This window comes from Hermetia illucens, chromosome 2 (assembly GCF_905115235.1).
Source record: "Hermetia illucens chromosome 2, iHerIll2.2.curated.20191125, whole genome shotgun sequence".
NCBI classification, from domain to species: Eukaryota; Metazoa; Arthropoda; class Insecta; order Diptera; family Stratiomyidae; genus Hermetia; species Hermetia illucens.
This window is the reverse complement of record NC_051850.1, coordinates 113,382,696-113,525,532: the sequence shown is the minus strand read 5'-3', so window position 1 is coordinate 113,525,532 and position 142,837 is coordinate 113,382,696. Positions and strand designations below refer to the sequence as shown.

General features: G+C 40.6%; 1 protein-coding gene and 1 long non-coding RNA gene across 5 annotated transcripts; one reads left to right on the top strand and one right to left on the bottom strand.

Annotated features, from left to right (window-relative positions):
• Positions 1-21,253: 21,253 nt before the first annotated feature.
• Positions 21,254-93,952, bottom strand: LOC119649994 (U-scoloptoxin(01)-Er1a). Of its 4 annotated transcripts, none has more exons than XM_038052451.1 (5): positions 93,731-93,952; positions 38,392-38,739; positions 21,613-21,776; positions 21,423-21,545; positions 21,254-21,353 (listed from the first exon to the last, which is right to left on the bottom strand). In XM_038052451.1, exons 2-5 carry the CDS (start codon positions 38,435-38,437, stop codon positions 21,291-21,293), a joined length of 396 nt encoding a protein of 131 aa, XP_037908379.1. In that variant the 5' UTR covers positions 38,438-38,739; positions 93,731-93,952; the 3' UTR covers positions 21,254-21,290. The 4 variants fall into 4 exon arrangements, with proteins under 4 accessions (XP_037908379.1, XP_037908382.1, XP_037908381.1 ...); XM_038052454.1 differs by having other exon boundaries at positions 21,613-21,755; XM_038052453.1 differs by having other exon boundaries at positions 21,613-21,773; positions 93,731-93,951.
• Positions 93,953-116,861: 22,909 nt separating this feature from the next.
• LOC119650401 lies at positions 116,862-125,463 on the top strand. Its single transcript, XR_005249274.1, has 3 exons — positions 116,862-116,956; positions 124,983-125,126; positions 125,185-125,463. It is a non-coding gene; the product is annotated as an uncharacterized LOC119650401 (long non-coding RNA).
• Positions 125,464-142,837: the final 17,374 nt, after the last annotated feature.

The following is a 142,837-nucleotide window of genomic DNA, read 5'->3' as shown; positions in this document are numbered from 1 at the left end:
GTATTGTCTAGTGTGCCTAGAATATCTTTCCATCTTACGGTATTGAAGGCGTTTCTTCATAGATGGTACGGTACCGACGATGGTACGGTAGTGTACCATCTATGAAGACGATATTCAACCTCGATGAAAATCTAAGGAGATGAGGCATCTGACCGTGGATCGGCTGACAATATCATCATCATCAGCGGCGCAACGCGCAGTATCCGGTCTTGGCCTGGCTTAGTACGAAACTTCGATTCCAATTAGACATCCTTAAAAGCGGTCTGTCATCTTCTACTACTTATTTTTCTAACATATGCAGATATGGCCGCTATAGCCTCTCTGGGCTGGATCATCCTGATAGATTAAGTGACTCGCTCACGAACGATCGTAGTTTCGTTTATAAATTTCATCGTTATATAGGCTCGTGGGTAATAATATACTTGGACATTAAGCCGCAGTGAAACAGATAGGAACAAGACAGAGTAGAAGTCGGCCTTTCTGAATTGGTGGTTGGTGAGAAGCTAACTGCCCGTTCTGTGAAAACAGCTAAGAGTTTTGAAGACAGACGGTCTGGGATACGATCGGGACAACGACTTCAGGTAGTGGCAAAGGATTTTAACCAGCGCATGAGTTCCGATGAGGTTATGTAGCATCCTTTCTCTAAATTCCGAAAGACAATGTTGAAAGGGCAATGTTTCCTACGGTGTTTCTCCATGAGTAACCGCGCAACGTGCTTTTCACTATAGTTCCACAGTTCTTGGGAAAGCTTATTTCAAAGTAAATTGTTAGGCACCCCTATAAAGCGTTGGTAACTTGAAAAGCTTTGAACTCAAGCTAGGATGAGACCGTTACATATCAAATGGAATTAAATAAAACTCTTTAAGGTGATTAGAGTCGATACACGCAGATCGCTGTCAGGTGTTCTCAGTTCTACAAGATCGACTTTCGCCGCGGGCATTGCAATATAAAGAAGTATCATCGTCACGATGTGGGCTATAATCGGAGAATTGCTTCCGCCCCTCTCAAAGCTATTATATAAAAATATGGTTCATGCAATTTTTTTTTAACTTTACTCTACTATCCCAACCCCATGCAATTGCCCTTTCTAAAGCATATTTTGCTCTTACACGTCCTTTTTGGCTGCTGTATTGATGCGACGCGTCCCTTTGCCATATTGGAAAGTGAGTGTTTTGCGCCTTAAATGCCCTTTTCTTCTTAAGAGTTACTCCAAAGAAACTAATTTTAAAAATAATTCTAAGTTGATGCTTTTCAAACAAATTCAAAATATTCCTTCATTTCAATCTTCCAGAAATATGTGCATATTGAAAACACAAATATTATGTTCATCCTTAACACACAAACATTGTCCATTACCACGTACTGATAATTGAACACTAACTTAAAAGATCGGTTTTTGATCTTCGTTTCGAAAGAAAAGACTTGGTTCTTTCTCGACTACACTGAATCAGATGCAAATTTCTTCTTAGGTTTACATTTACGTTTCCACATCCATCTTTAGCTTTACCTTATCCTTCTAAAATAACATCCCTCCTATTTATTATTTCAAAGATCTTCGTACATTCCATTATCTTATACCCTAATGGCCTACGGATTTGGCATGCCTTAATGACCGTCTTGCATTTTTCGGACAAATACCCTAATTATGTTTTACAACCCATTCGCTAGGTATTGATGACGCATTATGATATTGTGGTGCGTCATCGAGTTGCATTGATGACGTAATTAGTACACTCAAATTTTATTAGCATTTACTTATGTCTATCTCGGGTAATTGATATTGATATATAAATAATTAAATAGAGCCAAAAAAGGAAGACAAAAATATGGGTCCACAGTTCATATGAGCTCATTTTCTATGATGATGGCGTCACACACATCTTAGTGTAGTAAATATACTTGAAATACATAATTTGACCTTCTATACCTTTGTTAATAATAGTTATCTTACTGCCTTCAAATTTTCTAGAATTAAATCTTATATTTTCGCCTATACTGGTGTCGAATTTGGTGCTTCTAGGATAAACCTAAGAGCGATTTTCGGATAAATTTCTACAATATGGTGATAAACACTATTAACTTTATTACAAACAAATATAAGAACGGCGTGGATTTTGTGCCTAGATTTCTCATTGATGTGTCATTGTGCTATTTTTTGATTGGATGGGTTCTAAAACCGAGACCTGTTTCACTCTTTGGAGCTCATATTTCGAGTCCTCACTACCCTTTTTTTCACCCAATATCAAAAATCTGAAAAAGTTTCGAAAAGTAATAATTGAGCCCTTTCATTTGAATATTTTATTTTATTTCGAATGTAACTTTATCATTCCCATGGAATGTTTTGGTATATTTATTCATGCGGACCTCCACAGCTCTACATTATACTCGTTCTTCTCGTCTATACCACTTTTGTGAAAGTGTATTTTTTCATAATTATCATAGTATCACAAAAGACTATATCGAATGTGGACTCATCGCATAGTTTATCAATAAGATACTCAAATATTTATCCATCATCATGACTATGCAAATTACTCTCTTTTTCTGGTGGGAAGTTATTATGGTTATTATGTAAGGTTGAACCTTCAACAATATGAGCATGAATGTTACGGAACGAGTCATGAACGCTCCGTTAATTGAACTTCCCTTTATTTTATTGCATATACTATATATGCATCCGCCACGCGCATTCTTTTTTTATTAATCTATTATAATTTTTGGCACCTGTGAGTAAATATTATACGCGTTTTGATACTGCTACAATTAGTATGAATTAATTATTATTATACCTATATTATAAATTATTACATTACCCTAGTCAGTCCGCTATCTGTTTGGAGAGCCCTTAAAAACGTATTTTATTTCGGCGTGAGTTAACAACAAAAGTAATAAACTAGATACTGCCTGTATTTGGTTAACAAAATCTCAAGCCTATGTGCCACAAGCGTCAATAATATATTTATATATATTTGCACCAAACGATAATATTTATATCCGAACAAATTATACAAAATGTACGTAGCCGGTCCCAAGCGAAGTTGTGAATGAAGGAGCGATGGATAGCTTGAGTCTGAATGTTTGTGCATTGTCTCAGGGGCTAGGTGAAGAAAGTACAGGAACTTTGTACTCTTCCAGATTACTCACTCAGGAAGTTATCTACACACTTAGGTGTAAAATGCAAATCCATTGAATCATAAAATGGACTGAGGATATGAATCTGTTTATCATTCACTCTTACTACAAGATAACACCGGCGGGGATAGGCATATCATCTTACTGCCTCTTCATGCAGCAAAGATTCTTAGAGCATTTCCCACAATACATACACTTGATTGTGCAATGAGTTTCACAATCCTGGCCATCATCATCGAGTGTGTTCGAATTGAGGCCATCGTGCAAAATAGCAACCCTGAGTCGATGGCGGTTGACGCGTCGGCATCGCCAACAGCACGCTGCGTTGCAGACAATAGTTTTAGTACTCGCCGAAGTACTCTTCTTTACCGACCGGCTGAAGTCGCTGCTGAGTTTCAGGACAAATTCGTGTATGGAATTTTTGGAAATGGATCCTTTGCATGAACCGGGTACTCCAAGGCTCTAGGCATCTTCAGCAACTTCGAGAATTCTACTCGACAGGGCTTGCTAGGCTGTGTCAAATTAATACTGGCAATTCCAGCAGACGGATGAGAAATAAAGGGCAGAGGGTTAGCTGGAACTATACTATTACCAAAAAGATTACCCGATCAGCATGCTGGGGATGGTGAGTGAATTACCGCCGAAGGCACCCGCCATTTCCATATGCAAGGCATGAATTTTGCATATGTTACCGAAGAGGAGGTAGGACGAGCCGTAATCAAATCGAAGAACTGTAGCGGTCCTGGTCTAAATCGGGTGCAGAATTTCTATTGGAAGTAGTTCTCCAGTATACATGGTCGGTTAGTACATGACATAAATTAGGTCATTAGTGGTATTGAGGAATTTTCACTCTTCCTCGTTGCGGGAACTACCTACATTGTCGCTAAAGAGAACACGGTAGAGGACACAAGATCGATATCTTGCTTACCAAACCTCTATAAGTTGTTAACGTCCGTTAGTAATACAAAAGTCCGTGCACCCCTCGTTACCATTAATATTCTGTCCGAGGAACAGAAAGGTTGCCGAGTTGGGTCTGGGAGTTGCAAAGAGCAAATCAATATCTATTTGGGAACTGTAGGACAGGAAACTAGAGGCCAATGAAATCTTTTTAGTTACTGTATCGATTACGACTAGGATTTTAACATACCTTCCTAATCAATATCCTACGTCTGTATCGCTTTGATCCCAAACTAATAAAGTTTTTGCGACAGTCATGGAGGGGTTGCATACCACCTTATCAGTACATTCATCTGCGGTTATCGACACCTCAGAGCCCATCTGTATACGGAATGGCACCTTTCAGGGGAATTCGTAAAGTCCGCTTTGGTTTTGTATGGCACTAAGTCCCTTTCATAGCTACTGAATGATGCTAGAGGGCGTCGCAATCAAATCATGTCTATGTGGTTATTGTGAACTGACACACTTGATGTACGTACATAACATCAAGTTGTATGCTGGTACTGATGACAACCTTAGGAGTCCGTTGCGAATAGTAGACATATTTAGCCGTGATATACGGATTGAATTTGGATTAGGCAAGTGACGAATCCAAGCCATTCGCACGATGGAACATAAAACCTGGGAAAGGCCTGCTGAACCAACACCAACCGCTCTACTACCAAACCCTATCTCCACCTCCACGTGGTGAACGCTGGGAGCTCTTTCTTAACGAAACGCGGCAGGCGGAGAAGGATGAAGGCGAGCCCCCGCGACTAAAAACCGAACAAATTTTACCAATTGAGCCTTGAGAATGAGAATCTGATGCAGTTCTAATTATACTGTAGTGACCGCGGCTTCGCGACGGGAGCGGAATCTCATTCTTCTCTTTCAGGGCCAGTAGAGGCTGCAAAGCGGTTCTCTGGAAAAACAGCTGTTCGGTGCCGAGGAAAGTACCGCTGAACTAGGAGTCAAGTGAAAAGTGTCGTCGGGGACGGTGGTCACGGGAGAAATTTTTGAAGCCACGACACGTTCATCTCCTGAGTAAGTATGAATTTTATTTTCCCTGCATAAAGCAGTAGAATCTTCAAAGCGAAATTTTCTTGTTTTCTTGTCTCTTGTTTAAGAAAATTTCGGAAGTCGGATATCTGGATAGTGAGAGACAAGTTGCTAGGAGAAGAATTGGTTGTGCGGCAGCGAACGACTTAAATTTGCAACAAGACGTTTCCATGACTTTTCGAAGAAAAATAGGAAAGGTAAAAGGAAAGTCGACGAGGGAATATGGCAACTGTGTGTCGCGTATCAAATTGGTACGAGGCTGTAACATCAGCATTACGGAATTTTGCAACAAAATCAGACTTTGGGCAAATGTTAGAAAGGTTCGGAAGGTTTGCGTGCACAAATTGAACGTCTCGAGCAAAGTTTAATGTGTCGCTATGTATTTATAGCAAAATACGACAAAAGTAGAGTTGGAGGAGGAAACAAAGACGGGAGCAGCGCGCAGTGCGAGTTAGTGCGATTCTTTGAGTGCTCGTGAGGTGATTCCACCAACTGTCGCCAAGTCCATCAGTGTCCTTTTCCTGCAGTGCCTAAATATCTAAGGACTAGCGCGAGCCCGTCGCGTTAACAATTAACTGTATCTTGGAGTTGATAGCGCGCGCTCCTGTGGCCAATTAGTAGGTGCGTCGCCGGTTACACCATTCGAGAAATAAATATTCCGGGCACAGCCAGCATCAACAGAAACACCATTTGCCCGTGGTTCAGAAAGTCTGTGGGTCGACTTTTGAATGTTGCGGTTTTACTTTACTCCTAAGAAGGCGGACGCAGTTTCAGAGGTGATAAAACAGAAGTTATTTAGCGACACCAAGTTAATGAATGCATTCGTTATTGTTTGATTGGACATATTAGTATTTCGTATTTACCATTCTTAAAAATTTGGATAATAATTTATAAAATTTTGCTTCTTTTAGCTAACGAGTCCAGCCGCTGCATTGACAAGCGAGCTCGGAGTGATTCTGTAGTGAGTGTTCATTGCATTTTTTTCGTTGTATTCTTTTATTATTCTTTTTCTTTTCTGCATATATTTTCTTTTTTGGTTTAATTGAAATCTAGCATACCTTATTATTTATTTTATTTATAAATTTTAAATTTTTGCCTATATTGTTTATTTTATATATATATACTTGAAATTTAGGATGAATAACTTCCACTAAAGATTGAATGGTTTGAGGACTTCCTCCCTCTCTCTTCCGCCTTGTTCCCACAGAACCTTTTACAGGGACATCCTCTAAAAAATGAAATGGCCTGAGGATGTCAAGGAAGGGTGGGAACCTCAGGGACCACGCCTCATTCACGATCTGAGGCAGAAGAGGCAATAGTCCCCCTTTGATCGCGGCACTCGGGTCCGGAGACTTACGGCTCCACGCGCGTCTTTTTTAATTTTTCAATTTTAACTCGCGTTCTGATCGTTATTCGTTAGGCCGTCGCGATTTCCTTTGCATTGTCTATTTTGAAATCCGGCGCGGACGCACGCATCGGAATAGACACGTTAATTTTGTAGTAATGAAGCATGAGGTATCAAAGCGCGCTAAGGCGAGCCTGGTTAGCACAGAGGCGTGCAAGAACATGTCGACCGTGCACTTTGATGGAGCTTCAATATTTACGGGCGGAAAACGGTCAATTTCGCTAATTTTTTTAGGTTTGTGGGATAGCTCTACCCTCTAGGTCAATGTCGGATGTTCGTTCTGATCATCTTACCCAACTATGTTCATTACCATATACTATCCAATTTTTAGCTCTTGAATATATACATATGCATTTGCAAAACACTGCAATGAAAACGGCTCATCGACTAATTCGTTTAGATCTATGTGAAAATAATGGGCGTGAGGGACTGAGCATCGGAAGAGATATTGGGAGAATTGAATTGAGTTTTTACAATGCCTTCTGACTCTCGGATTCCCATATACATATCTGTTTAGATGAGATATTAAGTTATCCTCATACGTAGAAAAAAAGATGGCAGAATATGCTGACGTCTCCTAATTTGATGGTTCAAAAGCAGAACAAGATTCTAGAGCAGGAGTCTACCTTTTGGATAAAAATGCCTTAGAAAAACAGAGTTCGATTTCCCAATTGCAAATTTTATACAGTGGGAAAACAGGAGACATCCAGAAATATTGTGGGCATTCTGATTGGCTAGAATTCAAAAAAGATATTTGAAAAAAATATTAGAAACCCGTCCTAATATACTTGTTATAAATACCTTAAAGCATGAATATATGTCAAAGGTGTGACAATCAGCAAACAAGAGTTTCTGTGACTTTAATTATATTCTAAAATATCACTTTGAATATTAGCAAAGTGTGGCTGCCTAGAAATAGTGTATGAAACTTGGTAATTTGCTATTAAGTCCCTCAATCAGAAAGAAAGGGAGAGAAAATGATTTGGATGATAGGATAATTTCTGTGTTTACATAAGTAACTCGGTAATTACTTTTGAACCATGGAGAAATTTACGCTAAAAACAAAATTTGCATAATCTTCGATCGATAGTGGTGGCGAAATATTTATTCATCCGGCAAATAGATACCAATCGTATGAATACGGAAAATATCAACTAGTAAATTTAGATACTTTTGAGATGAGTAACTCAAATGTTTATATCCCAGTCAGGTCAATCTGTGATGGAGGTATAAATATGTGCATATTATATGCATACGAAGCAGATGCTTGTTGGGACAATTTCTTCTAAAGTGCATATTTGCATTGGAGGTAGGTTCACTTTTGAGAAAATAATAAAATGTTGAAAGAAAATTATTCAGATTCACAGGGAAAATTAATAATAAATTTCAATATTAAGAAAATGTATGTATTTGTTAAACAGAAACACTAAAACTTTTACCATCAGATAAATATGAGATTCAAGTTTACGATGAAACTAAAAGAAATGGAAAGTGCATTAAAGTATGGGTCACAGATTCATATAGCATTGCTCGTAAAGCAGAGCACTCAATTCATTAAAATAAGTTACTTAAGTACTTTCGATGTTGACATTTACAACATTTATATTTCATTAATTGCAGAAAGACAATGTAGATTTTGTTTTGTTATTAAGCCAGCCTTTAGCTGGCTTACAAAGTAAAATATTCATTCATGAATAGAAATTTGGAATGAAACGTATGTTGTTTCGTATTGAGTGACATCTGCAGTAACTGACGTTTGCTCGATAGCGAAAGTGCATTACATCTATTTGCACAACAAGAAATAATTTGCATTTTCAGGTTCCTTTCTGTTCACTTATTAAGGTTTTGCGTAAAATGAAATCTTGTTAAAATCGGTTTACTGTCTGTCCGTCGGTCTATCAGTCACACCCCAAAAACAGCTACTCTTATTATTGCGAAATTTGGTAAGATGATGGGACCTGCGAGTGACCTCGCATGCAGGGAAGAATATACAGTATTTCCCGGTTAATTGAGCCAGCAAAATTTCACTAATTTCAACCCTCTTAAGCGGGGAACGCAATTACGGAAATCCCGGTTAATTGCGTACCTAACGCAATTACGGAAATCCTGGTTAATTGCGTACCTGACGCAATTATGGAAATCCTCGTTAATTGCGTGTCTAACGCAATAAACAACATTTTCAATAAGGTCACTGGATTTGAAGTAAACTCACTTCTTTACTACCTATGTTTTATTTTATTTTATGAAAAAAATTAACATAAACAAAAAGGAAAGAAATCCAATAACAAATCATTAATTTTAAACTAAAAAATTTAAAAAAGACACAAAAATTCATATTAAATAAAGGAACTCAAAAATCACAGAAATGGATATGAAGATTTAATAAAATAAAGGAGAATGCGTCAAAAATTTCATTCTGAGGAAGGAGTTTCTTTAAAATAATCAGTAATTTTCGACTGAGTAATTTTTTTCAAATAGTTTTTATAAACATATTCCTCAATGTTTTCCAGCTCCTGTATGAACTCATTTTGAGGCAATAAAAACTTTCGGACGGTTGTTAGGGAATTTAGCACATTCGGAAGACTAGCAATTTCATCAGGAATTTCATCCTCTGCATCACTATCGGAGTAGTCTTCATTGTCTTCCTTTTCCAATGAAATTTCTTTAACTATCTCTTCATCTGTAAGTTGTCCACGGCACACCAAATTGTCGTCACAACGGATGTAGTTGTCGAATTCATCCCCTGATAAGTCACTGATGGTTTCAGTGATATCCTCCTGCTCATTTTCTGCAGATGGTGCTGCGTCACATTCGGAAATGAATTTAGCCTGAAAGTATAATACTTAGCTAATTCAAACGCACAACTTACTGAAATTATTTACCTTTTGGAAACACCTTGTTATAGACAATGGTCTGACTAACCACCAAGCATGTTTAATTATATGCAATGCATTAAAAATATTTATAGATTTCGCAAATTCTCCAATAGTCTTTCCACTTTCAATAGCAGAAATCTGTTTTCGTATTATAATTTGCCTATAATACGCTTTAAAAGAGTGTATTATCCCTTGATCCAATGGTTGGATCAAGGAGGTAGTATTGGCCGGTAGATACTGAATATTAATGTTTTTCAGAATTTTTGTTGTTTTGTGAGATGCAGCATAATCCACGAAGAGAATAATCTTACGGTTTTGTTTGGCCATCTCCTCGTCTAGAGAGATTAGAATACTTTCCCAGATTTCCCTCGTCATCCACGCTTTTTGGTGGGGATAGTATTTAAGAGGCACAATTTTATTTTTAAAACAGCGTGGATTTTTCGGTTTACCTATGATAATTACTTTTTTATAATCACCGGTGGCATTACATATGAAAAGCAAAGTTAAACGATCTTTTGACGATTTAAATCCATTATTATGACTTTCTTTTCTGCTTAGGGTTGATACCGGTAAAGCTTTAAAAAACAGACCACTCTCGTCGGCGTTAAATACATCTGATGATTTGTAACCTTCAATCAAATTCGGGAAAAGTGTGTTGATGAAATTATTTGCACTTTCCGAATCGGCAGATGCAGCTTCTCCATGAATTTTTTTCAAGGATATTCCCTCACGTTTCTGCCAGCGCCACAGCCAGCCGGTAGTGGGATTAAAATCCTTGTTCAATGTCACAGCAAACTGTTTTGATTTTTCCAAAATCATATTTGTTGAAATGATTGCACCCGATGCTCTCATTTGATCAAACCAAATTGAAACAGCTCGGTCAACATCGTAACATGCACCATTTCTAATTCGCTTGCTTGGCATTTGTATTTGACATACACTTCCTGTTTGGTTTTTCCTTACACTTGATTCCCTTAATGATTTGCATCTTTTGTTTTAAAGATAAGGTTACGTGTCTATTAGGACTCATTCGTTTCTGAAAAATATGCAAAGTTTTGCACTTTAGATATTATCACCATGTGTACATTTCTTAAATGCGGACCTACTTTAGATTTTTCCGTTATTTCACAAGAAATTTAAACACTTAACTTGCGTTATGAACTTGCAGAATCTTTATAAACGCTGGAAGCTTAAGTGACACATTTGACAGAAATAAAACAACATTTCAGTGATGCCATATACATTTGTTGGGTTTTCTGTATTACAACTAATATTCATTTAAGTCTATTACGATTTCTTCAACCAATTTTTAGCTGTGCATTTAAGCGGGAAGACATGTGGACATTTTCTTAGAGACAAAAATTTGCTCTTACTTTTAATGCAATAAAAAGGGAAAATCAATTAAAAGGGACGCAATTAACCGAGAAATACTGTAGTTCCGGGGCGTACATTTTTTTTACAGAATATAGTCATGCAGAATATCAAATGAAAGGACTCGATTAATACTTTCCGAAGCAAATATTAGTTTTGACATTGGTTGCAAAGGCGAGGAGTGCGGAGGTCCCAACAGAGTCAGTCACTTCAAGGACCAGTTCTCAGAAACTACCCAACCCAAATATCTAAAAAGAAAAACAATGGTCTATACACATAGTACCTAGGCCAAAATACTCTCCATGCCGATACCTGTTCATATAAAGTTAATAAAAGTATATTAATATACTCAAAATAAGTATATTTTTTAGAACATACTTGGAAATCCCCTTAAGTTTATCCTAGACCCCCTTATGCTGTAATATAGGCTATATTATAGAGCATGATACTACCAAGTTTGGTGGAAATCGCACTATTAATGACCGTGTTATAATAGATCAAATTTGCCACTTATCTGTAAATTTCTTGCATTGTAAGACTTGAATAACTTCAAAGTGAATGGTCTGATAAATTAAATAGATAAACATTATGAACTAGGGACAGACACCCATTCATATATGCGTATATATGAGCAATACACAAAAACTTCTACATTCGAAGCATTCAGCTTCTGGTTTCCTAACTTGTTTATGTCTAAATAGCAGCGATTTATCATAATCTCGGTTAAATAATCATTTTTATCCTTATGATTTCATCGCAGTCATCCTCAAATTACTCTTCACATCACACAGTTTTCCCCTTTCTCAAAAAATAGATGCAATCATTTTATACTGTCTATAATAGCCCGCTCAGTTCCAAAGAAAGATATGCCGACGCGTAACCACCCGACCCACATAATATTTACTGGCTGATCGGCATTTCTTACACTAGGTACCAAGGTCATGAAGCTCAGCTAGTTTATTAAGAACCCCCCGGAATACCAGAATATATGGCATAATAAGGGGCATCTTGTTGGCGTACGCGAAACCCCAAGACAAGAGAGGAGTAAAAGCAAAAGATTGAAAAGGTGAACCAAGAAATAAAAGTGTCGTCCATTCGAACCGTGCTACAAAAGAAAATGTGGAGAAAGTTGGACGAACGAGATCATTATAGTTAACAAGTACATACAAGACACCGCCGCGAACAATAAAGGTCCTGAAAAATAAATTCAACCTCATTGAACTTCAGCAATCAGTAGTAGATAGTTCGAAAAGCCCAAGGTTAGACGCACACTACCTACCGCTTAACCTATAAGAAGCTGTGAAATTATTAACAGTAGAGTATAGATCAAAAATAGGCTGGGTAATGCATCGGTTTAGGGAGCACTAAAGCGATGCATCAAATGCCTTCGTTGCGGTTATATAGGAAGAGAAAGTGCAAAATATGAAATGAAAAGTATCATGTTTTTTGTTTTGGAGTAGGATAGGTGACCCCCCCCCCCCCCCTAGTCAAGATGACTACTTTGGGTTTTTCTCCAAGGCAAGAATGAAATCATTTATTCATACGCTTACACGTTGCATTAATATGCCAAGTCTGTTTTCCAACTGTCCAACAGTGCGTCCAGCAACAAGTGTTGCTACGTAGTCTCTCTCAACCAGGCGCGACTCTTCCGGCACGCTGAGGCTTAAATGACTATCGGAGCACGCGTTTCAGAAGACCGGCCCCAGGATGGATCCCCTTCCCCCCTACTCTTGACGTGATCTTCATCGTCTTCTGGCTCTAGAACTTCTCATAGTGTAGGAATCGGCCTTGCATATTATCCTTCAATATCCGCAAGAGATAGCTCGGCACGTAGAATAAATGTACCTAGCACATCTGTCCATTCTAAGGAATTCAAGGCGTTTCTGACATCACGCGTTAGGAGGAGAACTATCGGCTGGTCGGCTCGATGAGCCGCATCCACGACCTCCATAACACCATCTACTGTGGATCTATCTGCTCTGAATCCGAACTGCCCTGGGGTAAGTCTCCAGCACGAATCCCTTCATCGAGTCCACTCTTGATAAGCTTTTCGAGCACTTTCTCATTCGTGTCAAGTATATACAACTGTCGGCATACAGATGTTAGCTCAGGGTCTCATTTTCCTTTCCTGATCAGCGCAAGTCTCACCACCATCCAACGATTTGAAGGCCCTGAAGTATAGGCATAATCACATGATCCTCTTCGGATACGGACTGAATTGGAGACCTCAATCATAACCCCGCCATAAATAGCACAACGGTACTGGTTTATATTGAGTACAGGTTCAATACTAACGCCAGTGAATGCGAGGCTTATCTAACACCTCTACCGAAATTAAGAGTACGGTGACTCAGTTTTACAGCGCAGCCCCACGATATGGGCACAACCACCACAATCACAACGGGGCCAACCGCAAATTACCAGGCCGAGATTACGTATGCGCTCGAAAGGCTATTCCGGTTCTTATAGCACCGAATAACCTCCAGTGAGGCTTCGTCGAAAGAGCCACTTCAGATGAGTCCCTTGCAGACTCGAGTCAGATCGCCTTGCTTCAGTACGTGCGTTATACCATCAGGACGTGCAACCTTCTTATTTTTCTTGGTGAAAACTGGTTCTACGAGCTCTTTCATTGTGAAAAGAGACAGCCGTCAAGACCTTTCTCGTTGTTGACATCATCCCGTACAGAATGTCTGCTCCCGTAGTACACGGTCCATTTGGTCGGTACTAAGTATGCAGAATTTTCGCAAAGCCCGATTTTCTGAGTGAGGAGTTTGTAACCAAGTCCCTAACCGCCACTTACCTCGTTGACTAGGTTCCGCCATCCGCGAGCTTTGCTTTTATTTATCGCGCTGCGAAAATACGGATGAAAGTATCACATTGCAAGTAGCAGCAGGTGTCTGAAGTACAAGATATCCCTCATCGCAAATCGTAAATTAAGTTACTGTAAGGACTAGAAGGCGACCCAGAACTTATTCTCACAGACCATATTCAAGAAAAGATTTATTTATATAATTATGGTCAAAAGAGAAAAACAGGTTTGCAGAGGGTAAGCTACGAGAAAAAAGGGAAGCCTCAGATGAAGGATTCATAAGAGCAAATGTAAAATCCGGAATTCGAATAGCAGCTGTATGCCATGCTCTTCATAACGCTACGCTTTCCAATATAAACAAATGCTGAAACCTCGACTGGAAATCGTGAAACCTGCGCTTGTTGGGACTTCCTAGACTTTACGGGGAAAGGGTTTATAGTTACCCTGACATATGTTCCCATTGCGATAGTCGGGAGGAAATCAAGATCTAATTGGACTGTAAAATGAGTTCTGGCAAAATTCTGGGTGACTCAGATAGACGATGAAGGCTTTTCTTGAAGGCACGTTTCTATATATCTCCCAAAGGAAAAACCCCCCAAATACTTTGGTTTTAAATGCTGAACAAGAACTATCGAATATAGATGTATCTATTAGTGAATACAAAAAAGGAAAAGGAAAATAAGTATTTTAGTAAGGATAAGGATAAGGAATCAGGCCTCAATTCTATAACGAAACAAGTCGGAATACCGGGAGCTCGAGCTACGGGTATAAAGGTTTTGTGTTCATCTTATGTAAGAAACTTCAACGAACATTTTTCTATCGCATATAGCTACAAATCCAACATACTCCTTGATATTTTTCCAAACTACAAGACATGCGTACATATTACAGCCATAGATATTATTCTCACTCTAAACAAATAAACTGTCTATTTCCGAATACTGTACATATATATGGGGATTGTGTAGCGCTCGTAAATGTAGGCAGTGTAGGTTGAATATAAAAAGAGTAAACCTATTCCAAATTCAAGTTCAGCTGTAAATAAATAGCACAACATACAACCAATGCTAAAGTAACAACGGTATCCTACTTCTTCTTAGTTTTCTTGTGCCTTTGTCCTTTTCACAAGCGGGATCGGCTCGTCGTGACCAGTACCGCCATTTGGTTCTATCAAGTGCCTGATCTCAATGTAATCGTGAGGCTTTCAAATTACCATCCGTATCAAGCCACGGTTGTTTTCGCCAGCCTTTTGGTCACTTACCATTGATATTCAGAACAATCTTGGAGAGGGAATTTTCGTTAGCGCGTGTTACGTGACCATACCATTACCACAAGACGCCATTCATTATCTTTTATATTCGGCCAACACTCAGAACCATAGAGGCCGACAGGATGGATGAAATTGCAGTAAATTTTAGATTTGAAACGTTCGTTGATACGTCGATCACAAAGTACACCAGTTGTGGAACGTCACTTCAGCAGTTCCCCATAAGCTGATAGCTTTGACCCGATATATTTAAATCACTCAATTCTGGGCAGGTCCCTGCCGCTGACAGTAATTGTCCCTGTTAACTATACTATGATTCCACTTAGCAAGAACTCCCAACGGAAAAGCCAGAACACATTTTCTAAAGCTCAATCAGACCGTGTTGATATGAAACTCATGAATTGCTTGAAAATCAGGGCCGGTAGTTCCAGGAGCCCCGGGAATAGAATCTTTAATAACAGTGTTGATCAGACAATTTATAAAGGGGAGCGCATTATTTTTACCCCGGACCGAATGACCCTTCTGCTTGCATGCCGCAGTCCTACCTAATTTGTTATTTCATGAAAATCCACATGCCTCCATTATCTCGAAGATCTACAATGGTAAATCCAACCCCCAAAAAATGAACGTTGAACCTGAGACGCATTCATATTTTATTGAGTAATACTTGTATTGTAAATTAAAGATTTGATTACACATAACTTCCGTAATTTCTTTCTAATAAGAATTCGAATAATAAAAGAAACCTGTGGACAAAAACGCCTCGACTGACGAATTTTGTAAATTTTATTGTTCCTAGTTGAGGTAAGCATGCATATGTATCCATACAATGGCCGACTTATAAAGATTTGGCAAATAGTACAGCATTTTCTATACCAAAAGGGGTATGAACACTGGAAACGAAACGCAAAATTAAAGACGCTATTCCATAATTTTATCTACGTAAGTTATCAATACATAAATTCAAACCTTTTTACCTGAATTGTTACTGAACTAACATTTTCTCTTACACAGATTTCTTAATAGTTCGGCTAAAGAGTTCACCACTGTATAACAGTTGGCCTGGTACAGTACGATTGATGATTTCAATGGTTATTTCCCAGAAACTATGCAATATTTAACGGACATTTAATTTATAAATTTAACCCTTGCTGAGGCAATAAGTTTCCATTTTCATTCAAAATGCAAAACAAACATTCTATTTTTTGCAAATAATTTGCTATAGTAAAAGTTGGAAACATAAAGTTTTAAACCTTTTCCAAGGCCTCATGAACGGTAAGGTAACAACTTCAGTATATTTGGATTTTTTTGAATGCTACCGAGAACTAAACTAGATGTATTATAATTATTAATTTAGTCTTAAGACCATCTTCAACCCGTTGGCATTGCTTTGGTAAAATCTATTTTTGTTTAATTAAAGTTAGTAAGTAATAATGAGCCGGTGCTTTCTTTCATTGTTATATTTTTTTCTTCTATTTAAACATAAAATTTAACATAAAACTCGTGTTGAAGTAGGTATAGAAATGGATTTTACCGAGCAGCAGCTACTTCAATCGTCCCTTATATATAACACCCTCGTCCCTATATTGTTATAGTCTACTCTGCTGACAAGTCTAGTCTAGTCATTATCTTAAAAAAATATACTATTATATTAGAAAATAAGAAATCGACACAACATACGAGAAAGAATTCGTTCGTAGGTTTTATGATGAAAAATCTATTGTCAAAATTTTAAATCGTTTTACTTCAAATCACATTTTCAAAGATACGAGGAAGCATTCACAAAAACTACTTAACTGATTTAGTCGAAATTGGAATCTCTTATTCTGCACCCACGCCAATATGCCAAACCTAAAACCATTTAAATTTTCAAATATTTTTTTTAAGAATTTAATATAAAACAAGCCGGAATACCGAAAGCAGGTCTTTGGGTATGAAGGTTTGGTGTTCATATTCATGACAAACTTTCTACGCATATTTTTCCATTCGTATCTGACTAAAAACATAAAATAATATCTATTAATCCTAAATAATCCTTCATATTTTTGTTGTAGCATTGACGAATGATATGTTATCGTGATGTCATACACGTTTTAGAATGCACGAAGTTCACATAAAATGTAAAAGTTTAACCTCCTATAACTTTTTTAATAATAGTTGGATTTCCTTCAAATTTCCTAAAATTATGCCTCATCCCTTATGCTTGCCCCAAATTTTGTACTTCTAGCATGGATTTCCGGCTACATCTGCAAAATATGCTAAGATACTATCATTAACTTTATTTGTGCAGATTTCGAAACGGGATGTATTTTGTGGCCTAGATTTCGTTTAGATATAGCTCTGTGATTTTTCTAGATTTTTTGGTTCGATAGGTTCTGAGAATGGGACGTATTACACTTTTTGAGGGTCATGAGCCCTCACTACCCTACATTTCACCCGATATTAAACATGGGACTAGTTTCGAAAAGTATGAAGGGGATCAAAGCCTTTCATTTTATACCCCACATAACTACATCCGGCAAAAATAATTTTCTTCCCCCTTTCGCAGGTATGGGATGACACAAAATTTTTAAATACAACAATTTTGAACTCCTTTCACAAATTCGCCATTTTGCTGTCTTTACAAAACATATGCATGTCTGAGGTTCGTATTTTCTGACAAGGTACTCAAAGGGTAGTACAGGTTCTAAGGCGAAATGCAGATTGGTACCCACGTGGAGCATAAAACCTGGGAGATGCCTGCTGAGCCAACACCAAGAGCTCTACTACCAAACCTTATCTCCACCACCACGTGATGACCGCTGGGAGCTCTTTCTTAACCAAAAGCTGCAGATGGAGAACGATGAGGGCGAGTCTCTCGCGACTAAAAACATTTAGTCAAGATTTCAAAATGGTACAACACTTGCAACAATACTAAACGCTCGAAGGTCGAACGTTTTGCACTGGGCAACCACCTATTTAAACCGAATTGCTCTATTGATATTCAGTGAAGCCTTATCTAACAAGTGACACCTTATCTAACAAGGAGGAAGTCGAGAGAATTATCAGGAAGTTCAAATGGTCTAATAAATTTTAGTTTTAAAATTCCAGTCCACATGTTGGTTTTAATTTTATATTATTTGTTATTTTGTAATCTACGAGATTCCTCGTCAACACAATTCTGCAAAAATCACTTCTAGGTCCATAATCAGCAGAATAATATTTTTAAATTCTTTCTAAAACCATGCCAGGCCAAGTAACATGTATTTTTTGTTTTCCATAAACTATCATAAGCTGGCCTCCCACCCAGTAGTCGCATGACGTTGAGTTTCAGGACAATCTATCTAATACATTGCCTCCTGCCTTACTAGATTAACAATTGTGTAACTCCATCAATCTCGGAACATCCACATAGCCGGGTCGCTCACATAGAAGAAGTTCCGGGTCGCGCTTCCTCATTACAGGATGGGCATGTACCATCTTAGAGAATCCCGATTTTGAACATATGTCCGGCTACCACATATGGCCAGTCAGAATGTCCACAATACTTTCTAAAGTCTTTCTGCTATTCGACAAGATAATCTTCAATATTTCTGCTTGTTTCTGAAAGGAAAATTTGGTGCGTCTACCAGCTTTAAGGCTCTGCTAGATGTCATTATGGAATGGTTAAACTCAGTTTTAACGAGGTATTGTATATTTTTATACACTGTTCTGAAATCTAGATTAACAACTGGTACAGTCACGTCATTCGCATAGACTCAGACGTGTGTTGGTAGATTATGCTGCTCACATACTAGTGAATAGATTGACATAATTCACAGTGGTGGCGACAGTATACCACCTTCTGGGTAGCTTTTCTTGCTTCTTGTCAGATTGCGATAACACCCACTTCAGCACACAACAATCCCTTCGCTAGCATAGCGTAGATCTACCTAATTAAAGATTCGTCGACCCCATGCTCTCTGGCGATATCACAAAGTTTTTGGAAAGACGCAAGGTCAAAGTTCCACGAACATTCTCTTCCATGTGTGAGTGTGCACCTTTTAGAGTTGCGTCCTCTATCTTTAAAACCAAAGAATGTACTACAGATTCAGAGGACTTTCCCCGTTGTTAGCGGGTGCAACCTTAGCGGTTTATTGCGAATGAGATGCTCAGCCAGTCTCTGCAGATATATCAGCAAAAATGATAATAAGCGGATCTATCTGAAGTTCTTTGGATTTTAACAGCCATCTTTCCCAAACTTAATAATGAAGACTAAACCTGCTCTTTATTCTCCCCTAGCATCGCTTAATGGATGCCATTCATGTCAGCTACTTTGAAGTATTCAAAGGACATTATAATCACCATTAACATTCCCTTTATCAATGATATTGACATGGAAAGGAATAAGATTTGATTGCTGAAGAAAAAAATTTAAAAATGTAATCGCAAGACCCCCCTTCCCCTCTCTTCCTTTGAATCCTGAATAATACCCTTCTCTTTTAAATAGGCTTTGGGATGGCCAGAAAAAGAGGAGACCCCATAAATCCAAAAACCATGTTTCAAATGCCCGGTAGAAATATAAATAACCACTTTGGCGCGATACCGGTTAAATATTGAGTTGTGAGGCACATCACGGCATTTTGATGCATCAGTTTTAAGATACGTAAATTTTACTTAAAGACGTTTGATTGGATGGGGCTTTCCAGAATTGGCTAGCAAATCGTCCAAAAAGCACTTTCTGGGGTGAACATCGATTGAGCTATGCTTACATGGGAACGGAAGAATCTAGCGAGCGAATATTTTCCAATTCTTCCGATTGTAGTGTACTGAAATGAAGTTAGGATTTCCAAAGAGTCCTCAGGAGAAAACAATCACATATTCTTCCCAAGTTGCATTGATTGATTGCTTTGTTTTGGAAACATTCACATGTACAAAGACTCCTATTTAGTCAAATGCTCCTCAACATTAATATTCAACTACTTAATCTAGGCTAACCGTAAATATGAGATACTAAATTCAATATCTTGCTAGGCCAGATAGCCCCATACGCCCAGAATATTATTGGACCATACCAAAGAGACTTTACTCCAGGCAAATCAGCAACAGATCAGATTTTCTCTCTGCGGCAAGCGATGGAAAAACTGCTGGAATATGGCCATCTGTTCCACCATCTTTTCATAAACTTTAAAGCTGCCTATGACATCTTAGTCACGGTAAAACTGTACACGGCCATGAGAGAATTCGCTATCCCGGCAATTGATAAGACTGATTAGGCTGACTCCTCCCCATCAATGTGCGAGACCAGATAAAAGCAGCAGGATCCCTCTCGAGACCATTCAACATCAACAACGGTCTAAGACAAGGGGATGCCCTATCATGCGTCCTCTTTAACCTGGCCTTGAATAAAATGATTCGTGATGCAGGTGTGAATGCGAGAGGCATCATCCTCTTTAAGTCCACTCAACTACTGGCCTACGCTGACAGTATTGACATTATGGGAAGAGTAACCCGAAATGTGCAGTCTACCTTCATCCAGATCGAGCAGGTGGCGCGACATTAATGCACATTAATGAAGGCAAGACGAAGTACGTGGTGGCAACATCAGCTCCAAAAACTAAAGAACGAACAACATCGAATCGCACTGGTCAAACGAAAACAATAAAAATAGAAGACTACAACTTTGAGACCGTTAATTTAATTTCTTCTATCTAGGGTCGAAAATCGCAACCGATAACAGCTATGACGATGAAATCCACGCAAGGTTTGTTGGTTGGCAACAGAGCCTATTTCAGTTTGCAGAAACTCTTCAAAACTCTTACTGTACAAGGCGATGATTTTGCCAGTCCTTATGTACTTCTTTCTGCATTCCGAACGCAATGCTGGCCACATTATCTGCTACAGTGTAGTGTACCGTTAAGGTCTTGAATGAAGTGCTCTAAAAAATTTGAAGGCCCTGATCCAATATGGATTGTCGCACCAACGATTATTATTATGTATTCTTCAGAGACTTGGGTTCCTAGCAAAAAAAAAATGCAATCTCTTGGTCGCGTTGGAGAATCCTCCCCTCCCCTACATGAGGATAGACGATTCCGTAGCCTAGTTAATGAAGAAATTTATGCGAAACCACGACCGTCTGCTTGTGGATAAAATCTGGCTCAACAGGTTGCGGTGAGCCAGTCACTTAATCCGTATGCATGAGGATCATCCAGCCCGGAAAGTCTATAAGGGGAATATCTATGGTAGAAAAAGAAGACGAGGCAGACCCTGCCTGAGATGGAGCGATGGCGTAGGTCAGGACGCCAGATAGCTTTTAGGGATATCGAATTGGTGGACCTCGGCGCAAAGCCGGAATGTCTGGAGTTCCTTATTAAGGTAGGCCTAGACCGGATACCGGTTCTGGCGCAAGTGTGGGATTTTAAAAAATTGAAACAATTCCATTAATTTACATTATTTTATTAAAAACAATAAACAAAATTAATAGTCTTCATCCTCAGGAGGTTCCGTTGCATACGTCAGCTCATTTAAATAAAACCATTTCTACAAATGGAAAAAAATCATTAGTATATTATTTTGTATGGATGAAGAAGTACATAAAAGGTATCTCACCGGCGATTCTGTACAATTAAAGTTATAATCCCAATCACAGATTCTGTATTCTTGGTTAAACGAAGTTTCATTTGCGCATAAATGTGGTATTCGATTACCCTCTTCGTCGCACATATGGAATATCTAAGATAAGAAAGAAAAATATGGTAAAGTAGAACAATTTCCTACTGTTGCGTTAACTGGTAATTACCTGGCAATTATATTCGATATCGGCATAAAATCCAACGGATCTTTGCGTGCAGTCAAATGAAAATGTTATATTATCTAAATTCGTCCATTCTTTTGTTTTGTGATTTTGAAATACTGGACTGGCGACATTTTGTGAATCAGCCTCTGAAAGTAAAATTGGACCTACTTGAAAAAGGTTAAAATCTGCTCTTATCCTAGACAATGTTCTGCTATTGGTATAAACTGTTTACCAAGCCCATATCAACTTTCATATGAGCATACCATAAAAATTCACATCGTTCAAATATGAAGTTACTCGCTTAAATCTTTTGTTATGCAACGTGCTTCGGTTTTACCTGGTTCTATAGGTGAACATATAATTTGAAGAAATCTGTATGGTTTTGCGGTCTCCTTTCAGTACTTCTCTCAGCTTCGGTATTATTCCCAGCTTTTCTGGTACAATTTCAAAGTTTCTGATGCCATAAGTTTCTTTCAAAATTGTTAAGTGCTGGTAAAGCTCTCACAAATAGGAAGGAAAAGGTGGCTGCTGATTATATTAACTCCCTGTATTAACAATTTTGCTTCTGGTTTGAAGGAGTCCTAAGTACACGTTTGCTTAATGACCAACTAGATCAATTAAGGAGAAACTTTTCCAACTTTGTTTGTTTAATCAGCGAACTTCTCGTTTTGGGCAAAGCACCTATTTTTTTTTTAATGGAAATATGATGTTTGTCTTTGCCAGTTTAGACCTGAGGAAGACGATTTCTGAATATATATAAAGGAGCAAGCAACACTTTTTTCTATTATCTCGGTCTTTGACTAAACTATCAGTCATCGCCGAAGTAACTCGAAGAAACTCTCATTCAATATTCACGAGACTTTTGACATAACTAATACTATTATTATACTGAATATCAGGAAAAGTTTTCGCCCTTATTTAAAAATTAGAAATCTTAAAATTTTCGAAACCAGAAACAAGGTCATGAATAAGGTTGGAACGAAAGCAACGATCTCGACAAAGAAAAATAAAATATTCTACTAGATGTTGGAATGTTCTAACGCGCAGCACACCAAGTGCATTAAGAGAATTTTTTCAACAACTTTTGGGATACGACCAACATCCTGGTGATCCATGAAACGAAATACCTTGGATTAACGATAAATAACATGCGATCACATTCTCCCCTTATAAGTGGAAAAGACTAAGGAAACCGAAAATTTGGAGTGCCGTTCTACAACTCTTTTAAGCATCTCATTGCAGACCTCAAACCCATCAATAAAAAGTTGTGTGCATTTCGTATGATATAAAATTCTTCAAAGTGCGGCTGTTTAATTGTCACCCGGGGCAAGGACGGATAGCAGAGTAACGCAGGACGAATTTTATATCACGAAGCATTGCAATTAAATGAAAATTGGTAGAAAAGACAGACAGAGACACGACCCGAGAGCAAAGTTTTTACGAAACAAATAGTTGCCATGCCAGTGGTTCGCCGAATTAGTTAGCCGAAAAAATTTGATTTTAAGATTGCAGATCAGAACTTTCCGTAGGGCAAGCTGCGTCTGAAATCACTCTCTAATAAAAATATCGCGAAAGCGAAGCCGACCACTTGATGATCTACCAACAAAAATGAACAGCTTGAGTAAAGGAAGAAAGTTATGATAAGCTAGAACGACTTACAAAGAAAATACGATGAACCAAAGAAAATAAAATAATGTCTATATTCAAATCGAATAATACAGCATGCAATAATGAAATATCTGAAATAAGGAAACAGGTCACACCTGGTCATCTGCAGAAACAAAGAAGGAAATATTACTAGTAACCCAGACGATATCAACATGAAATGGGTCCAATACTTGAAACAGTTAAAGAGTTTCACTTCAGCCCGTCAAAACAATAATTCCAGGAGTCTCTGAAAATAGTAAAGTTCATCCAAAACCACCAGCGCAAAAGTGAAGTTGAAACAACCCCACATCATTGGGGGGTAACAACACTCCGAATGTTGATGAGGTATAGGTCGAAAAATGAAAACAAAGAAGAATATACTTCATAATTCTCCTGTATAAGTTCCTCGTTATAATATGGATTCATGAGAGAATACTTGACGCCCATTATATTGAAAAGGACATAAACTCCGCTTTGACAATTACGTAGTGCCGCAATTATAAAGGTATCACGTTTCTGAGAACCATCTCTAAAAGGTTCTCCTTCTTCTATTTTCCAGGCCAGGGGGCCAACAAAGACTCGGACCACTATCTCGTTGGCATAGCGCTCCAAGCTTGAATCACGACACCAAATACAATCCTCTCTGACAATCAGGTGAGAGTGAATACTGAAGCCATTCACACCACAGCTCTCCGCGACACTTGTAAGGCCGAAAAGGGTGCCGCAATAACCGCAGTCAACAGAGATCCTGTAGATGAAACATCAACAAATTATCTTCACAACCACCTGAAGAACGTTATCATAAATGCGACCACCAACATACTTGGCCTCAGCCGCAAGAAAAGTCGAAACGGCTGGTTATACGATGAAAGTAAGCTAGCTACGGAACGGAAGAATGCCGCATACCGAGTAATGTTGCATTCTCAAGGACGCGGGTACGTCCAGAGATTTATCACGAACTCCGTCGAGCGGAAAAGCGATTTCACAGACAGAAAAAGGAAGCCTGGGAAAACCAACAAGTCCATGAACTACAAAAGAACAAGTCAACAGGATGAAGCTTTATACATCTCGATGCTCATCCTGAAAAGATAAAGAGAGAAATCTGATTTCCGACAGAATGGGCATATTGGAGCGATGGGTTGAGTAATTTGATGAACTGCTCAACAACCAAAACATCGACGAGTTGGAGGTCCCGCTAACTGAAAACGACGGACAAATGCTGCCAACACCAAGTATAGAAGAAACAATCCGTGCAATTCATCAGCTTAATAATCATAAGCCGCCAGGAGCCGATGGAATTACAGCCGAATTGGTTAAATATGAAGGCGATTAATTACACGCAGTGGTTCATCAACAGATGCTCAAAGTATGGGACAGCGAATCAATGCCTGACAATTGGCAACGAGGCATTATCTGTCTCATATATAGAAAGGAGGATATCACGCAATGCAGCAATTCTATATCTATTCTATATATCTATAAGATATTCTCCGCTATCTTGTTAGGCCGGATAGCCCCATACGCCCAGAACATCATTAGCCAATACCACTAAGATTTCACTCCAGGTAAATCAGCAACAGATCAGATTTTCTTTTTGCGGCAAACCATGGAAAAACTGTTGGAATATGGACATTAGTTGCACCATTTTTCCATCGATTTTAAAGGCGCCTACGACAGTATAGCCAGGGTAAAACTGTACACGGCCATGAGAGAATTCGGTATTCCGACGAAATTGATAAGACTAACTAGGCTGACCCTGACCAATGTGCGAGACCAGATAAAAGCAGCAGGATCACTCTCGCGACCATTCGACATCAACAACGGTCTAAGACAAGGGCATGCCCTATCATACGTCCTCTTCAACCTGGCCCTTCAGAAAGTGATTCGCGATGCCGATGTAAATTCGACAGACACCATCCTCTTCAAACCCACCCAACTACTGGCCTATGCTGACGATATCGACATCATGGGAAAAACCACCCGAGACGTACAAACTGCCTTCATCCAGATCGAGCAGGTGGCGCGAGATCTTGGGCTGCACAGTAATAAAGGCAAGATGAAGTACGTGGCGGCAACGTCAACGCTAAAAACCAACCAACCAACAACATCGAATCCCACTGGTCAAACGAAAACAATGAAGAGGCTACAACTTTGAGACCATTGAAAATTTCTCCTATCTAGGATCGAAAATCACAACCGATAACAGCTTTGATGATGAAATCCGCGCACTATTGTTGGCTACCAACAGAGCCTATTTCAGCTTACAAAAACTGTGTCGCTCGGAACTTCTCACCATAGGGTCAAAGCTCTTACTGTACAAGACGATGATATTCCCAATCCTCATTTATTCCTCGGAGACTTGGGTAGTTAGCAAAAAAACTGCGAACTCCTGGCCGCGTTCGAGAGAAGAATTCAAGAAAAGAATTTTTGGCCGCTTACATGAGGATGGACGATTCCGTAGCCTACATAATGACGAAATCTATGAGCGACACCATGTCTGTCACAATAAAGATAGGAGTCCACAACTTTGAGACCGTTGATAATTTCTCCTATCTAGGGTCGAAAATCACAACCGGTGACAGCTACAACGCTGAGATCCGCGCACGGTTTTTGGCATCCAACAGAGCCTATTTCAGCTTACAAAAGCTGATCCGCTCGAAACGTCTTATCACAAGGTCAAAGCCCTCACTGTAGAAGACTATGATATTACCAGTCCTCATGTATTCTTCGGGGAGTTGAGTTTTTAGTAAGAAAAATTGCAAACTCCTAGCCGCGTTCAGGAGAAGAATGCTTTTCCGAATTTGTAGTCCTTAACAGTATATAACGAAGAAAAAGCGAAACCACGACCTGGTTGTAGAAAAAATCCGGTTCAAAGGTTGTAGGGGGATCGCGTAATCCATATGGGTGAGGAAGTTTCAGCCCGAAAAGATCAATATCTATGGTTGGAAAAGAAAACGAGCCAGAGCCTGCCTCAGATGGAGCGATGATGCAGGCTAGGAAGTTTAACAGCTTGCAGGGGTATGGAATTGGTTGACCTCGGCGCAAAATCGAGATGTCTAGCGTTTCTTACTAAGGCAGATACCGGTTGTAGCGCCGTTGAAGATAATGATGATGATATGATCTATTGCGATCGTAATGCGAAATCCTGACGAAAATTGATTTGAAAGAATCTAGAAAATATCATTTACCATGGCGGCTTTAGATCTGGGTGGTCTAAGACTCATAACTGTTCTCGCTAAAACAATTATGTGAAATTTTTTTTTTGTTGATGCTGGGAGTCCTGAGTCTGCACTCATTTGATGACGGACCAGACCACTTGAGAAGCAAGTTACTTCCTCTCTTGTGGGCCACGGACTCCTCTTTTGGGTTAAACACCGAAACCGTCAGTCAAGATTTTTTTCTTTTTGAACTTGGGTGAGGAGTCCGTGGACCACACAACTGGTACGAATGACGACACCAACCCAGTTCAAGATCCAAGGAGGTTTGATATATCATAGATCTTCACCACAAAGTGGAGCTTGAAGCTAGAAAACGGTCGCGCTTGCACTCTTTTCTATGTAGCTCTTAAGCTTGTCATCCGGAAAATTCCTTTGGACACAAAAGGGACGCTACTAGCAAAATCAATACAGTGCTCCAATACCAAAGCAATCTTTCTAAATTGATAGTCTGCAGCAAAGGAAGGTCGGACGCAACCAATTTCTAAAGGTAAAATATTTTGAAGGCCAACGTTCGATTAATGATGCGTAACTTCTAGTAAAATTTACACCAAAAATATTTCAAAACTAAAAATAACCTTAAGATTTTTTTTATTATCCCCCAAATTCGTTAATCTTTACATAACCTATATATATTTAACTCTATCACTGGCACTACCAACTGTATGCAACGAGAAAATTGATTTGCAATTGATGACAGGAAAGTCAGATTTATTCGAGTCAGCTAGCATGGAACACAACTACGGAGGAGTTTCACGTAGCACCGCTCTGGATGGATTGCAGGCGAAGAAAGAGTGGCTTCTTGGAAAACAAATATTTCTAATAAATGAAAATCTCAACGACCTACTTAACTGGCGTTGATAAACAGCCTCATCGCAATTGAGTCAAGGATGACAGATGGTGTTTGCTACCATTGTCACTGTATTCTTGCGCTTGCGAAATTTAAAACAAGTCGGAATACCGGAAGCTCGCACTTCGGGTATAAAGGTTTTGTGTTCATCTTATGTAAGAAATTTCAACGCACATTTTTCTATCCGTATATAGCTACAAATCCAACATAATCCTTTATATTTTTCCAAACTACGAGACATACGTACACATTACGCTCACCCTAAACAAACAAACTGCCTATTTCCGAATACTGTACACATATACGCACGTATATAAATTGATCGTACCCATATTTCCGATTTACTTCTTATATTTATCTGAATTAGGTACTACCCGCAAAGTTCATTAGCACGCATATACTATATACCTACATACACACATGTCTGGTTGGAGTAATTGATATTCACATACAAATGATTAAAAAACTAAAACAAAATAATTCTTTGCGACCCCATCCATAACAGCTCATTTCGTTGTGGTATTGACGAATTGATATGTGATGATGACGTCATGCGGGTTGTAGAGTGCACGAAATTCACAAAACATGGTAAAGTTTTACCCCCTATAACTTTGTTAGTAATAATTGGATTTTCTTCAAACTTGACCAAACTGTGTACTATGTTCTTCACTATATGCATGCTAAATTTTGTACTTCTGGGATGAACATAAGGGGGGGTGCCGGGTAAATTTCTAAAATGTGGAAATATACTATTATTAACTTTATTTGTGCAGATATCGGAACCGGATATATTTTGAGGCCTAGATTTCGTAGAGATGCACCACTGCGATTTTTTTCAGATTTTTCGGTTGGGTAGGTTCTGAGAACGAGACCTGTTACACTTTTTGGGGGTCATATTTTGAGCCCTCACTCCCCTATGTTTCACTCAAGATCAAATATTGAACCAGTTTCGAAAAGTACTAATTGAGACCTTTCATTTGATACCCCACATGGCTACATTCTGAGAAAAAAAATTTTGCACCCTCCTTTCACATGTATGAGAAGCTCCCCCTTAAACTTAACACAAAATGGTGTCAGTTGCTGCATGTAAAGGGAACGGCAGATTACATACTCCTACCAATTTTCGTGACGATCGGTCCAGCCGTTTCCGAATAAATCGGCTGTGACAGACAGACAGACAGACAGACAGACAGACAGACAGACAGACAGACGGACAGACAGACATCGAATCGATTCTAATAAGGTTTTGTTTCACACAAAACCTTAAAAACGCGCCTTGGATAATCTTTTTCTTTTGTATCTAATTGATGTGCTAATTGAAAAATGAAGGTAATTTTCTCATACGATTTGCATAGACAAAATTTGGTAATAATCTGCAAAAGCAGGAGCCTTACGTGACCCTCTCTACGATATCAGGGAGAGAAAAATTAGAAGTAGAACGCAGTGAATGGATTAGCAGAAAGTGGTGACTTCGCAGGTTATCATCTGATAACTTAATAAGCATTTTATGGTCTCTCTTATTGCTATCAATTAAGGGAAATTAATCGTCGTCAAAGATTGTCATCTATTTAGCTCTGTGTACAAACTTAATGATGACGTCGTATTTATCATTATTCGATAAAATAAAGAGCAGCGGATATACAGCGTAGCATACGGTGCTTTTGCACAAATTGCACAAAAATATAAACGACGTCCTCGTCAGCTAGATATGGAGTCAGTTTCTTTCATTTAATAAAAACAACTGTCATCACCTAGTCCAAGAAAAGAGATAATACAGAATTGGATGAACACAGAAAAGCCTACATATAGTTTAAGTAATTACACATAAGCACCCTTTTTGATAAAAATGATTTAAAGTAACCTGTAAACTGGATTCCATAATTCTACTGATGTGTACCTCGCTAGGAAACGAGCCTATAATGATCCACTGGTTTACCTTCCCTTTTGTGAAATTCAGAATTAGTTTTCATTTAAATTTACCAATACTAATCTTGCAAGCCAGTCAAGCGGCATTGGAATTTTCTCCATATCAAGACCACGTTTTCTCCCATTTAATGCGTAATATTCCTAAATTTTCCATAATTAAGGCCATCATTTTTATATGTTTTTTGAAAGCTAACATAATAAGGCAACTTTGCTTATTTGTAAGTTTAAAGTACCGTTGCAATAATGCATATTAAAATTTTTTGCAATTGAAAAAATATCCACTTATAAGAAATTTTATGTAGTTTCCGAAAGTGGTATTAAATCTGAGATTAAATGATTGATGGAGTGAGAAATTGTGACGTTTTCTGGAAAGGTCAAATTTTTTGACACTATTCACGAAAAACGCTCTATAACTCTATAACGGTAAAAGATGTTATAACGGTAAGAGATGGGATACCCATTCAAACAACTGGACATCCTGTTGAGTATTTAGGAAGCCACCTCATTCCTTCCTTCGAAAAAGAAGAGCTCGCACTTACAGTTAAAAAATGAAACTTTTACTTCATTTTGTATTGAAGTACAGTAATTTACAATTCAGACACATACATATATATGTACGTTCGGCTATGAGATAAAACGCAAATATACAGTTGCGACTTTCAATTTAGATGCGTAAATACAGGGTGCGTACGGTATTTGAGGACATACATGTATGTGGCTATAGCTTCCTACCATTATTTTTCCATTCGCTCTTTTTCAAATAAGACATGGAGGACTATAACCCAACTCAAGAAGTGAAGATACATGCAGTTATCGTCGCTCACCAATTTAGAAATTTATAATTTTCTTAAGTGCGCCCGTTCAATCCAACCGCAAATAACCGAGCTGTCCTCACATACAACAGAAGTTCACCGGAAATATGTGAGTCCAGGGGCTTTCCCGGTTCCCATGGTACCAGTATACCCCTGGTAAGGTTTCGTGACCAATTTGCCACTTCAGATGAGTCCCCGTGCAGACTCGGGTCTGATCGCCCTGATTAGGCCCTTGGAGCATTCGCCTACTGAATCACGGCCGGTAAACCAAAGTGGTTACAGCGTCCCCCGGTGCCACCGCTATGGAGGTTCTCCTCGGCCACTTGGTTTTGGTTTGGCCGATAGGGTTGCCTCCCCATCTTCACACTTCAAACTTAATGAGGCTCTTACGAGGGAGCTTAACGTTTCTGACGGTCTTATCCGTCGAGTTGGCCATGAAGATCTTCGGTAAAAATCCTACATTGTGCGCAGAAGACAATTTATGTCAGACTAACACGAGAATAGTGACTTATCTGGTTAAAATGCCTTCTAAACAAAATTAAACCTCCTCAAGCGCCCGAGATGTTATGGTTTTTTATGATGAAAAAAAATGTTGATCAACACCAAAAGACCAACCCCAGAAATGATAGATGTTTTATGCTATGTTACACGAAGTTCCCAGCCTCTGTTATGATTCTGTATGTTGTGAGCAACAAAGGACATGTCATGCCACCACACTTCCTTACTGTAGGACTTCCAGTGAATTCTGCTGCTTTTTCGAGGTTCTAGAGACAGTAGTGAAACCCTGGATTGAGAGCGTACACGGTGACAGCCCATACATGTTTCAGCAAGACTGTACTCCTGTACAACCAATGGTGACACAAGATTAGAGGGCCGAAAATTTCTATAACCACATAACACCGAACTTATGGCCCCTAGTTCCCCAGACCTTAAATCACTAGATTACAACGTATGGGACGTAGTTAAGTGTAAAACCAATAAGCATCTTTACCGTTATGGTCAATATAAATAACGAGAATTTGACTCGGGCATACAATCATTTCGGACCCAGATCGAGGAGGTTATTGCAGCTGGAAATGTTATTGAATGATTTTGTAGATATATAACAAGTTAATGTTGTGTAATAAATTCGTGAAGTTTCATTAAATTTTGTCCAAAGTAAAAGCTAATTAGTTTTACTCTCAAGTTGTCCTCAAATACCGTACGCACCCTCTACATGTACGAACCTGCAAATATAGATGTGCAATGTTGAAAATGAACAAAGTAATTATATCTCCAATATGTACATATATCTTGGAATTCTAAACCGACAAAAAAAAATATTTCGCTAATTGAAAAAGAGACATCCAAAGCTTCTCAAACGTAAAGACAAAACCTTCCATATCCGAAACGTCTTAGGCTTAATAATGTGGGTCCCGCAAAATCAGCACGCTAACAGAATATTTGTAATACATGCAAAAAGATCTTACTTGTCGGATTCAGAAATTTCGAGGTATCAACTATAACGTCCCGGGTTCACTACATGCTGTAAACTGGTCTACCAATTACTGCTTGCTTCCGTGATATATCCAGTTTGTATCCATTTCTCTTACAGGACTAAATGATTGACATTTTAAGTTAGGTAGAGTCAGCTCAACTACTGGCCTATGCTGACGATATCGACATCATGGGAAAAACCACCCGAGATGTACAAACTGCCTTCATCCAGATCGAGCAGGCGGCGATTGGTGCGAGATCTTGGGCTGCACATCAATGAAGGCAAGACAAAAAATGTGGTGGCAACGTCAGTACCGAAAACCAACCAACCAACAACATCAAACCGCACTGGTCAAACACGAAGAAGAATAAGGATAGGAGAATACAACTTTGAGACCGTTGACAATTTCTCCTATCTAGGGTCAAAAATCCCAACCGATAACAACTACGATGATGAAATCCGCGCACGGTTGTTGTCAGCCAACAGAGCCTATTTCAGCTTACAAAGACTGTTCCGTTCGAAACGTCTCACCGGTTGTGGATAAAATCCGGCTCAACAGGTTGCGGTGGTCGGGTCACTTAATCCGTATGGATGAGGATGATCCTACCCGGAAAGTCTATAAGGGCAATGTCTATGGTAGAAAACGAAGACGAGGCAGACCCTGCCTAAGATGCCAGACAGCTTTTAGTTATATTGAATTGGTGGACCTCGGCGCAAAACCGGGATGTTTGGAGTTCCTTATTAAGGCAGGCCGAGACCGGATACCGGTTGTTGCGCCGTTGATGATGACAGTCAGCCAACAATGTGCCTTACAATCAACCGCACAAAAGGGACTCGCATTCTCTTCGGTGATGCTATATTAGAACGTCAACCACGAGCCCATTTAAGATGTTACGAAGAACCTCATTTGCATCCCATGAATGCCTGGTCAATAGCTCCAATCGCGGAACACTGGATTTCGGTTATCATGAAAAAGTACGAGAAGTGCTGTATAGGGTACGCCATAATAAGATACGCATGTGCAAGAAGCAAAAGCTGTAACAGGTAGCAGCACTTCCATATACGAAAGATATCCGTTAATGGACGAGCATCCATATCCGATGACCGCAATGCCTCTACTGCAGCATCTGGTACCCAACAGGGAGTAGAACTAGGAGTTGAATTGACGGACCCCTATATAAAAAGCTCGATTCTTTGTAGTTTCCTACCCACACGGGCACAAGCCCCCGAGATTAGAAGCACTACTCAGTCCCGAGGGTGTAGTAACCAATTAGAAATGCATTTATAGCACAGGGCATTTGCGAATTCAACAAGAACAGATAAAAGGTAAAACCCAGGCGACACAAGGAAGAGGCTTTACGAATGGTTGAAGGAATCAACAGGCAGCGAATCGCGAAGAAAAAATGGCCCAAATCCCAAAAAATTGGAGCAAGTAAGGAATCCCGCTTAAGCTGCTGCGGAAATTCTCATAGTCGCAATTCCGGAAGCCAGGAGAAGGGTTATAATCATCTCCAAACGTAGTGAAGAGTCACATGCCGACATTCTCAGGAAAGGGAAGACAGATCCTGAACTCACTAATTTGGTATATAGTGTTAGCCTCATTAAAGGTCCCAGAAGGGAAACTTTGTGTTGGAGCTCAACAAATTCAAAGATGTAATCGCGAACTAATTCTTCAGTCCAATTGGAAAATCATCAAGCAAGAAGCCGACATAACGATAGTAGGTCAGAGATTACTATAGTTTCCAGGGCTATAGATGCGATCACCACTCAAGAGGAGGTTTGTGAGGCTTTGGAAAAGCAGTTCGACCTTATCAGACTACAAGAGTGAAAGGTGAAAATGCTAAAGCGATTTTATAGCTAGGAAAGAGTGTAAGAAGTGGCACTGCATCGATGCTTTAGATGTCTCAGCTTCGGTGACACCCTTAGATGTCTTGGCTTTGGTGCCATTCAAATTAATGGTCAAAGCAATGCAGCAGCAGTTTCCCGGAATATAAGACACTACATTACAGGTTCATACAAATCATCCAACCACGACGCAGGACCTAATCTCGTAAACGATCCGCGAGGAAGGCATCGCTGTGGCCATTATAATTGAACGATATCGAAATCACGGCGTAGGCATTTGGTTCAAAGACGAAACGGGCCTAGTAGTGCTATCGGTTTGCGAGGAACTTGCTTTCGAGGAAATAATGGAAGAACCGAACGATGGATTCCTCGGAGCAAAAGTGCAAGGAAATTACGTATATAGCTGCTATACTTCACCCAGCGCCATATGTGCGAGTATCAGCAGATGCTGAGCGAGCCGGTTGTGTACGCGAGAAGCCGTTGGTCTAAAATAATAGCCGGTGATTTTAACGGGTGAGCTCTTGGATTGGGGTAGCCGGAAAACGAATGTAAGAGGACGTGTTCTGTTTGAAACATTCGCGGACCTAGACATGGTACTCACGAATATTGGTACCTCCTACACTTTTAGAATGGTCAATAGGGGACTTGTGTCAGTGAAAACTATACTCATACTGATCTCCAGGCATCTATATGGAAATCAATGGCAAATCGAAATCGAAAAGAGCGCTCACAAAATGGCGTGTGTTTTGCCAGGTTGGACGGCAGAAGCTTTTGAGGGGGACATGTTTTCTGCGACAAGTTCGACATATGCCTAGATGGTAAAGCCAGAGCAAAAGTCACCTAAATCACCCGGTAGGTAACGAAAGCATACAATGCTACCATGCCCAACAGGTGATTGTAGTTAACTCAACTTCTGATGGAGCAACGTTTTCGGGGAGAGAGAGGTCAAGAGGAGACACAAGGAGTAGAAAGGACTACTTCAAACAATTGTGCGACCATGGCGATATACTGAAAAAACTGCGAAGATCGCCTCAGGTGACTCGCTCACGCCTACTGAAGGATATTGTCACCACTATGTTTCATCATCACCAAAACAACGGAAGGCAAATGGCGATCCAGCTCAACGATAGCATAATACCCCCAATAATTGCGAAGGCGTTGCGGTAAGCATATAATAGGCTCCGGGACAACAAAGCGCCAGGTTTGGATGGTATCCCTAACAGAGCTTTAAAACTGGTAGTGAAGACTAGATCCGAACTTTTTACTAACACCTTCAAGCCGAGCCCTAAGTAAGGAAACTTCCCTGCTCAGTGGAAAGGCAAAGGTTGGTGTTGTTTCTCAAACTCAACAATCCGCCCGATTGACCTTCCAGTTATATAATTTGTATATATTATACTGAATTGTGTTATAAACCTAAAAAGTTCAGTTTGAATACATTTCCCTATTCTTCTTCCTGACTATTGATTGGTTATTGGGTTAAAGCACCATTACTGATACAAATCCTAACTGCTTCGGACTTGAGAGATATAAATTTTGTGTGATGAAGTGTAACTAATCGCCCTTTCCAATCTGACGGGCGTATTATCGGTGAAACGGTAAACGAAAAATTCGGCAATTTTTCGAAATATACTGCAGCCATATCGTTGTGGTTAACAATAGTTAACGCGGATAACCATTTGGTTAGTATACAAAGATCCTACTTCATTGCGGATAGGTGAGAGAATTAGCAGATATCATCAATACAGTTTAGGTATTTGAGAAAGGATCGAATGGTCCGTTAAATACCTTCACTCACTTTGACCAAACCAGCATAAAGAATTTTACGGATAAGAAAAAAAAACAGGGAGCGTAGGAATACTAACCTTTAGACTTAAAATTTCCCCACCAGCCTGCACATGCTTCCCGTGTACACCACTTTAGACACACTCCCTGTTGACTTTGTCAAAGCTTTATCAAAATCACCAAAAGCAAGCATTGCTCATTGCCCCACAATTATCTGGATAATACTAAACGGATTAGTACCGAGAAATCTACCATTGGAGCTTTCCTGGCGTTTATCAATCAGACATTCGCAATGTTATGTTCTTCTTCTTCTTTTTCTTCAGCCTTTGTCCCGTTCACAAGCGGGGTCGGCTCGTCGTGATCGGCTTCGCCATTTGACTCAATGTTATGTTAATATGTTCCAAAGTTATTTCAGGTTTTAGCTTTGTGCTAGCAATTAGAGCAGTAGTTAGCCTTGGAGGTACAGTGAAAACTTAGTCAGAACTGGAAGGCGTTTCATTTGATACTCCACATGACTATATTGAGTGAAAAGACATTTTAAACGCCCTTTAGTATCAACAGGAGTAACTGTTTCTAAAAACAAGTCGGAATACCGGAAGCGCGAGCTAAAGGTTTTGTGTTCATCTTATCTAAGAAATTTCAACTCACATTTTTCTATCCGTATACAACTACAAAACTACGAGACATACGTACATATTACAGCCATAGATATTACGCTCACCCTAAACAAACAAACTGCCTATTTCCGAATACTGTACACATATAGGCACGTATATAAATTGATCGTACCCATATTTCCGAGTTACTTCTTATATCTATTTGAATTAGGCACTACCCGCAAAGTTCATTAGCACGCATCTATTATATACCTACATACACACATGTGTGGCTGACAAATAACTAGAAAACTAAAACAAAATAATTCTCTGGGACCCAATTCATAAGAACTTATTTCGTTGTGGTATTGACGAATGATTTGTGATGATGACGTCATGCAGGTTGTAGAGTGCACGAAATTCACAAAAAATTGTAAAGTTTCACCTCCTATAACTTTGTTAATAATAATTGGATTTTCTTCAAACTCGACCAAATTGTGCATTATGTTCTTCATTACACGCATGCCAAATTTTGTACTTCTGGGATGAACATAAGGGGGGTGCCGGGTAAATTTCTAAAATGAGGAAATATACTATTATTAACTTTATTTGTGCAGATATCTGAACCGGATATATTTTGAGGCCTAGATTTCGCAGAGATGCACTACTGCGATTTTTTTCAGATTTTTCAGTTGGATAGGTTCTGAGAACGAGACCTGTTACACTTTTTGATGGTCACATATTGAGCCCTTACTCCCCTATGTTCCACCAAGTATCAAATATTGAACCAGTTTCGAAAAGTACTAATTGACATCTTCATTTGGTACCCCACATGGCTACATTCTGTGAAAAGAAATTTTACACCCTCCTTTCACATGTATGGGGAGCCCCCCCTTAAACTTAACACAAAATGGCGTCAGTTGCTGCATGTAAAGGGAACGGCAGATCACATACTCCTACCAATTTTCGTGACAATCGGTCCAGCCGTTTCCGAATAAATCGGCTGTGACAGACAGACGGACAGACAGACAGACAGACAGACAGACGGACAGATAGACAGACGGGCAAACAGACATCGAATCGATTCTAATAAGGTTTTGTTTTACACAAAACCTTAAAAATGTGTATGACAGGCAGACAATAAGGCAATTTTAATAAGGTTTTGTTTGACACAAAACTTTAAAATAAAAACAATTTTTTCAGATAGACCCCTCTAACCCAAAACAAAAGCAAACGTAGCTGCTTTCGATCATGCTGGTCTTTGTCAGGGTATCCAGAAAGTAATAAATTAACCGGTGACTTAGGATTTGAAAAACTGTATCGAAAAAAACGTGAAATTTTATATCAACGAGAAATCAGGCACTTTTTATAAAAATCTTTTCATTTTAGATTTGAAATGAGTTTCCCGGATGGACTGTTAGCTATATGTTTATTTTTTTGAACACTACATTCAAAAATTATATTTTGGGAAGTAAACACATTCAGATTTGATTGGAGAAATGGCCACACATCCATACTTAAGTTATTTTTTCCAGAATAAAACCGAAGTGCATCAGATATTCTTCGAACATTCCAAGTCACCTACTTTTGAGGGTATTATATCGCTTCAGGCGGATGCCAATGACATTGATTGACACTTTTTTCGAGAAACCTGTATACAAAATCTCAGCTGCTCCACAAACATATTAATGCAAAATCAATGTCTCGCAATGCAAAATTATCAGATCGTACTTTTAAGTACAATTTATTCCACAGCTGAATACCTTGGGGCTTATTCCGTCCGCCACGGGACAAATTCAAAATTTTCAAGTTTATCTTTAATACATTCATGCGTCCAGCATAAACTAAGATATTAAGGTTCAGTGATTGTACGTACTTATTGCAATGTACTGTTACGTAACTTATTTGGATGACATTGATGAAGCCCATATTGCATATTCACTTGATAATATATTGCTCGTTGCAAAGCGGGATGACATTCATTGCTTCTCGCTGTATGTCTGCACATTACTCCATTTTCGAGTGCCTTCGGATTTTACCATTCACCGATGGCCTTTACAGTTCATTCCATGAAAAAGCAACGGACAAAATGTAGAAAATATATACAAGAAATTCGTGGCTTCCTACATGCTAAAAGTGAAGGACGGGGTCGCGAATCCTTTCATCCCTAATATTTTCAAAAACGCTGTGCTGATCCTCGAATCAGATCTTACATGCAGTTCTCGAAAGGTTTGCATCAAATTCTTTTGAGGTTAACTTCGGTTTGTGCTAAAAATATGAACTTGTCAAGTTGAGGTTCTCCCCAAGAGTGGCAAAGTATTTTTACAAAACAGTATTTAGCCGCCCTCATTATAAACTAAATCAGCAGGAAATAGATAACGCTTCTAAGGTGCAAACTGTAAATTCATCAAAATGCAGATGCGCCCTCCTAGACGGCCGTCCGCCACCGAATCGGGAGGCGAGTAGAAAGTTTCCAAAAGCAAACCAAATACGGAGTACGCAACTCACCAAAGTTGATCGCAACTTGACAAACGTTTTAGTGTTATTTAATAATTCATTATCGATAGTGCGACAACTACTTACAGGTATTGGCGTGACAAAAAGGTCGCGTTGTCGCTTTTGGCATACTCACCTAAAATTATTGCACAGAAGTAGATGACTTTGCAGTTGTAACCCATTTTTGGAAAGAACTCCTCTACGTCGTTACCCGTTCCGTTACTGTTCCATTGAACTAATTCATTAATTTGAATTTGTGATGAATTACACGATCGATACGTCGTTCACCAACATAATGTTCTGTTGTTTGATGACTCGAATGTTTTGATTTCAACGCGGCTCTACCTTTCCCTCTTCTCAGTTGCTGGATGCGGGGGTACCTGTGTACCTTTCGTCTCCTAATGAACCCTTTCTTCAAACGTTAAGTCACTGCTGGTTGTCTGAATGCAATCAATTCTTGCAGGCCGACCTTTTATTGGAATACCTAAAACGAAAAAGATAATAAAGCCTTTTTAGTAAAGTACTTGCGTATTCATTAAATACTTTCGAATGGACTTAATAAGATTATGTGGATATGTAGCACGAAACTGAAGTATTTACGGCTTTGTTCAGCTGGCCTTTGTGCAATCGAATAATAATGTAAATTTGTTAGTTCAGTTTCGGTGAATGGTCGAATATTTTTAAACGAATTATTATATAACATTTTAGATTGCTGCAGACACAACATGGTGCATTGTCCAGACGAAATTCTGATCTTAATTTGGTTTGATTACTTGATTCACTTTAATTGTTGCAAAAAAATATTCAACTATTTGTGAAGGATTTGCTGTCGACTATTCTAAATATAATTTCAAATCTTTGCCGCTTTTAAAACGCTCTACTTTACCACGTTAAAAATTGTGTAATTGCCACCTAGAATATTATAATTTGGTTTAATGGGTACTTGATAAATAACAAAATAGAATTCAAACCTCGTTCAATCAATTAAGTAATGAAAGTGATATCTAAATTCCTCATATTATGGTGTATTAAAAGAAAAGATTGAAATTATTTCGCAGTTGCAATAAACTTAATTAAGGAAGACTAGCGAAAAGGAATCGTAAAAATATGTAATGAGCCTAGATAATGGTAAAGATGAGTAGCCTGATTGATATAATCTATCACGAGGGGAGAGCAGTCCAATTAACAAGTCACGCTCTTGTAGGCCTTTGTGCTAGCCCGGTTTGGAAAGGTGGCGGAGTCCTTTTAGACACTTCAGTCGCTCTAGAAAGCTTCACGTGCTACGCTTATATAGATGTACATATATGCTGCGTAGGGAATACACCAGAATCTGAAATTATAGCGCGGAATTTGCGGGATATTTCAAAAATGCGAAATAAAAAGTTGCAAATAAAATAACAGCTCGATCGCACGTGCAACTAGAAATCTCATGGCCCAAGGGTCGCAATCGAGGAGAGAAGATCAATGACGGACCACATCCTCATCCGATGTTCCTTCTATATTAGGTATCTTTGGGGTGTAGTATAGGGATTCCTCCCTGCATTGTTATCTTCCAGCCATTGAATATGGAGATGTCCCATAAAATCAAAGAGTTCTGACAAAGCGGGTTCATTATATTTGTTTTTATCTAACTAATTAAATTAAAAATACCAAACAAAATTATAAGCAGACAAGAAAGGAAAAAAAAGTAACCAAAAAGAAAGCATGATTTCTTTCATTGGACGAATTATGCAAGTTAAACAGTTCCAAACTAAAATGTATATGTGTGTGAACAACTGAAAAATTTAATTTTCTTTTGATAAAGAAATTAATTTTGCATATAATTATTCTGAACTTCATAACTTGAACGATACTTTCTTGTAAATTTAGATGATCTTCTATCGTGGCATTTGATACCTGAATAGCTGGATTTATAATTCATATTCAATTGCAGGTAACCCAAAATTTTTGCGACTAGCCAAAACACCAGATAATTTAGAAATTTTCAATATTGAGGAGCGGTTTTAGCAAACCAAAGCCGGGAGGATCATTAAAAGTCTACAGGCCAAAATAAAAATCTGACCACTATTTCCTCTGAATCAAATATCGATGTTGCATATCCCGGGGTAGAATACGAAGACGAATTAGACCCCAACAAGTCGGAAAACCGGAAGCTTGACGCTTCAGGTATAAAAGGTTTTGTGTTTCTCTAAGTGAGGAACATAATGTAGTTCTTCATTGGCTTATAGCATTGACTCCAGATATTGAAATCGCTCAGTTCTTGGCAGGTTACTGCCATTGCCAGAACTGATCGATTTAAATATCTCGAAGGGCAGGTTATTGCCATTGCCAGAACTCAGCGATTCAAATATCTCGAGTCAATGCTATCAGCCAATGGAGAACTGCGTAATGAAATTGTTTCACGCATTAATGCAACCTGGATGAAGTGGCATTCCTCAACTGGTGTTCTTTGTGATCGACGTATCAGCGCACGTCTCAAATCTAAAATTTACTGCAATGTCGTCCGTCTGCCGCTCTCTATAGTTCTGAATGTTGGCCGACTATAAAGGACAATGAACGGCATCTTGCGGTAGTGGGGACGAAGATGTTGCATTGCACTGGTGGCGTGACACGTTTTGATTACGTCTGAAATGAGAATATCCGTGATCGATATGGGTTTGCATCGATCGTGGAAAAGCTGCGAGAGAGGCGTTTTCGATGGTGTGGTCACCTAATTCACGCTAACGAGAATTCAACAAACAGTATTGATCAGAACATCGAAAGCAATGGTAAGCAACCAAAAAGCCGGCCAAAACAATAGTGGCTTGATACGCTGGATGGAGTTTCAAGGTCTCGCGATTACATCTTGATCAGGCATTTGATAAAATAAAATGATGAAACCGATCACCACGAGCCGACCCCGCTTGTGAACTGAAGGCTGAAGAAAAAGAAAAAGATGTGAGGAGCGACGAGTGCACGACAGCTCCGTGTAATATAGCTAAAAATTCCACTGCCCTCTATTTTCTAGAAAGCGATTTAAATAAATCATTTGATGGAATCCCCGGAATTGATAATGGTCAACCTCATACGCTCCACACTCTGAGTTTAATATTATTAGCAAATACCAACAATTTAACCAACATCAAATATAAAAAAGGGCTAGGGGGAATTAGATTCTTCTTGAATGGAATTTTAATATTTCACTCGAATTTCGATTATTCTCGTTAATTATGACGTCACCATCTTATTTGTATGGCTTAGGATGTTGTTAATTAGCACGAAATTGATAAGTTTGAACTTCTATAACACTAATAGTTGGATTTTCAAGGAACTTGGCATGTGTATGCACGAGACTGTCCTCTATGCCAGTGCAAAATTTGGTAAACCTAGGATGAACTTAAGGGGAGTTTTTTAGTCAATTTCTAAAAGTTGATAATATACTATTAGTAAATTTATTTGAACAGATACCGGAATGGGACATCTTTCGAGGATTAGATTTCACATAATGGTTTTACACAAAACCTTGAAAAGGGCTGCAGATAAATAGATTATACATAAATGTGACTTTAATATTCCACGCGAATGTCAATTATTCGGGCTAATTATGAAATCGAGGCCTTTCATTTGACACCCCACATAACTATACTTGGTGAAAAAAAATGTTGTATCCCCCCTTTGCATGTATGGGGAGCCCCCTTTAAACTCCACCTAAATTTATGCGACTTGCTGTATGCGTGGGATTTCATAGCTCCCATCTGTCCACCAAATTTCGTTCGGAGCGGTTTAGCCGTTTTGGAGAAAAATGCGTGTGACAGACAGACAGACAGACAGACTGACATTGAATCGATTTTAATAAAGTTTTGTTTTACACAAACCCTTAAAAATGAGGAGAAAGGAGATTTTAAGATCCGGTACGGATAATCGTAATGGATAGAACAGCGTCGAAACCGCTAGTCGAGGGGCGGTTGGACTTTTAGGCGCCACGACGACCACGAACATTGCTCCACCTGCTGCAGCTGTTTCGTCACAATCTGCGCCGACCACTTCAGCAGGTTCGCGAAGGCAGCAGATAAGGTGGACTGAAGAAATGAAGCTCTTCATCATCCGCTCCTACTACAAAATAACGGCGGGGGCAAGTATAACATCCTACCGCCCCTTGTTTCACCATAGATTCGTCGAGCGTTTCCCCTCGCGCACGTGGCTGTGCAGCGAGTCACAGACCAGTACCGCTTTATTACTCGTAGCGACACGATCCCGGCCATCATTAGGAAGCGTGTTCGCCTTGGAATCATCGCGGAAACTGGTGACCGAGAGTCAATAGGGGCAGAGGTGGCGACATCAACAACACCACGCTGCAGACAACAGTTTTAGTGCTCGCCGAAGCACTCTTCCCCACTGTCCAGCTGAGGTTCCCGCCGAGGTTCGGGACGAATTCCAAAGAGCGTGTATAGAATTCTCGGGAATCGGATCCTTTGGATAGACCAGGTATTCGCAGGTTCTATGCATTTCCAGTAACTTCGAGTGTTCTACCTCAAATCAATGATGAGATTGCATCTCCGCTGTGTGCTGATATGTCACTTCTGCAACTACAATCACTTGTATATCGCGGTGCAGTTACGGTTGTCCGATTTCACCGTCAGAAGATTCGCTATCGCGTTATTGATTTGAGTTACCGAAGAGATCCACCATGGAAAATTCGTCTGGAACGTCGACAGAACTCAATAAAGCAGGACATTGCTAGATAGATTGAAATCGGCCCATCAGACGGGTGAGAAATAAAGTGCAGGGGCTTTACAGGAACTATGCCATCCCCCGTAGTTGAAATTCTGGACACTCTAAAGCAACTTTCTATCATTTGCAGTCGATTACGACGGTATGGCGAAAGTCACTCCAGAAGTGCCCAGAATGCAATATATGCGAGGAACCAGCGTATTTTTTCAGATCACTCAATGAATCCCAACAGAGCGTCCAGCCCGTTTTCGGCGACGAAAGCGAGAGAATATTGGGGTGGGCTTTGGGGATTACTCGCCCAGCATGCTACGCATGAATTTTGCGGATGTTATCGAAGAGGAAGTCCGACCAGCCATGACCAGCTCGAAGAACTGGAAGGGCTCTGGTCTGGATCGGGTGCACAATTTCTGGTATAAGAAATTTACCAGCATACACAGCCGGTTGGCGCATAGCATTAATCAGGTCATGAGTCGGCCGGAGGAATCAACTGTTGTGCTATTTAAAAGAAAAATATGAATTACAAAAACCAAAAAACAAAACCACACAAAAAAACAAAAAATTACAATTACATAATATAAGCTGCTCTATGACATTTATGAAGTTTTCGGAAGTTATTGAAGAGGAGGTTCAATGAGCCATAAAATGCTCGAAGAACTGGAGGCGACCTGGTCTAGATCGGATGCAGAATTTCAGTTCACCCGGTCGATTGGCACATGGCATAAACCAGATCGTGAGTCGATCAGAGAAATTTCTCACTGCAGGGACCTACCTTATCCCTAAAAGAGCACGGTACGCAGATACAAGACCGATTACTTGCTCACCAACTCTCTACGAATTCATAACGTCCATTAGTAAGGAAAAGGTCAATATGCATCTCGAGACCATAAACATAAAACACATGGGACATAAAGGACATGGTTTTGCAATAAAATGTGACCAACGTGCTAAGTATGAGCTGACACATTTGATGTACTTAGATGGCATCAAGTTGAATGCTGATACTCATGACTACCTCAGAAGCCAAGCTTTTGGACTATATGTCGGATATACATTGGTGACCTCTACATTGAAGCTATGGCCGAGAAAGCTTTCTACATAGTAATTCCAGAAGGAACTCATGCTCGAGTTGTTGATTTGAAGGATGCTTTGCTGTCCGAATTTCTGCAATGTGCAAAGCTGGTACTGAAATCACATCTCTCAGAAAAGAATAAAATAAGCGCATTGAGTGTATTCGCTATCCCTTTGCTGGTTTATGCATTCAGAATATTACCGTAAACGCAGACCGATCTGGAAAACGGATACGGACTATCATGTCTAAATTCTGAATACATCATCCAAATTCCGCCGTGGGGTGCAAGAACCTACCTCGTGACATTGGAGGCTGAGGTCTGGTTGACTCCCTACCCGCAGTCGAGTCCCTTGCTAGTGGCTGTTTGCAAGCCAGATTGCGGGATGGCTCCACTTAACTTAAAGAATCGATCTTCCAGTCCTTTGAGTGGAGTGAAGTCAGACCAAGAGCATATCGATAAATGGAAGTCGAAGGCAATGCAGGGTAAATGCGTAAATTACCTTTGAAAGACATTTGTCAATTTGCATCTGTCGAACAGATGGCTGTGTGTTAGGGAGGTCTTTGCTGTGACGGTGCGATTTACGTGTGGCATTCAGTCCAACGTGATCGCCAACCGAACTTATAAAGAGCTTACAATGCGAAAGCAGGCGAGAGGAGCAGGGGAGAGAGCTACCAATGTAGAATGTGTTGTTCAGGGTTGGAAACGTTGGACTACCTCATTTCTGACTGGACTTTAAGGCGTCGATCCAATACATGAATCGGCATAATGCCGTATGTAAGGTGATTCATCAAAGCCTTGCGGGAACATGTCCGATTTACCGGTATGAACCGCAAGCAGTACTTGATAGCATATATTGGGACCAGCAAGTTCTAACTGATCGCCATACACCACACAATAATATTACCGATGTTGCTATCACCCATAATAGCAACATTGAAGGGAAATACGTGAAGGTGAACTAGCGACTGCCTCGGTCGTGAAATGAGTGAAATCATGGAAAGCAACTGATGACATCGCAACTGAGCTGTGAAAAGTAAAGTGTTGGTACTCACCGCGCTAACTCGGTGAGTTTTCCAACGGCGTTTTTGAGGAGAATAAAACACTGTCCGATTGGCAAACAAGAACAACCGTTCCCATATGGAAGGAAAAACCAGACCAACCAAATACTCAAATAAGTATCTCGTTAAATCAGTTGAATAGCACGCCATGATCAACGTACAAGGTAATGCTATCTGCGATCGACATGGACTTACTTGCATAGTTGAAAAATTCAAAAGAATTGTTTTCGATGGTCATTCGTCCTGAGAGAACTCACTGGTTGAAATTGGATTGAACATCAACGTCTATATGAAATGGCCAGCATAGCAGAAAAAGGTTGATATGATAGATAGTAGTGAGAGAATTTCCTGACTCCACTTAGACTAAACCTATGATGGAAACGGATAGACCAAACGTATGATGCTCTTTGGCGGGAAAAAGGAGTAAAGAAAAAGAAATTTTACAATATTACGCCCTATATTATGCTCTAGGTTTCTGCAATATTTTATAATCTTAAGATGAATTTAACAAAGCTTTCTAATAAATTCTGAAAATATAGCAAAAGAGAGTTAATAACCTTTTTTGAACAGGGATCCGAAAGGGATGAATTTTGACGCCTAGATTTTATACGCACCATCATGATTTTTTTTACAGATTTTTTGTTGGATGATCTCTAAGGACAGGACTTATTGCATTTTATAATGACTACATTTTGAGCCCTAACTCTCTTATTCTTCAGCCAATAATAAAAAGCGTATCAATATAAAAGATACTAATCAACCTCTTTCGTGTAATACATACCTCACATACCAATATTCAGTTAAAAAATTCATCAACCATTTGCATGTATGGAGAGCCTCCTTAAGGGGGACACATTAGGATATTTACAGGATCGATTTTTTTATTTCGTAGATCATTAACTTAACTATTACAGAATGTGCTGCAGAAATTTCAAAGCAAAATTCGTGTTCCTTTAGATTTCATGAGGGCAGAACCGAGCGGCTACAGGGTACTGTCTTAAGCTCAACTGAAAGGAGGTCGCTTTATATCCTTGCATAAACTTGTAATGTCATGTAAACAGTATATTTATAATTATTATACTTGACGTCAGCCCCTTCTGCGAATGTGATTGTATTTGTTGTAACTTAATTTGAGTGCAAATAGTTTCATATCCGGAAACGACTTGTCAAACATTTTTTTTAAACACATTGTTCTTAAAATGACATTTTTCACATTTGCGGAAATTCTAATTTAAAAAGTAAGCATGAAATAATTATAAATATAACCTCCATTTCATGAAAATCACCAATCAACATTTGGGATGATATGATGTTTTTGAGGGTGCCTTTTTGCATAATTTGTGAAAAAAAATGGTGAAAAATTAAATCCTTTTTTTAATTTTTACTTTTGACTATACGCATTGAGGTTCGTATTTTGCGAAAAGAAGTTAGTAATGTTAAATTAAAACCTTTTTGGTTTCAGATAAAATTGGAGTTGTTACATTTTTCGCATTTGGAGATCTCTAGTTACGACCTTCAACTAACTAATGCCGCGTCATTTTGCTATTTTTGGCTTAAATTATTTCCAAAAATTTTAAATAGTGGTTGATAGCTATGCTAATATAATGTCTAAATTTGATTGAATTTTAAATAATTTTTACCACTAAAAATATCCCAAAAAGTACGTGAAAATAAGTCTGGTAATGTGGTTTCTCCTCTTTAATTCAATACAAAATTATTCCATTAGTTGCATGCCAAAAGTTTCACGGCCTATCCAGATTTTCAGATTGAATATTTTCTAGTAATAAGTTCTGTCTCATCTATTATACATTTTAGCCCCCTTAGTCTCCTAATTTTCAGAAAATTACTGATTACCGGTGATCAAATGGATAGATACTCGTATTACCATCATTTTTGGCATTTTTCCAGAAAGTTCAACTGAACTTCGAACAGATTATGCTTTGCTCCTGCAGATGTTCAATCTTCGCTGGTGGAATGGTTTGTGGGATATTTTGAAATATCTACTCACCAAGAATTCTGAGATGTGATATAAATATAATATATTTTTCTCCTTCATTTTTGATTAATTGTAAGTCCCCATTCCAGAGTTCGAGCCCAAAGTTTCTATTCCTGTTTGCTTTGAACTGGTTCGTAAAATACCAGTTAAACCTGATTTTAAGCGTTAAGAACATGGAATTGACATAAATAAATGCAGAAACGTTTTCCAGAAATGGCCTTTGCTGGAAACCATTTCACTGAAATAAAATCTCGATTTGCACATTTGCTTGTTTCCAACACCTCACTCCTAATTATGCTAATAATCATCCGACAATAATCCACTCCAATCTATTCAAGTGTTAAAAATCAACATTCGAAAGAAACACCTACGAGATTCTTCAGAAATTACTCATGATGAAATATCCTCGTTCCAAACAGTAGATATTACATATTTATATCTAAGATACGTAAATATGTGTTCAGGTTCATATATGTATGGCGATACGAATTTATGCAAATTTAATGCAACTCGCCAGCAGGTAACGGAGGTTATATACGTGGTCCGCCCGTTCATTTCAAGTGGCTGTAAAAATAATGGCTCGTACAAAAGTTTCACTTTTATAATAACAAAATATATTGCAATAGCGCATTAAACTCAATAACGTTACGCACGGCGAGACAATGGATGCAATTAAGATCGCCATCGCTGGCCAACAAGATACTCGCACTCTTGGAACTCATTCAAGAAAACTGGACAAATCTTTGAGACCCATGCTACGGGACTATAACTAACCAGATAGCATTATATTATATATATTTAGCTAAAACTAGGGGTTGCTGTACACTCTCCATAAATGAGAATGTTATTTGCAAAATCGACCTCAGGTCTACACTTTTAGAACATTAGCATACCTAAGTGTATGGTCGCATACGAGTACCAAGGGAAACTAGTTGAAGTTAATACAATTCCTGAACCTCTAGCTTCAATTAACCCTGAAAAATTATAAATAGACTTAAAAGCAGAGCAAAATAATCAAATTCATCTGCAACTGATTATCCATTCGGGAGCACCACCCTCGTTGCGCCTTACATTTTCTTACGCATCGTCTTCGCAACCAGTTCCACCTGAAATATGACATTAAATTCAAGCGTGTGACACCCGTAAAAATTTCCATTTTTACTATGCAACGATTAAACCGTGAAGCATTCATGTCCCTCTGGTACTCCAAGCTATGTAGATAGCGTTTAATTTAACCATATCACGTTTTTGCCAATCATTGCAGCAGAAATAGCTCGTGAAATTGCTTGAAACAAATGGGAGACAAGAGGACCGCCGATAAAATGCCTAAGACCCCAACAAGACAATCAAAGAGGATGTCTCCAGCGTGTGGTGGTGATCTTGGCAGACGATTAAAGCCGGTGTCGCCCACAGCACAGTCAGAGATATTTCACAAAACTTGACTATAAATTTGTGAGTCTCCTCTCGGAGTTTCTTCACCTTGATGCGGAATTTATTGCTTCAATTACAACAGACGATGACAACTGCTCGTAGATAAATACCTTTCTTGAAACAGGCGGTCGTGACGGTTTAATGTTTATGAGTTTCGGTTATTCAAATATAAAAGGGAAGAGTTTTCAATGGGTCATGTTGTGCTTCTATGAGGTGGTCTGACATCGTTGACCCTGGTGTAAATGACTTCGCTATGTTTTTAGTTGGTCTTGCCCTGGTAAACTAAAAAGGCAACTTGGTACCTTAAAATCCGCATTCGGAAATAGTTGAGAGCTCTAAGAAACCAGCCAAGCTACATAATAAGATGAGAATCCCATTTCAATCATCTTTATTTGTCCGGCCTCATTTAACGCTTCATGTGAAATGAAAACTATAATGAGGTGAAAATATTCCTCAATCGCATCTCCCTTCTTGCACTGAAAGCGATAAATGCAACAAATTCTTAACGGTTTGCTGAATGTCAATCACCTTCAAGGAATTTTCATTATGCAATTTTCATAATTGTAGGCAAATTGTTGTTACATTAACCACGATTTGTATGGAGTGTTTGTGTACTCTCTGCATATCTGAGCTTCCCCCAACTTCTATGTGGACGTAGTTGGAAACAAGTTGTTAATTGCATTTAGATATGATCATATCGACATCAGAGATCCAGCCTTCGACTTATTGATCAATTCAGGGCAAGAGGTACGTCTTTATGAGTTTATGTTAACATCAGATTCGACCTCTGATTATAGCATGAACGGAGTGTAAACAAATGCGTTTCTATTATCATGAGGGGGTGAGCATATTCAACCTACGCTTCATTAAGAGTTTCGAAATTAACATGAATCTTACACTCATACCACTTATAGATAAGATACAGACCGAGTTTGCTCAGCAGCGTTACCAACATGGCATTGCAACTAAAAGTTAGCTGAATATGTTGAGCCCGGTCTAGTTGTATACGAGATGGAATGGACCAAGGTGATCACAGCAGGAATTGATCAGATAGAAAACTAATAATGGCGGTACTTCCGTTCGTTCCGGAATATGTATTTGCAAAAAACTTTTGTTGGTCTCACTAAACTTCATTAACATGTTTGCACCGTGTGATTTTCACAATGTACCAAGTGCGCCTCAACGACTTGAACCTCCGTGATGGCCATGGGATGAGGACTGGTGCAAAATATTATCCGTAATTCACTTTTACGAGCCGAAAAAGGATAGAGCGACGAACAAATGCAGTGCTTGGCGAAGATAAACTGTATAGGAGTGTCAGTTGCTTAGTTGCTAAGCTAGCTAGGACCTGGACGGAGCTCCGGCCTGCATACCGACCGCTCTGTATTCTTGATACAGCCCAGAAAGTGTTCGAGAAGCTCATCAGGAGTATACTCGCTGAAGCGATCCACGCTGCTGGGTTGTTCGGGTTCAGAACAGGGAAGTCCACCGTGGATGCTGTTATGGAGGTCGTAGATGCGGTTCATTCAGCTGAGGCACCCAGCCGCCGATTTCGACGGATAGTGCCCATCATAACGTTAGATGTCAAAAATACCTTCAATTTCGTAAGATGGACAGATATGTTAGGCGCATTAAAAAGCTTATTCCACTTGCCAAGCTATTTATTTAATTTAACGGACAATAAACAGAGCAAACTTCATTTACTTACTGTCCTCAGGAGGAGGAGAATGCAAAATCTTATCCTACGTTTAAAACTACTTAAAGTAGAGAAGTAAAAAGGACCAAGCTGTTCTGTGTTGTAATTTCGGGAAAGCCTAGGAATCGGGGAATGAAAGTAGACCTCGTGCTTTGCGAAGGGCACGTTGAAAATGTCTGCGTTACGTGTGTTGCAAGACGCAGGATGGTAGGTGATGTCTTTAGTGGCGGAGCAGTCCATCAGACCCGAAGAAAGTTTAAAAAAATTGCATAGATCCAGAGAGGATCTATGCTGTTATAGGAAGGGAAAGGGGCGTTAACAAAAAATGAAAATAGTAAAGGGCTCAGAATAAATCCCTGTGGGGCGCTAAATGAGGGGGCGAAGGAGCGGGAAGTGCAACCGTCAAAAGAGATGCGGCAGGATCGGTTGGAAAGGTAAGAGGCAAGCCATAAAACAAGTGGTATGGGAACGCTTAGAGACGAGAGTTTGGATAGAAGTATCTTGTGATTTACAGTGTCGGAGGCTTTAACGAAATCAATGTAAATGGTATGTACTTCTTGCCGTGAATTTAGACATTTGGCGGCAAAGCTAGTAAAGTCAAGCTGGTTGGAGGCAGTGGACCTACGCTCAACAACGCCGTATTGCTCTTTCACTATGTGGTGGCCGAAGTGGTCGGACAACCAGTCGCTGACATATCATTCCAGGATTTTTGAGCAGGAGGAGAGGAGAGAAATGGGACGGTAATTCTCGGCAAGTGTACGATCGCTACTTTTGTGTATGGGGATGATGAGAGTCTCTTTCCACAAGCCGGGAAAATGATCATCTTTGAGACTTTCGTTGAAAATAAGGGATAGGGGAAGAGAAATGGACTTAACAGTTTTGAGCAAAAAGAGGTTTGGAAGACCATCGTAGCCAGGTCCGACATTGGCATCAAGTTTGCCAATGAGGTACTCGACAAGGAGAGGAATAAGAAGGAGGGGGGTTTCAGAGGAAAGAGGGGAGCATAGACGGAGAAAAGTAGCGGCAGAGTAAATCACAAGATAGTTGGGGGGAGTTAGCTGAGGAACCAGACAATTGGACGCGGGGATAACTGGGCAAAGCAACGGGACTTGCGAATGTGAGACCAGAAAGGTTTGAAGCTTCCGCGCTTTAGTGAGTTTTCAAACTGGTTAAATATTCGCTTGCAGACTTACGTGTCAGAGATTTGAGCGAGGAACGTAAAGATTTGAAAAAACTAAGCCAGCATAGGTTCTAGAAGGCAAGAACTTCTTCCTTGCAGTGTGCTTTTAACGTAGTTTTTTATGGATTTTAGTAATGAACCAGACGGAGTAAGAGCTTAAGTACTTAAGAAAGAAGGGGACGTAATAAAGAAGGAAATCAGATAAAATGGTATATAAGATGTTGAGTGCTTGGTCACATGTAAAAGGAGCGAGGAGGGGAACTCAGTTGATTACCGCCAGGACAGAGTTCAAACCTTCGAAGTTTGTCTTACGAAAATTGAACTTGGTAGGCTTGCGAGCGACAGGAGAGTGGAGTGGGGATATCCGAGCCTCGAACTCGAGAGCAGGATGATGGGCGTCAAGGACAACATAAGACAGGACATGAAGGGATTCGGAAAAGCAACGCACAGGAAGGTTAAAGAGGACAAGGTCAAGAGTGCGATCTAAGTGGTTTCTAGAAAGGTTAAAACTATCTCTTGCGGATATTTAGGGAGTACCTGAAACAACGCTTCCTGCTCTGTGAGACGCTAGAGGGCCAGTGGAGGATGGAAATCACGCCGGGAGTAGCAGGGGATCCATCCTATGGTGGGACCTCTGGAACGCTTCCCACGATAGTCTGCTGAGACTCGATATGTCCGAAGAGTGGTCGCGGTATTGCAGCACTTATTGCCAGACGCACTGTTGAACAGGCGCAAAACAGACTTGGCATATTGATGCAAGCTGCAAGCGGATCGATAACTGGGGAGCTTTGCGAGTGGTATCTGCTTATCGCACTATCTGAGAACCAGCGGTGATGGTGATCGCGGGAGTGATCCTCGTTGTCCTCCTAGCTATGGAGCGTAAAGCTACCTACCGCCGTAACTTAAGAGAAGTGGTTACCCGTGAAGAACATAAACGCACCTTTACCGAGTGGCAACTCACTAGGCAAAATGCGAAAAGGGCAAATGGACTGCGCGACTTATCGACAATTTAGTCCCGTAACGCACGGTGAGATTGATTGCTTCCTTATCCAACTTCTAAGCGGATATGGAGGTTTTCAGTTTTTCCTTTACAGTATTTTGAAGGTGCGATCTCCTGATTGTGTGTTTTGGAATGGAGTGGCGGATAAATCTGAACACGCCTTTTTCTCTTGCGAGAGGAGGGACCGCTTTCGTCAGCAGCTTTATGCGGACACAGGGGAGCTCTCTCTAGACAACATTGTTAGAGAGATGCTGAAGAGCACTGGCAGCTGAAGTCATGTTGCGCATTATCTTCAGGTTCTTCTTATTGCGAAGAAGATTGAATTCCACCGGGGGAGGGACGGGATGACAAGGGTTTCCCTGGACTAATAACCCCTTTCCCCCTCCCCTTTCGTTGGTGAATGGGATATCCTGACTTAAAGGCTCCCTAAGCTGGAGGAGCGGGAGGGCTAGCCCGAAGTAATGTGTGACACGGTTCCAGGCTAGTTCTCTCAAGACGGGGAGGTATTTAGTTGATACTCCGACAGGGTACTGTTGCAGGAGTCCAACCATCTGTGCGTAAACACATTCACCTACCCTACTCCCCAAATAAAACCAAAAAAAAAGCTAGCTAGTTCCGGAATGTGAGCGCGACCGTGGTCAATTTTTTTGGGTTTTTTAGAATTTTTTGTGAAGAACTGGATAAAAGTACAAATGTAAATTTTTCACCATATATTTATTAAGAGTAATAATTTTTCCAGTACGATAGCATCGTCAGTTATTGAAATACAGAGCAACTTTTTACATCCATCTCCTAAAAAGGTGTTTTTCTGAAATAATAAAAAACTTGTTTATTTTTCGTTGGTGTGGATATTTATTCTTGCAAATACCGGTATTTCGGGAATCATTTGTTCCCTTCATCAGCGCTAACAAGTTTTTTTTTCTGCTGCCACGCTAGAGGGCGCTGTGAACATCTTAAAGAGAAAATGTAAACGGCATTTTAACATGCGGACCCAACCGCAGTCCTCAAACTAGGATTATTAAAAAATATTGAAAGCTAATTTTTGGTGGCTTGTTAAACATTTTAAACGATGCAGTCCCATGTTCTGGATGATGACACGCGAAGGACTGAAGAGTCATTCAACCCCCCATTATTTTCGAGAGCGGCAAGCGAATATGACGAAGAGACAGTTCAATGGAGTCTCATAGTCAAATTCGCCTCCTTTCAGGTTTTCGGAATAGCTCTGCCCTCTTTCCGGCAATCGCCTTACAATCCGGATGTATGGAATGTATGTTAAGGACAGATTTTACATAGAGGCATCTTTATGATCATTTTCATATTTTTCGGTTGTATCTTACATTAAATTTGAATGATTCAGCCCCGCGCTCCTTAACTATTCAGCCGAAGTAAAATCTGAGACCCTTTTAGTAAAGTGCTCTTTAAAAGCGTTAATTTGATATCGCACACGGCTCTATCCAAGGAAATCAAATTTTCAAACAAATTTTCGCTTGTATGGGTCCTCCCACGCTCATAGACTCTATCATGTTCCATCCATCCATCCATCCATCCACCGAGTTTCAACAGGTTCCGAGGAAAGTGTGGGTGACATACAGAAAGCTAACCGAATTTAGTAAGGTTTTGTTTTTGTACAAAACCTTAAAAAAAATTTGATTCGATAGGAAACCTTCTATTTTGACTACCTAGTGACCCAATAACAGCAAATATATTTCCACACAAAATGACTTTGTGCATTTAAAAACCAAAGAGTTCATGTTAATGAATTGCTATTTAATAACGATGGCAATTTAATCCCACCGAAGTAGCAAAAATTGGGGTACATTTATTAGTAGCAAGAAGATTTAAATGCAAAGGAATTGAATAAGGCACGTAAATGACTAACTAGAGAGGCTGACGTGTTTTAGACATCGCAGGCCGGCTGACGATAATTACAGCCTTCGAAAAAATAGGATTGAAGAGACCACCCCATCCACCCGCGATGTTATCGAAAGGCTAATATAACTGCCCAAAGGATGCAAGCTTTCAGTGGCAATGATTACCAATAAACCAGGGAACTAACAAAAGTTCAACAAATTTATTTCAAACAAATCAGGAAACCGGAAGCAGGTATGAAAGGTTTTGTGTATTTGTTAAATACAAATGGCAAATATTAGTCGAAAGCTAAATCAGGTGATGCCTACAACTAGGCTGTAGTTGGAGTTCGACAAAACGATGAACACCATTTGAAATTGAGATGCGCGCATTTGCCAACAAACCACAACAAGCCACATTGATAACAAAAAGAGACCGTAAATATTTGGCCATATTACTTAATCCTTAACTAAATCGTTCAGCTCACATGGAATATGCGTCAACCAAAATAAATACAAAAGGAGGTCCCATGCAATACAACGTAGAATATTATAACGGAGATTCCGAATTCGTTAATACTTGCTATATGGCAACCACGCAGGGTTGATAGGGAACTCAACAGCAACTTGAGATCGTTATTCTCATTTACCACCTCGCGTAAACGTAAAAGCAGATCTGGGATGCCAGCAAAGAAGTAGCTCTAAATATTGAGACCTGGGCTGCAAATGGAAAAATTTGTACCGGTGATAATCACAAAAAAATATCGCAAATAGACAGCAGAGGTAGATGAAGAGCAAAACGAAGTAAGGACATGAGATTCAAGTAAAAGTTACGCAAAATAAACGGGATGCGAAATAATGAATAATTCAAAAATTGGGGAATATATTTAACATTAGCAAAATAATCCCTAATCCAAACCGAAAAGCGATATATGTTTCAGTTTCTTGGTTTGGATCATCTCATCAACAGTAAGTGAACCAAAACAGAATCGCCCCGTGAAAGACTTCAACTCAACAAATGGTCAGTTGTACTCAACTTCCCTAACCAATGAAACATCCTGGATTAATTTACCAGCAGTAGCAGTTAGATAATGAATGCAAGGCTGCTCGCGACAATTGGATTTTACTAGTACCAAAAGTGTGGTGCTTGATACGTCCACAGGCAGAACCTTCAAGTAGAAAGTAATCCCTTGATTCCACTTCGTATTATCTCCCACACTTATGAAGAAATCAGTTGATTCCCGAAATGCAGCTTTCTCCAATCTGCTTTTGAGACCTGAGTCCCCATGGCGAGGCAAACATCCACCTGCATAGCTCATAAGATGGGAAAGTAGTTTCATCTTGGGCCCTGCATATTTGTTCTAAAGAAGCTTTTTATCTAGAACATCATGCAGATATTTGACTTCTTCAACTGAAGAGTTGTTCACAAAATGATGGCTACGTACATTTCCAGTACCACATGAAGATTAAACCTCTTGCTGATGTGTCTACCTGTTTTCTCTAAAAAGTTCTTTATCTAACGGAACTCATCATTTTTTTTAAAAAAAAAATAAGTGTTACTTCCGTCATCTTTGGAAGGGATATATCTTTCAATTTCTTACTTTTTGTAAATAACACCAGCATCAATAAAAACATAGTTTCCTTCAGTATTTTGAGGCCTAGCTTTTATACAAATGCGTCATCATGATTTTTTGCAAATTTTTCGATTAGATACTTCCTGAGAACAAGATTTGCATCACTTTGAAAAAATTTCAAAAAGTACCAATCCTACCTTTTGATATGAACATGATCATATTCTGAGAAAAAAAAATGACCACCTCCTTTTGTATAGGGAACCCCCCTTAAACGGTATTTCACCACATCACAGTCATCCCCGAGTTCGAATTCCGGCAATAGTCATGAATGTTTGCGATTGCGAAAGTAAATAATACTAAAAGCTTGAGTGCTGAAACTACAATTCCCCCTCAGAAAACATATTGAGCAGTCGTATCAGAGCCTATCACGAGTTGATTGTGCATTCATTATCAGATCCCCTAGCTCTTACATCGATTGACTTTGCGCGTAAACCCAGGCTTTTGTCACGTTGGATTCGATATCTTTGCGAATTGTTTAACTTGATGATGCAAGGTTCACCATGTCCTAACTCAGAAAGAGCCTCGTCTTTTCAAATAAAACGTTCTTCTGTATTCAACCTGATCTCACAATCTGGCATGTCAATTCTGTTCACGTTTTCATTGTAAATGTTTGGGGAGATAACAAGCAAGATTTACAATACGCAGTTAACCCACAGGTTCGAAACTCCATACAAGGTTTTGAAGTCTAGAGGGCTAAAACTAATCAAGCTTAATACCTTATTATGATTTTGTAAACCAAACATTTAAACTGAACATACAAAAGAACGAAAACCGAGTAAATGAAAATCCATGAAATGAATTTCTTCTAGCAAAACCATCTACCTCAATCAGCACGACGATAACTGCAAAAGAGTCTCCAGAAGATCAAATAGGTGTATTAATTGGACGAGGAATTATGACACCCTTCCAACATGCAACATCCCACCATATCATGAGGCTTTCTTTCAGCATTACATTGCATGTGAAGCAGATAGTTCAAGCTTGAAATACGCATCAAGAAAATTGGTACAAGGTTATATTTTTATGGAACGCTCAGGTCTACTAAAACAAGACATCTTATTCAATTGCAATGCGTGCCTTTCATACATGTATGTTAGAGAAATAAATTCCCCAAACATGTCAACATGTGAGTTCCCATACATTCAAGGTTTTATAAGACCAAAGAAAATGCCCTAACTTTTTCAAAACGATTAGGTAACCTCACGCACGTTTAGTCCATTCCTGAAAATGAACAAAACGTTATTGAAAGACGTTTCAAGCAACATAAATTCGACTATGAATAGCTTCCAGGGAGATCGTTAGTGATTTATTAATTAAATTTATTAATTGGTATTTGCACAATTTTCAAACCGCTCCTTCCGGCGATTATAAAAGTTGACCATCATCATCTTTGAAAATAATGACCTCTAGCAAAGACCGACTAAGATAAATATCTTTTGCAAACGAAGATATGTATTTCCACAATCTTTTATTTATTTTAAGGCTCATTTCAGCGAGTCTCTGGGAAAAGTTTATATTTCGAAAATTTTGAAAAAAAAGTTAAAAGCCAAACAGTTAGATCATTATCATCATCAATTGTTGATTTTAGATTACTATCGTTTATATATATCAAATATCAACCAAAATTGAAAAAGTATAATAGCTCTGTCGTTCCTTTAGCAAATGGTTGAAGACTGAGGTACTATTACTCGTATACATAAACTTATTATAAATTAAGAAACAAGTTTACTATTTGAGTCGGCTGCTGTTTCCATTAGAATTTTCCAGCTTTTGAGAAATGAATGGTGAAAGATGAAAAAGTGGAAAATCTCAACGCGTTGGTCCAAAAACTTGCTCAATCTTTTCTTCTCTTCTCTTATTACAGGAATATTTTGTCCGGATTGTTGAGTGGATTCGATGCACATGTCTTAGGGGATTCAAATGTAAGCTCCAGATAGGCTAATATTAACTTGGTCCAACTAGGATGGTCTTCAACCATCGCTAAATCCCATTACGTCATAACATGTTAATCTTCAGGGTAAATATTAAATTGTTTCTATTGAAAAAAAATAGTCCCATATTATCGAATATGGAGGTATTATCCAGGGTACTATGCTGCGACCTTCATTAAACGAACAGTATAGCAGACTCGCCAACAAATTATGTCCATTCAAATCAAGCAACAGTTCTTAAAGGAAACTATATTAAACTTTCCAGGCACGAGAACCTAAATAACATATACATGTTCATTTTATGGAATATACTAGAAAACTGGCCAAATGTAGATCACGTCACTAAACAGGATATCCTCCTAATATAAAATATCAAAGTTAATTTATCCCAGAAGAAAAGGATAAATCACTATTATTTCTCGGAAGTATTTGATTTCGGCAGGAGCTAATTTCTGAGTTATAGAGAGAAAAATCGCTGACATTGAAGATGCTCCAAGCAATGTAAACCAAGTTCGCGTGTCTCTAGAGATGATAATACAGGAGGCTTACTTAAGGGGGTCATCCCGTGTGTCGGGTTGGAGAAATCGATTTTTTTTTTTGCATGAATTGTGTCTATATATAGTGGAGAATATGTGGGCAAAGGGATTTTCCGATATTCCGAGTCGTGCAGAAATTAAAGCGTTGAACAGGTAAGGAGTTTGCAGCCGTGTTACCTGTTAGTTTTTTACCTGAGCCTTATAAATTCGAACACAGGTATAAATATAAAAAGATGGAAAACCAATCAATTGTCTAAACTTATTTGCTGTTTGGAATAAAAAGGGTAATCCAGTTTAGAGTGAGCACTGAAAGGCTTTGAAGCTATACTCAGTTATATTTTGTTGTAAGTATTGTGCTGTCTGTGTGTTCAGTAATTTTTTTAAATGGATCGTACGAAGGGAGATCGCTTTAACGTTCAACGTCATGCTCGCACTAAAAAACGAGTATTTTATGGGAATCGATACTTATCAGAGAAGAAAAAGGACTTCGCATCAACATCAGCAAAGAAACTTTTAGCAAGCATGAAGATGGATGTTCCAATTGCGACAAGTTTTGTATATTGTATATTGGATTTTGCTGGAGTTTTCTCCGGTATTTCTGCAAATTTCTGCAAATAATAATATGTATGTAGTAGTAAAAAAGGAATGCGTAGGACATGTCGAGAAAAGCATGAGAACGCGGCTTAGAAATACAAAGAAGAATCACAAAGGCATTGGTGGAAAAGGGGCTGGAAAGCTTACTGATAAGGTTATTAACGACCTCACTACATTTCTTGGGCAAGCTATTCGTCGACACACAAATTCGATAGAAGGAATGAAGCAAGAAATTTGGGCAACTTTCTTCCATAAATGTTCTACAGACGAAAATCCACAGCATCAAAATTGTCCAGCAGGTGAGGACAGTTGGTGCAAATGGCGCAAAGCGGAAGCTAAAGGAGAACTGGATAGGGCATTAAAGTATATTAGGGCACTTCACTCAAGACCGTTACGGCCTACTACAGTAGACTGTAGAAGGCAATGTGATCAGCATTGTGCTCGCCCGATATTATTACCATGATTTGACTCAGGTACTCATTCACAGCTGAGTCGACTGATGTCCGACATCCAGTCAAGATAACAAATCTCTCTGCCACCAGTGAGATTTGAACCGCGACCTTCCGCTACAACAGCCCAGTGCTCTAATCACTTGAGCCATCCGGCCACTCTGAAATAATAGAAGGTACAATAATAAACGAAGTTGTAACACAAAGCACAACGTAGCTTTTTGCTTTTGCATGGTATGGCTTTCATACGGCTTTACTAGGCTAATCCATTCAAATCCTAAGCAGATTTTCAAAGAATCACGTCGAGCAATTTTTTTTTCAGTCCAGCTAACATTTATGGAAGTTCTGAATATTTAGCGCCAACTGCAATGTGACAGTTATACAGCTTTTTGTGTCGTGCATTTCATCCCCACTACTTCTGCATTAAGGGGACCGATTAATACCCTGTGCTTGCTTTTGTGATTTCATGGCCTCTATATTACCTAAATATCTATCTAATCTTATTAAGAGCCTATGTAGCGGAACGAGCAGCTTGCTTGTTGGACGCCCGCAAGTGTTAATCGTGGCGTCCATGATATCGATCGGTGTTAGTTCAAGGCCGGAACCGGAGAAGAGTGGTGACTCCTCCCAATTTAATTCAACCAATTTAATAATAAATTTAAATTTGAATTTAATTTATAAAATAATTAAAAATAACGTAAACTTATTTATTCCATAATTAAAAAAAAGCGATCTTATTTATCCCATACCCAGAAGAAATGTCAAAGTACAGGAACAATTCGTTCCATTGATAGCTTCTCAGAAATCAAAATGAAGATATCAGGACGTTTCATTCCGATTTTTAAGCAACAATAAATGAATTTTACAGAATTCCTTGATTAAGGAGTTATTCACTTTTTGACAACAGATGGCATAACAATATTTAAGTATGTCTCGACGGGCTTTTCTGTAGTGTGGCGCGGCAGGATTCGCGGCATTCGAAATTTATTTCGAGTGTTGCGAATACCAGCGGACAGATGACGTCACCAGCGCTCTCCACTCAGTTCAGACCTCGCTACAGGGGTGAAGAGCACAGTAGGTGACGGAAAAAAATGTGAGAGGTCAAACTCATATTTTTCCTGGCAATTAATTTTTCGCACAACATTGAGTAACCAAGTAAACCCATTCAATCTTCAGCTTATGTCACAGTAAAAAAAAAGACGGTTATCGAATATTGTAATATGGCGAATATTATAGGTGCCAGTGTTATTCTTCATAATTATAGTGAAACAGTTATGTATGTGTCCGGATAGCTGAGTGGTTAGAGCACAAGGCTGTCGTACGGAAGGTTGCGGCTCAAATCACACTGGTGGCAGTGGGATTTCTATCGTGACTTGTCGTCGGATACCAGTCGACTCAGCTGTGAATGAGTACCTGAGTCAAATCAGGGTAATAATCTCGGGCGAGCGCAATGCTGACCACATTGTCTCCTACAATATACTGTAGTGTACCGTTATGGTCTTGAATGAAGTGCTCTAACACACTTCAAGGCCCTGATCCAATATGGATTGTTGCGCCAATGATTATTATTATTAGTTATGTAAAAAGTAATATTATAGTAATTTGAATTACAATAAAAACTGTACCTTATCAGGATTTGAATACTGAACGAAGGAATTCATAAATAACACGAAGACATTTAAATTTTGGAATCTGCAGCCTGACGTTGTTGTCTTATAACTTCAAAAATAGAATGAATTTGAGTACTAGTAGTAACATTTGATACCTTTTCCTCAATTTTTAGATTTTCCGTTAAATTTGCAGCTTGCTTATGTTTTTCCGCATAATTTTCACTTCAGCTCTGGATTTTTTCTCTGCAGCGCTGAGCTACCTAGCCTGCATAAATGAAAATCTTGCTTGGCTTAGCTTTGGGGAACCTCAGAGTGGATGCCCTTGTTGTTATTGTCATTTCATATCATTCCTTGAAACTTGAATGTTAAAAAGTAAAAATTGAATTTGGGAAGTGCAGTTCGAAGATCTTTGGATTTTTATTTCCGAATTTCACAGTAAGCAAATCGCCCCGAATTCTTGCCCCAGCATATGGCATATAGTGTTCAATTTCAAGGTACTTGCAAGATTCAGTTAATCAGTATGTGGATTCGCTTATAGCAAAACATCAGAGCTATTTAGTTAGGTTATTCCAAAGCTTCACTTATTTCTCTTTTACACAATGAGCAAATAACTTTGAATTTTACAAACAAATCAACGGTTCGTTGTTTAAAAAACAATACATTCGTGTTCACACAAGGTGGCAAAAACAAGGAACTGACTTAACCACAATCTGAACAACAACATAAATTCGTAGATATTCAAATTATCAATCAACCGCCATTGATCATTCAAAGTTTGATTCGATTGTTTCATTGTTGCCTAAATGGCATTATTGTCTGCCTGATCCCATTCTAATCAAAATGAACGTAAACAAATTATTTTCTTTATTCGCAATACAAATCGCTTCAATTATTTTGAGGTCCCAGTGCATTCCTACACTGCATAAAAATCCAATATCATGATTAGCTAATAATAAGTTCATTGTCATTGAATTTGTAATGAGAAACTTTTTTTTCCTCCATAACGAAATATTTACGTATAATACATTACGTGAGATTGCAACCGATGTTACCTGCGACTGTGAGTTAAGGTTACAATGAACTGGCGTCAAATTATTTTAAAATTTGTTGGATCTTTTATCTGACACGATATATACATATTTGTGTACATAGCAACATTTCTAGACGGAGTGGATGTGGGATGGCTTAGGAATGTTGGTTCATTTTTAACTGATATCAACCCACGACAGTTATTTAGATGCTTTTAGAGTTTTATATTTGTCAAATGTCATAATATTGTGTATTCACCTGATTTTGGCAATATCGATCCACTTGGCAAACCAGACAACTTAAAACAAAGTTTAATGTTATAAAATAAAAGTCTTTATGTCACAATTCTCAACATTTTTGAGATAAATTGAAATAACATACCAAACTTGCTACTTCATTAAATTTAAAGTTCAGCAACTCCAAATTGAATGAATCAAAGTTTTAGAAATTGAATCAAAGGTTACATCATATGGTGCAATATCGAGCTAATCGAAATTTGTACCCACCTGGAAAACAAGAAAGAAAAATAGTTTAATATCAGGACACCAGTCTTCGGTATAAATAATTAAAAGATAGAACTCTTAGTGTAAATCCACCAGGCGAAGTCTGTTTAACCTATGCATGTGAATAATCAACTAATGAATTGTTAGGAACTTCACGCCTCAGATAGGTTCAACAGGAATGGCTGAAACTGAAATTACTCTAGTAAATACTAGCAATCCTCATTATTTAATTGAGAAAGGAAATTCAAAGGACTTCTTATGTAAATCGATTTCACCGTGCAACCATCAAGTAGCGTTGTAAGCAGTCCTTACTAGTACCAACTAATGACTGGCTAGCTACCCTCAAGTAAAGATGATTTGTCTTAAAACTCATGCATACATGCACTTTCACAAAACTAAAACTTATTAATAATACTCGCAGCATTACAAATATCTAAAAAGTACATCTATGAATTCGAGCAATGGAAAAAATATTCAGCTTCTAGAAGGGGATAGTCAAACTGAAATGAATCTACGACATGATTCATTGAATAGAAACCGACTTCTTCATCTGTATCGACACGTCGAGATTTGACAACCGTACTCAAATGGTATTCAAGGCAAAGAGTAGGTTAGCCCTTGGTGATGGAAGGAACCTTACTTCCAAATATCATACTTACGACACATTATACCCATTATATTATCCCTTGTAGGTCTATTCAGACAGTTGCTTATGTGCACCACCCTCAGGTATCTATAGTTCTAAGCGCGCTAGATTGGAGAAATTTTCAACGGTCGTAGTCTCCTATCCTTATTCTTCTCGTTTGACCAGTGCGATTTGATGTTGTTGGCTGGTTGGTTTTTGGTGCTGACGTTGCCATCATATATTTCATCTTATCTTCATTGATGTGCAGCTCAAAATCTCGCGCAGCCTGCTCAATCTGGATGAAGGCACTTTCTACATCTCGGGTTGTTCTTCCCTTGATGTCAATATCGTCGGCATAGGCCAGTAGCTGGGTCGACTGAAAGAGGATGGTGCCCCTCGCATTTACCTCAGCATCATCCAGGGTGAACTTAAAGAGGATGCATGATAGGTCCTATTGTCTTCGACCGTTGAAGATGTCAAATAGTCTCGAGAGGGATCTGGTCTCGCACATTGGTCAGGGTCGTCGTACCCTGGCCATGCTCTGGCGCTCGTGAAGCCGATGCAAAGATGGTGTAACTGATGTCCATATTCCAACAGTTTTTCCATCCCTTGCCGTGGAGAGAAAATCTGATTTGTTGATGATTTGGCTGGAATGGACCGATGATGCGTCTTCAGGTGGTAGTTAGTCTCGCCATGTCGTCGCTGAATCTACTCCTTAATATGAGGAATCGATGAGCGAAGCGACCCATCTGCGAGTCATCCTCCCGTAGATGTAACTTTTCCAGAGGCTCTCGCCTTGCCGACCTTCGGTGTTTTGTATCCTGTGTATTTATTCTCGTTTTCTCTTACAGATAGCGTATCATACTTGCCAATATTCCGGCAGTAGCACACGCTACTTCGCCTGAGATTGTTCCGAATACACTGCATAACATACCCTTAGCGCTACTAAGCGGCAAGTCATGTTTAACTTCCTCCGATCACTTTCACACGATAGTCCTTTCTTCTAGACCAGTGCTGCGAACCACTCTGGCCAGAAGTAATCCGCAACTATATGTTGGGCCTCCAATGTTAGGCATCATCCGAGATAACGAAACCCTGATATTTGCCTCTTTTTCGTATGCAGTCCGGATGTCCTTAGAAACTGATTTTCGCATCAATAATCACCCCCATATATTTAATAATCGGCTTTGAAGTAATTTGTAGCCACCAACACGAATACTAATCGTATTCCTTTTTGTACGGCTGGTAATCAACACCGCCTCCGTATTTTGTTCGCAAAGTCAAGCTTAACTTTCTCCTGCTTAGGTCGCTCATCCGTATTATGTTAAAGTATCCTCTCCGAAAGGTAACTTTATAGCAGCTTAGTCGAATAACTAGGAGCATTAGTTTAAGCTTTTTATCCACTCCAATTGGATTGTTGCGCTAACGATTATTATTATATTATATTAATGTTACGTTTATCAGATGACATTTCATTCCAAGCCAGCTTCAAAATCACATCCACAGCGTCGATCGTTGAATGAGCTTAACGAGTACCAAACTGACGCTCTGATGGTCAACCCTATATTCTATGAGAAGCCTATTACAGATTATCCGTTCTAGATCTTATCTGTCTGTCTGTCACACCCATTCTCTCGGAAACGGCTCCTACTGTTGATGCGAAATTTTTGGCAAAGGTGACAATCTCATCATCATCCTCTGTCATGCAAAGAATTACATCGGTTTACGTTGATTTTAAGGCGATGGAGCCCCATATATACAAAAGCACGGAATGTAGTCGAGTGAGGCATCTAATCAAAGGTTTCGATTAGTCGCAAAAAGGAGAAAACGGCTATTGAAAAGTGATAATTTCTTTTACGGACCTGTGTCAGAAACAACTGAATCGAAGAATCTGAAAATTAAATCACGAAGCTGCCACTATATAATGTCTAGGCCTCCAAATACCATCTACGCCAATATCTGATAATATTTGCATATTACTATATATATTATCAGTATATAGTTTAGAAGTTACCTGAAAACTTCCCTTAAATTTATTCTAGAATCATCATGTTTGGCATTAATGCAAACTATATTATAAATATTATGCACTGAGCGGCAATATAACTTTATTGGCAATAGTGCGATTTTCAACAAATTTGCTAGGATTAAGTTCTATATCACAGCCAGTGGGTTTTTTCAGTCAATTACTAAAAATTAAAGTAAGTAAATATATTCTAGGGTAGGCACCATATAGTGACAGCTTCGTGATTTTTTTTCAGATTTTTCGGCTGGGAAGGTTCTGAGAATAGGTCAGTGAAGGAGACGACCACTTTTCAGTCCCCGCCCTCCTCCCTTTTACATCAAATGTTGGAACTGAAGCCAGCACTGGGAAGCACTAATTGAGGTTTTTCATTCGATACCCCACGTAACAGACAAATAGTACTTTTAATAAGTTTTGTTTCACACAAAACCTTAAAAAGGATAATATAAAGCCCAGCATAATTTTCACCTCGCGCCCTATCTTTTCGCATAATTTTCACCCTGGGCCTGGATTCCCTCTCTACGGCCCTGGTCAGCCATTAGAACGCCGATCTTCGGTAAAAGATTTCAGAATAGTCGCAAGAGCGACGTCAATTATACCCAGTGACTGTCTACTATTCACTTCCTGAGAGACTATCAGTGTCACAAAGGTCACAGAAAAAAAATGTCCTTTCTATTGATATTTTGGCAACACCACAAACATTCAGCTTTGTTAGCGATTCTACCTTCGTTTGGAGAATACAACATCCGAATCATAACTCTATGAGTAAAGTTACAAAATGCAAAATTCTAAATGAGCATTCAATTTTGCAATGCTTCACAGAGTTATACTGTTAAGCACAGAACGATGTTCGGTCATAGAGAGAATCATAAGGTATTCCGAGGAACACTTTATGATTGTCTTTGGATCAATACCGCTTATCTAGAGGTTGAAAGAACTAGAATTAGAATCAAAAGAAATGGTAGAACATCTAAACGTAGCCATGATTAGTGCACTAGTGCACCTAATCATAGGACTTACCTTGATGAGAAGTTAGTCAAGCTTTGAATTTATTGTTCACAGGCACTTTAACAGGGTAAAACAAATTGGAGTACCAAGGTACAAATATGCATTGGCAATTTACAGCAATAATGGTATTGCGGGAAGGAGGAGCTTTGAAAACTTTCTTATGACAGGGATAATAACAAAATGAAGAGAATTGGATGAGGCTTCAATATCGGATCATAGAATAATTCAACATGGCCTTGATAGCAAATGAATGAAATGGAAAAGATAATAGTACCCAGGAAAGCAGATTAGGATTCTTGTGTAGAATACCTAAACAATTATCTATAAGCGAGAAGGAACGAACTACAACTGAAAATACTGGTGAAAGGAAAGGTGGAAAAGACATTATAGACGACCAGCTCAGACCAGTATGTATATCTAACTGCGAATAAAACACAGAAGCATCCAGACTAGACGAGGAAATGGCCAAGGAGGGAATATATCCTCTGCCTGAGTGCAATGAAAATAAGTCAAACCATCCATATGATTGCAAATGTGAATTACGGGCTACTGGCATATAGGGGGTCACGCCTCCAAACTCGACCTATCCTACAATTTGCGATGCCGAAGCGGAGCAGAGAAAAAAAAATCCTCAAGCACTTGTTTTGCAATTATCCAGCCCTAGGGGCAGGCTGTGAACACTAGGTAAGCAATTGTTTGGCGACCATAACCTGCATAGCTTATGTTTTCAAAGCCAACAACATTTCATTTCTTTTCTAACTAGAATGGCCGCCATAAAAGATCCCTATCCAGCGCATCTCTTGCAACCCTGTGTCATCAGCCTTATATTGAGACAAGGTATCTGCCAGCTGCTGACCAGCTTACGGAGATCCCAATCCTCCAATGATTAGTCGGTGAAAGTTAACAGTCAATTCAAGTCACTGCCACCATAATGTGTTCCACCTTCTTCAGTAGATTCAAATTCACCTTTTATGGCCACAAGACCTTTCTATTAAATAAAGTGATGCCTTAATGCTTTCAAAAAATGATATCATTCTTGCATGATAAATCACACGATGCATTGGAAATTATCAAATCAACATCATCAAGTAATCATCCAAGCCAACAACGTTGCCCCTATAACATTTTCTTTCTTTTCCCCATGGTTACCCAAGGTGATTTAACGATGATTTAATTCAATTAAATCCATCCAATATTTCTCAAATTTTTGGACTGATTCTTCCCCAGAAAAAAAGTATATGAAATCACATGAAAATACCATAACGGATTACCGAGGTGAAGATCAACTACGCTTCTGGGTTATTAATTTTACAAATTCCTAGGCAAATGTTGTTAACATCTAAATGTGATTTATGCAACTTTTCAATGAAATCAGAGATGCAAACGCACACAATGCAGCCTGCACAGATATGAAGGTGCACACGCATGAAATTATGGTGGTTTTGATTTAGTCATTAAGCCTCTTAATTATTGCTAATTGGATAACTCGTCGTATATCTCTTCTTAGCCAGACGTTTTGGGTTAACATCCATATGTATGTACATTCATATGTTGAGTATCAGTAAGTAGTATTTGAAAATTTCCGGTTTTCGAATGTGCCATGAATATTAGGATGTTATGTCTAAACAATGATACTAGATTTCATGAAGATTATCTAATAAGAAATCAGATGATCAGTGAACTCACGAAGCAAACACTAGCTTGACCTAAAAGCCAAGTTATATAAGGGAATCTGAAGGCCATCTTTTGTCATCAGAAGATAGTGAAATGTCGGTGACATTAATTGATTATTGCTGACATCAATGAGACGGGATGAATTGAAAGAATACACTCAAATAAAAGATATGGGTATGCTGTAATATTTGTTCGACACGCATAATTTGGTCTTTAATACGGGAAGTAGTTGTCCGTTTCTTCTACAGTTTTTCATGACATAAAAAATTCGATAGTGCTTTCCAGGACATTACGAAAGCCCATTGCGAAGCCGGCTCTGGGCCCATCTATGCAAATACCATGAAATGTGCAAATTTTTGTTTGAAATTTCTGCGAACCCGATTACAAACATTTAGATATGCAATAGGTTTTCCCATAAATGTCTAATTATAAGTGATATCGTCAATTTATCAATAAAGAATAACAACAAAGAAGGGAAATAAGACACTGGGTGTCCACAAAACTGCGTGCACTTTTTCAAATTTTGAAAACCGCTTAATTGTACAAAATGTATCTACCAATTACGAAAAGTTTGTAGTTATAATCACTGGTGTGATTCAAGAAGTTTTCACAGTTGATACAGTGGTTTCTAGTAACAAACCGCATTAATTGAAAACACCTCAAACTATTACTCAATTATGAATACCGCGTAATATGATCATATTTCGTAATTAGTAGTTTTGTCATAACACCCATCCACTAAAAACGAAGGGAAAAAGGCATTTATGACGAACACAACGCACTTCAATTGACTGCAATTTATCATGCCCATAATAATCATTGCTAATGTAATAATTTAAGATTGACGCTTGAAAACGGTGAGAGCTGTAGGTTCTGCAACCTTTTCCCGACTTAAAAAACCACAGGTAATTGAAAGTACTTTTTCTAGTGAGGTATCTAACATCTGGCTGGCGAACCAAATTTTTCTCGTATATGAAATGCATATATCCTCAATTAATATTATCATTCCATTTCCCTGATTTTCTGGAATCATGCAGTTATAATTGCCTTGAATATTTTCACAGGGGGGACTAGGTGCGTATTTCACGGTTCAACGGTTAAATAGCAACCGTTATAACAGGATTCTAACTAGCACTTCTCTCCCTCTTGTAGCACTGATATAGGTATGGGGAAGATTTCAATAGTGCAGGATTTAAAAATAAAGATGACATTACGATCATGATGGGTGATGTGGATGTCAAGGTGGACTTCGAGAATATCTTGCTCGGATTTTGGAAAGAAGAAACATGGCCTTGAGGCGGAAATGAAAATGGCGATTAGTTTGTGTTTTTCTGCAGCATCCATCATTGGCATAATATGACGTTCGAACACAGAGCCTGGCATAATGTCTGATGGATTTAAATAACCCGCAACGTGCACCTATCCAGATCAACTATTGATAATTGCTTGCCCATCGGGCCCTTATCTACTCGCAGATGTGGAGAACCGCCTAATTCAATGCAGTCAACCTTGGTGATCCGGTTATCGGTTCGCAACATCTTAAGCAACTTGCTCGAAAAAACTGATGACCACTGGACTTGGCGAAAAGTTGTCAACTGCTTTGCGAAAGGCATAATCTAGTTGTCTGCCGAAATAGGAAAACGGATCGGTGAATTAAGAAATTGATAGCTCCTATTGCCGTGGCGAGTCAGGGTAAACCTGACCCGCTTCACCTTCGATGCCGCATTAAATATTGGAAAGGGCAGTATTGTACGCGCTGGCCAGGGATGGTTTTAGTGCCGTAGACCGAGCATCTGGTGAAATTCTATCTCTCGTAGATAAAGTAGTAAACCACCGTAACATGCGGATATGAACTGCTACTCCAAATAAAAGTAAAATCATTTTGACCATCAACGCGGAACTACTTCTTGCAGGTCTTGTAGTCTCTGTAGGGTTGCTAATTCCACTTACTCGAAAATCCTGGGAATCTGAGAGCTGAAGTAGTTGGCAGGGTATTTGCGATGCATCGCTATCTTTATATTTTCACATTGAAAGCGTCGGATAATTTGCCTATTTTTGTAGCGTTATTTCTGCTAGTAACAGCATATTGAAAGTGGTCGAAACTGCTTTTGGAAAGCGAGACAACTCCATTGCTAGCTATGCCATGCATGCATATTTTTCTTACCCTTATGTTCAACTCAAATTCGATAAAAATCAAATTTATTTAGATCATCGTCTCATTTCAAACAGGAAGGGATGAATATCTCCCGGCCCCTTTTTTGTCTGACTTCAACTTAACTCATGTTACTCTTCCTTACCATAGTACAGTTGATATATTTTGTATACATTTTTAGGACTGAGTGGACATTTTTCCAGGCAGCTTTCTTTAGTATTGGATTCGAGGCAAACAATTTCGAAAAGAATACTCTTCAAGCAGACTTGGTTGGTTGTTGTTTCATTTTGCCTGACTTAGATGCACGACACCTTACTTCTTCTTTGGATTCTCGAAGACATATTCCCAATGAAAAATAATAATTTTTTAGATTACATATTAGCTGCCAAGCAACTTATTTTTGTTACCCGATCCCCGCTTTTGTGTGGCTCATAATCCACAATATGTGTAGTACAGTGTTGTGAACTCTATCAGGCAGAGTTGACTGAGTGAAACACCTGTGCACCAGCGGCTTTTCTATGATGTCTCTAAAGATATTGAAGAAATGAACTGTTAGAAACTATAGGCAAATAGTTGAAATTAGAACCGATATGGGCACTGTCCTCCAACCACTGGTTGACAGTATAGTCAAGCCCTCTGTGGGCTATTGTGCAATAAAACTTAATAACAATAATCGTTGGCGCAACAATCCAATTGGATCAGGACCTTGAAGTGTGTTAGAGCGCTTCATTCAAGACAGTAATGGTACACTACAGGATTACAATATCCTGTAGGAGGGGCAATGTGGACAGCATTCATTTGCCCGAACTCAGTATTGAACCAGTTTGTAGGGAAAATCAAAAGTTTATATTGTAGCTCTTAGGTGTCGCGACTTGTATTTCATTGGACGGTGAAACCGTAACGAATACGGTAATTATTAGAACTACAGAAATTCTCCATTACTAATTGTAACTATTATTTCGATATTCCTTTTTATTGTCGAAAAATTTATCCAGTAAGAAGAAGACAAGGCAGCTAGGCATCTATCGTATGCCCATACATGCAACCCCGAACAAGTTAAAATTTGATTATTTCGCTCGAAGGAGAGCAGCCCTCATCTTCATTTCGTTTCGGAAGAATTGAGTGGGAGATCAAAATGAGTCAAATTCAATGACAAAAAGCCGGGAAACCAGAAGCACGAATATCCACATTCAGCCTTGAATTTGCAAAGAAGCGACAACTTTCACCTAATATACCTTTGTTAGCGATAGTGTGATTTCTTTTAAAATCTTTATCTATAGTATACCCTACATCGTTGCAAAATTTCGTGGTTCTGGAATGAATGAGGCCAATTACTAAAAATTATAGTAACTTTACTTGCTAGGCACCATATAGTGGCAGCTTCCTTTTTTTCAGATTTTTTAGTTGGGTAGTTTTTCAGAATGGGTCCGTTAAAAAAATGATCACTTTCGACTCACCCCCCGCACTCCCCACCTTTCCAACAAATGTCAAAACTAACACCGGCTTCGGAAAGTACTAACCGAGACTTTTCATTTGTTACCCCACATGACTATATTTGATGAAAAAAAAATTTTGTTAGTTTGGTGGAAATCGGACTATTAGTAGCAAAGTTATAATAGGTCAAATTTGTTGCTTCTTTGCAAATTCAAGACTTTGAATGTCATTATCACTTGAAAGTGAATATTATCACAAAATATATAGATATATATTACGTGCTATGGGATAAATGCTCACTCGAACGCCTTTATAAAAGAAATGCACAAAACCTTTCATACCTGAAGCGTCCAGTTTCCCGAATTGTTTAGCCTTTGCCTCGTTTGGCAGTAGAATTGGATCATCCAGATCGAATTCGCCACTTTGCTCGGTTGTAAGCTTCGTCCAGGTAAAACCGAGGGGCTCCCAAACCAACATCAACATCACCGTATCATGGAAAACGCATCTTCCGTAACTTATATGCAATGGATGCAGCACCGTATCCATAGTGGATGTCCTGACTTAGAGTTATGCCTCCACGTGGCTTTCGTTCTCTTTGGTGCTTGGCCATCATTCGTAACTGTAGTAAATAGTGCACTTGAGAAGTGACTAAAAAATCCTCAAATAAAAACTGCCCTTCGGCGGCGTCGCTAAAAACCCCGCTCAAGCCACTGATCATTATAGGGCAGCCGAACTGTTGCAGCTAATTCAAGAGAACTCGACTTAGGATAAAATGTGCGGAAGATTGTATATTTTTGGAATGGAAATGTTAATAGATTTACACTTTCTCGTATACCTCACGAGCCTGTTGGATGTGCCTTTAGACCTGACCTCTATTTAGGGCAATTTGATTGTTAGAGTATAAGTCCAAGCACGCATTCAACATGGCTTGCATTCGATCAAATCTGGAATTGGAATTTTTATGAACGAAAATAGCTTTCCCAAAGATAACATGATAGGGTGATGTTTCGTTCGGAGTGTATTTTGCCGAATGCAAGCCAAGAGATATTGCTGTCAATCCGATATCCCAATTCTGCTTGTCTGGGCCAACGAAAATACTTATCCATGCCAGTAAGAACCGGTGCATTCACCTGTTGAGAGTACAGAAGTATGCCAATAATAATCGTTGGCACGACAATCCAATCTGAATGATTTGCGGTTTCGTCTAGGGCAGAAGCAGTGGTATTTCCCCCCTCATATTAATTCAAAAACACGGCATGTGTATGAATTATAATAAACACAAAACCGCGTTGTAAAATTTTAGACCTAAGCCGGCCGACGCTGCTCTGCCCTTCGGTGACGCTGCTCCCAGGACAGAGGTTGGGCAGCGTCTGATGGGTTGCCTCTGCCCTGGACAAAAGCGCAAGTCATATATTTTGCAACTTGGGTGCTTGCCCAAGGATGAGGGTTCCATGAACCACAACCGAGAAATGGATGGATGGCGGACTTAGGAATCCATCAATTCTTAAATAGAAATTTTAATCCAATCTGCCTTAAAGCGAATTTGAGCACTTCATTTCAAGACCGTCACGTTACACTAAAGAAACCACATACTGTAGGAGGCAATATGGTCAGCATTGTGCTCGCCCGTTATAATGATTTAACTCAGGTACTCATTCACAGTCGAGTCGACCAGTGAGATTTGAACCGCGACTGTTCGTTGTGGCAACCTAGCACTCTATCCACTAAGTCATCCGCACACTAAATATAAATGTCTTGGACAGCATTCTTTTCCACAAGATGGTTGAATAGCACGGCTTTAAATGGAATATCAACAAACTGGGGAATCTCACTCTAGATCACTCCATGTGCGGCGAAGCACTCAGAATCTAAGTATCTAGAAGACAGCAGCAATAGATACTATTTATTGCGATGGTCGCATCCAATATGTTGCACCCCGCCATGAAGTAGAGAATAATACAAACAATAAGGAAATTGCGATTTTCCCCGTGTGTCATTAGAAAACCAAGTAAGGCACACCATTAAGGACAGAAATGGCACTGAACTGGTCAACTGCCTACATCACATTCATAGTTTGCCCACAACGACCTCATTAACCGACGTAACATAAAGAAACAACAGATAAAAGAGGAAGGTTCCTACTCAAAAGCTTGGTCGGCAATATCCTTCTGGAGGAAAAATCATGTATTTACTGAAAGGGAGGAGAGACTCTACTCTACAGGATGGTACCGGAATAAGGTCAAGGAGCACTGGGTTGTAAAGATAAGGCTTATAGTCAATTATTTGAAACGCTTTAAGAGACTATTGCCTTTACTATTGGACAATCTAATGTGAAGCCTGATGTCAACATTAGCTATCTTCCACAGCTTAACCATTAGTGAATCCAGCAAATATGTGGGACCATTTTTTGAGTGAAGAACATACATTATATAAAATCATATGGCAGCAGATATGATCCGAAAGGCACGTGAAAAACGAAATTTATCAAATCAAATCTCCCAAGACGTCGCAAGCATCCTGCTTAAGCTGTGCGTCATTGCCGAACCATAAAGAACAACTAGGCAAACTACGCTGCGGAATATTTCGAATTTGAGTACGTTGCTGCCACTAACTGTAATCGTGCCTGTTAGTTGGGCCCACAACCATATTGATTAAAAGACACTCTTATTCCGCATTTATGAAAACGCCCCTTGAACTTGAAAGTGATTTCATTATATACTCGTACACTTATATAATTTCGTGAAAACCACTTGGAAATAAATTCCATACGGTTGACAAAAGATGCAGGTATTGAATATCATTTTTCTCGATTGAGTTTGTAATTAAAATTCAAAGTTTGTCTAGTTCGAGGGTTGCACTTATAATAAGCTCCTTTTATTGAAACCATAAGTTATACAAGATACTGAAAATCTACTTCGAAGACTGTAAAGAAATATACAGAAAAAGTTCTTCATCAAAACCCATGGAAGCCCTACTTTTACCGAGGAATATAAAAAGCTGATTTTTATGATTATTCCGGAAGGAAGTCATTATGCAACATGTCAACCGGTTTCGCCCTCTTAGCAATTCACTAAATAGAAGTTGAAGCCGTACGTTAATTCCTTGAAATATCCGCATAAGTAATTTATGCAATCGGGTCAGCTAATTGCTTCATGCAAGAAAACTATTTCAAGAATATTTTTATTGCTAACCCACTCACTTTGATTCGAGATAAAAATTAGCAACTGTCGGAATTCTCCAAATGAAAGCCAGCATTTTCCGCGGTAATGAGTCCGTAAATGAGAAAAGTTGAGAGCGAACTGAGCACAAACTTAAAGCACTCTTTCAAAAACTTCATGGTATCTACGCTCTATTTAAAAGTAAAACTTATTACTTTGCATAGATAAATACTAATTGCAAGGAAAAGAAATAAAAGCAATCAAAGATTTTATGAAAGTGAGACCGACTTAGGTTTCTTATGCTGAGATACGAACCAATCTTTCTTCACTTTCAAGATTTCAGCTGGTTGCAATACGTCTAGCACGCGAGCAAAAAAATTAAATCGTTGAGGGCAGGTTGGTGTAATTTTAAGTAGTTACACCTGGAAATGTTCTCAATTATTACCTGGCAATTGCTGGTTAGATACTCGCATGTACATATATAAACATGCCAAGTGTTTAACGATTTTATAGATTGTCTGTCGTTACCTGTACTTTTTGAATTTGTTAATGCTTGGTCTAGTTATGTCACCGACCGTCAAATGCGTTGTTTTTATTAGATTTCGTTGATTTGATACTTTCAAGAGGTTGGAATGGTCCGACAAGCGACACCGGTCATTGCGAGTTAGCTGCTGTATTTTTTTATCAACAAATTTTTAGGAAACTGGGTTGTGAACAGGATTTCGACATGACAAATATCTCGATCGAGAACATTTGATTGACGGTTTTTTAACAAAATTTATTCATTTCTCACGTTGGGTGTTATAACATACTAGTCCTCGGCCAATGAGTATACACCGAAATCAGTTAAAAGTGAGTACTAATGAGTTACTCAAACTCCAAGATATTAGCAAGCATTTAATAGATATAAAAGGTCAGCCAAACCAAACTCACTGATTTAATAAGTCCAAACATTTAGAAAATGGAAATTGGTTGTTCATTAGGCTCTGTGAACCCACCGTAAAATTAAGGAGTGGCTGATATATAATAGTCGCAAAAAGGTATCTAGGTAGCCTTTAGCATTCATTAAAATGGATATATTAATGCATATCTCAACCAATTTAATGAATGAAGTGCCCTGTATGCAAGGATTCACATAAATAATAGCAAGAGGGGTTGCCAGGGTCCAGCGCAACCAACTTCCTATCTGAAAGTCTCATCCACACATAGACTGGAGAGTATCCTGATTTCGTGCAACACGTCTGATCTTATTTGAATTTGCTGAATCTGCTACAGTTAGCTAGTCATCCAGTATACCTTGCTCAAATTTTGAAACCAACTGAAAGGTTATTGATTCTAGGCAAGGAACTCCCATTTCAAACTACCAGGTTGTTCAATATGTTCTGCGATTAGATAAGAAAAATATAATTTTATGGGTTGAAATACGCTTTATTATTCAGCATAATCTCCGTGAACATCAATACACCTGTTCCAACAAGATCCCAATTTATGATTTCCATCCTTGAAGTAAGAATGTGGAAGGCTGAAAAATACGCCTTCACAGCTGTTATCATCATCAACGGCGCAACAATCGGTATCCCGTCTAGGCCTGTCTTTATAAGGAACTCCAGACATCCCGGTTTTGCGCCGAGGTCCACCAATTCGATATCCCTAAAAGCTGTCTGGCGTCCTGGCTTACGCCATCGCTCCATCTTAGGCAGGGTCTGCCTCGTCTTCTTTTTCTACCATAGATATTGCCCTTATAGACCTACCGGGCGGGATCATCATCATCCATACGGATTAAGTGACCAGCCCACCGTAACCTATTGAGCCGGATTTTATCCACAACCGGACGGTCATGATATCGCTCATAGATTTCGTCGTTGTGTAGGCTACGGAATCGTCCATCCTCATGTAGGGGGCCAAAAATTCTTCAGAGGATTCTTCTCTCGAACGCGGCCAAGAGTTCGCAATTCTTCTTGCTAAGAACCCAAGTTTCCGAGGAATACATGAGGACTGGCAAGATAATAGTCTTGTACAGTAAGAGCTTTGACCCTATGGTGAGACGTTTCGAGCGGAACAACCGTGCGCGGATTTAATATCATCATTTGATGAAAAACGTTTTCGACTCATGAATTGTTTAGGACTGGAAACAGATGGAAGTCGGAAGGGGTGAATACGGTGGATGCTCCAACAATGAATTCATGGATTTTAGACATTGTGAAAATGTTCTTGTGACACGGTGCATTGTCTTTTTTCACGAATTTTTTCCTTCAGCTGGTCTAAAAGATTACATTAATGTTCAGAATTTGTTTTTCCCAAAAAGCTTATGCTACCAGCTCCTTGACCGATTTCTGCACACGAACTAGTTTAGGAGCCTAAAAACCCGGTTTACTCCACTCTTTGCCTCTTGTTTCGATTCAGGATCATGGTGATAGACCCAAGTCTCACCCATAGTGATGAATCGACCCACAAAATCCACTTTATCCTTTCGAAATAGCTCTAAATATTGCTGAGAAAGTCTCATTCGAATGAGGTTTTGTTCCGTTATTAGCAAATGCAACACCCATTGTGCACACCGCTTTCTGAAATCCAATACTTCAGTGAAAATATTGTTTACACTGCCTAATGAGATGCCTAGGGCTTATTTCAGTCGCCCGACGATTTTTCAATACGATATCTTCCATTTTTTTCCATAACTTCTGGTGTTGTTGCTGTTTGCGGACCTTATTGACGTGGATCGTCTTCAAAGCTTGTACGGTCACATTTCAAGACCCGTTCATAAATTTCCTTTCCTTTTAAACCTTCCAAAAATAAAAATTCAATAACTTCACGATACTTGATTTTTGCCATTGTAAAAACTACTGTCATACGTCTATACTAAATGGTTTATAAACACAGAATGAATTGGCAGATTGAAATGAAATTGGGCTAGTAGCAACGCTCTCTCCCTCTCTAAAGTTATAAGTTTAGAAGTTTCTAAAAATAGTTTCTTCTCTTTTAAGACTGATATTAAAATTAAAAAGTGCTGTTCGAAACCTTTCATTTGATATTCCATACGACTATACCCGGTGAAAAAATGAGTTCCTCTTTTGCTTGTCTTAAGGGTGGAGAAGAGGGCTTAAGCTCAAAGTAGAATAATGTTACTCATTTCATGCATGGTGTTTCACATGTCTATAGGTATGATCGTATTCGGTAAAAGTGCGTGTATCTGACAGACACACACGCCGACGAATTCCAATTTTTGGATGAATTCAATAATTCAAGAATATCGTAAAAACTACTTCAAAGCTAAGAGGCGTTTCGAACGCAGAAGAAAGCGATCTAAATTCGAGGAGCTGCATGTGCAAGTAGCTGCCACAAAGAGTTGAGCCAAATATTTCAAACGTATGTGTACACAAGCCGATTCTGAGCCATGGGATGGGCATACAGGTGAATGATGCCATCGCTAAAAGGGAAATGCTCCTCACCGAACTGTTTACTTCTCTTAAGTTATTACAGGAAATAATGAACACTCTTTTTTCAAAAGATGTTTACTATACGAGCCTACATGCAGTACAGGTAAAGCCCAACGAAGTTCCTGTAATGGTAGATGAGGAAGTTATAGATTCCGTAAAACTGGTGGAAAATAAGACTAAGGGCCGAATGCGAATCCCGAATACGCCCTGCAGTCAGAATAACACTCATCCTGCAGTCGGGTAAATCATTAGGTCACCCCTTCTCAAGTTGATCGATTTGTCTGATGAATACCATAGGAAAACTATTTGAACGAGTAACACCCGAGGCACGTCTTGATAGTAAGTGTACCTACCAACAGGTCTGAACTTGTCATGTCAGCACACTTCTCCTTTGACTCTGACTCGCCCTTAAAAATCTCAGACTATCTTGCCATGTTTATGGTCCCTTTATAGTCCCACACGATTGTCAAACATGATGATGATTTGTCAGACTGAAATTGTGATTTTACTTTTCGTGTCAGAAACTGGAATTAGGTGACACCAGTATTGAGACTGTCTCTTGGTTCTAAGGGTGTAGTGGGCAACCCCATAAACAGTTTTAACCTTATAATCTCAGCAATCTTTCCCTTACAACCTGATAATGGGTGGCGGCGCGGGTTTCTCAGTTGCCAGGAGATTGGATTAACACTTTCCGCAAGGCATGATCGTGAGTCAAGAGTTTCTAAAATGCAAACTTCGAATTGATCTTATTTAAAATGGAAGAAGCCCGGCTACATGCCAACATGTACTTTTACTTTCCGACGGTGCTTCGTAGAATAGACTGTTCCCTATTGCGTAAAACGAAGACCTCCTTCTGACAAGGAATTCGGCGAATGGTTCGCAGTGTTAACTCTAGTTGTAAAGCATGCGTTCCATCAAGGAATACCGAGGAGCTAGTCAAACTACAGGCTTCGAAGTAGACTGCAATGCAACTCAGACGATTAACGAAAAATAGTTTGCAGTGTGACACAAGGTTCTATCCTAGGTTCCTTACTGCTACGATCAGCAACATCAGCAATCAAAGATATTGTTGCCAACAGAGTGACATGAGGAAAGTTAAAAATTAACAGTGATCTAATATAGCGAATATGCTAATCACCAGTTACCTAGGTGGAACTGCCGAAAATATATGGGAGGATAGACGACCATAAGTGTGCATTGCATTCTAAACGAAGCTTTCAAGCGTGGCGTGCGTAAAAGAAGGATTATTTCCCATCTAGTGAAAAAGCAAAAATTGATATTGCTTCCTAAACCCATTAAGCATGAAGAAACAAAGCGGGTTAGGTTAATTTACTATCTAATAGATCCGAAGTTCTGCATCGCTTTCAGACGTACGCGAGATAATGCAATGCCGATAGTAACAAGCAGATCACAGTGGGCTGTTCGCTCGAGAAGTAAAGTTGCCACATCTGTCAGGACACATGAATGCTGAAGTTAAACTTGAACCCGGAGCTAATAACTAAGGAGATTCCCAATCGAAGAAGAATTGAATGGCAGTGTCTTTCCTTATGTAAAGATACAAAATGAGTTGCTAGAGGAGACAAGGAAGAGAATGGCTAAGTCCTGGAAGAGCATTCTAAAGATAAACACACCTCATGAGGTAATACCTAGCCCTGCAAAGTCGGCAGTAGGGGAACCAGAACTGAATGCCATTTACGTCGCGGGATTAGGGCGGATGTATTATGTTATTACATTACCGGTTAGACATAACGTTAGATACCGTTGCTATTTGGAATGCAGTGCTCTAACATACTTCAAGGTCCTGATCCAATTCGATTGTCGCCCCAACGATTATTACTTTTAAAAACCGTATACCAATTGGCTCACTAGCACTTTTGAACCATCGAAATGGTAGAAGTGTTTCGTGCTCAATCTAATGGATAAACATTTTACTCTAAAATCATACCAATCCATCCGACGGCTCTGTTTGCAGTCTCCCACCGATCATTTAAACGATATAGGAAAGATTTTTTAGACAGTAAGACGCAGAAAACGCGGAGCGGTAGTATGGGTTTCGGCGGGTGCATTCCACAATCAATTCGATACCAGAGGTCCTAGATCTAGGTGGAATTCAAAAATACTGCGCCATGAACCAGAGGAGACTTGCTTCTGTATATCATCTAGTTGTGCTAAAAATGCAAAATACATTCAGAATATCGAATGAGGAAGCGTACGTTTGGTGAATGATCTTCTAACGGAGACAATTCAGAACACCAATCCCGTGTATCGAGAAAAAGTTTCCTTACTGGGCGCGGTGATTGTAAGAAGTATTTGCATCGCTTTGGGGTAGATGAGTTTTTCCCCTGTTCTGGACGCAGGTAGCACATAGAGGTAACTATCTAACGAAGAATTATATCATAACATATCTGAAAGTCTCCAAGTTCTTAGGCAGGCTCTTGATTGGTATCGCTAAGAAACAATCTTGTGTCGAACCATAAACGATATTGTGGGAAGGCGAAATATCATCGAAAACATTATGCAAAACTCCTCGCTACACACGCCTTTCCAGCTCTAAAGGATACTACGGCTAGTTTCGGGATTTGTGGGAAATTAGATACGGAAATGCTAATCCACATAACATTCATTTCTTGGTAATTGGTTCAAGGTCAATATAAATCCCTGCTTTACTTGAAGTAAGGCGCTATGGTTGAGTTGGTTAGGCGTTAGCTTTTGTGATCTCCTTGCCATGGGTGACTGTTTGTATTTAGCTTTGTGCTCGTGTTGCTACTGAAAACTTCCTACTTGCTCTGTATTAAGTGTAGTGATAATAAAAGTGAACGCAATCTAATCGAAAATAATAATATGGTGAAAAAATAAGAATGAAGAGACTGTGTAAATGCCCGATACTTGACAAAAGAGACAGAAGATATACAAATCAACAAATGCTGCGGACCACCACTCTTCAAAGTTTAGGGTGAGCACTTAATTAATTAGTCCTTAACTTTGCTTTACGTTAGCACTTCGTTGATTGGAAAATTCTTCACTATCAAAATCGTCAGTCAAGAGCTTAGGACGAAAGGCACGCTTAGAAAGAACATACATCAAAATGGCAGTAGGTAAGTACGGAAAGATATCATCAAAAATGTATCAGAGACGCATTCTTGGCAACTAAACTGTTCTACGCCAATTGTGCCAGGGGCAAGATACTCGCCGGCCATCTCGGAAGGGTAGACTTCTACTGGAGCTTTTGAGAAACAATCCGGGTCATGTGCTACTCCAATATAACAACAAAAAGGGGACATTTGCAAAGAACACTCTTAAATTAGTCTTAGTGTTGAAGTTACTGCAAAGGGGGATCTATAGCTGCTAATCCATCACGCAACATCTAATCCGGACACAAATGGATCCACGCCTTTGATGCTTTGCACATTAATGAAGATAGGCAGACTGTGAGGACCAGTCAGACTGAGAACTTTGGCTTTGTGAGTGTTTACTCTTCAATCCACGTGTTTGAAGAAAAACCTTTTAGCGAAACGATATTCGAGTTGAGATGAAGGTTCCAAACAAGCTTCCTTAATTTTTAACGTTGTGAGATTTTTCGACTGAGCTAGAACATTTTATCGAACTTAATTAATCCAATAAATCTATTAGATTTAAATAGTTTTTAAATTAATAAATGTACCCTAACATTGAATTCCTCCACGTCCTCCGGACAAGGCAGCACAACGGACGTTGCTGGTAACAAAAAGAAACAATATCAGTAACAAGATGCAACCCTAGCCAACTCGGCTTGGGAGCTTGAATTCCGCTGAGATTTTACCTTGATGTAGCACCCAGCATTTTGTGCCATCATGATGATATTATAGCTATAAGTTTCTTTGAAATACTCCTCCTGAGGCGATCACCCCAAACTTCCCTGATCACACTGTTGAAAGCCTTCTCGAAATCGATGAAGAGTATGTAAAGCCGAGAATAAAACAGGATGTTGATGTTGTCAATGCATGAGAATACGGAGCGAAAACCAGTCTGATCTTTCTCGATTAAGTGTTCAAGATATTCCTTGATGCGTCCCAGCGTTACTTTAGCTATTATCTTAACGACGCCATGGAGCACGCAAATGCCTCGTTAAATGTCACACTCAGCACGGGTTCCTTTTTCCGGAACCTTAACGATTATCCCCTTCATCCACTTTGCAGGAGCAGCGATGAATAGCATTGCGGGAGATCGTCAAACCTAGCGATTTTATTCCGTTTGATAGCCGAGACGATATCATTTCTATTTGTAGGAACAGTTCGTATGCCCTTGTTGCGGTAACTAGCCTTTTTGTCCAGAAGGAACTTCATCGGATGTGATAAGATTAAGAAATGCAAACAAAACAAAACATTCACTTTCAAGTGATATTGGCATCCAACTGACTATTTTAAAGACTGAACTGAGAATGGCTCCGTTAATCACGTTCAACCCCCCCCCCCACTTTTCCAACAAATGTCAAAAATATAACCGGCCTCAGAAAGTACTAATCATTTGATACCCTGAATATTTGGTAGAAAAAGTTTACACCCGCTTTTTGCATATATGGGGACCCCTTTCCCCTTAAATTCAACATTAAAGGATGTAACTCACTGCATGCGCGAGCGTTCACAGTTCCAACCTATCCACCAAATTTGATGTCAATTGCTACAACCGTCTCCGAGAAAAGCGCGTGTGACAGACAGAGAGACAGTAAACCTTAAAAAGGAAATACCAATCAGCACATTTTCTAACTTGGTATTATGATAGAAACGTTTTTATGCTTACTACATATAAGCTCTGGCTTTGAGAATACTAGACCAATTTTTTTTTCCAAGAAGAAACAAACAAACGATTTGGTGAGAGATCTGGATCAAACAAACATGAAGCTCCCAGTTAGCAAATGTAAAGCGATTTAAAGATCATGTATGTACATATGTATAAGTTACTTGGGTAAGAAGCTGGTTACACCAAATTTTCTTGTTTTTTATGTCTATGGGACAGTCGAGACAGAACAAATTACTGGTCCACGGAGAGTTGAGGGCCAAAGGCTTTCATGGTTGGACAAAACAATATTCTGCAAGAAAACTTGCTACCTCCAAAGAAAAACTTAGCAGATCTCCAGGAATTTAGTAAGTGTGGTCCGCGTTTAAGGATTTTGTAGAGAATTTTTTTGGTTACAATAAAGATCCTGATTACAAAAATATAATCAAGCCTGGTATTGTCGAATAAGCCTAAAAGTGCATTTTCTCCAACCTCAGCTGGACTATTTTTCTGTGGGTTTAGGGGCTGTAATTAGAGAAAAAGGAGAATGCAGACGCTATCCAGAGGAGACTGCAGTTTCCTTTAATTCAAAAATAAATCCTTAAAATAATAAATACGACTTCATATATTTTAATACCCATTTCTTTTATCTTCTTCAAGTAATACCATTGAGGAAAATAGATACCCGATTTGTAAAACAAGTCAGGAAACCGGAAGCTAGAAGCTTCAGGTATGCAAGGTTTTGTGTATTTCTTTTATAAAGAGATTTGAATGTGCATTTGTCCCATTAGTATGTAGCACGTAACATATGCATATACTATGTGAGAATATCCACTTTCAAGTGATATTGACATTCAAAATCTAGAATTTGCACAGAAGCGACAGTTTTAACCTATTATAAGTTTCTTAGTGATAGTGCCATTATCCCCATTTGGTAGGATCATGCTCTATGCTGTATCCTATATTACTACAAAATATACTACAAAATTTTAGAAATGTACTATTATTAACTTTATTCGAAGAGGTATTGCTATGGAGGGTACTTTGGGGCACCATACAGTGGCAGCCTCTTGACTTTTTTTCAGATTTTTCGGTTAAGTAGTTTCTGAGAATGGGTCCGTTAAACAAATTATCAATTTCAACCCCCCGCACTCCCCACCTTTCCAACAAATGTCAAAACTAAGACCGGCTTCGAAAAGTACTAACCGAGACCTTTCATTTGATATCCCACATGACCGTATTTGATGAAAAACAAATTCTAAATTCGATGTAAAAGAATGTAACTCACTATATGCGTGAGCGTTCATAATTCCCACTTTTCTACCAAATTTGGTGTCAATCGCTACAACCGTCTCCGAGACAAATGCGTGTGACGGACAAACAGAGAGACAGTAAACCGATTTTAATAAGGTTTTGTGTTTAACGTGATACTGACCGCAACGGAATTCATTGTAAGATTCAGTGCATAAAAGAACATATAAATCAGTTAAAATTGTCGAAATAACTTTTCAAAACATTTGTTTGTGTGTGTATTTGATCATTCATTCACACCAACTTAAAACGAAACCACCCCAGAGAAGGGTTACCCTTATCCCCGACCGAAATCAACGTGTTAATTCCTTCCGTTCTTCAATCTAATTCCATAATGATCCGTTTCAAGGGCGATATCGGCGCGTTTTGTGTTAGGCATTTTTAGAAGGCAATTCTTAAATCTACTGCTGACCACAAAGTGGTCACACTGATTGCTCATATGAAATCGGTCAGCAGGAGTTGGCAAAAGCTGTTAAAAATAGTCCCGAACATGAAGTACTTTTAAAAAGAAAGCAGATTAAAGCAACTACAAGGAATGAAAGACAAGTTGGAATATCTAATTTATTCAATAAGATAAGCTGATCGAAAGTGTTGCAAACGAACTGAAGACATCCGAAGAAAATGCGAGACATAAAAAGGGACGTAACTGAGAACTTGTCCGCAAGCAAAGAACCACCACCTTTCTTTCAGAATGTTTGTTACTGCTCCATCTCAATACCAACGTAAACACTTTCATTAAGATTCTGGAGATTTTAGTGACGCGAATCCCATCATGTATTTGTAGTCCATGTAGTAAAAGATCCTGAGAAGTCGATCGACTTTGCAACGGGTTTACTAGTATTTCGGAATGTTATCAGCCGAGGGTACCATTTGCGTGTCTTTAGACAACCGTAGGCGTAGACACTTGAATAGATAGGACATCACATAAAGGCTAATTAGATGAAGCAGACAAAGTAAAACCGTATATTTTAAGTGATGCTCTTATTGTGGCTGCATTAAAAGTATTTTTCCGTTTTCCTGCATTTCCTTAGAATATGGGAACTATATAGAATAGTAAACGCTTTTAAGGGGGTTTTCCTATGTGACGATGGCGAGTATGCTGTAAAAATTTTAGACCGAAATTCTAAATATTTACTGAATTTTAGTAAATAGAAGAGCACGTCCCATACAAACCTACATACAAAACGAAAACTTTAAACGCGCTTTTCTCCAAACTACATTTTCTCGACTGGTGGGAAGCACAACTAAAATTTTATCGAACCGACTAGACTGAAACTTTGACAATTATACACATCAGTAGTTCTTGTTTGAAACACAATTATCTACTTCCGTGAATCATTTCTTATTTTTATTCTGAATTTTAAATAATTTTTTTTTTTTTATAGTTCAAGCCCCGATAATAGTATATACAAAAATAAGATTAATTTTCTTTTCTTGCCCAAGAAGGTTAAAATACCGAGCACATAGAAAAACCCCATTAATAATGTAGACTAACCGTATCCGATGTGAGACTTTATGATTTTGTTCAGAATTAAGTTTTCAGGACTATGCAGTGTATGTATAAGAAATGCAAAAATAGATATTCTTTAAAGTGCCGAAATGGAACCCATAACTAAATTTTTTGCGAGTTGTTCAAAGTTGTAAAGAAAATTAGGATAGGAAAGTTTTACACGCTAAATAAGATACAATGAATGACTTACGAATACATGTTCACCGAGCTAATAAAATAGTCTTTATATGTTCCCTCCAAGGAAATTAACTAGCATGGCCGAAAATATGTTTAATTAATGGAGGCTGTAAAAAGCGCTGCAGCATAAATAGTCCCAATTAGATCTGCTTTAAAGCCACCAATAAGTACTTGCAAATTACGTTAAGTACGTGTGCTTATCGCGAAATAACGCCAAAGTGCAGTTAAATCCATGAAGATAAATCATTGGAGCTCGTCGAATATTGACCAAAATATTACGCAACAATTGAAAAGGCAGAAAACCAACTCCAATATACAATAAATGTACTCGTAATAATCATAATCAGTTTAATTAAATCACGATCCTCCAGATGGAAGCAAGCCGCGCTCTTCACAATATTTTACATCATCTTGACTTTTTGTACCTAAAAAAACGAGTCTTTCCGCGGTAGCTACGTTTAATGCCTAAGTTCAAAACCTAAAGTTGAAAACAAACACTGGCTCCTTGTGAGCAGTATCTGGACCTCGAGTATCTTTGAAAAGTCATTTGCTGTATGCAATAGAAATATTCCAATATTGATGATGGTCGCAGTCGCCCATGAATGAATGGAGTATGGATTGCATTAGCTCAAAGACGAAGCAATTCAAAGGAAACCTTGAGAATTCATCTCTATTTGTTATTTCTCCAGCGTTAATGGGTAACATGTGCCATGATTGACGGAGTGGATGTAATTTCTCTGAACGAATTTAAATTGAAGAGATGATTTTTCATTTTCTACTCGATAGTGCATAACTTGATTTTTTGAGAGAGCAACGTGATCTAATGCGGTTTGTATACAGATAAACGATTGTTTAAGGGGGCCTGCAGAGTAAAATCTTTAAAAGAAATGTGCGCTAGTGGCGGATAAAAAACAAGCACACATTCATAGCACACGAGGTGTTGCGCAAACATAGGTCCATCTAAGGGTTGTGGGAGGCTGATTCCATGAAGCAGGAATTTTTTCAAGGGACGAAAATTAAAATTTATTAATTTTTCTGATTTCCCTTTGTATAATGCGATCATAAATTTCCCGTGCTAACATAATTATGCCTTCTGTCAACTATTGCCGAACAAATGGCATTCTTTATTTGCACTGTCATTTTTCCGCCACTTGATTCTTAACGAGAATTCTTTAGCATGAGCCTAGGACCGCATTGAACACAAAATAACAGACCCTGCAAAGAAAAAGGACGAATAATTTGCATCTTTCCCCGTCAAAATGTTAATGCCACCGCGTTTCAACCAATGTACTAGATAGTTACCGCTATCTTAGAGAAGGGAGCCTATACCATATGTACAATATAGCAGCCATCCAGTAAACCATGTGCCCGGAGTGAGTTTCCCAGTCAGCTGAAAAATTAGATCTGCTATTATTGCTTTTGAAAAGATAAACTAACGGTTATGCATTCTATGCTTGCGAAGCAAATTTCGAAACATCAGCCTCCTGAACGTCCCTGTTCCTACAAGAGATTTAGCGGGGTTGTAAAAAGATCGTTGACAGCTGATCCAGATATCACATCAAAATTCTACTTTAAAGTCTCAGCAGCCAAGTACCAAAGGAGCTTCTATTCCGACGATATGTTGACACCCATGTTTATATAAATGGACCAATGACAACAGATTGCAGATTATCCCAATAGCGGTGTCACACAAAATATTCGCTGGAAGTGTACGTAGTACGGACAAAATCATTCACAAACAAACAAGGAATTCTACGCGACCACTTTTAACCAAGTTGACTACAAAGTAGTCAGACATCGCAATCAGCCTTAAGGGCTTCCTTCTTCTGTGCTGGTAGCGAAAAAATAGCAGGACTTGCCTTAAGTGGCATTGGGTCTGTAAAGCAGTCTACAAACTTCTACGATGCAGCATTTTGCATACAAGACCGAAAGCCTGTGATTTGAAGACAAATTTGTCAGAAGTAATCCTGCCGAGACGATCCTCTGCCTAGTTGCGGTCATCATACAATATCACGTCAATGGTAAGAGGGAAAATGTCGTAATTGCTCTTATGTTTCTGTCTTATGATTGTCTGTCTAATTCGCAGCCAGAAAACTAAGAGATCTGGCAATATACTATGTATTTGTAATGGTTGTGAATCCTTAATAAATTACGGTGTGAACGCTCAACATATTTGTGGGGGAAACAGTAAGTGCAATTCTAGAGAGAATGCAATATTTATTTCAGCACTTAAGTTGGTTTCCTGACCGCCAAAGTACAGTGAACCCAACGTTGATCGGGCTAAAGTAATGTGAAAATACTCCAATTCTCCTCGACCTGATGAACGACCCCATACTTTGGCAATCACCTTATAATTTGTTCTTCAAAGATGTTGGAGTTGATTAGAGACTATGGTCAGGAATTTTAAATCGCACACTTTTATGATAGAACACTTTGAAGGTGTTTATCCTATTATTCCCTGGTAGAATCAAGAATTCCAAAAACCTGGGAAATTAACCAGACAATTTCTGAATCCCTCTTTTGAAAGTAATAAGAGAGAAAACTGGTTAAATTTCAAGAACTCCCAACATGTCGGCTTATGAAAATTTCGAAACCACTCTCCTTCAGAGCATACTGTGAGGAACTAGAACGCGAAAGGGAGACTTTAAGGCTATGGTGGGCCCTTAAGCGGGATGAGTCCACCAAGATTGTCCTTTCACAGGCTGCAGAATTGAATCAGATCGCAGATTCTTTTGAAAGTATTATACATAATCCAGAAGCACAGATGGAATTATAAGGGGCAGAATTATTAGTTTCTGCAAATCTTTCAACACGAAAGTGCTGCAGGTAAAAAAGCAAGAGTTCCTACACTATCCATTGAAAATTCCAGAATACCTAACATGGAGAATCATCTTAACTGACTTCTAAAAACGATCTTTCTGACTAGTTTCGTTCTAGGCTACGTGCATAACTCTTAGTAGAAGATTAGGGCAGTCTTCATATCCAAGCCTACTTTTCAAACCCAAAAAACTTAAGGCAAATTAGCTCAACATTATTCTCATGAAGTGCCTCAAGAGGTTGGTTGAGCATCACATTCGCACCAAGGCGGTAAAGTACACAGGCCAAATGAAAACTAAGATGCTAACTAGGGTGGATAGCGCTGTGGGTCTGCTTCCTATTGCTTGTTTTTTTTAGGATAAAAAACGCAGCTCTCAAGGCTGAGTACATGATTTTGACTGCGCCCCTTCCAAGAACTGTGTGATACTAGCAAAGAGAGTCGTGTTCGTTTGACTTTAGTTAAGTTGATTTGTGGCTTCCCAACACAGAAACGACTGTGCGGTGAAAAAATTGTGGATCGCAGGTGTAGAAGGTACTATTACTCTAATATGAGAACTAGGCTTTTTCTTTGGGATAATCTACAACGGTCTTTCAGCTATATCCGATGCCAAGGACCATAGCCTGGGTGATTGACAAGCGACTGAAAGAAAGGCACATTGCATCTGTAGCGACAGCCAAGCAGCCTTGGGAGAGTATACGAAACTAATGATCATCTCAAAAATCGTTCAGCAATACAGAACTCGTTTGATTTCTATATCTAGATTTCAAACAGTGAAACCACTACGGTTGGCGTGGAAGCAAATGAATTCCATTTAAAACATCATATGATTTCTGATTTGTAAATAAAATTAGATACTGCAGCTACAAGTCATACCATTCAATTACCAAAAAATGTTCAGTTGAAAAAGCAGAGAGGAAAGTACTACTTTTGCGCAAAACATGAACATGAGGAAGGCTGAAATTCGTCCATGAACATAATCTACGCGCAAATTGGAAAAATGTGCTGTAGTTGAAAAAAACGGAGAAGTGTACCACAGTTAAATTCCAATACTATGACAAAGCTCAAAAGCTAATCCCTGCATTTTGATAAGATTTCAAATAAATGTTACCTGTACAAATTAGATGGATGAATAGATGGAATGCCTACTCATAAAAAGATACTGACAGGAACTGCGTCGCCCATTCAAAACGAAATTGTATCATCAAAATCAATGCTCTCAATTAGTATACAATTGCTGGGCTTAGTAATGTCCCCATGGAAATATTTCAAATGTTAGCATAGCAAACTGATGTGTTATTCTGTTTTGTTTGCGAAGTATGATAAGATTCATAATATAAGGGAATATTTGAAACAATCTCAACACTTTTATCACATTGACAGATTTCAAGTGTACGTTGAAGTATTTCCATACTATATTCAGTCAACCGCATGCATTTTCGCTTGAGATCATGTTCAAAATATCAAAAGCAAAGTCGACGATGATGTCAGAACTATTGCAAAAACTTGCAGAAATTTTCCGTGAAAGTCCGCCCGAAAATGCTACAGCTCAATTATAGTGTCCTATCCACATATACCTGAACGCCTCTCTAACCCATGCTTGGCAATGCAGGGAGATCCTTTTCAAAACTTCAGTCCCTCATGTATCATTAACCAAAATATCACCCGCCCTTTAGTCGATGCGTGGGACCACACCAGAATCTAAAGTACTATATGGGATATCAGACGCAATCATGGGGAGCACAAAAAATGAAAAAAGTCAAAAAGGAAGCCGCTCGATTGCACTCATAGAGCCGTAAAACTGGCGACCCGATTGCAACGAACAAAGAGAATATCCGCGACGGATCAATCAATCAATCAATGTTTCTTATGCCCCCTATTTGGCATCCTCATGTCATCAAAGGACAGGATGTTCTTTAATGGCGCCCAAACCCAAGGCCAGAGAATGAAAACCCAGCTAGCTAATTCCGAAGAGGATGAGACTCTTAATCTCAGATCATGGCCTCGGGCAGTACGTAGAGCTGCTTTCGGGTTCCCAGTCTTCCAGATCAGATCCACTCCATCCTTTGGTGGATGCAAACCGCACTTGCCAAAATTTAGAAGGATTTTCGTCTTATTGACACAGATACAGACCCAGTTCATGTTATCAATGCAAGACATGATTCGAAAAATAAAATATAACCCCAAGCAAATTCTACAAGTTCTTCTTCTTAAAAAAAAAATACTAAACGGAAAATATGTCATTTCCAATCAAAATTGATGTGCTATTATTTCTGGAAACCCGCCTGATTCAGAAAAAAAACACAATACAATACAAAGTACTTAGACGTCAAAGCTTTTGATGAGACAGGAATATTGATGAAATCGATAATCAGACATCGTTATTGGAACGAGTATTGTGAATCCCTCCTTTAAACCTTTAAAATTCAAAATTACTACGGAGCAGTTGGAGCATTCCTAAGATTCATTAGGACATAAGCTTTCCCTTTATGGGAACTACAACGCAATACATACTGGGAATCATGTTTTGGATCATCAAATTGGAAACAATTGTGGATTAGATTGAATCCAGCCAATGCTCTGAACTTTACTTAAACCAGACAGCCAGGAGAAACCTTAATCGTGAATTACTACCGATGTGTGCCAGGATCTTTCTTTTTTAGCTATAATAAAAATGTTTGGAATCTTAGACCCGGTAAAGGATCTGCAGGTCAACGAAAAAGTTGATTAACTAATTCAAGTTTCGGAAGAATATTAGCATTAGTTTGGTAACTAAACTGATGTTTAAAACTGAGACAATGTGCAAAGTACTCCACCTTGAAGCAACCAGGGAAGACAAAACCAACACATAAATCACCGGGCGAGATCCAACAACTGCTTATCACTAAAAGTCCATTGTGCAGAGAATGACAGAACCATAGGTCTCTATCGCTGAAACAATGGTTAGCAGTAGCTACCAAAAACAGATGAGTTTTCAAATACTGTCTTTTACCTTCAGCACCATTTGATTACACACTTTGGAAAGGGATATACAATAATGTAGACCCCCCATTAAACTGGATAAGGAGTGATGACGAAACAAGTGCAGCATTTGCTGATTATCAACATTAAATTTCCACGGCTTAGTCTTCAAACAGCAAAAAAAAAAACAAAATTTGTTTCGAACGCAAAAAGAATATACAGAATATATATAGAATACGAAAGAAACATGTCAATCCCAGGACATTATTACGGGAAAAATTAATACAGACTTGCCAAGCATAGCGATAACCAACTTTACTTATATTTACTTTGCACTGTTCTAGGTTCATTATTCGTTAAGGCTTGTACAGTTTCATAAATTTCGATGCTTTCGAAATGCGTTAAAGATAAAACACTAATTGATTTTTACAGATCAATAAGTGCGCTACCTATTCGCTCATAGGTGTTTGGAAAATTGCTGCTAAGGAGAAAAATGACATCTATATCTGAAGATCATCGATCTGGTAGTAATATCTAGCAAATCCACAGAATCGTCTCCAAGATTAGACCTGCTTTGCTTAATTAGAATTTTTGTCTTTATTTCTCAGGATTAAATAGACATTCGGGAAGGAATGTCACGAAGACCTAATATATGGTGCAAAGAGGTAGATCCTTACCCAAATTAGATTCCAAACAAAGCACAAAGCCTTTACGTCTAGGAACCATTACATACGAACATGCATGTGCTGTACTTTGTGTTTACTTCAGACCTGTCTAGAGACAGTACTCTGATAACCACCCACTCCAATCCATAAAAAGAAAGGGAATGTTCAACATTCTTCTCAGAAGAATTGGATAGTGATTTAAAGCATGGAGAGCAAGGGATTGAAACTAAAAGTTGCTAAGTTTCGTTACAATGAATAAGGTTACTTATTTAGATCTTAAAGCCAGAAGGTTTTCTTGGCTAATTCCCACAAGGTCTTAATTACGACTACAGTTGAAACTTTTACTCCAACTCGGAGATCAGCACGAATCCTAAATGTTGAACTACTAGAATCGGTTCAATCGCAAATATTGCTAATGATAACCGGTGTCTTTTAGTACTTGTCCTATAGTATTTGAAAAATTCCAACGGAGGACCTAAAAGAAGGCTAACACTATAAATCACAGAAATATATTAGCTTAAAGTTGGCTGGCCCAACCTAAAGCCGTTAATCTCAAGTAATGTACAGATTTTAAATTAAGTAGCATTTCACTACCTTGATAAGGATTATGAAAGGAAATGCAATAAGCAGAGGCTTGTTGGAAGAAAAAAAAAGATACAGATATAGTCGGCTATGATCCAAACTAAATCCTAACAAATACTTATATGATCCAAGGAACTAAAAATTGATGCGAAACTCAGAACTAATTTCATATAAAGGTTTGTTTAATGAGAATATAAGACATTTGGATATGAGGAAGGTGCACTAACGTAAGAAAATTTCGGGAAGTAACAGATTACTCCAGAATATCATAATCATATACGCACACTAATCTCTAGTACCTACTCTACTCGTTCCCTTAACATATATATACATACAGAGGAAATATCTGAAGCATATATGCATGTATCTTCTCAAATTCGCATTTGATTATTGGCGGTATTTACTTAACAAACTTCAGAAGATTAACACATCCTAAAAACAGGGAAAGAGTTTCGGAAATTAGCCAGAATCAGAGGTTCAACGCTAATATTTGCATCCAATTAAACGCTCGCTACCATAAGTATCTTATAAGAGTCATTATCCAAGAAATATTTTGTGCATTGCATCTGAAACTTGAATAATAAAAGATTTCACTTTTCATTGCGTCTTATCTTTCCGTTGATGCTATAATAAATTATGTTTTCCATAATCGCCATAACAGTGGTGCGCTTTTAGTATCATGTTTACGTTCATGTCAATTATCTTATATAAAACTGTAAGCACTGCAATGCACTTCTTGTTGAACGTTTCACACACACGCACCAAATCCTTATGAACTTTATCCAGATAATTCCAAAGGCACAGTTGAATCAGGTCATTGAAAATAGATACCGGATAATTCCGATTACCGACTATCAGCCCGAAATCACGGATCCCGGTTATTTTTGATAAGCAAACAAGATTTTCACAATTTTTACCTTCTCCAAATAAACTCCGTCGCACCGAAACACTAAAATTTTCCTGTTTTCAGATAATTCCGTATAAATTTAGACTCCGCAAAGAGGGAAAACAGTTCACAAGAAACTATTTAGAGGAAAAACTGTCCGTTACAAGCACAGCAGAAAAAATTATGTCTCTCAGTCTGAGTTCATTTGAAATACGTTTGAAAAAGAAGACTGATCGGTATTTCATTCGACATTTTGATTTTATATGCAGACCCCTCCACACGTTGGAGCAGCCCCATGTTCCATTAATGTTTTTTAAGTAGCAGCAATAATCGTAGCAGTAACAACGGCAGCACCACCAACAACAACTCCATCGCCAACAAAACCAAGTGCAAGAGGAAGACAACGACGACGGTGGAAAGACGATTTTCTTAAAATGTTTAGATACTCATATTCCGCTGCTTCAATTCGTGCCGCAGCCGTAGGTTTCCCAGTCTTCAGCTCGCTTCTTCTTAGCCAATTTCTTGGCTTTGGTACATGCAAGGTATACGCACGAGAGAAAGAGTAAATTCAGGCACGAAACTCTGCCGTGGTATAGTAACATTATAGATGCATCCGGCGCTTCAACCTAAAGTATGAGAGGTTTACTCCACTAGACCAAAATCATGGTAAATAGGTAAGATTGTACCGTTAAAAATAGAAGTAAATTTATTTTCAAAATATTGATGACTAGACACATTTTGCCCAATTCTTAGCTAAGAAGTAAGGATTACGCAATTCAATAATTCATTGTCCTCTGGGACTTCTCAGCCTTGCATTGAAGGTATCCGTTTGATTCCGGGAAACCAAGTGAAAGCAAGGCAGAAAACGGAAGCTGAAGTCTTCAATTAAAACAGCATTATGATTTTTTATGTAAGAGGTGTCATGTACGTTAATATAATAGTGGCAAAAATGACCATCTTGATCAACAAAGGGAGCAGAGCTATCCCAAAACCTGAGTCCGCTAGCACCTAAGTGTATCTTTATGGAAGTGCGTTGTCGACTCGCGCTTGCACGACTCTCCAGGCTTGCGATTAAGGAAAAAATGGAGAACGCATCCTCATCACATCTCTATCCCGCCTCAGTTGATAATGAGAGTGACCTTTGAGATCCTGCCCCCCCCCCTTCCTTACTGCGGCATCTCCTGACAACTTGTTTTGAAGATACCCTTCTACTTGTGTGTGATTTCTAATAAGGGTCAGGAGGAAGAAAGGAAAGGAGTGTTAAAATTAAATAATTATTATAGTTAAACCCAGTCATTTTTATTCTAAAATGAATAAAGAAAAAACTTAGAAACTGGAAGGTCGATACTTCAGATATTCAGGTATTTTGTATTCTTTTTGTAAAGTAAATAAATAAGTCAGATCGCAAGAGTTGGCACTGACTCTTTTTGTTATCTCAAAAAAAATCAAAAGAACGCCGCAATAGACGACGCAGGACCGTTTTCTTCTCCGCCGTTCTTTTGCTTCTTTGGTTGTCGAACTACGCTCATTCCACTTGCGCGTTTTCTCTCTTGGGCAGTTCGTTTCCGCAGAGCACACAGGCCATCCTGGCGTATACGGCTTCGGGATAGCATTACAGTCACCGTCTCTAAGTTGGCAGGGGCCGTCGGTGCTTTGTGTTCAGGGAGTAGTATTAGATCAACGTCTAGATCCGCCTCCCGAAATGTGCGATCGGTCGCGACTTTCGGCAAGTACCAGGGCATGCTAGTACCATTGTAACTTTGCTGAAAAACTAAGAAATGTACCAGTACCTGCAATTTCTCACAAATGGCGACTGCTACCCAAAAAAGCAGCACCATGCCGCCTCACAATCTACGAACCCTTGAGACGGCGCAATTATATGGCGCTAAAGATTCATTTCTTCCCGTATCCCGGCATCACAAGTTAACACCGCAATTATTAAAAATCGCGGCAACAAATTTTTCGTCGATCCCCAGCACTCTTTCCATTGTTTCTGAAGACGTTACCGACAGACGTATTTGCGCACTTCTTCAAAAACACCGCAACATCACTACCGAGCGTAATCTCTCTGAGACCGTTAATCATAATGTTCTGTACCATATCAATACAGCTGAAAGATTTCAGATACTCCACATTTTCGAACAGGTGAAAGTAATAACTCTGCGGAGACTTCGGGAGTCGCACCGAAGAGTTTCGCAAGGAGGATTTGCACCAAAATGTCCACTTTTACGCTTCAATTTAAGTCATTCCGAAATCTTGGGGGAGGGGAGGGGGGAAGGGAAGATGGTATTCAAGCCCGAAAAAACTTCAGACATTGTTCTTGACAAAAGGTTTGAGAGTTACTGTTTGAACATCCTATTCTTGGGAAGGCGCAAAGTTCGCACCCACTAAATGAAAACCAATATGCTTAACTGGCGTGGAAAATCCTTTCAGTCTGCTACTGCTGACTCTAAAACCATACATGAGGGGCGCAGGAAGGGCGAGTATGCCATAGGTATGTTCCTGGACATTGAAAATCCGTTTATCTATAATAATTATAACTCCGCCGAAGCCGGTCCCAACCCCGCCGCCCGCAACGACACAATTCCGGCCACCATCAGGGAACGTGTTCGACTTGAGGTCATCTTGGAAACTGGTGATCCAGAGTCGATGGGGGCAGAGGCAGGAGCATCAACAACACCACGCCGCACTGCAGGTAACAGTTTCAGTACTCGCCGAAGCACTCTTCTCCACCGTCCAGCTGAGGTTTCCGCTGAGGTTCGGGACGAATTCCAAAGAGCGTATATAGAATTCTCGGATATGGATCCTTTGCATAAACCAGGTATTCCCAGGCTCTATGCATCTCCAGCAACTCCGGGAATTCTATCTCAAATCAATGATGAGATTGCATCTCGACTGTGTGCTGATATGTCGCTGCTGCAACTACAATCACTTGTGTATTGTTTTGCAGTTGCGGCTATCAGTTTGCACGGTCAGAAGATTCGCTTTCGTGTTATTGGTTTGAGTGACAAAAGAGATCCACCATGGAAAATTCGTCTGGAACGTCGGCGGGACTCACTAAGGCAGGACATTGCTAGACTGATTCAGATCAGCACTGGCAATGCCAGCCGACGGGTGAGAAATAAAGTGCAGAGGGTTTACCGGAACTATGCCATCCCCTGTGAGACACCCGTAGTTGAAATTCTGGACACACTAAAACAGAAACTTTCTGTCATATGCAGTCGGTTAAGACGGTATGGCGAAAGTTATTCCAGACGTGTCCCGAATGCAACATACGCGAGGAACCAGCGGAGCTTTTTCAGATCTCTCAACGAATCCCAACAGAGCGCGGTAACGGAAGCGTATTGGGGTGGACTTTGGTGGTTACCCGCCCAGCATGCTGAGTTGATCACCGCCGAAGGCACCCGCCATGCCAATACACCTGGCATGAATTTTGCGGATGTTACCGAATAGGAAGTTCGACGAGCCATAAACATCTCGAAGAACTGGAGGGGCCCAGGTCTGGATCGGGTGCAGAATTTCTGGTATAAGAAATTTACCAGCGTACACAGTCGGTTGGCACGCAGTATAAATGAGGTCATGAGTCGGCCGGAGGAATTTCCACTCTTCCTCACTGCGGGGATTACCTACCTTATCCCTAAGAAGGACACGGTGCAGGACCCCGCAGACACAAGACCGATCACTTGCTTACCAACCCTCTACAAATTCATCACGTCCATTATTAGTGGAAGGATCAATGCGCACCTCGAGACAAACAACATTCTGTCCGAGGAGCAGAAGGGCTGCCGAGTTGGGTCAAGGGGTTGCAAAGAGCAACTCATTATCGACTCGGTTGTTGTAGGACAAGCAACTAGAGGCCAAAGAAACCTCTTCAGTTGCTATATCGATTATGCCAAGGCTTTTGATAGCGTTCCACATACCTGCCAACCGACATCCTACATTTGTATCGCATTGATCCCAAACTAATAAAGTTTTTGGCGACAGTCATGGAAGGGTGGCATACCACCTTATCGGTGCGTACATCTGAGGGTACTAACACCCCAGAGTCCATCCGTATACAGAGGGGCATCTTCCAGGGGGATTCGTTGAGTCCCCTTTGGTTTCGTATGGCACTGAACCCCCTTTCATGGCTACTGAATGATACTAGAGGGCATGGTTTTGCAGTAAAGTATGGCCTACGTGCTAAATGCGAACTGACACACTTGATGTACTTAGATGACATCAAGCTGTATGCTGGCACTGACGACCATCTTAGAAGTCTGTTGCGAATAAAGCCATGTTCAGCCGTGATATTCGGATGGAGTTTGGATTAGACAAGTGTCGAATCCAAGCCACCCGCAAAGGTCATCACGAGCCGCATGCCGGACATAGCATTGGTGACCTCCACATCGAAGCTATGACCGAGACAGACTTCTACAAGTACCTAGGAATTCTGCAAGGAACCCATGCTCGAGTTGGTGATCTGAAGGATGCTTTGCTGTCCGAATTCCTGCGACGTGTAAAGCTGGTACTGAAATCGCACCTCTCGGGGAAGAATAAAATAAGCGCGTTGAATGTATTCGCTATCCCTTCACTGACTTATGCATTCGGAATATTGCCGTGGACGGAGACCGACCTGGAAAACGTCCAACGACGGATACGGACAACTATGTCCAAATTCCGAATGCATCACCCAAAGTCTGCCGTGGAGCGGATGAGCCTTCCTCGTGACATCGGAGGTAGGGGCGTGGTTGACGTGGCGGCACAACATCATCGCCAAGTCGATTCGTCGCGCGCTTATTTTTACAGCGAAGAGCAGGCGAGTCCCTTGCATGCGGCTGTCTGTAAGGCAGACTGTGGACTGACTCCACTTAACTTCAAGGATCGATCTTTCAATCCTTTGAGTGGGGTGAAGTCGGACCAGGAGCGGATCGATGAATGGAAGTCGAAGGCAATGCACGGTAAACACGTGAATTGTCTTTGGCAGCCATTTATCGAATAGATGGCTGTATGCTGGGGAGCTCATTACTGAGACGGCGGGGTTCATGTGTGAAATTCAGGACAGCGTGGTCGCCATACGAGCTTAAAAAAGCTCATCATGAAAGAACGGGTGGAGAACGACCAGTGCAGAATGTGTGGTTCGGCGTTAGAGACGTTGGACCATCTCATTTCTGGCTGTACTGTTATGGCACCGGTGCAATACATCACAAGGCATAATGCTGTATGTAAGGTTATCCACCAAAACCTTGCATACAAGCATGGGCTGATCACGGGGACATGTCCGGTTTACCCATATGAGCTGCAAGCAGTACTTGATAGTTCTGCTTACAGCATGTATTGGGACCGGCAAGTTCTGACTGATCGCCATACTCTACAATACAAGCATGACGTACTGTTAGTTGACAAGACGGGTCGCTCCGCGTATATTATTGACGTTGCTATCCCCCATAATAGCAACATTGACCAGAAATACGTGGAGAAGAAGGTGAACTATGAGCCATTGACTCGGGAAATCAAAGAAATTTGGCGTCTCGAGCGGGTGGTTGTAGTTCCCATAATATTGTCAGCTACAGGTATTGTACCTAAATCCCTCACGGCTTCCCTTGATGTCCTGGGACTTTCACACAGTCTGGTTCAAACCATGCAGAAGTACACCATTCTGCATACGTGCTCGATGTTGCGGGGAGTACTCGACGGATTCTCCCACTGACCTACCACCGGCCACCACCACCAATGCCCCTGTAGTTTTTAAGTAGGTAGGATCGTCCGAGCCTAAATGCTTGGCACTTAGTGCTAGTATTAGGTAAAATCCGGCATCTGCCGAGAAGGTGATAACTCGGAAAATAATAATAATCGTTGGCGCAACAATCCATATTGGATCTAGGCCTTGAAGTGTGTTAGAGCACTTCATTCAAGACCGTAACGGTACACTACAATAGTACACTGTAGGAGGCAATGTGGTCAGCAATGCGCTCGCCCGAGATTATTACCCTGATCTGACTCAGGTACTCATTCACAGCTGAGTCGACTGGTACCGACGTCAAATCACGATACAAATTCCGCTATCACCGGGGAGATTTGAATCGCGATCTTCCGTACGACAGCCTTGTGCTCTAACCACTCAGCTATCCGGACACACACACACAACTGTTTATCTACAGCCTATCCAAAAACTTTGAGATGCTGCCAAAGCGCATGGTGTTGATGATACTTTAATTAAGTGGATTTACGCTGTTCTAACCCAGAGATGGCTGTGTACTGAAATGGAAATCGATCGCTACCTGGCAGTAGAAGCAACTCAACGCTGCCCCTAAGCAGGTGTCCTACCGCCACTTCTATGGGGTATGCTGACCGATTCACTACTATTCGAACTGCAAAATTTGCCAACACGCGCTAAAGCTTATGCTGATGACGGTGCTGCCCTAGTTGCTGAACGGGGATCTCGTGACGGTTTGGACAAATATATAATATGCCGTTGATCTGATTGACGGTTCCTCAGGCATGGACTTTCAGTAAATCTAAATAAAACCGCGCTGGTATTATTCTCAAAAAGGGGGAAAAATGAATGGACTTTGCCTCCCAGAAGTGGGGGGTACAACCCTTCTACTCTCCGAATAAGTGAAACATCTTGGAGTTATTCTTCAAGGAAAACTTGAAAATCCCAGAAGAATGTTTGCCAGGATGTACAGTCTTCTACATCGGTGGGTAAAAGCATAACAAGGCAAACACATCGCAATCTGCAGCGATAGGCAGGGTGACTTCAAGAGTTTAGAAGTTCTGAGATCACCTCCAAAATCGTTGAGGAATGTAGAAACCGTTTGAACTCTGAACTAATCTGGGTACACAGTCACTGTGGTGTAGAAGGAAATGGAATCTCACATGCCTTGGTAAAGAGGGTTGAACGTCCTCCATCGGGACGGGAACCAGCAGTTGCAGTGTCAGTAGTATTGGTTAAGGCTGCCTACATAAACGGGAAACAAACTTCCTGTAATGGCAGATAGCAGAACTTTAACACTGCTAGACACACCAAACTTTTCCCATCAGAACCTAACATGCATACTGGAAAGTTTATCTTATTGAGGAACTTTATCCTATTGAAAGACTTGCGGAGATATTGTGGGCATTCTGACAGACCATAATTCACTATCTGGTCATATGTTCAGAATATGAATTGTGCAAAATGGTCTTCCTTCTTTAACGAGGAAATGCAGCATTTTCTACGTGAATGCTCATTGTATGGATGCATCAAACATCATACCTTTGGTCCACTAACGGAAATCCTGCGATACATACGAATCCGAGATATTCCTTTATACGGTGTGAAGAGTGATCGAATAAAAATGATTCGGCAAACCGGCCAGACATGTTTGTTTAGGAAATGAGCGAGAATTTCATGTATGTTTAGGAAGTAAGTGAGAATTTTATGCGTATCTTCATCGCTGGTAAATATTTTTTATAAATTCTAAAATACAAAAATATTTCTGATTGACATCTCAACGACTTTTACGGCCACAGATGAACACATGGTATCGTCTGGCTTGCGTGGATGGTGTTTTTAGTATAATTGGCGGGCGGATGCACTGTGAACTGTTCAGGCATGACTAACTAGCCTGGCTGACCGTGGATGGCTGGTATAACAGCAAACCCCTAGCTAAGATGTGGTATAGCACCGGGTATACTCCTTGAGGAATTCCCGCGCTGATATTATATTGTTAACTGAAAATATCTTTTACATTTCACGTGGAATCTGCGTCTCTTCAAATAAGATATGTACATATTAACCCAACAACGTGGGAATCGAAGAATGAATCCTTTTTTAATAACATTTTCCGAATTCTTCCCCTTTACTGTTGACTTGCAGCCAAAAGTATTCACAGTAGGTTTTTATCTGACACTCCATATGCCAATATCCCTCTTACAGCTATGTATAACTCCTTAAAGTCAACATACCTAAATTTATAAGTTTGGCAGATAGCTTCACGAAAAAGTGTAGATATGTCGGAAAATTGAAACTCAGTGTTTCAGATAAGAAAGGTGTTGTGATCTTTTTATGGGTCATGGTAAATATATATTTAGTAAGGCAGACTACCCCTTTCAACAGAGATTCTAAGTATAATACATATGATATCTATGTAAATTTACGCCACGCAGACAATTTTTACCCACTATAACTTTTCATTCCGGATGACTGTCCAGTGAAAGTTTCAAATCTTACTGGTGACAGAGAGATTTATATCGTGACTGAACCTCAGCACCATTCGATTCTGCTCTGAATGGGAATCTGTGTATCTACGGGGATCGTGTGACGGTATGCGCAAGACCTATTGATTTTTCCGATCATTTTGGGGTGCATAGTAGTAGGAAACTGGAACTACAGTTGAGCTGGTCAGAACCTGCTTTCATAGACTAACCTTAGATTCAAGGTACGAATTGCCATAATAAACTCGAAAACGTTTGCCTATAATACGTGTGTAATCGATTCGATAGGTTCAGCGGTGCTATTGGTGTGCGGATACCACACTATACAAGGATATATAAAGCGGCCGGTAATAGGTTGTCTATAGTTGCTATGCTCCTCTAAGTCTTAAATAGACTTAGTTGGATAACCTGCTCAGGAAATTGGTGTGAGATGCGAAAAGGCAGACCAGAAGCCACTGCCAGGAAGTTTAGCTACAAGGGGGCATTGCTTTTTGCCTTCCAACAGTTCGCTATTATATCAAAAAAGCTAGGATACCGGAAGCTGGGCGCCTCGGGTATAAAAGTACTTGTACTTCTAGGATGAACTTAAAAGGGTTTTTCTGGTAAATTTCTAAACCATGCTGATATACTATATTTGTTCAGATATCCGAGGCCTAATTTCATATAGATGCATCATTGTGATTTTTTCAGATTTTTCGGTTGGATAGGTTCTGAGAATGAGACCCGTTTCACTTTTCGGGGCACACATTTTAAGCCTTCAATTCCTCATGTTTCTCCCAATATCAGAAATCAGTTTCGAAAAGCAATTATCGAGCCCTTTTTGTTGATACCCACATGACCATATTCTGTGAAAAAACTAACACCCCCGTTTCGCATCTATGAGGAACACCCCTTGAAACTCAACACAAAATGATACAATTTCCTACATATAAAGGGATTCCAGACCAAACCTTCTCACCAAATTTCGTTTTAGTAGGTTGAGTCATTTTCGAGTTAAGCGCGTGTGAAAGACAGGCAGACTGACATTGAATCGGTTTTTATAAGGCTTTGTTTCTCACCTTGCAAAAGAGTGTTGAGTTCATACATTCAGGAAAATTAATTAGTTGTTGTCTATTTCGCGGAAAACCAACGAATACTATATCCACCGTCTCAAAGCTAACAAACAGATCGGTGGAAACATATACCCAAAAATCGAGAAAGCATCAGCCTTTTCAGCGAAAGTGATGAACGATGAACATTTATAGAGGTGTGGCTGGATCAGTACATGACCAGCACATTCCCCATTAGACTGTTCAGAAGGTTAAGGAAAACAAATGCAAGTAAGTCATAAATTGGAACCTCGGTGCTTCAGATAAGAAAGTTGTTGTAGGTATTCAATGGTCCCATTTATGTACGTATAACTGGTGTCCGGATAGCTGAGTGGTTAAAGCACAAGGCTGTCGTACGGAAGGTCGCGGTTCAAATCTCACTGATGGCAGTGGATTTGTATCGTGACTTAACGTCCGATACCAGTCGACTCAGCTGTGAATGAGTATCTGAGTCAAATCAGGGTAATAATCTCCGGCGAGCACAATGCTGACCACATTGCCCCCTACAGGGTACTGCAATTCTGTAGTGTACCGTTACGGTCTTGAATGAAGTACTCTAACACACTTTCAAGACCATGATCCAATATGGATTGTTGCGCCAACGATTATTATTATTATAACTAGTAGAGTATACACGTTGAATAGATCCGATAATCATTTCGTTGTGGCACTGGCATTTTATCTCGTAGAGAGTAGTAAGGAGTAGTAATTTCGCCCACAACAACTTTGGTAATAATAGCTGGATTTTCAAAAAAATTTCCAGCATACGCTTTCAATCTTCTTCAACGAATTTACATTTTCAAAATATAATACTGTAATATTATTAACTTTATTTATGCAGATATCTTAAGGAGAGTATTTCGAGGTCTAGATACCGTGTGCATGAGTTACCACTTTTCAATTTTTTCGGTTGATAAAATAAAAACCAGCGCTTGAAATAATTTACCCCTTTTGGACCCCTTCCCCCGTCCCAATTTCGACACTTATACCTGCTTGGAAAAGTATTAATCGATACCATTCATTTGATACCCCACATAGCAAGCTTCTTTAAAAAAAGGTGTCCACCCCTCTTTTGATTATATGAGAATGTGCCCCCCTACTTTCAACCTATGGCAATGTAATTCACCGGTGGTGCGCAGTTCCAACTTCTTTACGAAATGTCGTGTCAATACACGCAACGGTTCCCGAGAAAAGCGCATGTGACAGACAGACATACAAAGGTAGGGGTGATGATCACGAACCTGATAGAGTTTGTAGGTCCCCAACATAGCTTGTACGGTGAAAGAAAAAGCCAAGTACATTCTATAAGATCAACGTATTTTGACGCACGAAAACGGGCTACACTGCTCAAAGAAAAGGAAAGCGAAAGTGTAAAATCACTCAAACCAATACATATGGTAGGAACTTGGATTAGAGGGGATAACTCAGAGTCCCGCAAATGGTACAGGAACACTAATAGAGAATCGCCAGAGCGAACTGTAAAGCGTAAGATGGGTAAAACAGAACCGATGCAATTAGCAAACTCACCTACTGAAAGTCTGCCGAAGCATCCGAAGAAACGCATCAATGACTCTACTTGGACTAAAGTAGATAAAAAAGGAGGACCGTAAAAGCATCAATGCCAGATGCGCTGATTATAACAACAAAAAGCAAACTGATATATACGCAAATCTTGCGGAAGGTTAAGACAGATAGTTCCCTCCTGGACTTGGGTGAACATCTTAACTGAATAAGACGCACGCAGAAAGGCGATTTGCTCCTTGATCTTAAGCCTGTAGGGGGTAAGGCCCACAGTCTACAAAAGATGATCGAGTCACCGCAAGGGCATAGCAGCGGAGGCAAAGGTGAGGCAGGTCAATGGTTGTTGAGTGCAAGGACATAGCGAAAAAACTATTGCTGTCAGCAAAATTTACTTTGGTTATGTCAGCTGTCGACTACGAGAACAGATATCCCCAAAGTGGTGTTTCAAAAGGCTGGAATTTGAACACATTTCGAGAAACTGTTGAAGTGAAGCTGCGAAGAAGAAGGGCATATTCCAAAATAGTGCAATTTCAATCCTAGATGCCTGCTATGCAAAGAAACATAGGAGAACAACGTCGGCGATTTCAGCTGTTCGTAAATAAAATTCCTACAACTGAATTTGAAGCAGTTCCAGGCAGCTCAGGGCCGCACGCCTGGGATATGAGATTGGTGAAAGAACTTACATTTAACGACACAATCTAAGAATCTTCAACGGCAAGTGACCAAGGAATATATGCACAGAGACCATTAGGCTATCATCTTTCAGATCGTGCTTAAGGCAAATGGAAAATATATCAACTCCGAGAAACTCGATAAGCAAATATACGAAGAACTGCTATTGCACTCAAGAAGCGAATGCTCAACTTCTGGCGGAATGCCGAAATAAAAAAAAGTCCGCAAGGTTTGCCAGAAAACACAGCCAACGTTGCAGGAACCGACCGAGAAGAGATTTTCCCCGGAAAAATTCGTCTTAAAGCCCTATATGCCTATTAAGCGATATTGAACGAGTCATCCACAATAAGTTTGTACTGAACACAGAAAGGGCATAATCTACTTATCTACGATTAAATCTTTTTCTTTTTCTTCAACCTTTGTGCCATTCACAAGCGGGGTCGGCTCTATCACATGTCTTATCTAGATGCAATCTCGAGGCTTTTAAATCCCCATTCAGCATATCAAGCCACGTTTGTTTCGGCCGGCCTTTTGGTCGTTTACCATCGACTTCGATATTCAGACCAATCTTGGCAAGTGAATTCTCGTTAGCCGGAATTGCGTGACCATACCATTGAAAACGCCTCACTTGCAATTTTTCCACCATCGGTGCAACCCCATAACGATCGCGAATATCCTCATTTCGGATGTGGTCAAAACGTGTCACGCCATTATGCCAACGCAACATCTTCTTCTACTTTAAAGCAAGACGCCGTTCATTGTCTTTTGTAGTCGGCCAACACTCAGAATTATAGAGAGCAGCAGGACGGCCGATATTGCGGTAAATTTTAGATTTGAGACGTTCGTTGATACGCCGATCACAAAGAACATCGGTTGTGGAACGCCACTTCATCCAGCTGTGAACCACATTTTCATTATTTTTGTAAAATTTTAAGTAATTTATCAAAATAGTCATAGACTTAGCATTGAATCATTGAATACGTGAATCTGAAAATTGCATTCAACATACATATGTACCACAACTGAATTTTCAGTACAACAAGAAATGGTACTACTTTAATCTCAAGTAAACATTTCTATGAGAGGCACGTTTCGGTTGTATGTGGTTTTGCAACGAAACCTTTATATGCATTAGACCGACTTCAGTAAAGAAAATCACGTGAAGTTCATCTTCAGTTCGGCATGTGGCAGCTTTGTTGATCGTTTAACATTCAGTTGACTTCCTCAATGACTTACAGTTCACTAAGTAGCAGCAATATCAGAAAATTTGCTGGAACCGTTGCAATTCCCCAGTCTTCTGCAGAAAGACAGAATACAAGAGGACAAGACAGGGAATCCTTGCATATTTTCATGCAAACTTAATGTTAGCCTGGAACAGAAGATCTACAAGGCAAATTAATTTATGCCCACATCTCCCTACTATAAATACTATTTCGGAAAGTCATTAGCAATCCCACATAAACACATTTGTATTCTTGCCAGAGATTCCTCTCTTTGCATACTTTGTTGCACATCTCGGCTAGATAACAAGTTCCAGACGAACATGGAACTTTTTGCATGCTTGGAACGTCAGTGAAATCTTTATTCTTGTAGCGTCATGGAGTGTTAATTGCAGTTCAAAAGTCACCTGAATGGCTACTGAAAAGGTCACTGCGTTCCTGTTATGGCATATAAACGACACTCTTGTCGTTTGCGTTAAAGTTCATAACAATGAGGGCATATATTTCATTTCATCAAGGCGAATCACTTTCAACACTTCAAAGCTGCATTTTTCATTGATTACTATTGTTCATTGCAAGCCGTTTTCACTTGAATGCATCCATTTTTTGCCAATTAGTTTGAGTTGGAAAAGTTAAAGATACTTAGCTTTATCCGACTTCAACGTTTCTAGTTGGTTGAATCGTGTTTATTTCATTTGTTGACTATATAATTCAACTGGATGCCTGAGCAACCTGAATATTGGAAGTGACGGACTCAATGATGTTAAACGGTTTTATTTATGGGCTTTTAAGTGCACTAATTAGCAAATGGTAAATGCTGCCACTTCCTGATACCCCAAATCAACATTTTTCATGAATATGTGCCACTAAATTCACTAAAATTACTTCTTCGTCTGGTCATTATCCACCATTACTCTTGGCATAATAGGTTCAATGCAGCCCTCATAGGGGATTTACGGAAACAATTTCTACTCCGACATTGGGGAACGTCTGAAACCTCAATCACAAATCAGATGAAATCACAGCATTAAATCCGATTATATAACATTGCCGCCACTACATGATATGTAGAAAAAATAGAACTCTTTGATACCCCAACATACCAATTTAACCTAGCTATCCAGCTCAGAGTATTCCTAGCTAAGTCCTTTGATTACAACCTGAAAAGGCTTCTCCAAAAACGATTAAGAAACAGGAGAATCTCGATTAAGTGACATCGAAAAGAGAAATTTCCATTGCCAAGTTGAAAGAACTTGAGGAGGAGTCATTGTGAGTTTATGAAATACAATTAGCAGCATAGGCAGCGCAAAAAACGTGGGCAGCTTGAAGCGTTCAGATTTGATGAGTAGTCTGCCGCTTCAGAGAACAGATCTCATTAAAGATGTGCTTTAAATGTCTCATGTGTCCGGATAGCTGAGTGGTTAGAGCACAAGGCTGTCGAACGGAAGGTCGCGGTTCAAATCTCGTTGGTGGCAGTGGAATTTGTATCGTGATTTGACGTCGGATACCAGTCGACTCAGCTGTGAATGAGTACCTGAGTCAAATTAGGGTAATAATCTCGGGCGAGCGCAATGCTGACCACATTGTCTCCTACAGTCTACTGTAGTGTACCGTTACGATCTTGAATGAAATGCTCTAACACACTTCAAGGTCCTGATCCAATAGGATTGTTGTGCCAACGATTATTATTATTATTATTATTTAAATGTCTCATGTTTAGGCACTGTGCGAAGGCATGCACTAGCGGCGTTGATCGATCCGATCGGGATAGAAGGAGTGGAAGAAAATACCTTATTGCCAGGGAATGCAACAGGCAACCCCAAATGTTTATGGAGTAATGGAAAGGAGGGACGGGATAACCGACATAATGCTGGAATTAGTAAATGACCAAAATTCAGGAAAGCGCTGTTTGTAGTGAGAAAATCAGGTTTATTCGAATAAACCATTGCGAGAGTGAGTGAGGCAGCCAGTGTTTTTATGTGGCCGAAAATAAGTGGTGTGTATGTGCACCACTACCATGCCTCATCAAGTCTGACACTGTGTGAATTCGAGGAGAGACGTGACAAGCTTGTTCTCGACGCAAAGAAATGAAATCCAAGATGATTGTCGGTGCTTCAGGTCGGTAGTAGAGAAACAAATGCAAGAGGATGAAGTTTATTAGAGGCTTTTCCGCAGTTAGATATAGTTCTGGTCAACGAAAGTGATATAAACAATTGCGAAAAGAGGAGCCTGGAGTCGACCATCGACTTGACCTTTACCACCGTTTCACTGGTGCATCAACAAAAACTACACCCATCGCGATCACTAGGTAATCTTCTTTAAAATGTGGGGCGGCTACGGGGCAGAGAACCAGCATGTGTGAAACCGAGAAAGATGTCAAGCTGCTCCGCAAAAGCATTGTATGAGCCAACCTTCATAAAGATGTGGCTAGACCAACCTAATAAAGCAAGTCGCTCCACAAAAAGAGTTGCCCATGTCACCACCACCATGCATTACCAAAACATACGGCATGTCCACGCCGAGGAGAATTCATTCCTCAGTAGATTTTCCAACTACTGCCGAAATAGTAAACTTTCCAACCTTCTATCAGCCGGCCACCTAGCCAGAAAAATGACTCAGAGGGCGGTAGTTAGAATCGATCAAGGGGAAAGTACACCCATAAAGAAGCCCGCAAAACCTCACCCTCACAACCTGACCACCGAACGAAGCAAGAGGGAATGTTTTAATATGAACTCGTGGGGAAGTGCCTATAAAATCGCGATGGAACGATTCAGAGGCCGTTCATCTGTGCAGATCATCTGCAACTTGTCTAGAGAGTTCTGGCCTTACATTTGTGGAGGGAAAGATCGCAGAAGTCCCAATCACCAAGCCTGTGAAAGAAATTATGATGGCATTCAAATTGAAAATCATTTAGTGACTTCTTAGCTGACCATCCAATTCTTGCGAGTGTTTATAGCTACGAAGCTACGTTATAAGCAACACTTGCAGCATGTTTGCGACCAAGTATCCAATGCAAATTTGACTTTGGTAAGGATAATTCGTGATGTATACTTATTCTTGCTTATAGCCAGGATGTTGAGCTTCATCTTGTTCTATGCCGCGCCAATTTGAGAACAAGTCGGGAAACCGGAAGCTGGACGCTTCAGGTACGAAAGGTTTTCTGTATTTCTTAGTACGTAGCACGTAATATATGCATATGTCCACTTTCGGGTGATATTGATATTGATCGTCTTCAATTTTCAAAGAAGCAACAATTTCGACGTATTATCAATTTGTTAATAATAGTGCGATTTCCATCAAAGTTGGTATGATCATGCTCTACATTATAGCCTATATCACTGCAGAATTTCGTGCCGCTAGGATGAACTTAAGGAGGGTTTCCAGCCAATTACAAAAAATTATAGTAATATACTATTATTAACTTTCATTGAACAGATATCGGTATGAAAGGTATTTCGGAGCCAAGGCACCATATACTGGCAGCCCCCTGATTTTTTTTCAGAATTTTCCGTTTTGGTAGTTTCTGAGAATGGCCCCCTTAAACACCCCCCACATGACTATATTTGATGAAAAAAAATTGTACACCCCCCTTTTGCATGTATGGGGACCCCCCTTAAATTCAACGTAAAAGGATGTAACTCACTGTATGTGTGAGCGTTCATAGTTCGCACCTTTCCACCAAATTTGGTGTCAATCGCTATAACCGTCTCCGAGAAAAATGCGTGTGACGGACAGACAGACAGACAGACAGACGGTAAACCGATTTTAATAAATCGTAGCATTGTAGATTTCAGTTAGTGCTCACATAACTGAGTGCAGCCTACGACAAGTCGAGAAACCGGAAGCTGGACACTTCAGGTATGAAAGGTTTAATGTATTTCTTTTATAAAGACATTTAAGTATGCATTTGCTCCATTAGTACCTACCACGTAACCATTTTGACCAATTATAACATTGGGATTAATAGTGTGATTTCAACCAAACTTTTTTCGGTTGGGTGGTTTTTGAGTACGGGTCTGAAATGATTACTTTCGACCCCCTGTACTCCCCACCTTTCCAACAAATGTCAAAACTGTTACGAGGTTCGGAATGTACTAATCGAACCCTTTCAGTTGATACCCAACATGACTATATTTGATGAAAAACAATTTTACATCCCCCTTTTGTATGTATTACATCAATGTAGAATTATGTAACTCATTGGATACATGAGCATTCACAGTTTTCACCTTTCCATCAAATTTGGTGTCAATCGCTGCAACCATCTCTGAGAAAAATGCGTGTGACGGACAGACAGACAGACAGACGGACAAACGGGCAGGCACACACACAAACAGTAAACCGATTTTAACAAGCTTTTGTTTTACACGAAACCTTTAAAAAGGATGTGCACTGTCTTCAGAGCTCTCTTATATGCCGCAGCGTTCGTCATCTTTGGAGTGGTACCCATTGACATCTTGGCATGATGAACATATACAATGCGCAGTCAGACGAAGAACGCCCCAAGGAAGAGATCTGTGCATAGATAGCATGGGCGCTAGGAACGCTCGGGAAAGGGCTGGTGAAAACACGGGCTAATCCCTGCCATCAGTTGCTAGTTGGAGAGATGATGCGATCACATAAACTATAATCTTATCCGGTTTCTCAAGGAGCATGAAGAATATTAGCAAGGCATGCACAGGTTTAGATCAACGTTGTCCAAAGTGCGATGGAGTCTCAGAGAAGCCAGAGCATGTATTGCTCCGTTGTCCAGGAACAAGGAACCTAGAAATCTGATGCCCAGATCGGATCTATCCAGAGCAAAGCAGCAAGATGAAACCAGGAAAAAGCGTCTACAGACATGACGTACCGAAGAAAACAAACCGCCCCGTAATTTAATCCCTTTCACATAAAACCTTAAAAATCATATAAAAGGCTAAAAGGCTAGCAAAAGACTGTACCCAATCCTGTATAATGTACTTCATCTGGTCACATTAAAGATGGCCTCACCACCAAAACAGCACTTTGTTTCGAGGCTAGCATACCTTATCTCATCGGACGAGGAATTGCAAAGGTTAACAATCATCATTCTTGTGTGCCAAGCTTCCAAACGATGACAATCCGAGCTATATTACTGACTCCTTCCTCACAATTCGACGGTGGGTGTGTTGTTAATTTATGTATGAAACTTTGGGGGCTAAAGCCGGTTCTCAATGTACGGTAGCTTAACGCTAGTAGAAATACTACTAGTTGGGAATGGACTGTTAACCATCACTCAACATTACAAATCGCGAAGAAAGTGGGGGTAGTCCACAACAACTCATCTTCATCTAGTTTCCGAATTATCAATAAATAGAAGTGAATTTCTGAACTATCCATTTTGGCTTTTAGACCCCCTTTTCTTTATTCTCTGTATTATGTTTCTTTGATTTATATATTTTCAGGGTTTTCTTCTGAGTAATTTCCTTCACGACATTCCATACGACTTGTGTTGGTTGCTGAGGAATCCTAGTACCTTGAAATGTCTATACGAAAATACGACTGCGAAGAAATCCGTGCCAAAGTCTAAATATTATAAAAGGTGCCATGCTAAAAGCAGTAATTGAACATAGCGCAGAGAGGGGTGGCGATACTTACCTTAAGCAACTTATCGTCCCAAGCTGAGTGATAATCCGATCTCATTTAATACTCCGTTTGCCCCGCAATTTACTGAGACAATATTGACTCCAATTGATTTCCTTATGCAAGAAAAGGTTCAGGCTGAATCGGCCAAGCTTCTTGTTTTGCCATTGCTGCCTACTTTTGCGATCTAGGTGCCCACATTGTCTGTCTTATCAATTCGTAGAACATAAAATTTATGAGGCGTCCAGTAACTAATTCGGTGCTTATATACAATGTTCACCCGTATCGTCTTATAAAGAAGTTTAGTGGGAAGCACGTTAGGCACACTCCGCCAAAAAATACTTCTGCCTAGAGTGCCAACGCAATAAATGGGAATACAGCTACCAGGGATATTAGGCCGGTGAATCTCCCACCGAACCAGGTTCGGTAAATTCCTCACTAAGCCATGCCTAGACTGAGCACCCAAATTTAAAAAATAGTAGGTGAGCCGCTTCGGTCACGCTGCTCCTAGGGCAGAGGTGAGGCCGTGAGGTGTAAAGCCCTCTTCGTTTACTTTTTTTTTAAGTTTGGCTGCTAAGCCCTAAACGAGAGGTCCGTGGGCCGAAAAAGAGGGAGTAAGTTAAGACCTCTCAATCTTCAAACAAAATATTTGAAATAAGTAGCTTCCCGATCAAACCTTTTCTGACAGCTCGGAGACCAAGGATCTCATCAAGTTTTCAAGTGACATCATGCGTCTAAATAAATGGTGCTCGGTATGTCCCGCAATGTGTCACCGTTATCACCTTAACTGTGGCGTCGCACATTCCACTTGTCTGGTTTAGGCTTGGGGAACTTCCTGTCGATCTTCAATCTGTTTGAACCCAGAAATCGATCCAAATTGGAAAATTGCCTCTAATAATCTTGGCCTGTCTTCGCTTTTCAATATAATGTCCGTATGTAGTTTCCGCACTTTGTTTTCGCCTAATGTGATATTCTCAGCATACATAGTTCCGAAAGTGATGAAACTGCTAAGTTCAGCAAAGCATGTGCCAAAGGACCCACTCTCAGTTTTTCCGATTGCTTCCTCTTCTGCCCAGTCGTAGTAGCTGTAGTAAAGTTGCTGCTACTTTCTCTCTTCTAAATTTTAGGACTGGCAGTGCTACAGGTCGTTTTTCATTTACTGCTTTCTTCCGTAGAGATATCCCTTCAGAATTGTCCGTAGTTTCGATTTGCAGAGGACATTAATTCACCATAGCAAATTTTTTTTTAGCGATCCGTGGTATCAGCCATTGAAGCTCGAATTTTCCATCAGCTCGAGGCTGACCGACCCGAATATGAGCTAGTGAGCACTTTGCCATAGCACTTTCACGTCTCACTTTGAGCCACCCTTGTAGCATGTAGGCCATGTAAGTATTTTGGAGACCATCTCCTTCAAAAAGACTCATGTAACCCGTTCAACTACTACTAATGGTCATATAAATGTCGTAACGTTCGGTCGACTTCTGGAAATGCATTCAGCTTATTCAGCTTATTAATTGATCAAAAAAGCTCGACGGAGCGCTGTTTGAAACCTTTGACGCTTGATCACTCCATCCTTTCGCGTTAAAAAGGCTTGGATAGTTATTCCACTAACACAAGAAATAATACAAATCCTCTGGACAGTGAGAACAAATTAAAGTTGTCTTGGCTTTGATCATTTATTTGCACTTATCTGTACTTGTCTATATAAATTTGACTTGTTCTATTCATAAGTGTCCGGATCACTTAGTGGTTAGACCGCTTGGCCGTCGTAGCGAAAGGGCGTGGTGGAAATTCCACTGCTGGTAGAGTGATTTTCACGGTGACTCAACTGTGGATGAGTACCTGAGTCTAATCAGGGTAAGAATCACGAGACGAGTGCAGTGCTACGTTACCTTCTATCGTATAAGGTTGTCCTGTAGTTATACCGTTACGGTATCAAATGAAGTGCTCTAACATAGTTCAAGGCCCGGATCCATTTGGTTTGTCGCGCCAACGATTATTATTAATTTTGATATGAATTCAACTGCTTTTGCATAAAATGATCATAGCTGAAATTATAAGAACTCCGCCGTTGCCGGTTCCAATTCCGGTTGTGAAAAGAGGAGGGATGGATAGCTTCAGTCTGAATGGCTGTACACCACTGCAGCCTCTCATGGGGTAAATGAGGAAAGTGCAGGAACTTTGCAGTCTTGCAGATTACTCACTGAGGGAGCTATCCCCACATCTGGCAGTTAGGTATAAAATGCAAATCCAGCTATGAGAAGAAGAAAGAATTTAAGGTCCGGTACGGATAACCGGCGGGAGTCGTCTGACTTGGTGACTGGGTCGGGCTCTCGTAATGGACAGCACCGCGTCGAAACCGCTAGTCGTGGGGCGGTTCGACGTCTAGGCGCCACGACGAGCAGGAGCACAGCTCCGCCTGAATTGGACTGAAGAAATGAACCTCTTTATCATCCGCTCCAACTACGAAATAACGGCGGGGGCGGCTACAACATCTTACCGCCCCTTGTCGCACCAGAGATTCGTCTAGTGTTTCCCGCAATTCGCGCACGTGACTGTGCAATTATAATCACTTGTGTATTGTGGTGCAGTTGCAGCTGTCAGATTGCACGGTCAGAAGATTCGCTTTCGTGTTATTGGTTTGAGTAGCCGAAGAGATCCACCATGGAAAATTCGTCTGAAACACTGCATTGGCAATGCCAGCAGACGGATGAGAAGTAAAGTGGAGAGGAGACTATGCCATCCCCAGTAAGACACCCGTAGTTAAAATTCTGGGCACACTAAAACAGAAATTTTCTCTCATATGCAGTCGGTCACGACGGTATGGCGGAAGTTATTCCAGACGTGTCCCGAATGCAACATATGCGAGGAACCAGCGGAGCTTTTTCAGATCTCTCAACGAATCCCAACAGAGCGTCCAGACAGTACAGTTTTCGGTGACGGAATCGAAAGAGTATTGGGGTGGACTGTGGGGGTTACCCGCCCAGCATGCTGAGCATGCTGAGTAGATCACCGCCGAGGGCACCCGCCATGCCAATACACCTGGCATGAATTTTGCGGAAGTTACCGAAGAGGAAGTTCGACGAACCATAAACAGCTCGAAGAACTGGAGAGGCCCAGGTCTGGATCGGGTGCACAATTTCTGGTATAAGAAATTTGCCAGCGTACACAGTCGGTTGACACGCAGTATAAATGAGATCGTGAGTCGGCCGGAGGAATTTCCACCTTTCCTCACTGCGGGGATTACCTACCTTATCCCTAAGAATGACACTGTGCAGGACCCCGCAGACACAAGACCGATTACTTGCTTACCAACCCTCTGCAAATTCATCACGTTCATAATTAGTGGAAGGATGAATGCGCACCTCGAGACCAACAACATTCTGTCCGAGGACGAGAAGGGCTGCCGATTTGGGTCAAGGGGTGGCAAAGAGCAACTCATTATCAACTCGGTAGTTGTAGGACAAGCAACTAGAGGCCAAAGAAACATATTTAGCTGCTATATCTATTATGCCAAGGCTTTTGATAGCGTTCCGCATACCTGGCTAATCGATATCCTACATCTGTATCGCATTGATCCGAAACTAATAAAGTTTTTAGCGACAGTCATGGAAGGGTGGCATACCACCTTATCAGTGCGTACATCACATGAGGGTGCTAATACCTCAAAGCCCATCCCCTGAAAAGAGCAGGCGAGTTCCTTGCATGCGGCTATCTGTAAGGCAGACTGTGGACTGACTCCACTTAACTTGAAGGATCGATCTTTCAATCCTCTGAGTGGGGCGAAGTCGGACCAAGAGCGGATCGATGAATGGAAGTCGAAGGCAATGCACGGTAAACACGTGAATTGTCTTTGGCAGCCATTTATCGAACAGATGGCTGTGTGCTGGGGAGCTCATTACTGAGACGGCGGGGTTCATGTGTGAAATTCAGGACGGCGTGGTCGCCATCTGAGCTTATAAAAAGCTCATCATGAAAGAACGGGTGGAGAACGACCAGTGCAGAATGTGTGGTTCGGCGTTAGAGACGTTGGACCATCTCATTTCTGGATGTACTGTTGTGGCACCGGTGCAATACATCACCAGGCATCATGCTGTATGTAAGGTTATCCATTAAAAGCTTGCATACAAGCATGGGCTGATTACGGGAACTTGTCTGGTTTACCGATATGAGCCATAAGCAGTACTTGATAGTTCTGCTTACAGCATTTATCAGGACCGGCAAGTTCTTACTGATCGCCATACTCTACAATACAAGCATGACGTACGCTCCGTGTATATAATTGATGTTGCTATCCCCCATAATGGCAATATTGACCGGAAATACGTGGAGAAGAAGGTGAACTATGAGCTATTGGCTCAGGTATTTCACAGTCTGGTTCAAACCATGCAGAAGTACACCAGTAACGAGGAAATCCTGAGTTTCGTAACAATTTGGTACAAGCCGTACCGGTTGGAAACCATTTTTTTACTCTGTAATGCGAGGCAGCCAGACTTCACTCAGGATTTCCTCAATTGTAATAAAAGAAAGGCTACGTTGGGGTCAACTCAAATCAGACACACGTAATTTAATTGGAAATAATTCGGAGACATGTTGAATTAATAAAACGAACGCAAGCAACCACTTGACGAAACCGAAATTCAGTTTTTTTTTTTGAAGAAAAATTAACAAAGGGCGTTTTTCTTTAAACGTGTAGCAACAAAAATCAGTGAGAGTTACAGTTATAACTAGCAACATCATGAGAGAAAATTTCACTTTGGCTCAACTTTTTTTTCTAACCCAGTGGCGAGATGGATACAAGAAGATCCATAACCAACTTGAAACGATGTCACCGGCGCCACTCCCCAATTGAATTTTGGTAACGAGTATCATTTGGTGCCGTAAATTGTAACCGATAGCATCAAACACTTCTTCCATATTCGCAAAAACCAAGTGATCTCCGTGCGTGTTATAAAACATTATCAGCTTCATAATCAGGTACAATTCTGACTAGTGCTACGCGATGACGCCTTCCACCTTTGTTAGGCTCGCGAACTCTCTTGCATACACAACAGACCCTCAAATGAGCCAAATTGCTCTAAAGTAGGCGGTCAACACATGCATACATAATACCTGGGCATTTCTTTTTATTTTTATTTCCCAAATTTTTTGTCTCAAATCTGCCAAAAAATGTGGTTGCAAGTGATCATCTTGGGGAATTCACGTATGCAAGCACATATCTCGCCGAGTCAATCATTGAGGTAGCCGCGAAAAAAGCCACACAGTTGGACTTTCTGCGAAAATTTGAATTTGTAATCAGAAATACGCGTGTCACGTAATACCATTGAACTCAAAAATGTCGTCATATTACGCGACAGTGGAAATGAAATAACTTAAAATCGAAGCAACGTGCAATCCATCGCATGCCGATGTGATGTTCAATGTGACATACCTGATTAATTAGTGTAGGCTGAACCTTTCCTCAGGTATGGGAAAAAGTTCTGCCTATGTGGGCAATTGGCAATTTTTAGATGGAGTTCAGTTTTTATAAAGCGAAGTAACATTAGGAAAGAAGACATCCATCTTTTACCATAGTTAACATACGATGTGGCAATTATGATATATGCTATTTAAATTAGATTTTGTTTAAACTGGCTTTTCAAGAAAATGTGGAAATCGTCGAGAGGTGTCGTAAATCAAGTCCAAAAAGACGTTGATTGTCCGGTGAACTTCCAAATTTGAAGACATGCCTTCAATCTTGAATCACAAGGCAAAGGGGACGTATTCTACGCATTCCGCATCCTGATTTTTCAAAAGTGACCAAACAACCTTTGCTAACTCACTACGTCGGGGCAAATGTCGTTTCACCTTTACCTTTACACACTTGTTCCCAAGCAGCTTCTTATCTAGAATAATTCCAATATATTTGACTTATTCGGACAGTTGAAGGGTTGTACCCCTCATCTCTGGAAGGCAATGGCCATTCAATTTCCTCCTTTTTGCAAATAACACCATTGGGGTTTTATTTGAATTTAGCAACTAGCACAGCCATGTCATACGCATAAGCTTGAGGGTGTGTTCAACTTCAACACACAGTTTAATTAAAGTTTCATCAACATTATGCGCTCTGGTGGCATCACAAAACTTTTGGAACGAACACCGCCATCGCGCACTCACTTTTCAGAGTTGCGTCCACCATTTTTGAAACTAAAGGGTGAAGAGCATGACCTTCCACACGGCAAGCGTGCCTGCATTTCTTTGGATTTGAATAGTAATCTTTCCAAGGTTTAGGTATGATGACTACCTTAACTTTCTGTCAAAGGGTAGACACGTAGCCAAACCCTAATATACTTGAAAATCAGTTCTTAAAATTTGCTCTAAGTGCTCTATGTCTTCTGTAACATCACTGAATAGATGCCATTCGTGCCAGTTGTTTTTAAGTGTTCAAAGGACCGTAAAGCAGCTCTCGCTTTTTCATTGGTAACCACCGCTCTGACAGTGTCAGATTTTGCGGTTTGATAGGCTCTGAGAGGGAGACCTGTTTCGCTTTTCGGAACACACATTTTGAGGCCTCACCTCCCAATGTTTCACCCAATATCAAAAATAAGATCGGAAGTACTAATCGAGCCCTTTCATTTGATATCCCACTTGACCATATTCTGTGAAAAGGAATGGTACACCTCCGTTAAAACTGAACACAAAAGAGCGCCATCTGACCACATTTCGTGACAATACGTTAAGCTGCTTTCCACTAAATCATTCTTTCACACAAAACCTTAAAAGCGACTCAATTTGTAAGTTTGAATCCCAAAACCTTGATTTAAAAGTCGTGTTATTAATCGATAACGCACCGCAACTTTGGTAGTTGTTAATTCAACCTCTTAATCATAATTGCGACGTTTTTGAATTCGGTTGAGCCCAATCCGGAGGAAACGATAACATCCAATTAGAAATAAATCAACACTGCATAGTGTATCGTTGACATCGACACCTCACGCGGAGTTGAAGCCAGGCTCTATAAATGCACGCTGGAGGAATTTTTCGCCAGAAGTGGTTACTAAGAATAACCATTTCCCTCCTCTAACAACTGAGCAAGTCGAGAAACCGGTAGCTGGACGCTTCAGGTACGAAAGGTTTTGTGTATTTCTTAGTCCGTAGCACGTAATTTATCCATGAGAGTACCCACTTTTGGGTGATATTGACATTCATAGTCTTCAATTTTCAAAGAAACAATAACTTTGACGTATTATAACTTTGTTAGTAATAGTACGATTTCCACCAAACTTGGTAAGATAATGCTCTATATTATAGCCTACATCACTGCCGTGGTTCTAGGATGAACCTAAGGGGAAGTTTCCGCCAATTATAAACAAGTCGGAATACCGGAAGCTCGTGCTTCGGGTATAAAGGTTTTGTGTTCATCTTATCTAAGAAATTTCAACGCACATTTTTCTCCCCGTATACAGCTACAAAACTACGAGACATACGTACATATTACAGCCGTAGATGTTACGCTCACCCTAAACAAACAAACTGCCTATTTTCGAATACTGTACACATATAGGCACGTATATAAATTGATCGTAGCCATATTTCCGATTTACTTCTTATATTTATCTGAATTGAGCTCTACCCCCAAAGTTCATTAGCACACATATACTATATACCTACATACACACATGTCTCGTTGGAATAATTGATATTCATATACAAATGATTAAAGAACTAAAACAAAATAATTCTTTTCCACCCAATTCATAGGAACTTACTCCGTGTGGTATTGACGAATTGATATGTGATGATGACATCATCAGGTTGTAGAGTGCACGAAATTCACAAAAAATTGTAAAGTTTGACCTCCTATAACTTTGTTAATAATAGTTGGATTTTCCTCAAACTTGACCAAATTGTGCACTATATTCTTCATTATACCCATGCCAAATTTTGTACTTCTGGGACGTACATAAGGGGGGTGCGGGGTAAATTTCTAAAATATGGAAATATACTATTATTAACTTTATTTGTGCAGATATCGGAACCGAATATATTTTGAGGCCTAGATTTCATAGAGATGCACTATTGAGATTTTTTTCAGATTTTTCGGTTGGATAGGTTCTGAGAACGAGACCTGTTACACTTTTTGAGGGTCATATTTTGAGCCCTCACTCCCCTATGTTTCACCCAATATCAAATATTAAACCAGTTTCGAAAAGTACTAATTAAGACCTTTCATTTGATACCCCACATGGCCACATTTTATGAAAAAAAATTTTGCACCCTCCTTTCACATGTATGGGGAGCCCCCCTTAAACTTAACACAAAATGGCGTCAGTTGCTGCATGTAAAGGGAACAGCAGATCACATACTCCCACCAATTTTCGTGACAATCGGTTCAGCCGTTTCCGAATAAATCGGCTGTGACAGACTGACAGACAGACAGACAGACAGACGGACGAACCCCGCTGTGCCAACAGTATCACAAGCGACCCAAGTGACGCCTAACCGTACTACCATCCAATTCCAGCGAAATAAGCGAGTACGTGAAAAAGAGGGGGATCCTGTAAATAATCAGCAGGCGCCTAAGAGAAAAAAAGGAGGACAGGACATCCTGAAAACCAACATCAACAGGCCAGAAGGAGGAAACCGTACAGCGAATCTAGGAAACTCGACCAGCGTTGCGAAGCCCAAGACCAGCGAAAACGATGGATGGACTAAAGTTACCAACAAAAAAGCGGAACGAAAAGCAAAAGTGCGAACTCGTCCAGATGTAATTGTTATCTCCAGTAAGGGCAATCTGTCCTACGCGGAGATACTCAAAAAGGTCAAAGCGGATCCCGATCTGAAAGATCTGAGCGGAAATGTAAACCGAATCCGAAGAACCCAGAAAGGGGATCTCATGTTCGAGCTGAAAAGATCCAGCGTGGGCAAAACTGATGACTTTCGCACTCAAGTGAAAAACTCACTTGGGGAGAATGCCGCAGTGCGTGCCCAAAAACATGAGATCTATATTCAGTGCAAGGATCTCGATGAGGTAACATCGAAAGAAGAAATTTGTACTGCTCTAAAGGAGCAATTCAAGTTGAAAGAACTCACCGAGGAGTCAGTTGTGGGCTTGCGAAAAGCCTATGGTGGTACTCAAACGGCCACAATACGAGTACCAGCGGAGGCGGCACAGATGTTGTTGGCTGCCGGAAGGGTTCGGATTGGATGGGTTGTTTGCCGTTTAAGGGAACAAATTTCACTGAAGAGGTGCTTTAAATGCCTTATGTTTGGGCACTTCGCGAAGGCATGCACCAGCAGCATTGATCGATCCGATCGATGCAGAAGGTGTGGGGAGAAAGGTCATATTGCCAGAGAGTGCAATAGGGACCCCAAATGCCTATTGTGCGAAGTAAAAGAGGGACAAGATAACCGGCATATTGCCGGAAGTGGTAAATGTCCGGAATTTAGGAAGGCGCTCACTGCAATGAGAAAATGAGGTTTATCCAAATAAACCTCAATCATTGCAGGGTCGCTCAGGATTTACTTGAGCAGGCCACGTTCGAATCTGAGATGGAAATCGCCATCATAAGCGAACCGTATAGACACCGTCACGGTGGCATATGGGTCAAAGATTCGACTGGGGGAGCGGCGATATGGGCTTGCGGTCGACAGGCCATACAATGTACTGCAAGTCAAGCAGGCAGTGGCTTCGTGTGGGCGAAAATAAGTGGTGTATATGTATACAGCTGTTACGCCCCGCCAAGTTTGACACTGTCTGAATTCGAGCAAATGCTTGATAATCTTGTTCTCGACGCGAGGGGACGTAGTCCAAAGGTGATTGCTGGTGATTTCAATGCTTGGGCCCTAGAGTGGGGTAGTAGGGAATCAAATGCTAGAGGGCGCAGTTTATTAGAAGCTTTTGCGCAGATGGACATAGTTCTGGCCAACGAAGGTGCTGTAAACACCTTCCAGAAAGGGGGGTCAGGCTCGGTTGTAGACCTGACCTTTGTCAGCCCTTCGCTGGCGCGTGGTATGTCCTGGTGCGTCAGTGAACGCTACACCCACAGCGATCACCAGGCAATCTTCTTTGGGACATGTGTCGAGCCACAGGCCAAAGAGCTATCATGCCCGAAACCGAGAAAGATTTCAGGCTGGTCTGCAAAATCTTTGGATGAGGAGACCTTCATAGAGGTGTGGTTAGATCAGCCTGATAAAGCAGGCACCTCTACGGAAAGAGCCGTCCATCTGGCTCAATGCATTGCCAAAGCGTGTGACGCGTCCATGGCTAGAAGGTGTTCATTCCCCAGTAGAAGACCAAACTACTGGTGGAATGATGAACTGACCGGCCTTCGATCAGCCTGCCACCGAGCCAGAAGAGTGGCTCAGAGAGCGGTAGGTAGAGTCGAACAGGGACAAAAGGAGCGCGCCTATAAGGCAGCCCGCAAAAACCTCAAGCTCGCCATCCAGCGAAGCAAGAGGGAGTGCTTTAAGGAGCTCTGCTCAGAAGCGAACATAAACCCGTGGGGGAATGCCTACAGAATCGTGATGGGACGATTCAGAGGCCGTTCATCTCCGCAGATCACGTGCCCCACCCTCTTCCTAAAAATCATCCAGGGGTTATTCCCCCAGCAAGAGGAGAGCACCGACACATTCCAACCACCTCTGAATGTGGCGGCAATTCCGCCAGTCACCAGAGACGAGCTGTTGGATATCTGCGGTAGAATAGGAGACAACAAAGCGCCGGGCCCGGACGGAGTACCGAATAAGGCCCTTAAGCTTGCCGTGAAATCCAGACCGGACATGTTCGCTGAGTTGTTCGAAGCGTGCATGTCCGAGGGGATATTTCCAATGGCATGGAAGCGGCAGAAGTTGGTACTTCTGCCTAAACCAGGTAAACCTCCAGGTGAACCGTCGTCATACCGACCCATATGTCTCCTGGACACGGTGGGGAAAATGCTAGAGCGGGTAATCTACAATAGATTACTCCCGGTTGTTGAGAGCCAAAGCGGCCTTTCGGATCGGCAGTATGGGTTCCGTAAAGCCAGATCAACCATTGATGCCATCAAATTGGTTACTGGCTTGGCCGAAGATGCAATTCACGGAAAGGGTAGTACCAGCAAATATTGCGTGGTAGTAACCCTGGATGTGAAAAATGCATTCAATTCGGCCAATTGGAATCTAATACGGAAATCTTTAGCGAAGGTTGGTATTCCCGCCTATCTCGCTGCTATCGTCGATAGTTATTTAACTGAAAGGAGGCTCTGGTATGACACCGATGACGGACCGCAGGAGTACGTCGTTTCCGCGGGTGTCCCGCAGGGCTCCGTATTGGGCCCACTACTGTGGAACATCATGTACAACGATGTATTTAATCTTCCCCTTCCGGGGGAAGCCACAGTGGTGGGTTACGCTGACGACATAGCGCTGGTTGTTGTCGCAAAGCATCTTGAAGATGCTGAGTTATACTCAAGTGAGGCAATCGGTGCTGTTAAAAGTTGGCTAAAGAGTTCTGGTCTGACACTTGCGGAGGAAAAAACGGAAGCGGTCCTCATCACTAAGCGCCGGAAGAGAGATTACGCCTGTATTAGAATCGGGAATCATATCGTCACTTCCAAGCCGACCATCAAATACTTGGGAGTGGTGATAGACAGGAAGCTTAGCTATAAGCAACATGTACGGTATGTTTGCGACAAATCATCCACTGCAAGTATGGCCCTGGCAAGGATGATGCCGAACATTGGAGGGCCACGGCATACCTCTAGGTTGCTTATAGCCAGGGTGGTGACCTCGATCATGCTCTATGCGACCCCAGTTTGGAGGGAGGCGTTGTGGATGTCAGGGAACGCTACCAAACTGAGTTCAGTCTACAGGAGGACAGCCCTGAGGGTATGCTCTGCCTTCAGGACTGTCTCAGATGATGCAGCATTCGTCATCTCTGGAATGATGCCGATTGACATCTTGGCAGATGAGATGGCGAACATATACAATGCAAAGCCAACCTCTTCCTCATCGCGGACGAGGAAGACTGAAAGGGAGAGATCCATAAATAGATGGCAAGAGCGGTGGGAACGCTCGGGAAAGGGCCGGTGGACGCACAGGCTCATTCCTGCCATCAAGGAGTGGTTGGAGAGACGACACGGTGAGATTAATTATAATCTCACCCAGTTTCTCACGGGGCACGGAGGATATCTCCAATACCTTCACAGGTTTAAATTGGAGACCTCACCCGATTGTCCAAATTGCAATGGAGTCCCAGAGGACCCAGAGCATGTATTCTTCCACTGTCCGAGATTTGTGGAAGAAAGGAGGAATCTAGAGGAGACTCTAGGGGAGGTGCTGGTACCAGAAAATCTGGTGCCGAAAATGCTAGCACATCAAGAGAATTGGGATGCGGTAAACTCCATGATCGCATCTATCCAAAATAAACTGCGAAAAGCAGAGGAGAGGAGAAAAACGCGGTCACGTGCGCCGCGTATAGAAGAAAGGTGACAAAGCTAGAGTGAGCTGACTCCGCCCCGTGATGTAATACCTTGTGGTGGTTCCGCGGGGCAGGGAGGGAGTCGGGGGTGGTTTTAGTGGGTAAAAATCCCACACGCTGGTGTGTCCAGACCAGTGTCTTTTTGAAGATTTCCACCTCCTCAACAAAAAAAAAAAAAAAAAAAAAAAAAAGACAGACGGACAGACAGACAGACAGACAGACAGACAGACAGACGGACAGACAGACATCGAATCGATTCTAATAAGGTTTTGTTTCACACAAAACCTTAAAAAATATAGTAATATACTATTATTAACTTTATTTGAACAGATATCGGTATGGAAGGAATTTCGAAGCCCAGGCACCCTGTAGTGGCAGCCTCCTGGGTAGTTTCTGAGAATGCCCCCTTAAAGAAATTATCACTTTCAATCCCCCGCACTCCCCACCTTTCTAACAAATGTCAAAACTAAGACCGGCTTCGAAAAGTACTAACCGAGAATTTTCATTTGATACCCCACATGACTATATTTGATTTTGTGTTTACACAAAACCTTAAAAATGTAGGTCTTGCCCATCCAATTGGCGGTGATGGAAATCTCAGGCAAGATGAAATTCATGACCATCTGGAATCTGACGAATACGACCTAACTGAAGAAACAAAGAAATCCGAAGATACTGAAAACGAAAATGAGGATGATGAGAACTCAGGTAAGTGTCTGTATTGAATTTAATTCTTGTTTTTTAAGTCATAAACTATATTACACAGGAAAAAAATTCTGTTCGAAACACCTAAGAGACATTTTAATTCTACTAAATATGCAGCGAAATCAATGTCATAATAACCCAATTCACAATACTGCAACCTTTATTCAAAGCTGAACTCAATCCAGAGGCTCGCAAAATGAGAAAGAGACGTCCATCCGATATACAATTTTCGTTACCGCATTTGCTATTGACAGTTCGTACCAAGAACTATCTTCGACTATCGCCATTATTGCTGAAAAATATGAACCACTTCTAGCACTACTAGCACCATGATCCAAGAACTGAGGAACCTTAAAAGAAATCCTGAACAAATTTGTTTTGAATAAAAAGATTTATTTATATATTACTTCCCTTTCACACAAGAAAGTATATAGTATAGTAGCTGCTCGAAAATTTGAAAAAACAATGGCCAAAGCGTTAATGATGTAAAAAATATAGATCATATGTCGAGCTAACCAAATTTTTTACGATATTAATTGCCACTGCATGGGAAATCCCTATGTTGAATTCCTCGTCCTCGAAATCGTCCCATTCAAAAAACTGGTCTACCAGATCCAGAAGTTGGAAGAGATCTGTACTTCCTGTCCAAGCGTTAGAATAGGAAGTGGAATATTGCCTTCATCTTAAAAGCCTCGGGCTCAAGGCCAAGGGGTAGCTTTGTCTAGATTTGGTGTTTAGGGATAACGCTTTGCAGTGACTATGTCAGCCCAAGGTACGAAGAAAGCATTCCCGATTTAACGACAGAATCAATGGTGTCGTTATGAGATCTGGTTGAGAAGTGGTGAGAAGTGGTTGACACTATCTCTCAACGTGTACCAGCCCAGTACTCTCTCTGCGCAGGGAATGTAGCAAAGGTGAACATCCGAAAATTCCGAAGCGCTTAGAACAGGCAGAGCCACACTGGAACACACTTCGGGAGGTAGTAACGTTATAGCCGTAAATACAGTTACGAACCTGGTGACGACCACCCACCTGTAAAAAGAGCGTCAATGTAGATGTTCGGAAGGTGGCACGCACCACAATGACAAATTACGGATCAAATAAAAAGGAACTCCGCAGCGTGATAAACAAAAGCAAAGCTCACTGCTGGGCATGAGCTGGTCGACGAGGTAGAAACCGGTTCCGATATAAACACCAGAAAGACCTAGGCTCTTCCGAAATCATATTCACGGTAATGAACCAATGAGAAGAATGGGTGACCGGAGATGACCTAGAGGGCAGAACTATCCAAAAACCTAAAATAAATTGTCTAACTTGACTGTTAAGGTCTGCGCGCAAATAGTGAAGCTCCATCCAAGTACTCTGTCGACACGTGCTTGCACGCCTCTGTGTTAGGGGCCTTTGCGCGCTTCGCTCCCCCACGTGTCAACTTATAACATTCACGTGTCTATACCGGTGCGTGGGTCCGCACCGAATCCTGAAAATAACAAGACAACCATGGGGATTCGCGTGAGCCTAATGAGCTAAAACCTGAAAAATGAAAAAACACGACTGCTCGACCCGCGTCCCGTAATCGAGAGGGCATAAAAATACTTCGGAGGATTCTTCTGTCGAACGCGGCCAAGGGTTCACAATTTTCTTTACTAAGAACCCAAGCCTTCGAGGAATACATGAAGACTGACTAGTTCATAGTCTTGTACAGTAAGAACTTTGATCCTATGGTGAGACGTTTCAAGCGGAATAGTTTTTGTAAACTAAATATAACTATATAAAATAACTCATAAAAATAGACAGTAGAAAACAAAAAATAACCAAAAATAATAAAATAAACTAATAAATAAACTCCGCCGAAGCCGGTCCCAAGCCCGGTTGTGAAAGGAGGAGGGATGGATAGCTTCAGTCTGAATGGCTGTACGCCACCGCAGCGTCTCAGGGGGTAGGTGAGGAAAGTGCAGGAACTTTGCAGTCTTGTAGATTACTCACTAAGGAAGCTATCTACACACCTGGCAGCTAGGGATAAAATGCACCACCAAAAAATGAGAAGAAGGAGAAATTTAAGGTCCGGTACGGATAACCGGCGGGAGTCGTCTGACTTGGTGACTGGGTCGGGCTCTCGTAATGGACAGCACGGCGTCGAAACCGCTAGTCGTGGGGCGGTTCGACGTCTAGGCGCCACGACGACCAGGAGCACAGCTCCGCCTGCTGCAGCTGTTTCGCCACAATCTGTGGCGATCACTTCAGCAGGTTCGCGTAGGAAGCGGATGAAATGGACTGAAGAAATGAACCTCTTCATCATATGCTCCTACTACGAAATAACGGCGGGGGTGGATACAACATCTTACCGCCTCTTGTTACACCAGAGATTCGTCGAGCGTTTCCCGCAATTCGCGCACGTGATTTTGCAGCGAATCGCAGACCAGTACCGCTTTATTACTCGCAGCGACACAATCCCAGCCACCATTAGGGAACGTATTCGACTTGAGGTCATCGGGGTAACTGGTGACCGAGAGTCGATGGGGGCAGAGGCGGCGGCATCAACAACACCACGCCGCACTGCAGGCAATAGTTTCAGTACTCGCCGAAGCACTCTTCTCCACCGTCCAGCTGAGGTTTCCACTGAGGTTCGGGACGAATTACAAAGAGCGTAAATAGAATTCTCGGAAATGGATCCTTTGCATAGACCAGGTATTCCAAGACTCTATGCATTTCCAGTAACTCCGGGAATTCTATCTCAAATCAATGATGAGATTGCATCTCGGCTGTGTGCTGATATGTCGCTGCTGCAACTACAATCAATTGTATATTGTGGTGCAGTGGCGGCTATCCGATTGCACGGTCAGAAGATTCGCTTTTGTGTTATTCGTTTGAGTGACCAAAGAGATCCACCATGGAAAATTCGTCTCGAACGTCGGCGGGGCTCACTAAGGCAGGACATTGTTAGACTGATTCAGATCAGCACTGGCAATGCCAGCCGACGGGTGAGAAATAAAGTGCAGAGGGTTTACCGGAACTATGCCATCCCCTGTGAGACACCCGTAGTTGAAATTCTGGACACACTAAAACAGAAACTTTCTGTCATATGCAGTCGGTTACGACGGTATGGCGAAAGTTATTCCAGACGTGTTCAGAATGCAACATACGCGAGGAACCAGCGGAGCTTTTTCAGATCTCTCAACGAATCCCAACAGAGCGCCCAGACAATACAGTTCTCGGTGACGGAAGCGAAAGAGTATTGGGGTGGACTTTGGGCGTTACCTGCCCAGCATGCTGAGCATGCTGAGTGGATCACCGCCGAAGCCACCCGCCATGCCAATACACCTGGCATGAATTTCGCGGATGTTACCGAAGAGGAAGTTCGACGAGCTATAAACATCTCGAAGAACTGGAGGGGCCCAGGTCTGGATCGGGTGCACAATTTCTGGTATAAGAAATTTACCAGCGTACACAGTCGGTTGGCACGCAGTATAAATGAGGTAATGAGTCGGCCGGAGGAATTTCCACCTTTCCTCACTGCGGGAATTACCTACCTTATCCCTAAGAAGGACACGGTGCAGGACCCCGCAGACACAAGACCGATCACTTGCTTACCAACCCTCTACAAATTCATCACGTCCATTATTAGTGGAAGGATCAATGCGCACCTCGAGACCAACAACATTCTGTCCGAGGAGCAGAAGGGCTGCCGAGTTGGGTCAAGGGGTTGCAAACAGCAACTCATTATCGACTCGGTAGTTGTAGGACAAGCAACTAGAGGCCAAAGAAACCTCTTCAGTTGCTATATCGATTATGCCAAGGCTTTTGATAGCGTTCCGCATACCTGGCTAATCGACATCCTACATCTGTATCGCATTGATCCGAAACTAATAAAGTTTTTGGCGACAGTCATGGAAGGATGGCATACCACCTTGTCAGTCCGTACATCTGAGGGTGCTAATACCTCAGAGCCCATCCGTATTCGGAGGGGCATCTTCCAGGGGGATTCATTGAGTCCTCTTTGGTTTTGTATGGCACTGAACCCTCTTTCATGGCTACTGAATGATGCTAGAGGGCATGGTTTTGCAATAAAATATGGCCTACGTGCTAAGTGCGAACTGACACACTTGATGTACCTAGATGACATCAAGCTGTATGCTGGTACTGACAACCATCTTAGAAGTCTGTTGCGAATAATAGACATGGTCAGCCGTGATATTCGGATGGAGTTTGGATTAGACAAGTGTCGAATCCAAGCCATTCGCAAAGGTCATCACGAGCCGCATGCCGGACATAGCATTGGTGACCTCCACATCGAAGCCATGACCGAGACAGACTTCTACAAGTACCTAGGAATTCTGCAAGGAACCCATGCTCGCGTTGGTGATCTGAAGGAAGCTCTGCTATCCGAATTCCTGCGACGTGTAAAGCTGGTGCTGAAATCGCATCTCTCGGGGAAGAATAAAATAAGCGCGTTGAATGTATTCGCTATCCCTTCACTGGCTTATGCATTCGGAATATTGCCGTGGACGAAGACTGACCTGGAAAACGTCCAGCGGCGGATAGGGACAACTATGTCCAAATTCCGAATGCATCACCCAAAGTCTGCCGTGGAGCGGATGAACCTGCCTCGTGACATCGGAGGTAGGGGCGTGGTTGACGTGGCGGCACAACATCATCGCCAAGTCGACTCGCTGCGCGCTTATTTTTACAGTAAAGAGCAGGCGAGCCCCTTGCATGCAGCTGTCTGTAAGGCAGACTGTGGACTGACTCCACTTAACTTGAAGGATCGATCTTTCAATCCTCTGAGTGGGGTGAAGTCGAAACAGGAGCGGATCGAGGAATGGAAGTCGAAGGCAATGGACGGTAAACACGTGAATTGTCTTTGGCAGCCATTTGTCGATTTGCATCTGTCGAACAGGTGGCTGTGTGCTGGGGAGCTCTTTGCGGAGACAGAGGGGTTCATGTGTGCCATTCAGGATGGCGTGGTCGCCACCCGAGCTTATAAAAAGCTCATCATGAAAGAACGGGTGGAGAACGACCAGTGCAGAATGTGTGGTTCAGCGTTAGAGACGTTGGACCATCTCATTTCTGGCTGTACTGTTATGGCACCGGTGCAATACATCACCAGGCATAATGCTGTATGTAAGGTTATCCATCAAAACCTTGCATATAAGCATGGGTTGATCACGGGAACATATCCGCTTTACCGATATGAGCCGCAAGCAATACTTGATAGTTCTGCTTACAGCATGTATTGGGACCGGCAAGTTCTGACTGATCGCCATACCGCACACAACTAGCCTGACGTACTGCTAGTTGACAAGACGGGTCGCTCCGCGTATATTATTGATGTTGCTGTCCCCCATAATAGCAACATTGAACGGAAATACGTGGAGAAAAAGGTGAACTATGAGCCACTGGCTCGGGAAATCAAAGAAATTTGGCGTCTCGAGCGGGTGGTTGTGGTTCCCATAATATTGTCAGCTACAGGTATTGTACCTAAATCCCTCACGGCTTCCCTTGATGTCCTGGGACTTTCGCACAGTCTGGTTCAAACCATGCAGAAGTACACCATTCTGCATACGTGCTCGATGTTGCGGGGGGTACTCGACGGATTCTCCCACTGACCTACCACCGGCCACCACCACCAGTGCCCCTTTTAGTTTTTAAGTAGGCAGGATCGTCCGAGCCTAAATGCTTGGCACTTAGTGCTAGTATTAGGTAAAATCCGGCATCTGCCGAGATTGTGATAACTCGGAAATAATAAAATAAAAACTCCGAGAATTCTATCTCAAATCAATGATGAGATTGTATCTCGGAACTGTGCTGGTATGTCCGCAGCTGCGAATAAAATCACTTGTATATTGTGGTGCAGTTACGGCTGTCAGATTGCAGGTCAGAAGATTCCCTTTCACGTTATTAGTTTGAATGACCATTGAAAATTCATCTGGAATGTTGGCCGGACCTTGCTAGATTAATTCGAATCAGCTCTGGCAATATCAGCGACGGGTGAGAAATAAAGTGCAGAAGGTGTACAGGAACTATGCCATCCTCAGTCAAACACCCGTAGTCGATATTCTGGATACAGTAAAGGAGACACTTTCTGCCGTATGCAGTCGGTTGCGAGGGTGTGGCGATAGTCGTTCCAGGCGTGCCCAGAATGCAACTTACCCACGGAACGTGCGAAATTTTTTCGGATCACTGCTGTCCGTATTCCTGCAACGTCTGAAGCTGGTGCTGAAATCGCATCTCTCGGGGAAGAATAAGATAAGCGCATTGAATGTATTCGCTATCTCTTCACTGGCTTATGCATTCAGAATATTGCCGTGGACGAAGACGGATTTGAAAAACGACCAGCGGCGGATACGAACTACTATGTCCAAATTCCGAATACGTCAAGTCGCTTAAAAATGAGCCCGCGGCGCATTAAATGGTGCCGATTTGGTGAGAAGAAAGAAGAAACGCTCTCACCCATACGATTGCCGACCATTATGAATGTGGAAGAATCATGGAACCAAATGAAAGACACGATCCACAAAGCGGCCTCTACCACAAATTTCTCGACGACAAAACGCCTGCTAATTGGCAAATTTATAAGAATGCCAACCGGGAAGCAAAGAAAGCGGTCATTGTCACCCGACCGAACCATTACAAAAATCTTTACAATAAACTGGACACTCGGGATGGAAAGAGAGGTTTGTATCGACTTGCTAAAAGCCGTAATCAACGTACACAGGATATCGAACACTTCTGTAGCGTTAATGATAAGAACGGTAATTTGCTTATCAAACGTCGAGCCGCAACGGATAGACGGCGAGAATACTTCAAATAGATTTCAACTGAAGAATTTGCTCATCCTCCACTTCCACAATCATTGCCGATATTTGGAGCAGCTCCACTTGTCAGCGCAACTGAAGTCGAGGAGGCAACAAAGCGAATGAAATCGGGAAAAGCCACAGGACCTGACGACATCGCATCTGAATTCTGAAAAGCGAAGAGCTGGGACCCAACACTGTGCGCCAGTGAATTCTTTAATCGGGTTTCTCAGGAAGGAAGAACACCATCTGACTGGCAAGAAAGTACTACTGTTCCAATATGGAAAAAAAAGGTAGTCCAGCAGAATGTTCAAATTACCGTCCGATCCGGTTACTTTCCCATACCATGAAGATTTTTGAATGCATTTTTGACAACCGTATTCGCGAAATCGTTGAAATAACCGTGAATCAAGCCGGATTTGTCAAAAACTGCGAAACTACTGACGCAATACACGCTGCGTGGTTACTCATGGAGAAACACCGTGAGAAGCATCGCAATCTTTACATTGCATTTCTGGATCAAGAAAAAGCATTTGACCGTGTGCCACCAGAACTCATCTGGTATGCTTTACGACAACACCTGGTGCAGAAGAACTCGTGCGGTGGGTTCAATTGCTCTACCATGATCCGAAAAGTAAAGTTCGAAGTATGACGGGTGTATCAAAACTGCTGCGTGTTTCTGTTGGTGTTTATCAAGGAAGCGCCCTATCGCCACTCACCACACCGTCACACGGGATATCCAACGTTCAGCGCCCTACACATTGCTTTATGCAGATGATGTTTTTCTAGCATCTGATAGCAAAAATGATCTCGAATTTAAACAAAACTGAATTTTTGACGACCGATCCCCATGAAACAGGCACAATCACTGTCAGTGGCAGTGATCTGCCCAGAACTGAGCGATTTAAATACCTCGGGTCAACGCTATCAGCCAATGGAGAACTGCGTTATGAAATTGCTTCACGCATTAACTCAACCTGGATGAAGTGGCGTTCCACAACTGGTGTTCTTTGTGATCGACGTATCAACGAACGTCTTAAATCTAAAATTTCGCGCAATGTCGTCCGTCCTGTCGCTCTCTGTGTTGGCCAACTATAAAAAACAATGAACGACGTCTTGCGATAATGGAGACGAAGATGTTACATTGGACCAGTGGCGTCACACGTTTTGATCACATCATGAGGATATCCGCGATCGTTATGGGGTTGCACCGATCGTGGAAAATTTGCGAGAGAAGCGTCTTCGATGGTATGGTCATGTAATTCATGCTAACGAGAATTCGCTTGCCAAAATTGGTCTGAACTTCGAAGTCGATGGTAAACGACTCCGCTTGTGAACAGGAAAAAGGCTGAAGAAAAAGAAGAAGTAGTTAAACCAAAGAAACATATTCAAGAGTTATCTTCTATTAGCAAGAATTTTTCCATTTGAAGTCATAAATACCGTATTCAAAAGTCAACTGTCGTCTTCATCAATGTGCCTTTTTCCCAACCAATAAAAGTGAATTCTCTTCGAATTTGGTGAATGTAAGAACATGGATGGAACAAGTCGAAGTCTTCAAAATATAGGACCATATATAGAGACTGGTGCATTTCTTACGTGTATATACGGACGCTCCTAGCCTGATAGTTCTTGAAACAAATCTCATAGTTGAAGCCTAGAGACAACTAATAAAGATATTTGGAAAAAGTTGGCAAATAGAACAAAATATCAAACAATAAAGGCTGCGGTTTTCTTATATATCCTGTGAGTGCTACTGCTTCTCGGAACTACTTACTACTGACGACTATTATTTAATATAGCACTTGGCTCGATATAAGAAGTTAATTTAAAAACACGTGAATGACGTTTCTGGTATTTCCTTTCTGAACACCAAGACGCATTCATCATCATACTACAGTTGAGGCGTACTTATAGACCATTATGGCATAGTAGGCATAATGACAACTTTCATTTTCATTCTATTGACTTACAGCACTCATTTGAATGTCCCGATTCATTCATTCATTTAAGAATATTGATCCGCTCTTCCATCACGATTATGAATCAAATCGACATAACTACGCTCGTGTTTGATTTGAATGCCAACGATTTTTTGATTGGATATTATCCAAAAATTCCGTTGCAATATCTGCTCGTCTCGGAGAAGCAATTGATCTAGTCATATAATAACTTCATGAAATAGAGCGAAGATGGAAGTATGGACAATTGCCTTACAGAAACATAAAAACATCAAAAGGTTGAAAATGTTTGCTGTCAATAAAACCGTTTTTGTTCGGATTGCGTTGATTATTGCTTTGGCTGTCGTGAAAAGTAAAAGTGATTATGACTGCGATCACTTTGGCCTTTTTCATTTGGCGATTGCTAAATCAGATACAATCCTTGGCGATGTTTTCAGACCGATAGTTGTTGTGAATTTCGGCGCCGGCTAACATGTTTAATCATATTGCACATTATGAAATCACATATAATCCACGCTTCAATCTTGTATTAATTCTGTCAGTTGAAATTAGCTTTTCCGGGAAAAAGCGCTTTCATTGGGTATAGACAGAAAATTGGCAGTATACTATATACACCTTATAGCACTCCCTAGAATTGTTTTGACTATATTCAGTTGGGTATTCTACTTTCTGCAGATATGATATATCTTCGGAGTGAAAATTTTGTTCCATTTCAATAGTGTTATTTTCCAGATAGTCAAAGCACGGGGTCATCGGTCTTTCTGATGACTAACTAAAATGCACACATACCTTCTGTATAAAAAGTACGCGAAACTTTGGTTAAAATTCTATGAACGGTCATTTTAACAATGCTCAACCCACGAGCCTGCTATCTAAAAGAATCAGCACAAGAAATTTCGTCTGCTTCACAAAATTTGAGGTAAACTCGTTGTTCAACGTTTTTATCCATATTGTTGTTGTTGTAAATTTTGATTGTTCCACGACGTCTCGGTAAGCTAACAGAGAGGGCTTAGTTATTTAGCCGATAACAGCAGGTTTCATTTTTAGGCTGACTAAGAAACCTACTCCGAGCACATGGTTTACCGGATGGCCACTGCAATATATGGTGTAGCGGCTCTTCTCCAGGAAACCGGTCCCTGTCCATCGTATCTCTTGTAACGCTGTTACGTCAGCGTTATGTTGGGACAGGGTATTGGCTGGCTGCTCAGCAGCATTCGGTCTGTACAGGGAGGTTTTATGCTACATCGGGGGTACCAATCTACGTTTTGCCCTGGAACCTATACGGCCTTTTGACCGCCCACGTGTAATGCTAAACTTTTTGTAAGTTGGGTAACCACGTGTTACAAGCTTGGACATAGACACAATTGCCTTATTAATCACCTGAGAAGACCTCAAGTGAGAAGGATTTTAACGGTATTTAAGGCCAGAGGTTCAATGTGTATCTAGGATTTTTACCCGCTCAAACTAGCCCCTAACTCCTGTTCTCTTCCACGCACATCGACTGCAAAATATTCCTTCGCGCAACCTAGATGAAGAGGCGTTCCACAATTGGTATTTTTTGTGATGGACGTTTCAACGAAAGTCTCAAATCCAAAATTTACTGTGATGTCGTTCGCCCTTTTGCCGTCTATGGCTGTGAGTGTTGGCCAACTATCATATAAAAGGCAATGAATGGCATCTTTCGTTAATGGAGACGAAGATGTTGCGTTAGGCTAAAGACGTGACAAGCTTTGATCAAACCCGAAATGAGAATATCTATGATCGATATGGGGTTGCACCGACCGTGGAATAATTGCGAGAGAGGCGTCTTAGATGATATGCCTACGTAATTCGCGCTAATGAGAAGCCATTTGCTAAGATTAGTATGAACATCGAAGTCGATGATAAGCGACCAAAAGGCAGGCTGAAACAACGGTGGCTTAATACGCTGGATGGGGATTGGAAAGCCTCACGATTGCATCCAGATCAGGCTTCCGATAGAATAAACAGATCACGACGAGCGACCCCGCTTGTGAACGGGAGAAAGGCAAAAGAAGAAGCGCGTAAGGCTCTAGCGTTTCCTTTGCCCATTGATTGGACTCGCAACCGTGCCTTTCGCACCTCCTTTGCTTCCCTCAATCTGCACTGAATCTGCCCCACCATATCATTGACTGCTTTCCAGTTCTTCTGGCACACAAGCATCTTCCGGGTTACATTTTCCGGTGCTGCTGTTCCTCCCAATGTAGGCTCTTCCCTTGCTCTGAGAATCTAGGACGATTGAAGAAAACATGTTCCGTGTCCCCGGGAATACCGTCGCAGCCGGGACAGTTGGGCGAGCTGCCCAGTTTAAACCTATAGAGGTATTTATGGTATCCACCACACCCCGTGAGAAACTGCGTGAGATCGTAGTTTATCCCACTAAGCAGACGGAGAAGGATGAAGGAGAGTCTCCAGCGTCTAAAAACGGGACAAATTACACCAACTGATCCTAAAGGTTGGGGGTGGCGTAGGGCTGACACCCCTACACAGAGAACAATCTGCTACAAAGCCACAAAAGGAGCCACGGGCTGGATTGACTACACAATGGCGAACCAGGCAACGAAAACCGAATAAAGGTTTCCGCATTTTCTCATGGAAATCGAGCTAGAATCAGCTAGCCGATACCATGTCCCAATTTAGGGCTGATGTAATAGCATTGTAAGAGATGCGTTGGACAGCCGCCGGTTTCATGAAGAAGAGCCACTACACCATATATAAAAGGTAATTCAGTGAACCATGTGTTTGGAGTAGGTTTCTTAGTCAGCCAAAAAATGAAACCTGCTGTTATCGGCTTTGAAAATATAAGCGAAAGACTATGCACTCTGCGTTTGCGAGGCAAATTTAGAAATATAAGCCTCATTGACGTTCACGCCCCTACAGAGAAGACTGCAGGGTCGGAGAAGGACGCCTTCTATGAGGCAATTGAGCGGACCGTCTGTCCGTCTGTCAATTCTCTGGAAGACTTTCTCTGATTCGTGAGAACCTGCGAACACCACAAGCAGGAAACTGTTAAATAAGGAGTTTTTTAGGGCAGTACAATGGGCATAATAGAATGCCAAACTAGTTCAACTCTCATTCTATGTAAAAAAACGTGCGTATGAAGTTCCTCACATACCATGAACACAAAACCTTTAAACCTGAAGCGCCCAGTTTCCGATATTCCGACTTCCGACTTCGAACAATGAAACACAATATGCTCTGGATTCCTGAATGCAGCGGCGCATTAAGGACAGTCATATGACTCATCGAGTCCGAAGCAATATAAAAACTTTCTGTGGAACTGTTTCAGGTCCTAGTTGAATTCCCTGTGCCTTTGCCCGACCCATCTCCCAATAAACAAAGTCAGCATATGTGCCCAGCTACCGTTTTCGGAATTATGAATCCACATTGCCTCACTGTCCGTTCTCCATTCATATCACTTGGTGCTGTCGTATATGCACTACACTCCCTGACGCCATCGGTAAGTATACCAAACTCACCCGTCACCGATTCGCAGCATTGTTTTCTGATGTCTAGTAAAAATAACTGCCTTCATCTTTCCGCCAGTCGGATCTATTTTAGCTGTTCGTAACCATGCTTTGATAGCATGAGGGTTTGACATCCAACAAGTTCAGTGTTTAAATGAATATTGTAACAGTGGACGTATATAAAATTCCAGTATTTGACTTTGGAGGATATTTGCTATCATAATATTTTACTATTTGATCCGTAGATAACAAAAAGACCGCTTTCGCAAAAAGCCTCATCCTTCTCCCACGGCGCGATCGAATCTGTCCACGTCTCCTTCTCTACCTTTAACGACTGGAAAATCGCCAACTCCTCTTGTTTCGAGATGATAGACATCTTCCGTTACGAAAATAACAATTGCTCCAGAAACTACAACTCAAAACAATTACAATATTCAATTACTAGAACACTTCTTCCTGCAACTTCTCGCGTTTCGGCTTCCCTTGCCGTTTGGTAAAAGCTTCTGATTCATAGACGAGAAGATCTCAAGGTGAAGATTTCGTGATTCCACCGGTAGTTTGATTTCCTACTGTGGTGCCAACGCCGTAATGGCACTTTGATTTCATATGCCACAGTTACATGCTGACACAACTGTCTCACCTTTTCCATCGCTGTTCCCTTTGGGCCGTAATTTCCTTCGAGAGTCGCAGAAAGGTCCCGGTAAACTAGCCGCCAGTGCTCATTCAGTTATAGTTACTACCCCTTCTAATATCATGAAAACGGACCTAATAGTCGATATCTAGTGAAGCCATATATCTCACCAACAGGGTATTAGGATCCTAGCCTTTTACCTTGGAAGATGAGCACGTATCCAATGTAGACCAGTACGATGTCCTGTCCGCAGAAGCTTTAAGTAGGATTTGACCTCTGGTGTTCATTACTCGGCTTCCCCTCGGAGGAGCCCAATAGCCGGCTGGCTTACAAAGCCAGCTTCTGAGAAACCTATTGTTCAGTGCATGGCTTGTCTTCTATATGCCCGCATTGCAGCTTTGCCAGATGCATCCATCAACAAAACAAAATTTCGGGCGGGTTAGCGCCCTCTTATATGCCGGATGCGTGCCACCTCCACTAACATGCTTAGACTCTCTGTTTCCTTCTCTCTTCTTGAATAAAAAACTGGGGAATGGACCGTACAGAGGACTCAGGACCGATCCTCTACCACAACTCGCCAAACTAGTGGGCACAGTTGTTAAAGAATACCAATCGGCTGAAAATCTCAAACCCAGTACTTCCTATGATCAAAGGTCTCCCTAAGAAACGTAAACCAGGCAGGATAAGGGAAATCTTTAGCAGAAATGTCGCCCATGCATCAGATTGCCAATGATTAGTAAAGGAATTCCAGATTATAGAAAAACAGTTCAACAACAGAGTCTAAATCGGTCAAGAATTTAAATGAGTTTTCCAAGTCTCTTGAATTGATAGAGAAAGTCGAAGAAGACGAAAGCCAAGTCTTTTGACGTCAAGATTTTTTTCCGAACATCTCGTTAAAAGCAATCGCTTTGCTAGAGAACTGGCTTCTACTACAAAATAAAGATGCACAATGGAAACGTAAGGCAACGAAATACATGGAACTAGTCAAAATTTGCATGAAAGAAAACTGCTTCACTTTTTGGGGGAAGAGTTAAAAACTAACTGTTTTTAACTGCTCAGAGTGGAAACCTTCATTTGCCCAATAAACTGCATCTCATTATTGAGTTTACCCTGGACATGGAAGAGGAAGTTTAATAAACCTTTTCTAGGCGTTTTGTTGGAGAGGAAGCAACAGAAATTAGACCTGGATGTCTACAGGAAGCTACGCTTATTAGCACAAAGTCCTTCTTTCAACCACAAAGAAATTTGCTGTGTAGATTGCAGGAAGCTATACATCGAAACATGTTTTAAGGAACACCAGCAGAAGCAGAATTGGTAAAAAAAGTAGTGGAACGTATCGTCCTAAATAAACACATGGTCTCCGCATATAATAACAATTTCGTTACCGTGTTCCGCATTATGGAAGAACTCTCTGGTGGTTGCAAGTCAATCAATGGTTCTGTAAGGACGTTAACGGTTGAGTTCTCATCCACGACAATATGCAGCTTAAGAGAGGAGGGAGCTTCCATCACTACTGTCAACTGTATAACATGTGTCGAAGTTGCACTTCTTGCGGATGAAACGGCTAGTCATGGTAACATGTGGATACGCGCTACTCCTCCGAATAAAATTGAAATCATTATGGCTATCAATGCGCTCAAGCAAACTGTTCATCGCAACTCCTGCTGTTTTTGCTGAGCTCACCCGTGACTCGTGGAAGTCTGAGCTCTTTCCCAGTAAACTGAAGAAGGGTTGATTGTCAAGACTCTGAAGTAAGTAAGTACAAAATGCAAATTTAAGTTGTCTAGGAAATTTGAGAAGAGTTCGAAAAGTTCGCATTCTCTCGACGTTTTGCGACGTGGAAGACTTCAATGAACCACGAAATTTTTCCTTAAAAACCACGACTACGATGATGACACCTATTTGCTTCCTCACAGAGTTATGGCCCTTGGCCAATGGCCTTTGGATTTGGAGAAAAGGCGAACAATTTCCGACTATAGATAAATACCAACAAACCCAACATCCTCGATCTGAGATTGAGGCTTTTCCCCGCTGATGTTCCCTCTGTGCCCTTATATGGGAGCAACATATACAGACTAAGTACCACTGTTACTCAAAGGCTCCAAATCTTCGCTAACACTTCTTGACTGCCTCGTCCGAGTCAATGGTGTACCCTGGTCTGAGAACGAAGAGCTGTGTCGATGTACGGTGTGTTAATTAGACGACGGAAGTGGTAGTTGAAGGTCCTACTTCAAGAAAGGTCGACCACTCTATTGCTGGCTACGCTCTGAAATAGAATCTACTATCATGGAGTATCCACCGGGCGAGAAATCACAATCACAAATCGCAATATGCAGAATAGTAATGGAAAAGTGTCAACTTTTCGGCAAGTTCTGGATATAGATGAAGCACATTTGGTTAAACCGGCAACGATGATTCAAAGGCGTAATGTATGATTCCTCTCTCGCTTCTGCCACCCAATAATATGTAAATATAATAACTAGTACTAGCGGAAAAACAAAAACGGTTTAATTATTTTAAATAATTTAATCGCTAGAAACACCGCAAGATTACACTTAGATAAGTGCTTCGTGTTGGTCAAAGGGCAGTATAGGTCCAGGGCGAAACGTGGATTAGTTTACACGATGCAGCATAAAATCTGGGAAACACTTGCCGAACTAACACCGCACAAGGCGCGAAAGTTTTAAGAACAAGTCAGCAGGATAAAGCCTTACACACCACGATGCTCATCCTGCCGAAACAAAGAAGGAAATCTGATTTCTGACAGAATGGACATATTGGAGCGATGGGTTGAGTATTCTGATGAGCTGCCCAACAACCAAAACATCGGTCAATTGGAGATTCCGCTAGCTGAAGATGACGGACAAATACTGCCACCATCAAGTATAGAGGAAACAGTCTGTGCAATTCATCGAATCCATCGATTTGGAATATGGTCATCATTTGCACTATGCTTTCATCGACTTCAAGGCCGCCTATGATAGCGTAGCGAGGGTAAAACTATACACGGCCATAGGAGAATTCAATATCCCGACAAAAATGGTAAGATTATCTATCTGGCCCTGACCAAGGTACGGAGCCAGATAAAAGCAGCAGGATCATTCTCGAAACAACTCAGCATCAACAACAGTCAAAGACAAAGAGCATTGTTTTCAACCTGACCCTGGAAAATGTAATCCATGATGCTGATGTGAATGCGAGAGGCACTGCCGTTTTTCAGTTCACCCAACTACTGGCCTACGCTGACGATGTCGACATCATGGAAAGAATGACCCGATACGTGCAAACTGTCTTTATCCAGGTCGATCAGGCGACGAATGATTAGAGATCTTGGGCTGCACATTAATGAAGGCAAGCCGAATTATATATTGGCATAATCACCACCTACAAATTTAAGACCGTTGATAATTTCTTCTATCTAGGATCGAAAATCACAACCGGTAACAGCTACGATAATGAAATCTACGCACGGCTGTTCGCAGCCAACAGAGCCTATTTAGCTTACAAAAACTGTTCCGCTCGAAACGTCTCACCATAGGGTAAAAGTTCTTACTGTACAAGACAACGATCTTGCATGTCCTCATGTATTCCTCAGAGAGTTGCGAACTATTGGCTGCGTACGAGAGAAGAATGCCCTGAAGATTTTTTCCCCCCTACATGAAGATGGACGATTCCGTAGCCTATATATCGAAGAAATCCATGAGCGATACCATGACCGTCTCTGGTAGTGGATAAAATCTAGCACTTCATCTGTATAGGTGAGGATGGTCCAGCTCGGAAAGTATATAAGGGCAATATATATCGTATGAATGAAGGTGATCTAACCCTGAAAGTTTATAAGAGCAATATCTATGGGTGAAAAAGAAGACGTAACATACCTCACTTCAGATGGGGCGATGGCATAGGCCAGACAGCTTTTAGGGATATCGATTTGGCGGCCTCCGCGCAAAACCGGTATGTCTGGAGTGCTTCATTAAAGCAGGCCTATACCGGATACTGGTTGTTGCGCCGTTGGTTATGATAATGAAGTGCTTCGATATTAGTTGCTTCCCCAGCCAACAAAGAATGATATTGTTTGTCCCTCTTGAATTATTGAGAAATATGGCGACGACCGGTTGTCCCTCCACTTTGGGACCAGTATAGATAAGAAGCAACACCAATCGGTTAAATATCGTTTCACTACTGCTAATCTACTTTGCAGCCAGATGTCTAAGTTCCAGCAAGAAGTCCATATTATCTATACCGATTGCTTTTGTCCAAGCTTGCCTCATTAGTCATTTCCCTATCATTTATTACCTAGTTCGCCTTTTTCTTTTAATGGTTGCATATCACGTTCATCTTTCCCTGCCTGGTGTACCACAAGGATGCATTCTAGAGTCCCTGCCATTTTTATTCTTCATCAATGGATTTCCCCATTGTCCTCAGTTAGTTTACGCCCGTTAGTAAATTAACAAAAACTGACGGAAAAGAAGACTAACAACTCTGAAAAGAGTCGTTAAACACAATGCTCTGTTTTCAGGAATGGGTCGAAAGTAAGTGGAGATCAGGTTGTTGTCTGTTGTTCTTCGAATGGAATACATTTTACCTTGTCAAAACTAACCGAATGCAAAAGACGCCAAATACGGGATAAACTAAATCCTATGGAATATATCATGCTGGAAGTCCCTTTTTGAAAAGATGTCAACAAATTTTGTCTTTAACTACCAATATGAATTCAACCTTATAATAGTGCGCGATCCTAGATAACCTAGTCCTTGAAATTATTTGAAGATCATCCTAAAAAGAATATATTGTTCCCGGAAGTATATTTTACCATTCCAAATGAAAAACACCATTCGCAATAGGTAGC

Excerpts from the sequence above, each read along its gene's own strand:
- LOC119649994 (XM_038052451.1), bottom strand. The coding sequence starts at position 38,437 with ATGGGTTACAACTGCAAAGTCATCTACTTCTGTGCAATAATTTTAG. Across the intron at positions 21,546-21,612 it reads ATATCGAATATAATTGCCAG|ATATTCCATATGTGCGACGA; the intron begins GTAATTACCAGT and ends TTCTTATCTTAG. Across the intron at positions 21,354-21,422 it reads TTAATTGTACAGAATCGCCG|AAATGGTTTTATTTAAATGA; the intron begins GTGAGATACCTT and ends TTCCATTTGTAG.